At 31.9% G+C, this 144,179-nt stretch overlaps 3 protein-coding genes across 6 annotated transcripts; all 3 read left to right on the forward strand.

The window, feature by feature from the left end:
- Window positions 1-10,962: 10,962 nt before the first annotated feature.
- Window positions 10,963-26,665, forward strand: LOC143085572 (delta(14)-sterol reductase TM7SF2-like). Its single transcript, XM_076262015.1, has 7 exons — window positions 10,963-11,005; window positions 13,224-13,358; window positions 18,668-19,031; window positions 19,461-19,847; window positions 20,654-20,734; window positions 22,103-22,225; window positions 24,507-26,665. The coding sequence occupies exons 1-7, from the start codon at window positions 10,988-10,990 to the stop codon at window positions 24,665-24,667; spliced, it is 1,269 nt and encodes a 422-aa protein (XP_076118130.1). The 5' UTR covers window positions 10,963-10,987; the 3' UTR covers window positions 24,668-26,665.
- Window positions 24,716-71,963, forward strand: LOC143085570 (sodium- and chloride-dependent glycine transporter 1-like). 4 transcript variants are annotated; one of them, XM_076262010.1, is made up of 15 exons: window positions 24,716-26,018; window positions 43,741-43,840; window positions 44,571-44,757; window positions 45,266-45,397; window positions 51,057-51,384; window positions 52,119-52,251; window positions 53,041-53,175; window positions 54,081-54,184; window positions 54,674-54,798; window positions 55,676-55,788; window positions 59,739-59,870; window positions 62,804-62,903; window positions 63,866-63,966; window positions 66,704-66,871; window positions 67,764-71,963. In XM_076262010.1, the coding sequence occupies exons 2-15, from the start codon at window positions 43,817-43,819 to the stop codon at window positions 67,959-67,961; spliced, it is 1,980 nt and encodes a 659-aa protein (XP_076118125.1). In that variant the 5' UTR covers window positions 24,716-26,018; window positions 43,741-43,816; the 3' UTR covers window positions 67,962-71,963. The 4 variants fall into 4 exon arrangements, with proteins under 4 accessions (XP_076118125.1, XP_076118127.1, XP_076118126.1 ...); XM_076262012.1 differs by having other exon boundaries at window positions 24,716-25,667; XM_076262011.1 differs by lacking the exon at window positions 24,716-26,018 and adding an exon at window positions 29,412-29,434.
- A 22,783-nt stretch (window positions 71,964-94,746) lies between these two features.
- Window positions 94,747-121,938, forward strand: LOC143085571 (sodium- and chloride-dependent glycine transporter 1-like). The gene is made up of 14 exons (XM_076262014.1): window positions 94,747-94,899; window positions 101,498-101,684; window positions 102,025-102,156; window positions 107,575-107,890; window positions 108,293-108,425; window positions 109,072-109,206; window positions 109,546-109,649; window positions 110,116-110,240; window positions 110,592-110,704; window positions 114,671-114,802; window positions 116,421-116,520; window positions 116,888-116,988; window positions 117,712-117,882; window positions 118,461-121,938. The coding sequence occupies exons 1-14, from the start codon at window positions 94,873-94,875 to the stop codon at window positions 118,644-118,646; spliced, it is 1,962 nt and encodes a 653-aa protein (XP_076118129.1). The 5' UTR covers window positions 94,747-94,872; the 3' UTR covers window positions 118,647-121,938.
- Window positions 121,939-144,179: the final 22,241 nt, after the last annotated feature.

Raw genomic sequence — 144,179 nt, forward strand, 5'->3', positions numbered from 1 at the left:
GATAGGGCAAGAAAGATATCGAATTTAGACTTTCGAAAGCACGTTTAACATTTGCAAAACTACAACACATCTGGATGTCCAAGCCATTTGCATTAACACTCAGCAAAAACTATTTTATAATATCAAATCAGTTCTGTTGTGTGAATAAGAATGCTGGCGAATCTTAAAAACTGATATACAGAAGTCAGAATCATTCCTTTACAACTGCCTAAACGCAAAATACACAAAATGTTTTTGCCAAATACGATCAGCAACAAAAGCTTATTGAAAAGAAGCGATTGCAAGAACATCACCGATGAAAAATAGCAAAGTAGTGTTTGCAATGCTCTTCAACTTCGTACTTTATTTGACCTTTTTAACTTTTTGGGATTCGAGCGTCACAGATGAGTCTTTTGTAGACAAAGCGCTCGTCTGGCGTAAAAACATAATTTACTCCTGGTATCTATGCTGAGTTTATTTAGATGGCTAGGATACGTTTTTGGAATTCCAATTAAAAGAACGCCGAAAGTAGATCTCAACTGGATACCAACAAGAAAGACTATCCAGGGTATCACATAGAGGAGAAATGTTGCAGCCGAGATACTAGAGATTGGATGCACTTTGGGACAAGATCAAAATGTGGCAAAGAACAGGGAACATGAAAGCAGCTTGTGGTAACATTTATCATTATGTTCCGGTCGAGATGGAGAAGATAAGTAAGTTAGTATGTTCAAGCTGTACGCAAGACATATCTAATCATATCGTTAATGTCCCGATACACATTTTAATATGCATCCAACATGCCATATAGCACCGTCCCTTGGTGCCTCCTGCAGTACAGCTAGATATATTTAGCCTACTCACAGTATTCTTTTTTGTTAATTTCTAGAGGTGTGCCTGAGACAAAGGTTTTATATATATGCTAATATTGTGAAAACTGTTGTTTCTTATTTGTGTTTGTAACTATGTTTATCTTACCTCCTATACATTTCCAGGAATATGATTGGTTAAAAGCGCCCGCGTGCAAACCGTGTATATTTGATATTAGGTTTGTAGGGAGGCGGGGCTTATCTCATACACGGTTAGTAGTGGAGTTACGTCCCTTTATATTCCATATTAGGTAAAAAGGAGGCGGGGCTTATTTCATACACGGTTAGTAATGGTGTTATGTCCCTTTATGAAAACAAAACGGTACTGAGAAAAAATCTTAAAGTTCCAACAGACGAAGAAATTGATGATTAAGATTGAAATAAATTCATAAAACACATTTAAACCTTACAAGTCGTTATTGTTGGCATCTGTTTTTGTAGGATCAATGGAAGTATTTTCTTAATGCTAACAGTATTGAAGACTTGCTCATTTTGAGAATCACTAGTCTTAATTTCACACGTTCAGATAGTCTACTATGTATACTGTATTGTTTATTATATTCTTCTTCTTCTTCTTCTTCTGCAATGGAGCTCTCTATCAGATTTTGTGATTGAGTGCAGGGATTCATACTTAAAACTTATTACAAATGATTCCGTGTATCAAGAGTTCCATAAGTTGACAATTGTGAAAAATAAATAAAAAGTCTTCTAAGTGAATAATTCAATTCCTTTATTTTTAAAAAGGAATATAAATATTGACATTTTCTTCATTCCAGACACACTTTGTGTGACATGGGCAATTGTAGGCGGTTCAATGCAACGTTTTACACTCAGATACAACGGTACAGGTAAAGTTGAAGATAAATATCCTGCATTATGATTATTTTTATTATTTCATTTATAAAAACCAATATTGCGAGATTGTAAGCAAAGGAAAAAGAGGGCATATGAAACTAGGACATTTATTCTGATTATGAAATATGATTTATTGCTGTAGTGATTATCTTATATCTCAATTAATCATTATACATAAAATTTGACGATTTCATAATTGCTTCTTGGTAAATCGGTTTACATATTCGACATCAGACATCAATAAAACACATCTTACCAGAAGTCCATTACTCGGATTTCCGTCCTTCACAAGAGTTCATAGTCAGTTGCAAGGGTTCCATATCATTTACGTTTCAAAATGTAGGCTATAATAGTTTTGGTCTCCAACCTTAATTCGTCATAGCAATTTCTGGAACACTTGTTGTGAGTACTTACATTTATGAAACCAGTTGTACGTTTTCAGGCTGATTTAACTCTGTCAACTTATGAGCAACACAACGGGTGCCACATGTGGAGCAGGATCTGCTTACCCTTCCTGAACACATGAGATCACCCCCAGTTTTTGGTGCTTTTTCTTTAGTTTTATATCTTGTGTCATGCGAACTATTGTTTGTCTTTTTCATTTTTAGCCATGGCGTTTTCAGTTTATTTTCGATTTATGAGTTTGACTGATCCTCGGGTATCTTTCGTCCCTCTTTTATCGAACATAAAAATTTGAACGATAACCTCATTATTAATATTTATCAAATTTCTGAAAAAGACATAGTGTAATACCTAATTAATAAATAATTATAGCAGCCCAAGTTTGAAGACAAACTGATTCCGTACACATAACTAGTGTTGCTGGTATCCTCAAAACCAAAAGTCTTCAAAGACGAAATCGAAAACCTTATATTCTTCAGAATAGCTTAAAATCAAATAGGGTTAATCGACCATCCAAAATCGTGTTAGATGAAGTTGAATCATTAGCTTCAGTTCAGTATCCAAGTTTAACTAAAATTGCTTTTGAATAAATTTTTAGTTTTCTCTTTTTTTATTTTTACATTACTAGTACTAGTATAAGAAATGAAAAAAAAAACAACCTGGATGGATACTTATCTATTCCTTAATTTTCAAAGTTTGTAGATATTTTTATGATTGATTAATTTATTTTTGAACTGCAATTTCGAACTTTTGTTATAAAGACATGTTTTGCTCAGGTCATTAAAGATTGCATATTTTGGCGTTAATATTGATTCCCTTATAGGGTCTTAGCATCGGAACTAAGCACATTTATTCAAAAACCAGTTGTTGGCATGACACGAGTTATGTTCTTCTCATATATGTTATGATGGTATGATACTAAACTCCTAACGGGAAGGATTGTGTCTGATGTTCATATGATGAAATCATAATCTTTCAGTCAGTTTAATTGAAGTCTGGAGCTGGCATGTCAGTTAACTGCTAGTAGTCTGTTGTTATTTATGTATTATTGTCATTTTGTTTATTTTCTTTGGTTACATCTTCTGACATCAGACTCGGACTTCTCTTGGACTGAATTTTAATGTGCGTATTGTTATGCGTTTACTTTTCTACATTGGCTAGAGGTATAGGAGGAGGGTTGAGATCTCACAAACATGTTTAACCCCGCCTCATTTTTGCGCCTGTCCCAAGTCAGGAGCCTCTGGCCTTTGTTAGTCTTGTATTATTTTAATTTTAGTTTCTTGTGTATAATTTGGAAATTAGTATGGCGTTCATTATCACTAAACTAGTATATATTTGTTTAGGGGCCAGCTGAGGGACGCCTCCGGGTGCGGGAATTTCTCGCTACATTGAAGACCTGTTGGTGACCTTCTGCTGTTGTTTTTTTCTATGGTCGGGTTGTTGTCTCTTTGGCACATTCCCCATTTCCATTCTCAATTTTATTTGCGTTTAAGCTAACTTGTCAACCTTATTGTTAATTAATTAAATATAAAATCATAATACAAATATGTTAACACAATTCCATATTGTGTTTTTAATTAATCACATTTATATAGATTTCAACAATACGTACCAAATAAAGGCAACAGTTAAGTAGACCAGTGTTCAAAAGTCGTAAATCGATTGAGAGAAAACAATCCGAAAACAAGTAAAACAATGAAAGATAGATAACTCTATTTTTGTCGTACTTGCGATTTCTTAGTGACTTGAAAAATTGACACTAAAACTACTACATAGAGGTTATATCAGACACTTTTTATTCTTTGAGGCTAAATATAACTCCTCTCAAAACAAATATGTAAAAATGACAGTACAATATGTACCATTATCCCATTAAACAAAGTTCATAAGCCCTTTTTTATGACCTGCAAATGACAACTTTTAGATTTTAATAACAGCCTTTGAAACAAATTTTAATCTTGAAATCACATTAGTAGACTACAAAAAAAAATCAAGCTGCATAAAAAAGATATGCTGTTAGACTAAACATCCCTGTGTTATTCTGAAACGATTACCCGTAAAATTTGCAAACAATACATGGTTTTATATGACAAGCACTTTTGTTTATTTGCATCAATTGCACTTACCCAAAAAATGAATGATATTTTTTGGACATTCATATAAACAATGTCCTCATATCAAAACCTCAAGAAAATATAATTTATCAATTTGCACATTGTGGCAAAAGGAACAATATCTCTCACTTCTTGGAATATAAAGATATGTAGACTCCTTGGTTAATTAATTTCTAAAACTGGGAATTAGTTTTAATTTTCAGAACTCATTATTCCATCTACCTATTTGACCCAAACTTTCCTCGTTTGAAAAAAATGTCAATCATAAATCCTTGCTGTGTGTTAACCATTTTTCTATTTCAGTTCAAAATTGTAATTATGATAATTTATTATGATATTTTTTTTATCAATTTACTCAAATAATGTTACTCCTCAATAATTTCTAAAAAAACAATTATTGCATTTTTGCGCGCAGACGCGGCAAATTGTTCGCGCATACCCAAGCCATCTTCACTCAAACGTAAGACAAATTCGCGGAAACATAACGCCAAATGAATGTGTACAAATGAGTATTTTGTATATTATTGTTGCTCTATTCCTAACATAGTTCAATAAATCAACAGTTGACGTCTTTGGTCCTTTGTGTAGACTCTCGGAAAGAAAGTTAGATTGGAAGATTTAGATATGTTTGTTTTTGATTTAGCAAGTAGTGAATATACGGTATTTGATTTCTTTTTCCGAAGAGCTATTTTATTGAGGAAAAATAAGAATCATCATAACATCTGAATAAAGCAGATTTAGTCAAAATATAATATTTGTAAATCCATGGACTAAAAATAAACCTGTTTTATTTAAGAGCTTTTTCTATGAGGAAAATTCCAAGAATTAAATGCTAGAAAGTTTAGCGGAATTTTACCAGGCTCAGCACGACAGGTATTATCTGAAATCTTGCAAACGAGAGGCAAAAGATACAAAAGTGATATTAAAACTCACAGGTCGAAAAAATTGACAATGGTATGACAAAATACGAATAACGAATAAAAGATAAATATCAGTAAACAAAACGAAACGTCAACAAAGAAAACTAAAGACTTCAGCAACCTGAACCCACTAGTAAACCAGGTTGGATGCCCAGTGGTTCTTTGTTTTGTTCACGCATCGGTGACAATATAATGGAATGTGATACGACTGTCATACAAGTGAGATGTTTAGCTAGCTATAAAACCAGGTTCAATCCACCATTTTCTACATTTGAAAATGCTTGTACCAAGTCAGGAATATAACAGTTGTTGTCCATTCGTTTTTGATGCGTTTTGTTATTTGATTTTGCCATGTGATTATGTACTTTCCGAATTGATTTTCCTCTGAGTTCAGTATTTTTGTGATTTTACTTTTTTCTTTAATGAAAAAAGGTTTTGCAATGACACTGTGTCAATAAAGGACGAGTCAACAAGCAAATGCCAATCCAATACTTATATAATTCTAGTGAGTATGTTTTAGTATACGCAGTCAACAATGATATGGGGTTTTCCTGTCAAATCAAGTCTTTATTTTGAAATAATTACATTAGATGCACGTTTCATCATAATACTTTGTTCTGATTGGCTAATTGCACATCACATGTTATTCCTTAAGCAGTTGTATCACACAATAAAACTTTTCATTCATGATGACACGAGGTCCCACAATAAAGTGCACAGGTAAATGAAATAAAAACTTGACAAAAGGCGTGTTTTCATGATCCTATAGGTAAAAATGTAATTATAAGTATTGAATGCTTTTTTTTGTAACTTTATAGGGTTGTAAAAGCGTTGACGTGCGCACATTTTTAGTAACGCAACGCTTTTACACCCCAATAAATTTACAAAAAAGAGCATTCAATTCTTAAATAATAGTGCTACTACAGCCCGTAACAGAGAAGTGATCGAATTGATGTTTCTTTACCGTCAAAATTAGCTGCGTTATCGACAAACTTAATTGAGTAGTGACCGAACTATTGGTACTTTAACGTTAAAAAGATTGACAATGCTGACAAACTTTCATGTGTCGATAATCAAGTTTAATACCGATAATATTGAAAATAATTCTAATAATATGAAACAAAATATGTCCATGCACCATTTCGATTGGGCGAAAAGTAGTCATTTCTTCAAAGTCAGAACAGAAAAAAAAAGATTTATGGAAGGACGTCTTGATAGTATTATTTTCTTTACAATTTTACCCAAAACTAAAAGAAATATACTGGTAAACAATTAAAAAGGTGTTTGATAGGAATGAAGTCCTTTATTTTTCCGGACTACAATGTGTACCGTATGTGTGATGGATTTGAATTCAATCAATAACTTTGAAATGTTTTCTCATATGTATACACAAAAGGGAGGACTGATATTTGTACTTCTGTTAGAATATGTCTTCGTCCGTTTCACATGCCAAACTTTTTTCTAGTACAGTTTAAACGGGAAAATTTTGTTGAGAATTTTTTTTAATGTGACAAAATAACGAGCAAAACTATTTCTTGTAATGGCACACACACAGAATATTTGGATTTCTAGTTCGGGTTTGAAAAAGAAATTTCGCCTTTTCTTGAGCCTGTTTTGTACATTTAGTTTAACAGATATGATCCAATGGAATTTTTCAAATGGAACCTTCGGTAAATAGGAAAATGAAAAGATATGGGGTAATTTACAGAGATACCACACTCCATCCATGAGAAAAACGGAGGGAATTTAAAAATCTAGAGGTCTCCAAAAGGCTTTCAACAAGGGTGGAATCTCACTCCTTCTGAAAAACTCTAAATCGCCCCAACGTGTACATACGTTTGGTCATCAAGGGATTCTGGTTTCTCTTTTCGTGGGTCATAAACATTCAATTCGGATTTGAATTTAATTTGCCGAAACATTTCTGTACATTAAATCTTAGGACGGTCAGAACATTTTAAGGACGCAACAGATCGAAGTACAATTTTAAGTAGTACATAGATGTGCAATAATTCAGCTTCCTGTACATGTTCATGAAGTTCTAAAATTTGAATGTTGATTTCTTTAAAAAAAACAACATTTGTTTACAATAAAAAATCTCAACTGAATGTCCGTTAACAATGAAAAAGTTTGACCATGAAAAATCACATATCTAAGAAAAGCAGTCGTTTAATTGATTATAAGAAAGTTTCAGTATATCATGTCAAATTTCTTTAATTTGAGAGTTTTCCTTTAGTTACAAATGTAGCTCCATGTCTGATGGTGAAATAAAAATGAATGTCTCAGAAAGTGGTGAATTAGTTTCCATAAATGACAGATGAATCGGGCCAAGCTTAGTAACTTACAGTAAACAGACTACTGTAACATTGACGGACTCGTCGAACTGTTTAAAAGATTTGTGTTTATGACCAAAAATTTATATACAACTTCATTTATAAATTAATCTGAATTTCATAGCGCGTCGTCACAATAATGAAAGTTATAAAAAAAATATATAACCAGCAGATCTATACTTCTATAAAGAAAGTATTCTTGTACAAAAGGGTATTTATTATAAAATGGTCCTAACTATAGAATAGATAGTTTACCACAGAAATCTTAAACGGAAGTTTCGACAATTTTAAACAGAAGAGATTTGAAAATAAATTTAACTTTAAATAAACACTGAAATAATTTTAATACCTTGATGGTGTAAAGAATAAACCAACAATCTCAATCTTTAAAAGTGTCTTCATTGCACTAACCGACGAGTTCATGTTTACAGTAGAAACAGTGGTGTGACTCCAATAAATTCATTATCATTGTAGTCATGAATATTTATCGCTTATATTAAATTGATAAAATTTTATCGAGGTCGCACCAACTGTTTCTACATCTAAGATCAGTTACATGTAACATGATCTCGTCGATTCGCATGACGAAGCCATTGTTTATGACAGAACACACATTCTAGATTATGTATTTTTGTTTCCGTCAGTTCGAAAGTATTTGATCATTTCAACTCCTTTGTATTTCATAATATGTGTCATGAACAAAGACATATGTTCGATTGAATAATGATTTCCTCGTAACAAATGATAGAAATTTCGGAGATCCCGTATTTGATCCTTTACCGTTAAAATGAAAATGCCAATGACAGAGGTTGATTATAAAAAATGTCTTACTATGTTAAAAAAACTTCGACTTAAACAATGAAATTTTACACGTTGGACATGAAATATTTTGTCGATGAAGAAAATTAAATTATGTCACTTCTGAAATAAGTTTGTCGATAACGTAACTTATTCTGACGGTAAAGAAACGCGAATTCGATCACTACTCTGTTACGGGCTGTATCTTCTTTGGAACCAATCTGACGTTTGCTGAATTAAGTTTTGCTGTTATTAGTTTTATTAGTTTGTTAAAGATAGCTCTAAGAAAACAGTTTTCGGAGGGTCTGTTTCTCCTTCAACTTTTCGATTGGTTACATATATATAAATGGAACTAGAACTGTAGAAGGAAGGACTGAGTTATTCCGCTTTGTCTGAAGAACTTCCCTTGAACAATCGTTATTTCTTTTCTGACAAAAGTGCAACGTGTACACTGGGTAAGCGTATTTGTTGTTATATAAAAGATTCGTTATCAGTGTGATACTGGATCCTGATAGATCTATTATTGAACAAAAAGACTAAAGTTTATAAAAAATAAAATTATATTAATGAACTAAAATATATACAACTGCTCTTATTTTTAATGAATAGATCTACAACTGTTCTACTTAAAAAGAAAGAAAAATACTGCTTAGAAAATTATAATTACCATGATAAGTAGAATCAAAATAACCCTATAAAAAACAATCAGTAAGGCACTATGAAAAATATGTTACAGCTCATACTGCATCTGTTATATATACATACTTTAGAACAACTGTTACCGTCCACATTCTTATTATAGAATAATGTTCGGTATCAGATCATTCAACTAAAGACAATGTTAACATACATGTACAGGATATACATTAACATGAAAGGATGTAAACATGGCTAACTTAATCCTCAAATTAAAAAAAATGAAATAAATTAAATAAATTAAACATGAAACCTTCTATTTTAGTAGCACTTGTATATACGCTTCAAAAGTTCAAATTAATTTGATTTGAAATCAGTATATTTTGTTGAACATGTATACACGTTTTGAAAGAAAGAAAATATGTGAACATATATAAATGACAGTGCATTTTATTACATAACATGATAATGGATAGAGAATACAGTTTACTTTAAGTGAATCTCTAGATCTAAATGCGAATTAAAAAAAAGACCTGCTCTAACTTTCTCCGTTATATTTTTACAGTGGTGTACTTATATTGAGACAATTTATTGCAACATTATAGAACTCTAACTCAGAATATGGACAATGTTATTTTCATGATGTCACTAAGGTCTTGAATTAAGTTTGTCTATTTCAGTCATACCAATGTTTGACCTTTTTCAACCTGACCCAATCATTTCTTTACCTCCAAATTTTAACCTCTGGTTTGTATGGAATTATAATTACTAGTACCTCATAACTGGATATTTGAGGCCCAAAACACGAAAGATTAAATTTTGGGGTGTATGAAAAAACCTGAGTTATGCACTGTCCCCACTAAGGACCACATTTGTGGTCCCAGACATAATATGATGGGATTTCAATTCCGCTTATTTAATCAAGGGCGTATCCAGCAAGTTTTGAAATAAGAATACTAGAGATTTCAATATCAATTGTGAGGATTTTTAATTTCGATTAACCTTCCCGTGGTTCATTTTTGGTCAACGGTTATTCGATTCATATCTAATACCCATCACGGTAAAATATTGACAAATCGTATAAATTTTGTAAAAAACAAGTTTTATCAGTGACATTTTGTTTCAGTAGATTAATGCATGGCAAAATACCACACAGATGTTGACATGATATTATACTACACATATTGATTTCAAATCCTCGAATACAATAATGATCTGGCAATATACATTTTATTTTTATATAAATCACTACATGTTTTAACAAATGGCTCTACATTAAGTAAGACTTGTTTTTATTTGTTTTATTTAATCAGTTTAACCAAATGAACGCAATGTATTCCTGTATGAAATTACTTTCTAAATGACACATTTTACCAAAATTCATCTTCGAGATCACCAACCTGAATAGACGAGTATCCACATCATACGGCTTTTGCGTAACCCCTTTCCCCTCAATTCTAGGTTATATATTCAATGCCGACGAACAAAAAAAAAAAAAACCGAATACAATTCTTCTGTTTTCTGTGGTTTTTTATTCTAGATTTGTATAACTGGTTTTAATTAAGTTTCTTATTGAACAGCGGTGTCCTACTATTGCCTTTATTCTTAAATTTATAACCTCAAAATACTCAAAGAAGTGGAGATAATAAAGAGACATTAATTTGGAGAATTCCTGAAAATGTAACCAAATTAGAAGTTCGTAGAGATAACCCACAACTGCAACTTTGGCTAGTTGTTGGCAAAAGTTGAGTATAGGTAACTAAAACAGATTGACCAAAAAGTAATTTCTATACATTGTCTGACATGCAGACATAAATGATTCCATATTGGCTAGGAATGTCCTTCGCTACATCATTTTCCAAACAGAGTGTTGATAACCATTAGATTTTGACCACTTGAGTAAAATAAAAACAAAACAAAAAAACTCAAAGGAAATTGGGGCTATCTATTTCTTTCAGTCTTCTCATCTTTAAGTATTCAAAAACTTTTGAGTTCGGAATATCATACCTGTACTTAACCTGGCAGGATAAATTATGTATAAATTGACCCATTAAATAAAGATATCTTATCTACGTTTGAAGAAAATGGACACCACGCGGAAGGTAAATACATAATTATTTATCACATAACAATAATATTCAGGCTTGGAAAATGCGATGTTAAAATTACTGGAAAACTTTGTTGAAATCAGGTCTTGGTGTGTTTGCATTCGGATATTTATAGATGGAAATAGAAGCAAAATTAAACAACGATTATGTCGCATAGCAATGCACATGTTAACCGTTCAAGTTGATCAGCGTTTAACTGTTGTAAATATTGTGAAGTAGTACTTTACTTGCAATTTCGAATTTTTATGAAATCATTGAGGCATTTATAACTATCTGAACCTCATCAGCAGATTGAATATGTAAATCCAAAGATAAATGGGAATTGGTTCAATGAATGTATAAAATACATTTATAAAGCACCTTGCATATGCATTTTGTTCTTCTTTCACGACAACTTGTCCTCATGTTTTTTTAATTTTTTTTGCTGCCGTTTGGTTTGACGTGTTTGTAATTTTATTGCTGCCGTTTGGTTTGACGAGGTTCCGAATTATTGCCGCTGTTTGCTCTGACGATGTTACGATTTATTGCTTTTTTGTTTACTTTGATAAAGTTGCGATGTATTGCTTCTTTTTGCTTCAAAGAAGTTCCGATTTTGTAAGCAACTTTAAAAAGAGACGGACAATATCAAGGGGAATATCAAAAACCAAAAGTTGAAGAAAAACATATAATGACCCCAAAAAAAAAAAAAAAAATTGCAATGAGAACAAACAACCGTCAGGTATAGCTTTAACAGAAAATGCATGATTGTGCAGCACAAATCCAACAAAAAAAAGTCAGTTGTCTGGCAAATTAAGCAGTACCTGCTTCATAAGAAGCACCAGAGTGGGTGCTAAGGCACGCAAAACCTTTTTGGAGATATTACAATCAAGTAAAATAGAGAACGCGCATTATTGTCGCTAAAACAAGTGGAATATATATATATATGTCCATCTGTGACACAGATATACCTCAACGGTCAAGCAAATAATGATTGCATTATTTAAGATGACTTAAACTGCTAGGAATGTTTAGTTCAATAGATTTCTTTTAAGAAGCAACCGTTTCTCAAATTCTCAATTAAGGAAATCATTACAGGAAATGTAATAATATACATTGAACGACAAAATTTCTTTTTATGTGACGTTTAACTTTTCTTACTCCAAACACGCGAAACAATGAATGTGTTTTTTAATTTGATAGATGCTTTTTGTGCATTTTTGTAAATGTTTATATAAAAAAAAGAAAATGTGGTATAATTGCCAATGAGACAACTCTCCACAAGAGACCAAAATGACATAGAAAGTAACAACTTATAGGTCACCGTACGGCCTTCAACAATGAGCAAAGCCCATAACGCATAGTCAGCTATTAAAGGCCCCGAAATGACAATGTAAAACAATTCATACGAGAAAACTAACGGCCTGATTTATGTACTAAAAATGAACGAAGAACAAATATGTTACAAATAAACAAACGACAACCACTGCATTACAGGTTCCTGACTCGGGACAGGCACATACATACATAATATGGCGGGGCTAAACATGTTAGCGGGATCCCAACCCTCCCCTAACTTGGGACAGTGGTATAACAGTTCAACATAAGAAAGAACTACATGTATAAAAATCAGTTGAAAAACACTTTGTTTGTTTTGATATTGTAACACAGAGATGACTGCTGTAACCATATTTTGACCATTTTACCGATTATGTCTGTTTTGTTCATGCATCGTTGTAAATATAACGGAATTTGATGTGACTGTCATACAAGTGAGAGGTTAAGCTCTATAAAACCAGGTTCAGTCCACCATATTCTACATTTGAAAATTCCTGTACCAAGTCAGGAATATAACAGTTGTTGTCCATTCGTTTGATGTGTTTTATCATTTGAGTTTGCCATTTGATTAGGGAATTCCTTTGAGGATTTGCCTCGGAGTTCAGTATTTTTGTGATTTTGTTTTTTTATGGTAAAACATATCACCTGGTTAACTATGTATACTCCATATTTTTGTATTACAAATATCAAAAAAGTTACGATAATAAATTGTGTATATTACCTAGTTTTATGATGCTTTGATAATAGATGGTGATGTATCACAGAGTCAAATAACATCATCATACAGTTGGAAGGAAAATATTGGAGACGATGTGCGTTCACAAAAATGGTAAAATATACGTGGCATTGTCTCGCAAAAATATAATTGCAATTATATGTTGACTTAATATATTTGTAGAGAACATTAAACAAGCACAAAGACAAAGCAGATAAAGCATCAACAGATGATAACACAGAGACATCTAAAACTGCAGTCTTCTTTACTTTGTTCTTCACATCATGGATATTTGTTATTGTTGAAAAGTGCATCACAGTAAGTAATAAAATGTTTCGCTAGAATCTTGAAAAAATCATCCATTGAAAGGGTACTAGTAAGTTAATTACTTTTAATTAATGAAACTGTCTGTCAAGGAAGCAACAGCTAAATACTTGTGCGCATTAACACACATAAAGCTGATTTGGTCTTGCATCGGTTACATTGCCATACGCACCATATAAACGTTTCTCATAAAAACGGAAAACTAATACATACAAGATTTTATACTTTATGGAATTTGATGCGACTGTCATACAAGTGAGAGGTATAGTAAGCTATAAAACCAGGTTTAATCCACCATTTTATACATACGAAAATGTCTGTATCAAGTTAGGAATATGAAAGTTGAATGGATTCCTCAGTATTTTTGGGGATTTTACTTTTCAATGAAAAATTCAGTGTCAGCAGACTTTGTTTATTGCATCTACATCTTTAAAAGTATTGAAATCAAATATTCAATTAGAATGTGCTTTATTCCTTGATCATCACATTTAAACGGACCAATGAATCATTTGATCAAAATAAGCGAATTGATCACTGTCCCCGAGGGTATCACCAGCCCAGTAGTTAACACTTCGGTGTTGACATGAATATCAATGATGTGGTCATTTTTATGAATTTCCCGTTTACAAAACTGAATTTTTCGAAAAACTAGAAAATATTAGTTAAAGACTGTTTCATAATCGTTTTAAGATAAGATGTTTAATAGATATTTGTAAGATGTATTATAGAAATGTTTTCCAAATGTTTGTTAGTGATATTTGAGTGAAGCACATGTTTGATATGAAAAAAGAAATATTTTATAAACATTTTTACATAATATTTCTAATTGATATTTGTAAGATGTACGACAAATGTTTTTCTAATGTTTGTAAGTGATATTTGTGTGAAGCCCATGTTTGATATGAAAAAGGAAATATTTTTTATATAATTTTTTAATCAGATTAACATGAATGTCTTCTCATTTTTGATAGATGAGTTTTAACAAATCTAATCTAACTTGGATGAAAATTCCAATCAAGTCAAAAGAAAAATTATCTAGCGAATAACGATTGTGTTTGAAGAGCATTGAGGACTCAGTAAAAAATCAAATGATAAAGTCATACCAAATAGGACTACGATAATCTGTGCCTAGAACTAGAAAATTCAAAGTTTTTAATACAGTCTTTATAAAAAAAATATCATTGATATTTCATGCCAATAAAGAAATATAAGCCAACATTGTGCCAACAATATGCCAACGTGTTGGGTACTTACCTCCCCCCTTTATACCACATACTTGAAAATTTATTTTTTATATTATTCCAACGTTCTAACAAAAAAAATGTGCTCTTCATTTCTTTATCTAACATTTTCAAATCTGTGTAGTCATTTAAATGTATTTAACTAAATGATTGAATAATTTTATGCACAAATAAAAAATATTTAAAACCAGCCCAAAACAACAAATACAATTTGAATATAGTTTCATTTTACTCATTGTAATTGAAATTATGAGATGTTTGACACGAGAAAATTTGATGCTTTTCAATCGATAGTTGTGAAAAGTCTGAATTTTAAGAGATGACTTATAATCTTTCATATTAAAGCATTTCATATTAAAGCATAAACTTTTTATTAAAATGGGTACATACTGTATATAAAACATTTGGTAGACATCCATAAAATATATCCTAGACATAAGAAGAATATTTTTGTCCAGATGTTTGAAAGATGTTGTCTGGATATTTTCAATTGACACTGAATAATATCAAAATTATGTTAATTCAATATATAATCAAGATATTTAAAAATAATGCTCTTTAAACATTTAGAACAAATATTTCCATAAAATATGCTATTCACATGAGTAAAGCCAGACATATCACGTCAAAAACATGTTTTTGGATGATATTTTGGTGACATTTTGCAAGATATTTTTAAAATATCAATAAAATGTTTTTGTGCTACCTAAATATCGTGTATATTGACCGTTATTATGAAGTAATGTGATTCGTAAACCTACGGGTATTGAAAACAACCTTGTATGCATGAATGATTTCACACCTATTTAAGTGCCTAACAAGATTTTGTGAGTTAGACGAAATTGACCTTAATACGATCGTATTGACTTTTTTCCTCCAAAAATAGGTAGATCGGACATATTTTGACTTTATTTAATGACCTCCTTAGTTTGGGATTAATTGTAATTAGCATGTTCCTATGAGACTGAAAAATGTTGTTTTTTTGGTAAGATAAATAATAATTTTACCTGGCGTAGCCGTGTGTAAAGTGTATTTCGGAATTTCTCTCCGAAAAATAACTTGTTGATTGGAATAAAACGTCTTATTTGCAAACTTTTTCTGTTTTTCTCCGCAATTGACTATTAAAAAATAATCTATCTACTGTGTATTTGGCAAATTTTGTGAAAATAGGAGAATTGGCGATTCTTACCTTTCATACCTATACTTTCATTGATAAAACATAACATGGACTCATCCAGTGTCCAGTTTGAGGGTCATTTTAGTTACCGTCACATTCATGCACGTTCTGTTTTAATCAATAGTCATGTATGAAAAGCATGAACAGTTTGAAGGTAAACAAATAATAACTTAATCCAATCAAATTGCGTAATATTCAATAACAATGACCGGTCCACATTATAATAAGTAATAGGGCTAAACTGGGTAGGGAGAAATTGTAAGAGACGCCATCACGAGTTGGTTGACCGTTATGGAATAACCGTTTCACAAATGATATCGGATATGTTCCTTACGTCGTAACTACAATCCCCTTCCCTTTCATGAATATGACCTACCGAATTAGACTATTTACCGGATTTGTAATCACTTAAGCAACACGACGGGTGCCACATGTGGAGCAGGATCTGCTTACCCTTCCGGAGCACCTGAGATCACCCCTAGTTTTTGGTGGGGTTCGTGTTGTTTATTCTTTAGTTTTCTATGTTGTGTCGTGTGTACTATTGTTTTTCTGTTTGTCTTTTTTATTTTTAGCCATGGCGTTGTCAGTTTGTTTTAGATTTATGAGTTTGACTGTCCCTTTGGTATCTTTCGTCCCTCTTTTATATTCAAAATTTATTTTTTGCAATAACGAATAAAAATTTGTCAATCAAAAGTTTTGCTATAATTTCATAAACATGTCGTTCTGTATTAGTACAGTTTTTGGATCTTTCATTTATGTATATTTAAGGCCATACAAAGTTTGGGCTTCAAAAGTCCACACAATTATTGACTTTATACAGAAAATTTGTCCTTTTAAAACATAAAATGTTTCCAAAACAATACGTTACTACAAAGTAAAATCATTTCTCAAAATACTGCAAAAACTTTCATTTCGATTAGTACAGAAGTAATGTCATAAAGTGCGTTATTTAGATAATATTGAAACATTGTCAACCGTTAATACAGTTATGGAAATATGTACATTTGGTTACGAATATATTGGGTAACCTTTTTCGATTTATCTGTTAGTAGTTATCTATTATCTAGTAAAATTGCAGGTATCTAGTGCTGGTTTTTCGATTTTATTTGTTCGAAGAGATTAGAGGCGAGGGAGTGTTAAAAAATTATATAAATTCAGCACATTCACTAAATAACCGAGGACTACAAAAAATGTGTTCAGCGGCAAATATTTCAAAATACTATTTTTTTTTAAATCAATATCTATCTACAATTAATGTATTCAATGGGAGTGATAGTTGTTTCTCCTTGTCACAACCTTATATTAAACACGGTAAAATTGTTTTACAAATAATTTAACCTATAGCGCTGACTGTCAGACATTTTGTATCCGTGACTTTTAAGGCGACATGACGATCAATGTTTGGAAGTTGCTACGCTTATAAATTAGCTATGACTATACAATGGTTGTAGCTATCATATTTTAACTGTTACAACGTTTTCCGTGTTGGGACAGTTATTAAATAACTGTTACAACTTTCAAATGGTTGCATCAGTTTTATTACGACTGTGACAACCCTTTAGGCGTTGAATCAGTTTATTCATGACTGTTACAACGTTTTTCGAGTTGGGACAGTTGTAATTCAACTGTTACAACTTTGAAATAGTTGTATCAGTCCTTTATTGACTGTGACAGTTATTTCTTGCGTTGTTGCAGTCGATTTATGTTATAGACAAACTATTTTAAAGTTGGGACAGTTACAAAATAACTGCAGCAGTGAAATTTAACAACTGTTACAACTTTAACAAACATTATCAGTCTTAGAACGACTGTTTCTGGTATGGACAGTTGTTTTTTCGTCCAGTAGTGTCTTATGTAGACGAAACGCGCGTCTGCCGTACTAAATTATAATCCTGGTACCTTTGATAACTATTTTACACCACTGGGTCGATGCCACTGCTGGTGGACGTTTCGTCCCCGAGGGTATCACCAGCTCAGTAGTCAACACTTTGGTGTTGACATGAATATCAATGATGTGGTCATTTTTATGAATTTCCCGTTTACAAAACTGAATTTTTCGAAAAACTAAGGATTTTCTTATCCCAGGCATTGATTACCTTAGCCGTATTTGGCACAACTTTTTGGAATTTTGGATCCTCAATGCTCTTCAACTTTGTACTTGTTTGGCATCATAAATATTGTGATATGAGCGTCACTGATGAGTCTTATGTAGACGAAACGCGCGTCTGGCATACTAAATTATAATCCTGGTACCTTTGATAACTATAAGCACAACGTTAAAATAGCTGTCTCTTACTTTTTTGAATAAAAGTGAACGCCAGAATTGTGATCTATTCGCTCATTGTGACACATAATTGATTGCATGCAAACTCTGAAACACCTGCAAATATTGTCTGCATATTTCAAAGTAGTGTAACTGTTTTTTTCTATCTGTTGATTCGAGTATTTTTAAACAGGTACGTTGAAGTGCCGTCTTTGAAACAGTTTAAATACCTTTATACAGTTAGTTTAGACAAACTTTAATAAAAACAAATTCTTTGAAACCTATACACAAACACACCTTGCATAGCCCCATAATAAGTATTATTACGTATAGAATACAAGTAAGCATACTAAATTAGCGAAAAATAATAAAGGAACCTGGTCATACAAGTCAGAGGTTTAGCTAGCTATAAAACCAGGTTTAATCCACCATTTTCTACAGAAGAAAATGCCTGTACCAAGTCAAGAATATGACAGTTGTTATCCATTCGTTTCATGTGTTTAAGCTTTTGATTTTGTCATTTGGTTTGGAACTTTCATTTTAGAATTTCCCTTGGAGCTCAGTATTCTTGTGATTTTACTTTTTGTTATACACTTATACTGATTCAAATTTATTATAACAGGGCAATTGGAGCATACTTACAGTTCCAAGATTTCGAAATTATATTAACAGCTACATTGACATTAAAACCTTCGTTATTCTCACCGGGTGGTTTGGCCTGCAATGTATACTGTACATGATTCCATTTGGTGGCGAATTAGTTGACGGACTTCAAATTAAAGACTCGAGAAAAAGACTCAAATATCGACTCAATGCATTCTTTGTACTAACAGTAAACATCATAGGCTTTTTCATAGCTCTATTGTCTGGAATTCGAGTGACATCAGTGTCAGATAAACTGCTACAGCTGACCACATCTGGTGTTCTGTTGATTCTTCTTTTCAGCATTGTATTGTACCTCAGAGCTGGTAAATCTGGTAAAACTGGTATGTCTTATTTTCATATATATTGAGCAATTAGTTCGAAAGTTCAAATCATTGCAGGCATTAAGTCTGCGAGTGAACAAATATCAAAGGTTAATTTACTGAGCTACCGCGATACCCTATAGCGGCTTATTTTTGCGGGGTGTAAATTGCCTATTTTCGAGGCTAGAACAAAATCGCCAAAATAAATTTCGCCAAATTATTAATTCCCATACGAAGGAATTGATAAAAGATGGAATTAGCCAAAATATTTTATTCATTGAAAATCGCGAAAATTTTAAATAACCCGCTTTACGGTATTACTAGTCACTTCTATGTATAACAATTCTTTTTGTATTTACGCTTGATTTTTATTTATACACACAATGACAAAAAATAATTCATGATACTTTGATTCAAGCAATGCTTATGTTGACAATCTATTTTATACAGGAAACCGTTTCAACAATTGGTTCAATGGAGTAGAATTAAATCCAAGATGGGGATTGTTCGATCTGAAATATGTTTGTTTTAGAAGTGGTATTATTGGGTGGATTTTAATGAACTTTATCAACATAGCCAAGGCCTTTGATAATGGAGATAGACCATCCGTTACTTTACTGATAGTGGCAGGATTTCAACTTTTATATGTTGCTGATTATTTTTGGTTTGAAGATGGCATCTTGGTATCGAGAGACATTGTCCATGAACATCTTGGATACAACTTATTAGTACAGTTTTTGATGATCCCGTTCTGTTTTGCTGTACAAACACGATACCTGATGATGACGAAATATGAATTACCATGGTATTGTCTACTTGCCGTATCAATATTAAATTGTAAGATATATATCAGTATAATAACCTGTAATTAACAGTATGATATTGCGCATTGTCACGGCTATTGCAGCCATATTAAATAGGGGCAGAATTTTTTGATGGGGTGGACAAAGTTAGAAGGTACGAGAAAACCTATGCATGTTTCTAAGCAAACGTTCTGTTGCAGTGATGTTTTCCTGTGTTTTTCAAATCATTTTCACCTTCACTAAAAATATCCCTCCTTTTCAATATAGCTGCAGTATTAATTGCCATTAAACTCTAAAATCAACACGAAGAATATGATTTAGTCATAAAATAAATATAGTACGCTTCTATTTTACATTTTTTATTCTTACAACAAGACAAAGCATCAATTTTAAACATACAAATATCTGGAAATGAAATGATGACTAGTGAAACACATTATTTGTACGTTACCTCTTGTTAATATGCAATTTGATTTTTAGTACAAGAGAAAAAAGTATCATAACAAAAATACCAAACTCCAAGGGAAATTCATAATGAAAAGTCCGATAACAAATGACAAATGACAATATTAAAATCTCAAACATATCAATTGAAACAAAACAGCTGTCATATTCTCAACTTGTAACAGGTTTTTCCTTATTCAGAAAATGGTAGAATATACCTGGTTTTATAGCTAGCTTACCCTCTCACTTGTATCACTGTCGCATAAAATCTTCATATAAAACACATTTGTACACATTTCATAATATTAGTATCAATAATCTGTTATGAAAAAAACAGGTCACAAAAGTTTTTATTTAAGTCATTGTAGGCTTTATGTTTATATATGTACACTTTAGTAATAGGATACTGGATATACAGAGGAAGTAATTCAGAAAAGAACAACTTTCGAAAGAATCCAGATGACCCACAGTTCGCAGGTATATATTATCATTCATAAGTCTTTATATTATGTGTATCTCCAGTGATGTTAAAAAGCGTCTTGCTTTCGTTTTAATATTGTTAGGTTGGGTAATATCTCCTGTAACGGTCTGTTCTTTTAAAGTTTCAATTTTTGTGTACTCCAGGAAAATTTTACTCAGGAGACGACCTTTTGTATGAGGTCAAGAATGTTCTGAACATTTAAAAATATGTTTGGCCATAATATGAATACTTGTTTTCATTTGTGGAACAGTAAGATTATTTATTTCCAAATTAATGGTGACCAGAATATTTATTTCCCTATATAAAGACAACAATTAAATTTTCGTTCCCTTATCCGCAATCGTTTTACGTTTCAGCGATTTATGAGTGTTACATAAAATTACTTATTTTAACATTGCTGTTATAGAGTAGTACGATGCCTTCACTGACAACAAGGTTTGATTAGATCAATGTTACTGTCAGGGGAAATTGTTTTGCAATCCTTTCAATTATTTCTAGGTTTTGATAATTTAATTGGTGCATAATTATTTAGTTTTTATTCACTTAGTTGCATGCTACTGCAGAAATACCAATTATAATGTTACTGTTGGCGAATTTTCATTTCAATAACAGACAACATAAATATTCACGATGAAATATCAGAAATGTACATCTGTATCTTGCGTGTGGTTGAGTTTCGAATCAATGACAACCATGCACTTTTTAATAATGATTTATCTCTACAAATAACAACAAAACAATACTTTAGTCGATAATATATAATCAATGGCGTAACATCTAGAGATATCAAAATTCTGCATCATTTTAGAAATGGTTTGTCATGGGTTAAAGCTCAAATTGGTTCGAACACGTGGATTTTAAAAGATGTTGTGTGGTTGCTATATTGTCTATGATGTTAAAAACGACCTTTTCAAATTTATTTTTAATAAAACTTTTTACTCTTTTTAATCTTGACACGATTGGGGTTTGTTTTGCTATCAGTATTTTTGCTTCTTCGATTTAATAAGCTATTTTTCAATTCTTACAATCGATAAGAATTTAATGTTGTTAACCATATAAAGTCAGGGCGTTCAATCTTGAGAAAATATTTTTTTATACTTAAAAGCTGTGGAAAATAGCAAGGCAATTGTGTATGGTGTAAGTAACAATTTTCTAAACTGTTCTTATTTTCCCATTTGAATGGTTTTACACTTGTAATTTTGGGGCCCTGTAAAGCTTGTTGATCGGTGTGAGCCAAGGCTCCGTGTCGAAGGCCGTACCTTGACCTATAATTGTTTACTTTTATAAATTGTTATTTGGATTGAGAGTTGTCTCATTGGCACTCATACCACATCTTCCTATACCTATTTATGCTTTCGTTTCAGATTATGAAGTAATTCCAACGTCAACCGGAAAGAACCTCCTTGTTTCTGGGTGGTGGGGTTTATGTCGACATCCAAACTATCTAGGCGATCTAATCATTTCAATGACATATGCACTTCCAACGGGTAAATAGAAGTTTAAATGATTCAATTTCAATAAGAGTTCCTTTGTTGCACTGAACAAATATATTGATATATACAGAAGGAAAAGAAGCTGTTCTCTTTTCTGACAAAGAGCATATTATTACAATATAAGACAGTATTTAAACAACAACGCAAAACAATAAACTGGTAAACATACAAAGAAAAGAATAATAAGTTTGTGCATGTTTGTACGAAACACACATGCAAATATGTAGATATACGTTTGCAAGTGTAGTTATTCATTCTTAGGCACACCCAATATAAAAAGTACTCGTTTTAATGAAAAGGCAACTGGATATGTAACGTAACTGTACGTAACTGCTGGCAAGGTGAGAGACAAATGCATATAGTATGCATGTATGTACATAGACAATTTACTTAAACTAGTATGAGCAGATGCACTATTACCTGGCATTTCATCCTCTTGCCTGGAGCAGAGTGTTTGATACCAGTTGTAAAGGTATCCGAATGCAGAAAGCACCACTAGACGATACCATATGATTGAGTGATGGATTGTAGGTTTATCCTTTCATGCATGTTCACAACAAGAACAAACTACTAATAAATACAATAGGTATGTAAGTCCTGTAATAGGGGACGCCACGGATAAACGTCGGAGAGTTTAGACTGCCACTAGAAAATGACGGCAAAACTATAATTGATAGGGACAGATATTTTGCCTGATAACAGGTATTCTACGGACCCTTCAAAGAGTTAAAACAATGATTTTTACGTGCAGAGAGCGTGGCACGCTTTCTATATAACGAATTGGATCTAACGTACCCATTCAGACTGGACGTGACTGCGAACTTGTGCATCCCGCACAGTCAAACAGACGCCACACTTCGGCCAATGTTTTAATATTGGTCGGAAGAAGACTAAAAGTGACCATATCTCTTTTCCGCCAGTCACCCTTGGACGGTCGATGCCATTTGACATGCACAAGTATACATAACACCAATTAGAAAAATATTCATTAAAATAATATAATATGGATGGAAATAAGTCCGATTGTCTATGATCAAATGCTGAAACAAACAAAAAGGAACATTATTATTATTAGTTTCCACCATATCATCCCCGTGTCTAGTGCAGAGAAGTTAGATCTATATTTTGCCTTCATCAATCAAATCACGAACAGATATACATATATCAACTTTTTCTGAATTCTCTTCTAATAATTTACTGTACAAAAATTTAAAAACACGAAAATACCTCACAATTATGAACGACAATTACCATATTATATCATCTACCGATTATGAAGATTTTCAATATTCAATTAAACTTAAACTTTGCCGGTTAAAAGGTTAAAGTAAAGTACAGTTAAGAACATACGAACCTTGGAGCGTTAAGAGTATTACAATAACAGTGCTAGGTCAGATCAACACACGCTAACACCGGTATAAACGATTATAATATATGATATATTTGAAGTAAAAATTGAATTCAAAAGAAAACGCTTCCGTATCTGCTTTGGTAAAACTGTTTCTACATAACCTACGTTTTATATTATTACAAGTTCCACATTCATTGGTATGTGCAGAATGTTTTTATACGAAACCAAGATGTTAATAAAAACCCTAGTCGAAGACGGACAACACTATGGCAAAAAAGACTTTTATTCAACAAACTACTAAAAGTTGAACAAAACCAATCCCGCCAAAACTCGTGGTGAACTCAATAGATCCTTACGGGTTTAGCAGTTCCTGTTCACTATAGTAGCGGCACCTGTACAGTTGCTCATGACAAGAAAAACTTCGATGACATTGGGTAATAGAGGGAAAGGAGGACGGAATTTCTATATCAGATGGATAATATACAAGACTATTTGGAACACAGATATTCAATGGCGCCCAGTCAAATCATGATGGCGACTGTACTACAAATGTCGATGAGACGACTTCAACTTTACCATTCAATAACTTCCCTGAAAGCCGGAACCGTCTAGCAAGTAAATCAGCCACGATAGGAAATGCAAGCCCTGGATGATCATTTCAACTGCAATAGGATGTATGATCAATTTGATTAAAAAAATCTGTTAAAATAATATTATTGATTTGTAGACTATCATCTTTTATTTATCCTACCGTTCTCTTTACTGACATTTTAACCCTCATGCAGTTGTTATTTACCTTATACAAAAAGTATTAGCTCAGACGCTGATAGACATTCTTTACTTCTGTGGACGAAACTGACTTTGTATTGAATGTGAAACTGGACAATTAGAAACAACAGATTTCTTATTTATTTTTCATTTCAGGTTTTAGTTGTTTCCTGCCTTATCTGAATCCATTGTTTTTGTTTGTGATGTTAGTCGGAAGGGAACGTACAGATGGCGACGAATGTAGGAAGCGGTATGGAGAAGCTTGGGAAACATACTGTCATCGTGTCAAATATAGAATTATTCCATATGTTTATTAATGGAGAAGCTTGGCAAACACACTGTCATCGTATCAAATACAGAATGATCCCATATGTATATTAAAATAATAACATTTTTTTGCAAAGTTAAAAAGTAAATAAATGTAAACCACAAAAAGTTATCAAATGGTAAAAACAGTTAAAACAGAAAAATGAACGAGAAGTTTACTAGAGCACACAGATTCAATAACGCTACGGTATGTTGTACATAAAAGACGGTATCAGGGGTTACCTATTTGTCCTCCAAATCGTACTGTTTTTAAATCAAGTGATTCAAAAATCTGTCATGTTTGTCTGTCAGTCTCATCGAGACTTCTATATATGCGCAGTAGTCCCGTTACCATTTTAGTTTTTATTAATTTTCTGTGTACAGTAGAGCATACAGCTGGTATCCTAAATCGTTCTAGCTAACATTGTACCAAGTCAGGAATATGACAGTTGTCCATTCGATTGATGTGTTTTATCATTTGATTTTGCAATTTGAATATGGACTTTCCGTTTTGAATTTTCCTCGGAGTTCATTATTTTTGTGATTTTACTTTTTGCTGTCGTTAACTGTTATAACCGAAATCCGTGCATTTTGATCCATCGGTGTAACTTTTTCGGAGAGGCGTAAGATTAATCTTTAATGGTTTTGACTTATAGTATCAACAGTTCCGTTTTTTATGCTTGGCTTTTATTTCAAATATTCGGCTTTGAGGCCAGAAAAGCGCTTCGGACGTGCATGCAATTTATCCAGTATATTCCATATTTCATATTTTATTAAGACTGCTATTTAACACTTGTCCACGGAAAGATACGCAGATTTGCAAATATTGTATACATTAACGACTTGTTTTCATAATAACTGACATCTGATTCGTTTCAGATACTTATGATATAACCAAGCGACCCTTATCAAATATTTACAATCTAAATTTATCGTCCTTATCATATATACTGAAGCTTGATATAGTGACCAGTTCCAGCGGCTCATCGATACTACCGTACGCAGTTAATAGTAAGTGACCCTCTCGAATATTACACCATGTTAAAACAATTGGTTGCCTTGGTGATAAGATTCAAAATTATTTATAAATTTAATGTGAAAAACGTAATTCTTATCGTCCGCTATTACAGGTAATAACTACATTGTATAACATACATCATACACAACTTTGTTGAGTTTTCGGTACGCTCTAGAACTAATTAGGATTTAATACATTATTGTTATCATGGTTATAGAATACAACCATTCCTTCTTTAAAATCCACATTTTAGCGCATGACAACACTCCTCTTTTGTTAGAGAATAGCATTAATTTACAAGTTTTGTGGAAATCGATAAGGCCAGCTGCGCGCTGTGTAGTGAGGTAAATATTTTCCTTTTTTTCCATTTAATGTAAATTGATAAATCATATTTATGACTTGTAATATTGTTTTTATTTTATGTTTTATAAAGCTTCATTGTTTAGATATAGTATTTTTTTCATTAAAAATTATTACTCGATTAAATGGGGGTAATAATCCCGGTACGAAGAGCTGACTAATAACAAAGAAAGTGTTGCCCAAGGATTACGATAATTTGTAACATGCTTAGATAGTGTTGTGAATGACAATATACTATTTTTCTCAATGGGTTTATGAAGTATTTTATGAGATATACACGTGTATATATATGTCTCTGATTTTATTTAGCTGCACCATGGCGGAATCAATGTGAGCCCCTTTAAAAAATTTATGGCATTTTTTTAAAAAATAAGAATACGTTTTTATAATGAATTTTGATAAACCTCTCCGGTCCCCCTTATTTTGAAATTTCTAAAATCCCCACGTGTTTGGTAGGCTTGCACATAGTCTTCTTCATTGAAATATCTTGATAAATTATAGATGTTAAGTGTATTCGAGGACGGCATGGAAGTGGGGGATTACATTTTTATTGTTATCAAAGCTCGTTTAATGATCATTGAGATTGTGTGTTAAAGTGTGTATAAACTTAAATAAAGGGAGAAGTTATTGCTTTATAGTTTATTTGTTCAGAGATCGGTTGATTTGTTCCAACCCTGTAGTTATACTGAGAGAACACACTGGAATCAGAAGATAACGCGAGATTTAAACTAGAATTTCAATACAAGAATTATCAATGTGTAATGTAGAGAACAAAAGAAGGAAACTAATAAAACTATGTGTTTGATTACTGTTAAATCATATCAACAAACATAAAGAGCATATTTATCACTATGGCAACACCAAATATCAGAATTCTGTTGTAAATATCAACAGTAGTTTTCTGTATTTAGATTATACAATTTTCTTTATTAAATTGATATGTCAGAAATTGAAAAAATAAAAATAATCCCAAACTATATGTTAGTAATTCGGCGATTAATGTCATGATATTAGAATTATCTTTCAAAAGTATAACAATCCAGTAGAAATAATTGACTTGTATAGACAAAAGAAGTATTAGCACATGCGAAATAGGAGGGTGTGAGGGTTTGAGGGTTGTCTTGCCTTATCTCTATTCAGTTTTCATGTCAACATTAATATTTATCTGACTCGTCTGTATTCCTATCCTGGAGTACTCAACTTGCGACGGTAAAACCGATGTATTATTTTGGCGAAGCTGATAATACAATGAGAATCATTTATATATCCCCCGATTAAAATACAATTTTTTAAAAGCGTTCATACAAATTTATGTATAGATATCCTAAATTGGACAAAACCTTTTTCAAAAATTTCTAATATTATATGTATTCATTGTGGAAATACGATTTCACCTGCAGGAATTTATTAAAAAAAAAGTGTTATTACACCTAGACTTTTATGGTAACATTTTTTTTACAAATGACATTTTAAGAACTATTTTTTTCTTTCGTAAAATCTATCTTTTTGGCTTAACAGTTTAGTGGATAACTAACAATTTACTGTTGTTTAATTATTTCGTAGATAGTAGTTTTGTTATGCACATCAATTCACTAATTAATAGTTTAAAGCCAGACTTAAATCTTTCTTTTGTTTTATTGTATTCAAATTGTGTACATTTTGTTTTGTTCGACACATAAGATCTTGTCTTCCTTTACTGTTTATGAGGTTGGATTATATAAAAAGTAGAGTCACTGATATTTTAGGGCGTATGATAATAAACCTGATTGCGTGTTAAAATATCAGCAGGAAAATTACACATTTGCTTTCAGTATTATAACTGCGATTATTCATTATTAATATTGATTCTTCTGTCATGTCTGTATTATTTGTACTTGATTTGTTATCTTTATTTTATCATTTTTTAAAATTTCAAAATGTGTTTTTCCTGGTTTTTCGTATATGTGTTCTTTATATTACTTCCTGTATAACCACCAATTGCGATTAAAAAGAATTTAAGGGGGAGGGTGAAGAAATGGAAGACCCAAATTAAACTCTGCATTTCGCAAATTAGGAACCTCGTTAGTGTTGCGTTTTGTGATATACATCTCAACTCAATTGTCATTCTTTGTAGGAACTGCTGGCAAACAAAGCCCACTGACCTTACAATCCTATTTGAGAGTTTCCCTCATCCTGAGTTAGAAATTGTAGGTCTTGTCGTTTCTGCGAATTCCAGAAATCTTTAGATAACATTTTTGGACAGAACGATAAGGCAAATTATGAAGTTGGCTCCCCTTAATTGGTAATATAAAAAGAAGATGTTGTATGATTGCCAATGAGACAACTATCCACAAAAGACCAAAATGAAACGGACATTAACAACTATAGGTCACCATACGGCCTTCAACAATGAGCAAAGCCCGTACCGTATAGTCAGCTATAAAAGGTTCCGATAAGACAATGTAAAACAATTCAAACGAGAAAACTAACGGCCTTATTTATGTAAAAAAAAAATGAACGAAAAACAAATATGTAACACATAAACAAACGACAACCACTAAATCACAGGCTCCTGACTTGGGACAGGCACATACATAAATAATGTGGCGGGGTTAAACATGTTATCGGGATCCCAACTCTTCCCCTAACCTGGGACAGTGGTATAACATTACAACAAAAAAACGAACTATAAAAATCAGTTGAAATGTCTAGTGAATTTCGAACAAACAACTTTATATTAAATATACCAGAACAGGAAAAGGAAACGAATTGCAATTCGCACACCTCCATACATTTTGAACCTCGGATCGATCGATGTAAACATGCGAGGGTTTTTGTTTTTCACCACTGCCTGAATTTTAGCGAGATTGGCAATGTCAATATATCATATTTATAGTAGAATGAATTCAACGACGGCGATTTTGAATAATTAATTAAAATCGGACACAATTCCGACAACTAATTTACATAAATGAATAATGATATATATTAGTATATCTAAAATAAAGTTGCTTAGACATATAACGATATTGACCATCAGTGTCCTAACTAGATGTCAGACTTCAGATCAAGGTCATTTTCTTAAAAAAAGTTACAATGGTCAAATGTTTTTTCAAATCTATAAAATTATTTGTACAAAGTAGGCAGATGGCGAAAGGGACATTACAACATATCAGACTGACCATAACTGAATAAATATTTAGGAATAATGTATCATAATTTACTAATAATTTTATTCGCTGGATTAAACAGGAAATATTTTTAATGTGAAGTAGATAAATTTATTTTTATCCCATATTTGACACTATTGCAAGCACTTCCTATTGCAAAGAGGAAATAATATTAATAATATTCGTTTATTTAGGTTCAAATTCAACTATATGACTTAGCTGTTGGGATTTAACTGTTAATTCAAATACCGGTAACTGAATTTGATTTAACTTGGATCTAATTCATAAATATAGTACACCAGGGATCAAATCGATAACTTTTGAACCTGAATTTTTGCAACATTATTTATTATGATTGTATATGTGTGTAGATGTATGAAGCTGACGCCCATAGTTATACTGATTTTACAAAATTCAAATTTTGTTCTGAGAAAAATCTGGAGTACATGGTGTGTAATCCCTTGTGCATACTATTTTTATGAGTTCGATTTTTTTACGACCGCAAATTTTATTTTAGTTCGTATAATACTACGATGTTGTCGTCGTCGTCCGAAGACACATTTGGTTTCCGCACCTCTATGGATCTTTCTGATATTGTACATGTACCACAAGGTTCCATATCACAAAGAGAATGCTGGGATTGAGTTTGCGGGTAATTGCCCCAACCATGCAGGAATTAGGGACAAAAAGGTACCAAAACATACATTTTTCTAATTTCATGACAATAACTTGTTTAAGAATGCGAATCTCCCCCCCCCCCCCTGGATCCGCCACTGTAATTTACTTTCTTTCAACGTAAAATCTAAAACACACCAGAAATGGTGAAATATAGTTTGAAGTCTCAGGAAGGAAATTTATGTGTTTTTTAACAAGCTAGAATTTATTTTCTCTCGCTTTTTCAAAAATTGATTGAGTCACGTGAATTGTAAATCGATAGGACTTTTGTGTGAGTCAGTAGGAAACTTGGAAGAAACAAATATCGAAAGCTCATCGGTTTGATCTAATCAAATGGTAGATTTGTTTGAAACAGCATGTGCAATATGCCGTCGTCTTAATTCAACAGATAGTATAGGTTTAAATATCATGCACATTTACATGTACATATGTATGTACATGATATAATGTAAATTTCATTTCAATGCGGAAATGTTAAATGCGAGATCATAGTGTAAATAAATCATTATGTATGTTAATGTAATGCACATTCTTTTTTTTTCTTATTTTATAGATATTTGCTAAATCGTTTGTTAATCTTATAACTGTAATTTTCAAAAAACTTATAACTGTAATTTTCAATAATCATATAACTTTAATTTTCAATAATCTTATAACTGTATTTTTTACTGATCTTTAACCTATATTTTATAAGAATCTGCGAGTAAATCAATACCAGGAAGAATGGTTATAAACACATATATATCAAAAGCATTAGGTGTTCCATGCGTCAGTACATGACAAATCAACCTTTTCTATATAAATTCTAAGACTAAAGTTTAAAAAAACAAGCACTTGCACCATTGATTTTTGTGAAATCATTGAATCATTCATGAATTGTTCCCTTGTTGATAGTATTTGTTTTTGAATAGATTAATATTAATCACTTATTCTATTTTTTTGTGGGTTGAACATTTAAAAGTACTAACGCCCAAAATGCACTTAAGCTTGCATATATTTTGCATACTTTAAAACTTTTTATTGGTTAGGCATACGAGGATGTCTATCCATATTTTACTTTCAAAATAAGGTTTTTTTTAGACTGACCTTTTTCAGTTTCAAGTCCAGTAGCAAATATTTCGTGTGTTGTTATGAGATCACATTTACAATATAAATTGAGGTAGAATCTGTAAAGAAGGTCAAGTAGGAATGCAGGCCGCCAACGGTTGACTGTTTCCTAGATGTAAGTTGACCATGTCTACAACCAAGCATACTTTTTGTTTAGGAACCAGCTGAAGCACGACTCCGGGTGCAGGATTTTCTCGTTGTGTTTGTGGCCTTCGGCTGTTTTTCGTTCTTTGGTCGGGTTGTTGTCCCTTGTACACCTCCCCAATTTCCATTCTAAATTTTTATTTGAATCTTTCAAATAGAACTCCAATCATAACCGAGAGTGCCGTCGGGTTCTCTCGCGGGTAGAAATAACCTGCTTAGTGTACAGCACTGTTTATGTGGGCAATGATCAGCGAAATTCTCCGATTATATTTGTTTGCGACACACATATGTAGCAGTGGCGGATCCAGGGGTGGGGGTTCCGGGGGTTGGAACCCCCCTTTTTCTGGACGATACGAGTTGCTGTGTGAAACTAAAATAATTTTATAAAACTTGTCCGGTCAGGACTACTAAAGGTGCAGACCATCAATTACTCCCCCTACTCCGACACAAAATAGTGCTTTTGATGTCCTTGTTTACTTACACTAACCAACACATTTGCGAAAATGAAACTTTTGGTGAAAGAGAATTATATTTAGACCATTTTGAGTCAAAATTTACTTGTCTATGAGTTTGTATTAAAAATTGAAGATTAATGCGTTCCACAGTATACTAATTTAAGATTTCCAGAAAACCAGGGGTTATTTTTTGAGTACCTCTTTTTGAAGGTCAGTTTTTTCTTAGAAGGCTTTAAATGTATGTTGAAAATTGGCATCCAGAAAGCTGATACATGTATAATTCAGGCTATACCTGGTTTCTATGAAGTTAAACTGAAGGTAAAATAGTTAGAAAGCTATGGAAATTGCAAAACTTGGTTGAACAGATAAATGTTTAATTGATGGTCAGTCTAACCTAAAATATTTAAAAAAAAAAGGAATAAAAAAAAAAGTTTTGTAACAATATTAGTTTAAGAGGTTTATATTGGCGCTATATATTTTCGACCTGGTGTATCTCGCTTTGAATTTGCTTTGATCTGAAGGGCATTCACCTTAAATGTGTTAATCTTTGCTGCATATATCAATCAATTTTGTGGGTATCCCATGCCTTTTGAATTGATTCTGCTTTAGCTTTAGACTTAACGATATAATTCGAAACATTGCCACATACAACCATTTTACTAATACATCTATAATGCTACGTGTTGAATGTCTTCTCAAAGCATCAGCATAGAATTATTTTTCTATAAACTTTTGTTGTCGATTTTCCATTGACTAAGGTTCTAAAAGAAGCATTTTCGAAGAGAAATTACATTTGATCAAATACCAGTATTGATTTTCCAGTTCAGTATAGCATAATTGGATTGTAGAGTTGGATGTCAATAAAATGTTGCCTACATTACCCTAAAAAAATGGTAGGTACATATGTACTTGCTCAAATGTTATGCAAACAAAAAAGTGCTAGCTTATTTACAGAAATTTAAGAATAATATGTATATATATATATATATATCATGTATAGGAGTATACATAAAACCTTCGTCTCAGGCACACCTCTAGAAAGTATACATCATAACAACAGAAGACCTGAATGAAATCGTCACAGAGAAGTACCTCTGTTATACTGAGCACATGGCTAAACGAATCTATGAGAACATTGATACATATTTGAAATAAACATCTCAAAAGATTAATAAAAAAATAATAAGATATGTTATTATTTTGAATTAAAATATATCAAGTTTCTATAAACAAATAACAAGTCTTACAGAAGAAATAAGAAGCCAGATCTAACACATATGCCTTGTATCATCACACCACTGTTTATCACACCACTGTTTTGTAATAACACATCCTTGCCTTATATCATCACACCACTGCTTATCACACCACTGTTTTGTATCACCACATCACTGCTTATCACAAAATTGTTTATCACACCACTGTTTTGTATCATCACACCCTTGTTTTATATCATCACACCACTGTTTTGTATCATCACATTCTTGTCTTATATCGTCACACCACTGCTTACCACACCACTGTTTTGTATCATCACACCCTTTTCTTATATTATCACACCCCTGTTTATCACACCACTGTTTTGTATCATCACACCCTTTTCTTATATCATCACACCCTTTTGTTATATCATCACACCACTGTTTTGTATCACCACACACTTTTCGTATATCATCACACCACTGCTTATCACATCACTATTTTAAATCATCACATCCTTGTCTTAGATCATCACTGTTTTGTATCATCACACCCTTGTCTTATATCATCACACTACTGCTTATCACACCACTATTTTGTATCATCACACCCTTGTCTTATATCATCACACCACTGCTTATCACACCACTGTTTTGTATCATCACGCCCTTGTCTTATATCATCACACCACTGCTTATCACATCACGGTTTTGTATACCTTATCACACCAATACTTATCACACCACTCTTTTGTATCACCACACCCTTGTTTTATATCATCACACCACTGTTTGTATAAACACACCCTTGTCTTATATCATCACACCAATACTTATCAAACCACTGTTTTGTATCATTACACCCTTGTCTTATATCATCACACCAATACTTATCATACCACTGTTTTGTATCACCACGCCTTTGTTTTATATCATCACACCAATACTTATCACACCACTGTTTTGTATCACCACGCCCTTGTCTTATATCATCACACCCTTGTCTTATATCATCACACCACTGCTTATCACATCACTGTTTTGTATTATCATACCCTTGCCTTGTATCTGACATTATACCCCTGTTTTGTTTCATCACAACCGTGCATAGTAGTATCACACCAAGGTTAAGTACACCTAATAATCACAACGTTTCGTGGCATTTTGCATACTATAATGTTATATTAAGACCTTTCTTTAAAGGTGATAACACACACATTTTTTCAAGAGACAAATTAGGAGAGATGACATGAATAAAAACAGCAAACCCTTGAGTATAATTAGAGAAATCAACAATATACTAGTAGACAAAGTCTTTAAAATATTAACTGAAATGTATATTTCGATTAGAAATTCAACATTCGGAAATCCCGGAAGGACACTTATCATTGAAAAGATTTTTGACTACAAACTTTAAAAATCATATAAAAAGTTACGACAATAAGATAACACCATATTTTAAACAGATCAGAAATTTACTTGGTATTATCTATCATCTCACTTCCTGTTCCTGTTCAATTCGAGGAAAATCATTGATATTGGCCGATTTTACTTGAACCACTCGAGTTAATCCCGCGTACCCTGGTTCCAACCCTCACCGAGCCAGGGTTAAACTCGAGAAACTCTTGAATGATGTCAAACCAATGAGAATATTTTATTTTTTATGCTTGGTCAGGGCCTTACCCTAGAGTTACTTAGAGTTGTTCCGAATGTCAACTCTGCGTTCACGTGATAATCTATTAACTCTGAAGTCGATTGTAGAGTTTCAAGTGAACTCAGCCTATTGTTGTAATCGAATACGTGGGAATCGTCTAGTGCATGACAAATACCTTAATATAATATTTACTAAATAAAGCACACACGCAACTCGAACCAGATTTAATAATTAAAATAGTCTCCGACACAGAAAACAAATACACATATGTAGTGTGTGCTTTTTCGGTCTCATACGGCATTATATAATGTGAAGTTCCCAGCTTAGGGTTTATATTTCATAAGCTGAAACGACTCCAAAAGCTCAGCATTATATGTCTTTGATGTGAGTAGATCTATAATTCTTGATTGGAGTTCTTCATATAACTTCTCACCTTGTTCTTAAATAGTGTATGATCACGGTTTTATTTCTATTGAATTTTCTTTTTGTTCATATCTAATAATGAATAGCAATGAAAAGTATAGTTGCTGTTCCATTTACATCATTTTAGGTTTTGATTTTGTTAAATCATAGATGTAATTAATCTCTGACGCAGGCATTGTCAGTAACACACGTCGACGTGGCATGCGCAATGATACATGGGTCCGTAGATTTAGCCAAGAGCGTATACTTTCCGTCGAATAGCCATGATTCCAATGTTTGCGCAATTTTATGATATATTTAGATTGTTGAAATCTTAAGTAAATGCACCAAATTGTTCAGGCAGAGTTTATTCCTCCGTATAGTTAATATTGTTTTGTGTTCGATACTCCCCTGCAATTGGTCTCTAAGCAGTGGCGGATCTAGAAATTTTCATAAGTGGGGGCCCACTGACTGGCTTAGAGGGGCCCGTTTCCGTCACGATTCAGTGATCCTCTATATAATCAACCAAATTTTTTTCTCAAAAGGAGGGGGGGGCTTTCACCCCTTAATCCGCCTCTGCTAAGTATTTGGTCGAGTATAACTGATGACGGTTAATTTAGATATAGATAACTGTCGAGCACACTACAATTTGTAACCTACGTTTATATTACTACCTTGGAATCCGTGAGACTGCTGATGGAAGTCAGCCTGAGAGTATTATATCAATGTAGTATCCAGTGTGAGGATTATTGAATGGTACTTTGTTGTTTTAAATTTTTCTGTTACTTAGATTGTCCTTTAATGTTTCTCAATGTTTTATGTATTTTATTTTGGAAACTACAAAACAAATATACTTGTCTTCAGAGTAACTTATGGAGGTAATTCAAGAAACATGTCAAAAATAGCTTTTATTGAATAGATTAATGGTGAATATAAAAACTAACAGTCAGCGTACTTATTTCTTACATATATATGAGGATAGTTTATAAGATTCCCCGAATATAAGTAAAAGGAGATGTAGGGTATATGCCAATGAGACAACAACTCGACGAATTCAATTATCCAAAGTTTTAGACTGAATCTGTATACAAATGGTTATATCACTTCTTGAAAATCATTAGTACTTAATGTAATGCCGTAACGAAAGAAAAAAGGTAGCTGTTGAAATCCATTACCGATTTGCGTCTTACCATTATATTGTGCTATTGTCTACGATTGGAAATTACTATTTAATTCATTCTGAAAGGTCAAACATTTTAGATTGTAACATAATCAATAATTGATACTGGCTCGTGCGACATTTTACCTTCCATTTTGTGATCGAAAAAATTAAAATATTAACAAACTGCTGTAGTTTTCCTCACGCTCCCTGTCCCCGTATACAGAGACCAGTACGAGTAACTTGGATATTGAACTGGAACTTAAATTGAATTTTAAACGTCTCATTATTAGTCTTTTTCCGTTGAACCTAGATTAGCCTTGCTTCCTAACGGACTATTTACATTATGAAGGACTGTTACATTTCAATAATGTACTAGTTCTTTAGAGTTCCATGTCGAAAATAAGATTTTTCAAAAATAAGATTTTTCGACATGTATTAAATTATTTATCATTTAAAAAAAATGGAACCATACATTATTAATTCAAATATTCCATGCATGAAATTCATTGACCTGAAGGTGACATGTTCTTGTTAACCTACATATTTGAATTTCAAGGACCATACCACTCTCATTCGTCTTCATCATGTTCATGACTCAGCAGTTTATCTTCTTTCTGCTTTCTGCTTTTGTTATGTGTATACTCATTAAATTTAATTATTCTCGTCAAAGAAGTGGTCATGATAGCAAAAAGTATTAAATTTTGCTTCTATACTATATGTACATCAGTTCACCGTTATGTTTCAAGTTTTATTTAGAGTTTTAGAATAAAGCATAATGATAAACTTAATTATGTTAGTAAAATGGGTTATTGCGCTTATAATTAGGAATATTGCACCAAGCCTTATACCCTATTGTACGCCTGTGATTACAAGTGGAATTATGATATTCTTCACAAGACATAATTCCCTTATACTAATGCCTTCAACCCTTTGTATAATATAGTACCAAATATTTCAGCAACATGAATGATGCTACGCCCAACCTTGTCCCTATGATATACCTACAGTAATGATACAACGTCAATTTCTGTTATCTTGCTTATCCCTTATAGTGCAACCTCATTTTACCCTAGACGCATCGTACCTTAGACGCATCGTTGAAGAGCGATCGCCTCAAATGTTTAAATGTGTTGGATCATAAAAAAACTTTTAAATAGGTTTTTAATATTTCTCCACTAAGTACGCGGCCTATAAAATGGTTGTCAAGGAGTCAGAATATTGCGCCTGGTTAGGTTGACATGAAGCTTTTTACCATAAAGGCAAAAAGAGGTAATTTGTATTTTTCTTTACACGATATTCACCATTGTCTTTGTACAACATGCATTTCGCAGTTACTATTTTGGCAAACCAATCTGGACGGTTATGATCGTAGAATGTTAGACAAAATTCATCCAGGATTTGATCTTACGGAGTTGATTTTTTTAACCTCATAATTTTTATTTACATTTGCTAGCGTAACGAATTAATTTCACTCAACGAATTGCGAAGATAACATGATAATCATTATTTGTCTTGCTTAGTTGGACTTAACAATGTTTCAAACTCCAGAATATGAACATTCATGACTTCAGAAAGTTGTAATTGCTGTGTAACTATCTTAATTATCTAAAAAAAAATTCAATTCCTCTCTACTATTTTTTTGGGGATTTCTTTCTTTTGCACATGAGCATAATAATTTACTTATTTAATGCATACTATTTCAAGTCATTATAAGGAATGCAAAGACAAAAGATGTACTTCGGTTCAATAGGAAACCATTAAGTAATTAATGTTAGAACGTGAGAAGGCAAAAGGTTGCTTGGATAACATGTATTTTATTAATAATGATAACTTTTGTCTATTTTGGTGAATCCACTTCCATAGCTGTAGGCTTTAGCTACATGTAGTATATGATTAAACATTCAAAACATAAATGACTACATTAAAAAGTCATTTATAAAATATCAAGTGTAGCATGATATGACCACAACAAAAACAAATGGTCAAAAGGGGTCAATGTCACCTCAATTTAAAGTACAATGCAAATACAAAATGTCTTATACAAAATCCATTAACCTACTTACTGAAATGCATTCAAAAGAAGAAAAGTGACAATTTCTGTCTTATTTCGCTCTGATAGCATTTTGCTCCATCTACTTTTACCCATAAAGTAATGTTATTAGAGTAATATCAAAATATATCTGCACAACAGTGAACACAGCCAATACCGTATACTTCATAAGGTCCCGACACGACAAAATGCGATAGAACCAACGGCCTTATTTTAAAATGACAAAACCTGAAATACACGAAAACCAAAGTAAACATTGACACATTAGAAATACATGCTCAATCCTGACTTGGAACAGGCGCATATTGAACCTGTTTGCATGTGCTCAATATATATTTTTGAATCATAATAATCCATAAACTTAAATGGTGTTGCAGCGAGAAAATCAGTCTTGAGCTGCACACACATCTGAGTATAGCCTATTTTCAACGGTTACACTTTAGTTATTTTCGCCTCTCTTTTAAGACCACTGTGCCAGGCTGTAGGAGGGCTGATCGCTAAAAAAATATATCAAAACCCCGCCGTATTCTATACCTGCTTGTCAAAATTTGTGATTTGTGTTGGTGCCTGTGATATTTTTTTTTCGTTTATATACCTTTTAAGCATAAATAAGGATATCACATCCGTTTCTTTTACATCGTTACTCATTTTGTAATCCGAAGTCTTTAAATAGGTAAATATACAGCATGTGTGAAAAACGTAACGAAATTATTTGCAGTTATTGAGTGCATGCGTAACAATTGGAAAAAATGACAACGGTGGATTAAGCTCTTTCCAAGTGTATACATTGCAATACATCACTGCGAACGCAATGTACATTTGCATTTACATACATAAGCACATTTGTACAGGTGCATATTAACATGCACGTTAAACTTTCACCATGTGAACGAACTTAAGGATAACATAAGAATAGTAAACAATTTGACGAATTTTGATATTCTCATTTTCATGAAGAAAGAAATATTACTTCCAATTAAGGGCCACAAAATGCAAAGAATAGAGTCCGATAATTCGAAATAATATGTGATTTTTGACCATCGGTTATATGTAACAATATAAATTTCAGCTTTGGCGAAGAATATTTTTCTTTGTTATCACATCATTTTCCATAATTACAAAGAACAGTTTCTGAGAAAATTAGAAGGAACATATGTCAATAAATGACTTTATAACACAAATCTTGATTGATGCGTAGAGATTTTATTTCTTATTCATTTCCGTTTACCTGGCGACAGGTAGCCTTGTAAACACACAATTGTAACTTTCAAATTTCTACAATAAATGTTTCCAAAGCTTTTAATCCAATTTAGCTATCTCTATTATAATACAATACTAAAACAAATATTTTAATTGAACTTTGTTTGTTTCCAAATAAATTCCAAAAGTTATTGTTTTTAACTTGCTTATATCAATATGATATTTAGTATAAATAAAAATTGCAAAACAGTTACACGTGTGACTTGGTGCGTTTAATTGTGACCTTGCATTACTGCATGTTGTTTCTAGTTGCACATTGGGGTAACAATGTATCTACCAGGCAGTGATGTTTATAAACTTGTCAATGTTATTTAAACAATGGTGGTGATGAGTGATACTGCCAACAATATATAACATTGGATACACTTATAAAGTGATACATATATATATATATATATATATTTAATCGACTAATATGGCGTAGTGTAATATCTGGGCTAGACTGGAGTCTTGGATTGGACCCTTGGACTGGACTCAACCGGACTCTGCGACTTGACTGCAAAGATTGGAAAGCATTTACTATTTGAAATAAACGTCTTATTTTTTTAACTGTTCTCCCAAAAGTTGGTTTCTGTTCTTCAACTTTAGTTTGCCTGAACCAAATGTTTTGAAACTTTAAGAAAATGCTTTTTAACACGAAACACAGATCAAGTTTGAATTTTGGTGGCATCACTTCAACCGTTCTAGAGTTATTACCCTTTACCAATGGAAAGAATGCTGAATTTTTAGTTTCCGTTCTCTCACTCTTGTTTGCCTTAACCAAATGTTGCATGAAACTATAACACAATGCTTATTTTCACAAAATACAGATTATGTTTGAATTTTTGTATCGTCACTTCAACCGTTCTAGAATTAGGCCCCTTTATAAATATTTCCGTTCTCTAACTTAAGTTTACCTGAACCAAATAATATGAAACGTATACGCAATGCTTATTACTACAGTTAAATTTTTTGTTGTATCACTTTTTATGTTTTAGAGTTATGCCCCTTTACAAATGGAAAAAAAAAAGCTAAATGTTTCGTTTCCGTTCTCTAACTTAGATTTGCCTCATCTTAATGTTATGAAACAAATACACAATACTGATTTCCTTTTGTTTGAGCTTTTGATTTTGTCATTTGATAAGGGACTTACCATTTTAAAAAATTTTCGGAGTTCAGTATTTTTGTGACTACTTTTTCTTCATGATCCATTTTTAAGTTTATTTTATGATTTTGTAATTTTGCTAATGGCCTTTGTTACATATGTGTTGATATTCATGTAGTCATATTCATTATTACATTTAGCTGTATAAATACATGTTTCCATCCATACTTTTTATACGACCGCAAAATTTGAAAAATTTTTCGTCGTATATTGCTATCACGTTGGCGTCGGCGTCGTCGTCGTCGTCGTCGTCGTCGTCGTCGTCGTCGTCGTCGTCGTCGTCGTCCGGCGTCCGAATACTTTTAGTTTTCGCACTCTAACTTTAGTAAAAGTGAATGGAAATCTATGAAATTTTAACACAAGGTTTATGACCACAAAAGGAAGGTTGGTATTGATTTTGGGAGTTTTGGTCCCAACATTTTAGGAATTAGGGGCCAAAAAGGGCCCAAATAAGCATTTTCTTGGTTTTCGCACTGTAACTTTAGTTTAAGTGAATAGAAATCTATGAAATTTTGACACAAGGTTTATGACCACAAAAGGAAGGTTGGGATTGATTTTGGGGGTTTTGGTTCCAACAGTTTAGGAATTAAGGGCCAAAAAAGGGCCCAAATAAGCATTATTCTTGGTTTTCGCACAATAACTTTAGTATAAGTAAATAGAAATCAATGAAATTTTAGCACAAGGTTTATGACCACAAAAGGAAGGTTGGGATTGATTTTTGGAGTTGAGGTCACAACAGTTTATGAATTAGGGGCCAAAAAGGGGCCCTATTAAGCATTATTTTTGGTTTTTGCACCATAACTTTAGTATAAGTAAATAGAAATCTATGAAATTTAAACACAAGGTTTATGACCATAAAAGGAAGGTTGGGTTTGATTTTGGGAGTTTTGGTCCTAACAGTTTAGGAATAAGGGGCCCAAAGGGTCCAAAATTGAACTTTGTGTGATTTCATCAAAAATTGAATAATTGGGGTTCTTTGATATGCCGAATCTAACTATGTATGTAGATTCTTAATTTTTGGTCCCGTTTTCAAATTGGTCTACATTAAGGTCCAAAGGGTCCAAAATTAAACTTAAGTTTGATTTTAACAAAAATTGAATCCTTGGGGTTCTTTGATATGCTGAATTTAAAAATGTACTTAGATTTTTAATTATTGGCCTAGTTTTCAAGTTGGTCCAAATGGGGGTCCAAAATTAAACTTTGTTTGATTTCTTCAAAAATTGAATAAATGGGTTCTTTGATATGCCAAATCTAACTGTGTATGTAGATTCTTAATTTTTGGTCCAGTTTTCAAATTGGTCTACATTAAGGTCCAAAGGGTCCAAATTAAACTAAGTTTGATTTTAACAAAAATTAAATTCTTGGGCTTATTTGATATGCTTTATCTAAATATGTACTTTGATTTTTGATTATGGGCCCAGTTTTCAAGTTGGTCCAAATCAGGATTCCATATCAAGTATTGTGCAATAGCAAGACATTTTCAATTGCACAGTATTGCACAATAGCAAGAAATATCTAATTGCACAATATTGTGCAATAGCAATTAATTTTCAATTGGAGTTATCTTTCTTTGTATAGAATAGTAGTTGATAATATATGTTGGAAATTTGCCAGACATGACTATGATGTCATTTTCTATTTTTATTTGCCAATAACTTTATGTAAATAACTTCATTGGAAATTTGCCAATATAAAATGTTGCTGATGAAGCTTTTTTTCCTTATCTTATCTAAAATGTTTTAGATAATGTATGTTGGAAATTTGCCAGACATGACTATGATGTCATTTTCTATTTTTATTTGCCAATAACTTTATGTAAATAACTTCATTAGAAATTTGCCAATATAAAATGTTGCTGATGAAGTTTTTTTTATTGTTTTATACAATAAACAATGTATATTCACTTTTACTACCAACCAATCTTTACCATTCAGTGATAACAAGCACTTTATTTTACATTTTAATATTTTATGATGTATTTAAAAGAGTAGTTATTGTTGCAAACTCCATTAGAAATTTGAATTGATATCAGTTTTGGAAAAAGGGAAACGGGGATGTGAAAAAAGGGGGGGGGGTTAAATTTTTCTCATTTCAGATTTCATAAATAAAAAGAAAATTTCTTCAAACATTTTTTTGAGAGGATTAATATTCAACAGCATAGTGAATTGCTCAAAGGCAAAAAAAAACTTTTAAGTTCATTAGACCACATTCATTCTGTGTCAGAAACCTATGCTGTGTCAACTATTTAATTTTAGATTTAAATAAGAAGAAATCTTTAATTGATTTGTAAAATCTTGACATTTGTTTTGTGTAAAAAAACCCATGTAATGTCAAAAATTTGATCACAATCCAAATTCAGAGCTGTATCACGCTTGAATGTTTTGTCCATACTTGCCCCAACTGTTCAGGGTTCGACCTCTGCGGTCGTATAAAGCTGCGCCCTGCGGAGCACCTGGTTAGAATTTTGTCACTGATAAGTCTTATGTAGACGAAACGCGCGTATGACGTATTAGATTATAAGCCAGATACCTTTAATAACTATTTATCATTACACTGAACTCTTTTTAATTAAAAGTTATTTTCCAAACAAGACCTAAAATTAATATATATTCTTTCTTGATTTTGACCCCACTTCTAGTATTGGCATTTACGCACCCTTTGCTTGTTGACATCTGATCGATATGACCTTTATATATATCGCATCTATTCTCAAAATACATGAAATATATATTTATAAAATGACAACCATACTTTTAAAGACAAGGTCAGATTTCATACGTGACACATAGTACACAATAATAAATTTCAAAAAATTAAATCGAACAAGGTGATACATGTATTACACACATACAAATACACAATATAGGATACTTGTCCGACCTTAGTGTCTGCCTTATACAAGACAAATGACGATGATATTCCTATCTACAGCTTAATAGAAAAAAAAACCAAACATATCTGGGAGGCCGAATGTCATCATTTAATGCAACCTCTTATGACCGGCAGATTATCAATTCAAATTATATTATTGAAAAAACTGCATTGAGTCTGGTACTATAGTCCCAGATCAAGTACAACCATAATAAACAAGATGATAACAAGTACAACAAGTCCAGTCCAGTCTATTCCATTCCAGTCCAGTCTAGATATTACCCTTTGCCATTAAGATAAAAATATAACATTACAGATCAACACGTTGAGTATTATTGGTACATAGCTACAGAATATATTATTGAACACACTTTATCATTCTACATGGACAGTGCTAACCAGAAATATACATGCAGTTCTTTTTTTCTTTGCAGTATTGACTGAATTTTGATGCTATTTTAAAGTGATACAGATCAAATACTGAAGAGGTTGTTACCTTATAAATACAAGATGGATAAGATGACAGAAGCTGCGGTAAGTTCTAAATCGATTTCAGAATATTACGGGAGGTCGGGAAATTAAGATCTTCAAAGGTTTGACTGGTCATATCATGTAACAGTTTTCTAGGCATCTGCCTATATAAAAGTTCAATTAATTATGACGCTCTTAGTTTTTGCTTTGACGTCTTCGTGCGTCAATGGGGAATCTTTAAAAATCAAATTTGAAAAAAAAAAAATACACTTAGTATAAACACATGGACTAGGATTCTACTTAATATCCGACATGCATATTAGGAAAGTGGTATGAATTTAAAAGATTTTTTACTAAATAGTGTTGACCACTTTTCTATAATCATGATAATGAACCCTCATAATGCTGTAAACAGATGTGATGGCTGAAATTATCGAAAGATGGTATTCACCGAAGCGTCAAATAAATATTTACATCAAAATTGAAGATTTTAAATCATTGTCAATTTTGCATCATAATGTAAAATAATAATTTAACTATATGTGACCATTCTTATTAAACTTAAAAAATAAATTGATAAGTTCATCGTTTTATTTTTTCAAGATCAAGGGTGTTGCATTGCTTTGGGTAGTAAGTAAGCATGGTTAAGACAGAATTATGTTTGGATCAGATTTAATTTTTATTCAACAAAAATATAGTGTTGTTCGGAAATTTTTGAAAAATATAAAGTAAATTACCATATCCAATAACGTAAACTGTCAAAGTTTGATTTTCAATTAATTTGATTTTTCAGAAAGAATTTAATGACGACGAGTCCTCCTCTTCAGACGGATGTTCTACAGTATCAGAAAACAGTGATGAAAATAAAGAACGTGGAAACTGGACAAGAAAGATGGACTTTTGGTTGTCATTGGTTGGTTACGCTGTTGGTTTGGGGAATATCTGGAGATTCCCCTACCTGTGCTATAAAAGTGGTGGAGGTATGTTACTTAACTACAAAAGTTAAATTAGGTACAATGAGTGTTTCGGTGTAGTAATTATCCCCATGCCCTCCTGACCTCGGGATGAAATTAATATGTCCTAGGTGCAAGGTCTCCGAAAGATGTATATACCAGAATGCATTAGTTTATCGGTTTGTTTAAGGAAAATAAATAAAAACAAACTATGTAGTAATATTTCAAAAATTGATATTGTTACATTTGATTTAGTAATTAGAAAGTAGCTTCGTTTTCCTGTACACTAATGATACGTTTAAAACAAAACAAGAAAAAACTGCTACCTTGCAAATATAGTATACGTATTCAACAAATAAAAAAAGGAAAGATACATATTTTGTGTATCCGTGTAACCAATATATGATTTGATTTTGTAAATTTATCTCAATATAAAAAAATCATAAAAAAGACATAAGAAAACTAATAAATCGAGTTGCCATTAAATTTTGGAGTACTTTTTGTTTTAAAGAACTTTTTCGATTATATCTTTCAGGAGCATTTCTTATACCATATACAATATTTCTGTTTTTGTGTGGTGTGCCATTGTTCTTCTTGGAAGTATCATTTGGACAGTTTGCTAGTCTCAGTCCTATTACAATATGGAGAATATGTCCGCTGTTCAAAGGTAGGTTATTAGTTTCATGACATTTGTTTCGCTAATCTGGCTTCAGACTATAACTTTGACTCCATAATAGTATGTTGTACCTAGCAATAAGAAAAAGAATGTTGCTGGATTTCAAATATTTTGGCCACGAGCATCACTGAAGAAACATGTATTGTCGAAATGCGCATCTGGTGCAGGAAAATTGGTACCGTTAATGTTATTGCTGACGTCGACTTGTGCATTAATCTGTAACATGGACACATATGATTTATGCACTTGGGCAACTGTAAGGTTATAATGAGACTGATTGGTTTAATGTTGATTGCCCTCACATGGGCAACTGTAAGGTTATAATGAGACTGATTGGTTTAATGTTGATTGCCCTCACATGGGCAACTGTAAGGTTATAATGAGACTGATTGGTTTAATGTTGATTGCCCTCACATGGGCAACTGTAAGGTTATAATTAGACTGATTGGTTTAATGTTGATTGCCCTCACATGGGCAACTGTAAGGTTATAATGAGACTGATTTGTTTAATGTTGATTGCCCTTTCTGAGGAGACGTCTGTAATGTTGCAATTATCTTACTTTATTTGGCCCTTTATTTTTTTTGGATTCGAGCATCACTGACGAGTCTTTTGTAGACGAAACGCGCGTCTGGTGTAAACATAAAATTTTAATCCTGGTATCTATGATGAGTTTATTTATAATTATGTTAGCATTTTATAAGTTAATTAATTGACATGATTTCAATATATCTGCATGAATTAGATACTTCCGAGGATTTTGACTAGAAACTCACCAGTTAAACTCATATTACTTGTACTAACTTTTAGAAAGGGATGATTAGGTGATGAATGAATGCATGAAGAAGACGTTATCATATGAAAAACTTGTGTCTGATCATACTGTCAATGTTTTGGAGAATGAAATATGTTTAAACTAGGGGATGAACAAGCAGTTACATTTTTCAAAATTTTATAATAAACCTTGAAATATTTTATTTTTTACAAAAGTCGTTCAAGAATGCTGGTTAGGTACTTATAAACTTCCTATATATATAATACCCCAGTCCCACTAGGCCACAATCGCACTACGATCTGTGAAAATAATGCAAATTTTGATGATCGTGGTACGATCGTGTAGGTCGCAGTATGGTCGTACCACGGTCGTGGTGAGGTCTTCAAGATCGTGAAGAGCGTGGCCAACTTTGAACATGTTCAAAACAATCGTGGTGCGGTCGTGGCGAAATTAGGTCGTAGTAGAAGCGTAGTGAGAGCGGACTAAGATCGTAGTAAGATCGCACAGGTCGCTGTACAATCGTAGCGAGAGCGTGATTCTATTCGGAGAGATTGCGCTACGATCTCACAGCGACGTTATCACGACCTTACTACGACCATCACGTTCTCAACGCGACCCAACTACGCTTCCACTACGACTTTACCACGCTGATCACGACCATAGTACGATTCTAGCACGCCGTTGTCGTCCTCATCACGCTCTTCTCACGACCTTACTACGTTCACACTACGACCATCATTTTTATTGTCATTTTCACATTAAATATATAAAAAAAACTCCCTAGATTTTGTTTGTCTGAATGTATTTATTTTATCCATTTGCTCTAACGGCTCAACCATGCTTTTCGTTTTTATATAGATCAAACCGTTGGTTTTTCCCGTTTAAATGGTTTAACATTAGTATTTTTTGGGCCCTTTATAGCGTGCTGTTCTGTGTGAGCCAGGGCTTCGTATTGATGGCCGTACCTTGGCATATAATGGTTTACTTTTATAGATTTTTACGTTGATGGAGAGTTGTCTCATTGGCACTCATACCACATCTTCCTATATATATTGACACATCTGTGTCATCTCTGCTATCGCTCACTAAAATATCGTCATTTGAGCTTTATGGACCAGCAATAGGTTGTAATTTAGGTTTGATTGGTCGTTCGACATCTCTTGATGACAACTATTACACTACTTATGTGTATAGTATCAGTTTAATTGAAGTCTGGAGCTGGCATGTCAGTTAACTGCTAGTAGTCTTTTGTTATTTATGTATTACTGTCATTTTGTTTATTTTCTTTAGTCACATCTTCTGACAACAGACTCGGACTTCTCTTGAACTAAATTTTAATGTGCGTATTGTTATGCGTTTACTTTTCTTCATTGGCTAGAGGTATAGGGGGCGGGTTGAGATCTCACAAACATGTTTAACCCCACTATTTTTGCGCCTGGCCCAAGTCAGGAGCCTCTGGCCTTTGTTAGTCTTGTACTATTTTTAATTTTAGTTTCTTGTGTACTATTTGGAGTTTAGTATGGCGTTCATACTTTGCTCCCTCTGCCTCTACACCAACCCCTACCACAACGCCCACGTGTTCTTGTAGATTTTGGTGGCATGACTGTATTGTTTCCGAGAAATTTCCGTTTTAATCAGAAATAGAAGGAAGGGAACTATATTGATATGAAACACGATATTGTTGAGAAAGTAGTAAGATCGCGGTATGAACGTAGTATAATCGTGGTAAGAACGTGCTATAATCGCAGTAAGATCGTGTTGCAATCGGATAACTCGTGGTATGGTCGTAGTGAGAACCTGAAGAGCGTAGAAAGATCTTTATAAGCGTAGTGAGGTCGCAGAATAAGCGCGGTGAGAACGTGGTTTAATCGCAGCGGGATCGTTATAGACGCGTAATTAGGACGTAGTAGCATCGTGAAAGCAACGAAAATTAACATTTTCATGCCGCTCATACCGCGACCTCACCACGATCTAAATTTATTTTAGATTGCGGTGAGCGTGGTGCGATCGTGGTCTAGTGGGACTGGGGCTTTAAGTTCTTTTAATAACAATATAATTACACTAGAGTGACAATTGAAATACACTTAGTATAGAATTAAAATAGAGAATGTCCTATTTTTGTTTACCCTATCAAACAGATCATTTTCGCCGTGAAAGTCATACCCTCTTTCCTTCAATCCAATCTCGATCGATCCAGTTATTGCAATTGAGGTTATTTGTCTCGTCAAGAATATGCATGCCATGAAATATTTCCCAGTGGCTAACAACAATAAATCAATCAATCCTTCTGACGATATTGATCAAATAAACATTAAAGGAAAAGTATGCGCAGTATATGCATATGTACTAGTAAGTACATTTGTAGGGTGTATTGGTCAAGACAATTATATCAATCATATTCTGACGTTTATGAAATACCACAAACAACACTATTCTTCTTTTCTCTTCATAATAGGCGAACTAATGTTTGTTGGAATGTCCAATTGAAAATTGTTCTGAATATATTTGTAAGAGGGACAAACGCTGCATATTCTGTATTGATTCCGTTTATAGTAGAATTGAATGCAATTTTTAATGGCAGCTATGGGGACCATACATATTTCTTAAATGCAATCAGAAACTGATATAGTTTGGTATCAATTTTTGTTTAGTTGGATGAATACAGGCAACAGTAGTATACAATGTATCGGTGTTCAAAAGTCATAGATCGATTGAAAAAAACAAACAAATCTGGCTAACTAACTAAAACCGAGGGAAAACATCAACTATAAGAAGAAAACAACGAAACAAACATGACTTTGATGTCAAATTTTCAATTCCTATACTAAAGGTAGTGTTCAGCGGGTTTCGTTGATTATTTGTGTGATCAAATCTAATTATCAAAATGAATTATTATTCTTTCATTCTCACGATTTGTTTGCAGTATATTTTTTTCAGATTAGTTTTTCATATTGCAAACCCATTTTGACAGTTATGAACAGATTTAACAATGGACTGGATCAATTTCATTGTTGAAATTGTAAATTATGCAATATTAAAGTTTTTATTCAGGCTTTATGTTTTTATCATTAAAAAAATTATAGTAGATAATAATATATGAATCATGCAATGTATAAAAAAGAAGATGTGGTATGATTGCCAATGAGACAACTATCCACAAAAGACCAAAATGACACAGACATTAACAACTATAGGTCACTGTACGGCCTTCAACAATAAGCAAAGCCCATACCTCAGTCAGCTATAAAAGGCCCCGATAAATGTGTTTGTTTTAGCAGTATTATGTTGTGTAATTGCCTTTATTTAATGTGTTAGCATATTACCAGGGTATTCCTTTCACCAATGTCAAATCGGTGATTACGAGTATTTTGAATGCTGTCGTTTGATTTAGAGTTTTCCGTTCAAATATACCATGTTTAATGTAATGCTGTATGGTTTGTTGATTTTCTTTTGCACTGTTTGTACTTATGTGTTTACTAGTTCTTATATTCATGATATTTGTTTGTTTATCTGACCGATAATCTTTTGTTGTTTGCTTTGTAATTTGTTTTATCAGACCCATTTCTATGATATCTGATGATATGTAAAACAACAAACAGTCTTGTCTATTCTATAGAACGACGATGCTATACTATTTATTGATTGGTACAATGCATCGAAATATACCACTCTGACAGTTAATCAAGAGATAAGATACAACCATAGCTTTCATAATTATAGTAAACACACCTTCTTGTAAACAAAAATATCTAGTAATAAAATGCAAGAGTACTAAAATATATTCATCATCTAAATTGAGGAATATGTTTTATTTTTATAACTTGATTGTCTAATTCTTTGTGAAACAAATCAACCTTACATTATCACGCTTTGGAATCTCTATTAATGTCTGAAAACGAAAGTTCGTCCATATTGCATAAGATTGTATTGCAATAACACTTCGTTTCCTTAAAATTATTTTCTTGTTATCTCGTTAGATTTGTTCAGTTATTTAAATATGGTATAAATACATTAAGAAATATGAACATATTTCTCAAATCTAAATTGACTAGGATTGTCAGTTTTCAAGTAGAAAGTCGGTGGCACCCTGGCTTCCCATTACTAAAAGATGACCGACAATATATAGCCAATAGTACCAGACGTGACGTTAATCACCAACAATATAATCAATCAAACATATAAGACCTCCTTAAGGAAATATTACAAATGAATTTAAAGATGGAAGAAGTTTGCTCAGTGAAATGTTTTTATCCATCTCAATATAAAATATCTTTAAGTGATAATTGGAATACAGATATCCATTTATTATATCATTGATCGACTAACTACAAGGAGCAATCAATAAAAAGAACAGCCGACTTAAGCTAAAATCGCAACGATTCCTCTTAAAAAAATAACCTTAATCATTGCATGTAAACTTATAAAACACGTGTCTAAATTTTTTTCACATTTAACATCAAATTACATATTTTCTCCCTTGCAGGTACTGGAATGAGGATGGCCATGTATCTGGAATGTGTTGTCACATTTAACATCAAATTATATATTTTCTCCCTTACAGATACTGGAATGAGGATGGCCATTGTATCTGGAATGTGTTGTCACATTTAACATCAAATTATATATTTACTCCCTTACAGATACTGGAAAAAGGATGGCCATTGTATCTGGAATGTGTTGTCACATTTAACATCAAATTATATATTTTCTCCCTTGCAGATACTGGAATAAGAATGGCCATTGTATCTGGAATGTGTTGTCACATCTAACATCAAATTATATATTTTCTCCCTTGCAGATACTGGAATAAGAATGGCCATTGTATCTGGAATGTGTTGTCACATCTAACATCAAATTATATATTTTCTTCCTTGCAGGTACTGGAATAGGAATGGCTATTGTATCTGGAATGTGTTGTCTGTACTACAATGTTCTGATCGCCTGGACACTATACTTCCTGTTTATGTCCATGAGGACAGTACTTCCTTGGAGCACATGTGGGAATGATTGGAATACAGAACATTGTTTCGTAAAAGATAAAGAGTCTAGCACATCATTCAAACATAACCAAACAGTTACAAACTTTACAAATTCAAAATATAGTTTACTCCAACAATCTAGTGTTCTGATAAACAGCAGTAGTCTTATGAACAGTAGCAGCATTTTGAAACATAATTACACATCACCAAGCGAAGAATTTTGGGAGTAAGTTATATTGCTGATTTATGATTTAAAAGGGCCTTTTACTCGTATGTGTTTGGTTTTTGAATATATATTAATGACAAACAAGTGCAAGTCATTACAATTGTTTATCATACTGTTCTATGAAATTGTCTAGACATTTTCCTAAGAACCAAAAATTATATAAGAGGTTCCTTAAATTTTGGATCAAGCAGCATCATAGTTCGCATGCTAAAATTTGTGATGCAATTCACGTCCACGTTCATTTCATATTAATGACAACTTCATTTTACAACTGCATTTTTACACATAATGACCAATTATGTCTTTAGAATTTAAATTTCATGTAGAATTTGATGCTTGGAACAAGCAGTTTCAAGAACCTTTTCAGACATTTGTTTAAAGGTTCTGGCTTACGAAAATTAAGTAAAACTGAACTGTGTGTCATTGACACTTCTCAAATTTTCTCTAGACGGAACAGCTAAACCAAAATCTTCTGTAGTTCTTTCGTTCCAAAGCTGCTTTAAAATGTCATTTTAATGTTGAAATAAAAAAGTTACTCTTTATGGCACAAAGTCATGAAAGTCTAACCCAGTGATATTAACTTAAGAGTAATGTATCTCTTTTAATGCAGGCAGCTACTTATTTACATTACATTAAAATGCGCTACAGCTTAATAACTTGATTCCTGATTTGTATTCCAATCAGTTCCCTTTACATATTATTGTGTTAACGAGATAACAATTGTTTTATTTTAGAAAGCATGTACTACAAATAACTGATGGCATAGACAACATGGGTGAACTGAGATGGCAACTATTTTTGTGTCTTTTGGGATCTTGGATACTTGTCTTCCTTTGTCTCTGTAAGGGTGTGAAATCGTCAGGAAAGGTAATGAAATGAAATTCAACCAAGATGAAAGAAATTTGTTTATCATAATGATATTTTATTATCATGATTATGAAAGTGTCCGAACACCGGGAATAAAAATGATGCAGTCAAATTGGTACCATCAGTATCATCAATGAATTGTAAATGACAATCGTACTCGTGTATACAACATATGCGTTATCCTTTTGTTTCTGACATTTTTTTTTTTATAAATTTCAAACATATTTTATTAATCATCACCTGTTACTTTAATGTTTTTCACATTTAACTATCGTTGAATATGTATATGCACTTGTAGAATAATATATTGTGAGCGATCTATTTTCAATTAACAGTGTTTTTTTTCATATATGCAAAACTTGAATAAAAAGTATAGCCCCAAAGTAAATTATATCAGGGGAAGTCCATTAAAACTAATAAAATGTTATCAACTAACGGAACAAGAAAATAACACGTATCATATTGCTGACGTAGTACAGGCATTTTCCATTAAAATCACATTGGTGTCAACGTATACTTTATCCTGCATATCAGCTATGTCAAAATCGGCTGTTCTTGTCCATCGTATTAAAACACATCAATGTGTGTCATGTGTGTCTTTTGTTGGATTGCTTCTTACGCTATCATTTGAATATTACCATCTGTATTGTACAGGCAAATGTATTGATAGATACACTGTTATTGCATATTTCTCAAAAAGTAGTCAATTGTTTTTATATGTAAATTATGCACGGGATGATGAAAAATACATATTAAATGAATATATAAGACCACATTTTTGTTTTTCAGGTTGTGTATATCACTGCTACATTTCCTTATTTGGTATTACTTGTTTTATTGATTCGAGGAGTCACTTTGCCTGGAGCTGTAGATGGATTGAAGTGGTATCTTATACCAAAGTGGGAAAAATTAGCAACATTTCAAGTACTGACATTTACACCTTATTGGTTTTTATTTTATTAGCAACTTTTATTTAACTGAATATACTGTAAACAACTGACTAAGTATAGAACTGATTTCCTTTTTATTAGTCACGTAGATGCAATAAATACACGTACCATTCAGTAAAGTATTTATTCTATTTAAAGTATGAAAAACGTGACTATTTAAGTTTTTATATGACCGCAAAAATTTTAATTTTTTTTTTAAAATATTGTTGTTATTTCAAAGATTCCGTTATGATTTCATCATACATTTATATGTCTGTTCGCGGTTTAAAGATTAAGTTTTTCTTGCATACTTTTTGTTATTGTTTTTATCATTTTCGGTCAGCCTCTGAAACAATTTTCATCATTTTGTGAAAAAAACGACGTAAATGTTGTTTTGTAATCTGAAGAAACATTGATCAATTCCTGTGTGGTATTAAGTGTTAAGGCTAGCTTAAGTAGTTACGTAGGATGGTTGGTATTGATTTTCGCATTTCAATTTGGTTGATTGCTGTAAGAGGCGTCAAGACTGATAAACCTGTCGACTCTGATCTTTTGAATTATACATGATCATATAATGTTACATCAACGTGAGAATATAAATTTGCCTTGTTGCTTCAGTTTACTTGTCCTTGAAATCAGTTATCATTGCATCAACGAAATATTGTACAAATACATCCTATAAATATATGGTATTCAAGTTCATACCAACTATCATCTATCGAACTTCATTTCTAGAAAGATAGAAAATGAAACTGAACATGTAAGGCGCATCAACATACATAGGTGAACTTTATAAAGTTTTTTCCCTTTTGTTAGAGTTGAAAGTGCTGAGTTAAACAAGTTTACTTTGTCACAAATCAAATCAGAAGCTGTAATTAACGTACAAAATTTATTTTTCAGGTATGGGGAGACGCTGCTGTACAGATCTTTTATTCTGTGGGAATGGCGTGGGGAGGTCTTATAACATTATCTAGTTATAATAAGTTTAATAACAACTGTTACAGGTATAAACTGACTTTCAAGCAATATATTGTGGTGTATATTCAGTTTTATTTAATAGTTCTCTATATTTCTTTCACATATACAAATTATAGTTAATATATAAACAGCACACTAACAACATGATGATCAAAGTCATCTTTGAAATACTTATCCTGATGTCGAAAGAGAAACATTTTCAGATTATTAAAAATTGTGGAAATTCTATTATCTGTCCAGATTATTTTAAGAGTGAAAAAAATAGCAAAATAAGCATACCTTGTTATTGAATTTAAAACAAATAGATAAATACAAATGTGCAAACTTTCTCATCCGATGATCTTCAGTGATAATGTGTACTGACATCTTTGTTGCCCCATTTGAGCAGTCGTCATCAAAATCCATTTATAACTGTTTTCAAGAAAATGGAAATGTTAAAACAAACAATATTTAACAGTCTTTTAATTTGAAAAAGTCGCTTATGATAAGGTTTTTCTCTCTTAAACCATTTGCAGACAAGCTATGATGGTTCCTCTAATGAACTGTGGAACCAGTGTTTTTGCTGGACTTGTGATATTTTCAATCATTGGATTTATGGCCCATGAAACAGGTGTTGAAATAGATGAGGCTATTAAACAAGGTACGCATGCTGTTGTATTGAAGACACTCACTTAATTATAATTCATAAGAACAAAATTTAAGTTTGTATGGCTGTTTTTATTATCGAAATGGCAAGAGGCTATAAACAATATTCGACAATTTTGGAAGTTTAGGTAAGCATTGCTAGTTGGATCGAATTATATTTCGAACGTTACAACTGCCATATCTTTGCATTTGTAAATGCTCAAAATGTTGTTGGTGTTTCTCTCACTATCCAAAATATGACGGACAGGTTACAGGTTGAAACTCAGCTTAGATACCAAGTTTCAATTCAAATAACAAATATACCGAACTCCAAGAAAATATTCAAATCGGGAAGTCCCTTATCAGATGGCAAATTCAAAAGCTTAAACAAACCAAACGAATGGAAAACAACTGTCATATTCAAGCAATTTTCTCATTTTTCATGTAGAAAATGCTGGATTCTACCTGGTAATCGGGGGGAAATGTATTAATTAGCTGTAATGTTAAATTTACAATGAAACATGCAGGAAATGATTACAAACGTTTACATTGAAATGTGTGATTTGTTAACATAAAAGTCATATTGTCCTCATGAACTATTACGCACCTGTTTCTATACGTGTTCAATAATTCATGCACAACTACACAGTAAAATTAGCTCACAAAATAATGATGACTTCATATAATTTACTAACATTCTATGCTATTTTAATGTAAATTGCACATACTTGTCTGTCTATGTATGTTTTCCCTAACTACAGTATACATATTAATTTTATATTGCTGAAGCTTTACACGGATTTGTTAAAACTTAATTAATATATCCTGTAATGAAATCTAACACATTTTACTCGCATATATAGATTATTTTGAATATAAACATATTTGTACAGGTCCAGGTTTAGTGTTTGTTGCCTACCCAGCAGCTCTCGCCAAGCTTCCGATATCGCCACTGTGGGCAGTCTTATTCTTCCTGATGTTGCTGTCTGTAGGATTGGATACACAAGTAACTTTATGAAATGTTTAAGTGTATAAGTTAAATATTTAGTGCATGCTTCTTGAAAATGCGTATGTCCGTTTTTCTAAAATACACATATATAATTTATGTTTATTTTGGTTTCTAGAATAAAAATTGTCACATTAATTTAAAAAAAATATTTCAATTCGTACGGGCACATGCATTTTATAACATTTTAACAAATATTGGTAATATTTCAGCTAGTGTAAAGTTATTCTATTTTATATAGATCTCTTTTCATTGATCACCTAATTATTTGGAACACCTCCTGTTTCCTGATTACAATCTGTTTTATGGACCTCTTCGGTACAGATTATACAAGCATGATTATATACAGAAATGTTATGTATTATTATCTTATGTACTATATAAAAAGGCAACAATCATGATCAATAGGTGTCCTTATTTTTATATACATTTATTAGAGGTATATTTTCAGTACTTCAATTTTGAATTTTCACTGCAGAAGGATCTGCATTAATTCGAAATATTAAACATATACCCCTATTTTTATCGCTCACGAAACGTTGTAAAATTTATCCGTTAACATTATTTTGGGGATAATTAATATTCTTTTAAATAAAGATAAGAATGAGAACAGTTCAAAATTTTAATTGTATTATAATATCCTTACAGTCACCTCTTGTTGGACATATTTTATATTAAATCTTCAGACACTGAACGCATAAATATGAACTTTGTTTCTAATTAAGTTATAGGCAAATATTTTTCTTCTTGGTTAAATCAAAAGTTGACTAGAACTGTCCTCAATCTCAAATGACATTAAATGTAGATAAAAAGAGAAGGCATGCATCGAAGATAAAAATATTGAAATCCTCGTCCAACGTTATGTATTTACAATACATAACTTTGAAGTGTTTGTCTTCCTTAAAAAAGAAAACAATATTAAGTAAACTGCTTTGCGGAAATATAATAATGTACACATGATAGAAGTAAACTGTTTTCTTTAAAACAACTAAACGTACTTCATGTACATTATTTTATCAGACTCATAATATTTCTCTTCAATCTTTTTAAAAAATAAGTATTTGCTTGCAATGTTGAGTAAACTTGTTAATGTATAGGTAATTATTTAAATTTGAGCCAATCATGTTATTTTAAGATTTTTTTTCTTAAGAATTTTATTGCAGAATGGAGTCTTTTATAGCATCTTAGTATTTGTTAAAGTAGATGTCTTTAAAATGATCTAATGTGTTTGATATTTATTTTTTAACAGCAAACAGGTAAAGTCCCAAGGTAGAGTGTATATGCGCATGAGAGGTTGAGTTGAATATACATTATGTCCACAAATATGTTTGAAAAAACTGTCTTTTCAGAATTGATTTTTGATTATATTTTAACATTAAGGGTAAAACAGTTTATTTTTTAAATAAGTTGAGAACGAACTGGAAATCTTTCATAACATTTTTTTTATATTCCTAATTAAAAAGAATTTCATGACACAGCCTTTTGTAATCAAAACTTTTAGATTTGCGCAAACTATCTCAAATAAGATTATGTGGACATGTATTGAATGAATGTTATTGGAAAAAGTTTCTCAAACGCTTTTAAGTTATATTAAAAAGTAAGTTTAGATGTCAATCGGTCTTAGGATATGACATATTTTCCCACTAATGGATAATTTAAAAATGAGGCAAAAATAAAATTTACTATCTTCCCACTATCCACAATACACTAGTGTCTTTAGTAAAAGAGAAATTGCTTGAAGTTTGACAATTAATACGAACATATATATATAGTTATCAAAGGTACCAGGATTATAATTTTATACGCCAGACGCGCGTTTCGTCTACATGAGACTCATCAGTGACGCTCAGATCAAAATAGTAATAAAGCCAAACAAGTACAAAGGTGAAGAGCATTGAGGACCCAAAATCCAAAAAAGTTGTGCCAAAGACGGCTTAGGTAGTGCTGGGCTGGTGATATCCTCGGGGACGAAACGAGGAACACACTTAATGTTATGACCTGGGCTTTTCAAATTTAACTACCTAACATTGACTTCTTTTGTAAAAATCTGAATCCGAATCCATTCATCATTACAACATATTTATTCAGTATTTTCCAAACATAATATATATATGCCATTAGAAACTTCACATGAACAATCATTTTATCTAGGGGAAAAACGTGAACGATTGTAACAATCCGTTCAAATTGCATTACTTGAATCTGCAAAATTGAAAAAAAAATAAAAATTAAAAAAACTATTAATTGAAACGTTTAAAAAGAGTTGTAGAAAGCGTTTTAAAAACATTTAAATGCTGTTTTAGTTAAATGTTGCACTTCTGTAAAATGTTTTTGTAAAAATTTTTCGTTCTTAATAAAACCACTTTTATGGCTTGTGAAGTGACCGGATTTTTTTTTCAAATAGTTTATAAGATACAGCTTTGAGAGATTTTTTTCTGTGCGAGAATTTGTGTGGTAGCGTATGAATACTATTCATATCCTTGGTCCAAGATGATTTGTTGTGCTGCTGAACAAAGGAAGTCAACGTAAAACAGAATTATCATCGCCGGATGGTGGTAAACAATTCTTGATATAAATATTCACTATATATATATATATAAATATGAACGGTGCATTTATGAATTTTATTATCTTTCTTTTCAAAAAAATGATTCGAATTGATTCATGTAATTTAAAGAAGTTATTCAAGTCTTTAGATTTATAATATTTCAGAGTGTATGTGTGTAAAGACCAAATGTGAAGAAATATAAATTTCTATCAAGACAGAAATGATAAGGATGTAAACTTATTACCTCCCTTTTTGTGAAAGGGTTGTTAGTTGAACTATTCATGAAGTGCACCAATTGGTTTAATTACAAGGTATAATGGTAATCACAAAGGTCATATAAGGTCAAAAACTGTTTAATGACATATTTTGTCGCTAAAATGATACGTTAAGTTATGCTAAATGACCAAATGTACTAGCTTCTATATGATTTACGATACTATGATCTTATGCATTCATTAAGTAAAGACACTGTTGATAAATAGTTGATAATAAAATCCATATTTATTTTAAATTTAGAAAATGACAAATCAAATATTTTACAAGTTATGCATTTATACACTTAATCATGCATGTCATATTAGCGACACAATTATGTGATTTGCAGGTTTCATTGTATTTTTGTTCTCATATACACCCTTATTTCTATATGATATTTTAATGCCATTTTTTATTTAAATTTTGATTTCTGTAAAGATCTATCAAAATTATAGAACACATAGAGTTCTTAAACCTAATTATTTATTAATTTAAAAGAAAAAGTTCTGATACACGATTTTCTCTAATCCATACTTATGCTTTCAAATATAACGCCACATTTTTTTTAGAGTTTCATTTAATCAGAAATCACAAACAAAAGTGTGAATGATTTTTTTTTTATTGCTGAATCAAATCTTTAGGTGCCTGAATCAAAACCAAACCAGTGTATATTTTTCGGACCTTGATAAATAATTACCTGATTGATAATTCATTACATAACAATAACTGTTGGATACGTATTAAATTGAATATGTCTTATGCAACAACAGCTAAATGTAAAAGAAGAACAAATGTATCGAAACTTATTCGACAAAACCATTTAGTAAGCGTTAATGTTTTCCTAAATTATGGTGTACTTAAGAACAGAACAACAATATTTTCTTTGGAAATAAACAAATGCATGCATATTGTAAAAGTTGGGAATAAATGAAAATGAAAATGAAAATATAAGGGAATGTTTGGAATACATTAGTACTGTCTGCAAAGTTTAGAAATGGTTTCCGTTTCGAAGTTTTTAATGTTTATCATTCAAAAGAATTGTACTTTTTTAAAACATTCATTTCCCAGCTTCTTATCGATATTTCAATAGTACGTTTGTAAAAGAAATTTCTTGTTTTGTAGCATATTTTTATCTTTCTAATTGTAGTTTGGAATGTTTGAGACAATGATAAGTGCATTTATAGATGAATATCCAAAATATCTACGAAACAGGAAAATGCTGCTTACTGCATTTGTGTGTTTTGTAGAGTTTTTATTGGGAATTCCATGCATTATGGAGGTAGGTATTTGTAGAAGTATTATTTTCAGTAAAACTAAGGTTGGATGTAAGTGAGTGTACATTATCATGATGTAATACTACGTTGCTATTATATCAAAGAAAAAGTACTTTAAATGACGTCCTTTAACTCAAACAGCTACAGTACGATGTAGACTAAGGCTGCACATTTAATGTCTGTGCAATACTTGCGGTTTGTCCAGCATTCAAGCGTACAAGGGTTGTATTTGGCGTTGTTGATGACCTAGTTGTGTTGTTTGTCCGGTGCTTATAGTAGAAAACACTTAAGTAGATAGAGAGAAATTACAAACAGTATGCAAATTTCGATCGACAAACAAGTAAAGGTGAGCAAAATTGTCATTTGATTTGTTTAGTTTTTATTGCGATCAAATGATGTATTGGGACAATGTTTATGTTATAACTAATCTCTTAAAACTCAATAGAAAACTCTGAATAGCATAACTCAGCAAGACAATTTCTATAATGAAAAAATCGAAAAAAAATCGTCGTAGTTTTGTTATATGAATCATTCGCAATTTTAATCTATTGATTAGGTAAAACTGCAATTTGAAGGATTCAGTCTTTTATTAGCGTCTAGTCTAATTTCATGATTCGAAAAAAAAACGTCTTGCTTTGCCCTCCCGATACCCTTTTCCTGACTTAAGTTCAGAAACTCATTCATCTGTAAATTGGTTAAAAGTGATATGTCTGTGTCAATTGATATGACAGTTGTTTCCGATTCTTTTGATTTATTTGAGCTTCTGATTTTGCCATTCGATAAATTACTTTCATTTCGATGCCACTGATGGTGGATGTTTCGTCCTAGAGGATATCACCAGTCCAGAAGTCAAATTATATAAATAAACTGTTTACAAAAGTAGGGATCATTTGAAATTTTCTTATCCCAGACATAGATACCTTAGCCTTACTTGCCACATTTTTTTTTTGAATTTTGGGTCCTCAATGCTCTTTAACTTTATACTTGTTTGGCTTTATAACTTTTTTTTATCTGAGCGTCACTAATGAGTCTTATGAAGACGAAACGGCGTATAAAATCATAAGCCTGGTTGGTACCTTTGATAACTATTTCAGTTTCAATTTTCCTTAGGGTTGGGTATTTTAATTATTTTACATATATTGAAGAAGTAGAATCATTGAACTATTAGGGAGCTGTGGCTTGTTACGATTGTTCCATTTTGTAAAAAAGTAGTGATTTGCATACAAGGCAAAAAAAAAATCAGTATCATACAAGCTATGATTAATAACTAAAAAGATAACATGTAATGTATAGGTTTTATCTATGGTGTACAAACAGAACAAAGAAAATCGACCTTAGACTATTACACGTGCTAATCTACCTTTGTATTTTATGCTTACCTGTCTGTTCATTTATGAATTATAACGAGGTCATGTGCCCTCGACAGTTTTTGTGGGTCATGTCGGTAGTAAATTTGGTGCCGTGCAGTCGAGGAAAACATGCGAAATGTTGATGCTTTTATAACGAATATTCAGACATCGTGTATTGTTCTCAATGAACCTTTGAAGTTCTGAATTACTTTTTAGTGGATATATAAATAGATTTAAGGATTTGAATAATTCCATTGCCATTAGGCTGCCCTTATAACTATAAGAAGAAAGTATGAAAAGTCACTTGAATAAGAAAACTCTATATTATTGGTATAATTTTGTCGTGCATACAAAATATTTGTTGGTTCATATAATGCTATCGTGCTGTCGTCGTCGATGTCGTCTGCGTAGTCGTTATAACCGAGGACACATTTGGTTTCCGGATAAAAACTCTAGTGTAAGTGAAAGGATCTCTATCTCTGCGCAGGTTCAATACAATAAAAGGAACCAACAGTTTATGATTAGGACCAAAAGCAAGCATTTTTGTTGTTTCTCGACAATAACTTGATTGTAAGTGTATGGATATCTCTGAAATTGTACCACAAGGTTCCATATCACAACAGGAAGGCTGAAATGTTAGTTGGGGGAATTGCCCAAAACATGCAGGAATAGCAAAAAAAAAGGGCAAAAAACAAGCATTTTTCTAGTTTCCAGACAATAACTTGTGTTTACGTATATGGTTCTCTCTAAAAAAAAGTCCTACAAGGTTTCATTCTGGGATTGAATTTGGGGTAATTATTCCTAGGAGCGGGAGAAAGGGGGCCGCAAAAAAGAGATTTTTTTTATAGGGTTCACATTTTTTTTTAAAGTTTCAAGAAGAAATCTTCAATTGAACAGCATTGCACAAGAGCATAGTAGTGCGCAATAGATTTTTCTTAGATCTTTTACCACATTTATTTTGTGTCAGAAACCTATATAATGTCAAAAATTTTATTACAATCCAAATTAAGACAGTATCAAGCTTGAAGAGTTTGTTCAAATAAACTCATCATAGATACCGGGATTAAATTTTGTATTTACGCCAGTCGCGCGTTTCGTCTACAAAAGACTCATCAGTGACGCTCGAATCCAAAACAGATAAAAGGCCAAATAAAGTACAAAGTTGAAGAGCATTGAGGACCTAAAGTCAAAAAAGTAATGCTAAACACAGCCAATGTAATATATTCCTGAGGAAGAAAAGCCTTAGTATTTCAAAAATTCGAAAGTTTTGTAAACAGTTAATTTATAAATATGACCATATCAATAATATCTCATGTCAGCACAGAAGTGCTGGCTTCTGGCCTCGTGATACCCTCGGGGAATTAAAACTCCACCAGCAGTGGCATTGACCAACTTTCCCCGACTGTTCAGGGTTCAACCTCTGCAGTCGTATCAGGCTACGCTCAGCGAATCATTTTGTTGTGTAATAAAAATGATAACTCTATGTAAAAGGAAAATGAAAATAAATGGAAGACTGGTTGTGGTTACCTGATAACTAAATTGAGGAAGTAGCAATTTCGTCCAATATTCATATTATTTGCTGGTTACAGGGAGGGATATACGTGCTGCAGATCATCGACTGGTACTGTGCTGTCTTCTCATTGATGTTGCTGTCATTTACAGAATGTGTTGTTATAGCTTGGGTATATGGTAAGTTTACACACAGTGAGCATTGTAGTAGTTCAGTGAATACTATTATATAATTGGACGATTGTATTGTTACATATAGATCAGTATTGGTAAAGGATATATATCGTTCACAGCTTTCAGCACTTCCTTTAATTGCGTTTTTGAACAATAGGTACAATGCGATGCCGCATTACGAGAACGCTATATGCCCTGACTATCGAATACAAAAGTCTATCTACAGTTCGTTCAATTCATTTTGTAGAATGTACCTTGCAGTTAAGAAAACGTTTTAATTTTTTATTCACAATTTTGCAACATTTATAAAAGAAAAAACTTTGTATTTTGCATATGGTTTCATTTTGTAATTTCATCTAAACTGAACAGCATCTTGCAAATAAAAGTTTGATCCCCTTTTAGAATAATAATAAGACAAAAATAAAGGATAAAAACACATGTGACCTTAATTGATACACAAATGTTCTAAATAGTAAACCAAAAGCTTCAAATGGATTTACTTGCAGAAATTTGTTTTAATTGAACACTCCGTAGAAAATTATATTTACATAAAACAAATCTGATACTGGATGATCAGTGTACATAAACCCATTCATGACATGATGAACTCTGAAATACATAAAATCAGAAAATTCATGATTACCTTAGAAACTTTTCTATCTAAATAAAAGCAATAGTAGTATATCGCTGTCCAGTAGTCATAAATCGATTTGACTGAAACAAATCCTTGTCACGAACCAAAATTAAGGGAAACACATCAACTATAAGAGAAATAACCCAAACAACAAACACACTGAACAGCTTCATAAACTAACACAAACGTACATGGATATTCTTTTATTTAAGAATGATATTGTTGGATTAATGATTTACAATTATACAAAATCATAATCGTCTTGAATTGGAAGGACACAAAACAAAGATGGATAAAATGTGATAAGACTAATTATGATCATTTTGTGTGACAGGTGCTGACAGATTTTTAAGTGACATCGAACTGATGATTGGATATAAGCCGTCAGTATGGTGGAAGATATGCTGGAAATTTATAACACCAATCGTCATTATAGTAAGTGTTCTGAATGTATACAAATGTAAGCGTTTGCTTATCTACAAATGTAAGTGTTTTGAATATATGCAAATTCAAGCGTCTAATCTTATTAGTAAATGTACAAATTAGATATTGATATGTCATCTACACTACTTCATTGTTAATTCTGTCTAAAAATTGGATATGAAATAAAACTTTTCTGTTTCGGAGCAATATAGTTATGCTATGTATATTCCCTAAATAAATACACCGTTAAATCCGGTTTGCTGTCAAGCTGCCAGCCTTTTGTTAATATTTGATCTTTATCGATTTTAATACTATTAGCTCACCTGGCCCACAGGGCCAATTGAGCTTTTCTCATCACTTGGCGTCCGTTGTCCGTCGTCTGTTGTCCGTCGTCGTTAACTTTAACAAAAAATCTTCTACTCTACTGGGCCAAATTGTACCAAACTTGGCCATAATCATCATTGGGGTATCTAGTTTACAAAATGTGTCCGGTGACCCAGTCAACCAACCAAGATGGCCGACATGGCTAACAATAGAACATAGGGGTAAAATGTAGATTTTGACTTATAACTCTGAAACCAATTATTATGCATTTAGAGCAAATCTGATACGGTTAAATTGTTTATCAAGTCAATATCTATCTGCCCATAAATTTTCAGACGATTTAGATAACTGGTTGTTCGGTTTCTGTCCCTCAATTGGTAATTTTTAAAGAAATTTTGCCATTTTTGGTTATTATCTTAGTATTATAGACAGAGATAAACTGTAAACAGCAATAATGTTTAGCAAAGTAAGATCTACTAATAAGTTGACATGACGAAAATGGTCAGTTGACCCTTTAAGGAGTTATTGCCCTTTATAGTCAATTTTGAATAATTTACATTAATTTGGTAAATTTTTGTAAATTTTTACAAAATATTTTCCTCTGAAACGAAAGGGCCAAGTTTATTATAGATAGAGCAAATTGTAAGTAGCAAGAATGTTCAGTAAAGTAAGATCTAAAAACACATCACCATCACCAAAACACAATTTTGTCATGAATCCATCTGTGTTATTTGTTTAAAAGAGGGACGAAAGATACCAAAGGGACAGTCAAACTCATAAATCTAAAACAAACTGACAACGCCATGGCTAAAAATTAAAAAGACAAACAAAAAAACAATAGTACACATGACACAACATAGAAAACTAAAGAATAAACAACACGAACCTCACATAGACCAAGGTGAGCGACACAGGCTCTTAAGAGCCTCTAGTTCTAAATGTTATTTCTGAGACACACAGACGCGAATGAAGATAAAGAAATGAAGGACTTAATTTGCCAGCATATAACGTTGTCCACAGTACATCTTTATATTATTTGAAAATTATGTTCGTCAGATAAATTGTTCAATTGAAACTTATTTCAAAAGACTAACACTGAGTCTGTGACAATAATATTTTGTAAACTATATAACGTTATAGCAAACACCATAGCCATCACAGCTAAAGATAGGAAATCGTAGCAAAATGCAAGTGACTTTTAATGTTCAGAATGTCGACCTTCTTTCAATTCGTACCAAAATTATTTGATGACACAAGGAATTATGGTCCTGTGTTGATTGTTTTCCAATATTAGTTATACTGCCTTTTATTATGAAAAATATATTAGATAGGCATTAACTTTATTTTGAGAAATAATCATCAACAATAGCTGTCCTTATAGGGGTTATTGTCCGCGGACTTTCATGCCAATTTAAGCATTAATGTCAATCATCTTAAATAGGTAGATAGAAACATTATCCAGCATTTATTAAGATTAGCAATAAAGGATCTTTTTTAAAGTATTCAACGTGTGTAATTGGTTTTGGTTTTTAAATAATTCAGTTTCAAGCATTTATGAAAGGGCATTATTTGTCGAAATACCTCTCTATACTTACTACTTATAATTGATGATGAGATTGGAGAGAAACACAGGCTTTTGATTATCATTAAAATATCGATACCATTTATATATTTATAAACTAGTTCACCCAAAATAACGACTGCGAATTCAATACCCCAACATCGATTTTTTTCAGAGATGGCAGGGAGATGGTTTTGTCAACATTAACGTAATAATCAATAAAATTTACAATTATTCAGCTGAAATCAATCACCATAAAAACAATTATATTGAAAATTATTATGTTCTTCTAAGTTCCATTTAAGAGCTATATGATTGAAACTTAACTTAATAACTAATTACTTTCTTGGATAATAGTATTAACCGTTGATGTTAAGATATTCACTCGTAGGACTCACTTTAATATTGGTAGGATCATTTTGCATATGATAAATGGTTATTATGTATCGTCATTTTGATCGATAATTGTTTTCAGGATTTGTAGTCTATTACACTTTTCGTATATTTATATTTTACATACTAGTATATGTCTAACGTCTTCTTTTTTGTATGATTTACTGGCGGGGAATGAGTATGTTATGAACCGCACAGTGTTTGTTCGGTATGACAAAACAGTTACTGCCATATGATAATGAGTCGTGAGATATTTAAAATTATCAACCCTGTTTAGAGTTATTCACCTCGGGTATAACACTAAACACCGTTGAAAATGTCATATATATATATATATCATACGTCCTCAGAAAGCAGTGTTTGTTAATAATGAAAACAAAATATATATATACAATTTGAAAAAAAAGAAAATAAATGTTGTCGCTTAACAATAGATGATATTCAGATATATGTTTATTCTCTTTCTAATAGGGCGTTTGGCTGTTCAGTGTAATTCAGCTGAAACCTGTGTCTTATGGTGATTATCAGTATCCAGATTGGGCAATTGCTGCTGGCTGGATGTTAGGGTTGGCTTCGATCCTACCATTACCAGCTTATGCGCTATTTGGAATTCTTACAACTGACGGAACTTTAATACAAGTAAGTATCGGCATTTTAAAATTCTACTAAGTAGACAATTCATTAACAAATTAAGGATATGTAGGCTGTTGCAAATGGCTAACAAATAAATATATATTCTTTCGCAACTTACAAACTGATTACTGATACATTTGATTTACCAAGAACTCAATAATTGCTCAAGACAATACTTATCAGCCTGGATAGCAAAACACATCAGAGAGTAAAACTACTTATCGTCCTTCCCTACGCCTATATAGCTCTGCTCTGTCGCTCCGTAATTCTCGTATCAAGGCTTCAAAACGAGACGTCACAATGTTAGGGGAGGAGTTATCAGCGGCGTCACAATGCGAGAGGAGACGATATCAAGCTTGCTTTTGTCAAGCGTCAAACTGTCTTAGAAAGTGGGAAAAGACCAGTAATAGAACGATAAACAGATAATCGGTTTTTCTTCGTATAGATATCGTAAAAAATCAGCCGCTCGACACAATGTGAAACTTTTTAGCTCGTTCGCTGCGCTCACTCGCCAAAAAGGTTCATATTGTAGCTCGCGGCTGATAATTTACGATATCGATGTATAGAAAACCCGATAATGTATACTTTTCAAAAGTGCTAACTGAAGAATGAATATTAAAATTAAACATTGATCTGTTCTGCGTACACCAGTCTTAATTATGTATTGAAAGCAAATAGTTCCGTCCATAGAATTTGTGAAGTTTATACTTAGTTAAAAAAACATAGTGTTATCAATGTATCGAAAAAATTCATTTAATTTCGTTTTCTAGACATAATATTTAAAAATAAAAAACATAAAAACATTGGTTCATATTTTGATATACAAAGCGACACCAATTTAATCAATTGGATATGTGTCGTATATAGGTTTTTCTGATTCATCCATCTCCTTTTACAGCGAATAAGTAAGTTAACGAAGCCTAGCCCACTATGGGGTCCAGCGGTAGAGAGATATCGAATCAAATATGAGGCAAGCAGGTCATCTTTAGGTACATCAGGAGAGATATATTTCCCACCTACGATCATGTGTGGCGACGACAACTGTAATCCTGATAGTGAACAATGTGCTCTGTCCAATACAAAACATATATCATAACAAAATCTAGGAGGATACTGTTTTACCAAAAACATGATTGTTTTTCTATTGTTTGATTTAGAGAGACGGGGCACTGCAGATGCCTGATTTATGTAGTCATCATATACGTTCATAGTCATTTTTTTCATAGTCATTTTTTTCATAATAATTTAATTACCTTCATATTTAGCACATTTTTTTATGCAATCGAAATCTTAACGAATATAAGATTGTATTTTTTCACCATTGTGATCCATTTTGACCCATGTATATTAGGTATATACACAATATGTAATAACAATTTACATGAAAAAAGCAAACACATGAATAACACTCATTTCATAGTTAGAATGACATGTCTCACAAGAAGTTTACTCACTGCTCACTCGACCCCTAGATAGACTATCGTCATTTTATGGAATATGTGAATAGTTATTTTCAATTTTAATGAAGACGTTTTTGACTCACAAATAGTTTGGCCTTTAGCATCACTGAAGAGGCATTTATGTTCTGACTACTGATCTGGTCCGGTAAAGTTATTTCTGAATATCATTGTAATGAAAAAATACCAACTAAGAAGAGAAGTTTACCAAGACAGATATGATAAAGAAATCAGTTTTAAGGAATAGATTACATATCAATAGTTAATAAGTTAATTATTAGTACATGGTCATTTTTGTAGTGGATATGGTAGATTACTGGTAAGACTTGTCGCACTAATTTTGAAAGACGTTATAATCCAAATATGTTAAAGTAACATGAATATGTTTAATAGATGCATGTGAACATTTATGTACTGTAAATCAACTTATTTCACTGATGGTTTGTTTCTCGTTTAGCCAATTCCAGCCAGCATTGCTGCGATTTATTTTACTTGATGTAGTTTAATAATGAAAGATACAAGTTTTACGAATAACATTTGCTTTATTTTTCATTTTGCGAAAGTCCTTTATTTTTCATTTTGCGAAAGTCTCGAAAATAAATCAGCCTTGTTTCCTTCTTTTTTTTTGATAGTGCAAAATTACCGACCTGATTGTAGTTTCAAATGCTAATATCATGATACTTTATAGTTGGTAAATAGAAGTTCTTATTTTTTGTTATATTGTATATGACATTTAAAATGTGAATCTTATTCACGTGTCCATTATTCCAACGCATTTGTATTCATTTTAGGGACATATTATTGAACATAAATCACCAGAAGACCAAACAGATTGTCATCATGACCACAATGAAGTGTTACACGTGCATTTTATTTACGTGTGCATTATTCATCTCATTAATATTCATTTTATTTGGTAAAAATTACCAGTAGACCATCAGTTGTCATTTATATTAAAACTTGATTTATAGAGTTAGTACTTCCAAATTTGTTTTGAAATCGTCTGTATATTCGTTTGTGCTATGTTAGCAGATTGTATGTGAAACCGGTGGATGTCGTGTTGTCTTTGTTTCAAGACAACATAGCTTTTACGACAAAATATGTTTGACTGACGAAAGATGTAAATATATATTAAAGACTGTATATATGATATGTTAACAACAGCCAAAAAAAAAAATCAGAATGTCTTTTAACAGGTTATAAATTTCAGCATTATAAGTTTTATAAAATATATACTCTGTTTTCATTTTTAATGAACCGTATAATTGATAATGACCTCATAGCCGCAATGCTTTAATTGAAGGGACCAATATTGTATATGCATGTGCCAATTTCCCCCATAGCTCATGATTTTACATGTTAGACTATTGTAAAGTGCCTGAGACCAATGAAATGATAGGATTCTATGCTTCTTTTTTGGGGGGTAAAGTATGAATTAAATCATATTGTAAATAAGGGACTATTCTACTCACAGATCAACACAGAAATTTCTATACATTGGAAGCTTTGAAATGTCGAAATATATTTTATATAACATTAGCATTTTAGTAATAATGCATGCGCTTTCCTAAACACAAACTTCGGTCTACAAGTTGGTCAATGACTATTTCAAATATTCTGATACAATTAAAGCAGAAATTTCAGTTTATTTTTTAATATATGTAGAGAATATTGTATTTTTAAAATTTCACTTGAATACATCAGTTGAAGTAAATAGCCTAATCCAAAGCATTAGTATTTGATAAAAATGGGGGCGTTTTGAATGGGAAATTGAATGAAGTTTGAAATTTATAATTTGAACTGTGTATAAAAAAATTGCTTACGTAAACATTAATTGTTTACACTCAAACTCACAATTATAACACCTTATTGTATAATTCTCACTAATTCATTGTACCGTTGTGCAATATACATGTTAGGTCTTAAAAAGGATTTATTAAAGTTTTCTGCAATTTAAATCCCTTACATCTCCACATTTGCATAGAAATTAAGATGCCAAAATATAAAATCACGTATAATAACATTTGCCTTGACCATGAAATGAATTCTATATTTAAGACTAATTAGGATTTGATTTGAGCATTTGGCACTTTACAATATTCTGCGTTTGTAAGTGGGGGCTAATCCTTTTTTTTTTAAACTATCGTAGCTTATCATGAAGAAAAGGATTATCGTTCTTTCAGAAACACATTTTAGTCAATTGTCTGAATACAGATAATATTAGTCATATTTATTTCATTCTTTTTCTCTGTAATATTTACCAAAATGTATTGTGTTCAATTGAATAACAGATGATTTTCGATTGAACATTTGTCAATCCCAAATACACCGGACAAACATATAGTCGGTCGTTTTCGTGTGAGATTCAGTGGCGGATTTAGAAATTTTCATAAGTTGGGGCCCACTGGGTGTCTAAGAGGGGGCCCGTTTCCGTCACGATTCAGTGATTCTCTATATAATCAACCAAATTTTTTCTCAAAAGGAGGGGGCGGGCCCCCAGCCCCCCCCCTCAATCCGCCTCTGAGATTAAGTGATTGTCGATTTTCAATATGACATTGCATGTTGTGAAAACGTACTGATAATCGTGTTTCTATATTATGTTCGGTGACTGACTTAGAACTGGAACATAAATTTAAGATCAGTTAAGCCCATGTGCTTTCATTTCTTTTTATCTAGTCATAAAGCATTTAAAACAATTTCTTATAAAGGTTTAAAAAGAATTTAATTTAAATTATCACAGCTGACAATAAACCAAAAACCTCATTATATTGATGATTTATTGGTTTACTCTTAAACTTTTATATATATATTTATATATTTTTCGATTACTCTGTCCCCTTTGTATTTTCATTGATTTTATAGTTGTCCTACATAATCCATTATAATTGTTGTATACATGTGTTGTTGCAAGTGACTCATGGAAGTAGAAATGGATATAAAAATATTTAATTTCTCAAAATTACCACAGTAATAGAAATATTAAGCTTCATACTATGTATTTTCTACCAAAGGGCTTATACGGTCTTGTGGTTCTCAAGACACTCGAATTTGAAGGAAAATCCCTATAAAAATGTTTATGTATGACAATTACAGTTTTGGTCTTGCCTTCATACTTAACTCCGAATGTAAAAAGTCCTTTTCTTATTGGAGAAATAAAAAGGTAAACTAGAACGACAACATGCAATTAGTTATTCCATGCAGTTAGTACAATGTTGTTGCAATATTGTGGAGAATAATGACGATCGCTAGGAATGGAACAGTAATAGTAGTTGTGATGTTTTCATTTGCATGAATTTAGCTTGCTCAACAGAATGTGGTTTTGTGTAGATGCATATGCTTTAACATTACTTCCTGTGGAAGACTATTGCTGGTAGATAATACATAAATTTTTATGTTTTTCGAGATTTTGAATGAAAGTATATGTACATTTAGCATTAAAAACTTTTATTAACACAAATGCTCGACTTTTTTGTTTCATTTCATCAAATCAATCATAAGATACCTTTCCTTAAAGTATTAAGATGTATTACAGTTCTTTTATAAGGGAAATAAAGAAAATATTTCTGGGTAAAATTTATTTTTTAATGTCTCAAATTTCCTCCTTGCTATTGTTTTGGTATCAATAAAATATTATTGTATAACGCTTTGTTTTGATGATATACACTAACGTATAAGATTTATACATTATCATAGAGGTTATTGATGTGTAAATGAATGTCAGTTATATCTTCTGCACACGACACAATTTAATGATGTTGTTCAATCAAACACAAATTTGAACACTATTTTTCATTTGCAAAAATATTTTTTGACTACAGAACTTGGAAATCAGAGTAAACAAAAAAAGCATCTTACAACTTTGACAATTTTATTTGATCACCCAGACACATTACTTATGTGTAACAAGAGGAATACAATATTTACATATATACAAACAATACAAAACAATGGTGTGGCATAACAGATACCGCTGCATAATTAACAAAAAAAGGAGATCGGAATTTATATGGTAGCCAATGAAGAGTCATAAGTGTTGGAGTTAGATGTTCACACTTCTTTTTGCGGGTTACTAGCCTGGCAGCGATGTTCTGAACACGCTGAAGTTTGGATAGACTCCATGCATTCACACCATATATTAAAGCATTACCATAATTAAGTCGCGACGTAACAGGAGAGCACACAAGAGTTTTCCAAGCGTCCTCCGTTATATATGATCGAATCCGTTTTATGTTACGAATATGATGGAAACAATATTTGGCAATTGCAATGGTCTGTTGCTGCATGCTGAGGGTTTGGTCGAGAATTTCTTCTAGATTTCGAACACATGTAGATTCACTTACTATAGTTCCATGCAAATTTAGTTGTAACTTACTAAGACTTTTGACTTTGTGTTTTGGAGCAATCACAATCAATTCGGTCTTGTCCTTGTTTAACTTTAACATATTTGTACACATCCAAGTTTTAATATCTTCCAAACAATCTTCTGGGCTCTGGGTTATGTCATCCCAATTTACTTGGTAAATTTGCGTATCATCCGCATAACAGTGGTATGCCATGCCATGCTTCTTACATATTTCACTAACCGTTTACAAAAACATGGAGTAAAGTCTCGGTTCAAGCACGGATGAACCAATCCATTTCTGTACGAAGGGAAACAACTAACTTTAAAAAAAATTATTAAAAGACATTATATTAATGCATATGATAAGTGACATCTTGGATTTTTTTCTTTTCTTTGGTAAATTGTTGGAAGAAATGTTTGGTAGGTTTGTTTGTTATTCTGTATAAACTAAATATACGACCGTATATTGGTATCACGTTGGCGTCGTCGTCGTCGTCGGCAGAATACGTTTGGTTTTCGCACTATAACTTTAGTTTAAGTAAATAGAAATCTATGAAATTTAAACACAGGTTTATGACCACAAAAGGAAGGTTTGGCTTGATTGTGGAAGATTTGGTCCCAACAGTTTAGGAATAAGGGGCCAAAAAAGGTCCAAATAGGCATTTTCTTGGTTTTTGCACTATAAATTTAGTTTAAGTAAATAGAAATATACGAAATTTAAAAAAAGGTTTATGAACACAAAAGGAAGGTTGGGATTGATTTTGGGAGTTGAGATCCCTACAGTTTAGGAATTAGGGGCCAAAAAGGGGCCCAAATAAGCATTGTTCTTGGTTTTCGCACCATAACTTTAGTTTAAGTAAATAGATATCTATGAAATTTAAACACAAGGTTTATGACCATAGAAGGAAGGTTGGGATTGATTTTGGGAGTTTTGGTCCCAACAATTTAGGAATAAGGGCCCAAAGGGTCCAAAATTAAACTTTGTTGAATCTAAATATGTACTTAGATTTTTGATTATTGGCCCAGTTTTCAAGTTGGTCGAAATCGGGGTCCAAAATTAAACTTTGTTTGATTTCATAAAAAATTGAATAATTGGGGTTCTTTGATATTCCAAATCTAACTGTGAATGTAGATTCTTAATTTTTGGTCCTGTTTTCAAATTGGTCTACATTAAAGTCCAAAAGGTCCAAAATTAAACTAAGTTTGATTTTAACAAAAATTGAATTCTTGGGCTTCTTTGATATGCATGAATCTAAACATGTACTTAGATTTTTGATTATGGGCCCAGTTTTCAAGTTGGTTCAAATCAGGATCCAAAATTATTATATTAAGTAGAAATTTTGAATTGCACAGTATTCAGCACTAGCAAGAAATCTTCAATTGCACAGTATTGTGCAATAGCAAGAAATTTTCAATTGCACAGTATAGCGCAATAGCAAGAAATCTTCAATTGCACAGCATAGTGCAATATCTAATTGCACAATATTACGCAAAAGCAAGAAATTTTCAATTGAAGTTATCTTTCTTTGTCCAGAATAGTAGTTGAATCAACTTAAATCATTGTTTTATATAATATACAATGTATTTTCACTTTTACTACCAACGGATAAATTAAAACAATCTTTACCATTCAGTGATAACAAGCACTTTTTTACATTTTCATATTGTATGATGTATTTAAATGAGTAGTTATTGTTGCAAACTCCATTAGTAATTTGAATTGAGATCAGTTTTGGAATAAGGGAAAGGGGATGTGAAAAAAATGGGGGGGGGGGGGGGTCAATTTTTCTCATTTCAGATTTCATAAATAAAAAAAAATGTCTTCAAACATTTTTTTGAGAGGATTAATATTCAACAGCATAGTGAATTGCTGAAAGGCAAAAAACAAATTTCAAATTTATTAGACCACATTCATTCTGTGTCAGAAACCTATGCTGTATCAACTATTTAATCACAATCCAAATTTAAAGTGGAATCCAGCTTGAATGTTGTGTCCATACTTGCCCCAACCGTTCAGGGTTCAACCTCTATGGTCGTATAAAGCTGCGCCCTGCGAAGCATCTGGTTTTTTGAATGCAATAATTTTTACACGATCCTGTTTGTGGTTCCAGATTTGCAAATTCATTAGATAAAAATTTATTTTTGTTAAATGATATATACTTCATTACATTATATTGTGAAGATAACGTTGTAAAATTTCATAGATAAGCTGCAGATCCTTCTTAGTTAATAACAAATGAAAAAATATTGGGAACCATTAAATATATGTACAAAGTTTGAATACAGTAAGTTTTTATAAATGATTATCACTATTGATAAAGAAAACGCATCATCTGGTAATTTTTATAATTTTAGTGACTGATTTATATGAAAACTATTAATTATAGTAGAATATATTTGAACATAAATATAACATCATGTCTGTCTAATTACAACAATTTTTATTAAAAAGAACTATAATTAAATCATATCTAATTTTAGATTTTCATTATTATATCATGGAATAAAGTTTGAGTTATTTTCCTTTGAACAGAAATGCTAAAACTAAAATATGTTTCATCAAAAATTGAATTCTTGGGATTCTTTGTTATGCTGATTCTAGCAATTAATATAGATTTTGGATATTGGACCGTAATAGGTTAATGTCCAATTTCAACATTTTCTCTGACCACATTTATTTTGTGTCACAAACCTGTGCTGTATCAAATATTCACAATTCAAATTCAGAGCAGTTTTAAGTTAAATGTTTTGTCCATATTTACTCAAATGTTCAGAGTTCAACCTCTGCAGGAAAATCTGGTTTGCTGTCTCTCTGACAGCCTCTTATTGTTTGTATATAAATGATGTAAGAAATTTGAATATAGGTAAATAGTTGTCGCCTTAATCTATTTGTTTTCTGCAAAAAGAAAGCTTACAAATCAAAGTCTGATATTGCTATGTTATCTGGCACCAAGAACGACAGAGATAACAGCTTTGAAAGTCATTAATGAATAAACACATTCAAAATAGTTTGAAAAACAACAGACAGCCCATACTATATCTTAGAAACTATAAAATCACAAAACTAATTAATCAAAATTGGTAGCGTTCGGTTGATACGTTATTGAAAATGCTTTAGCAGTGGCATATACAGACAAACATTACTGCGGTATTCAATCAAACGAAATTATGGTTTTGTAGTCCTCTATCGTGGTAGCCCTGCGCTGTCTGAATCAACTACCATCGGGGGCTACAGAGGGGCTTTGATTGCGTACGCATTACCTTTTGATCACAAAAGAAATAAATTCATATGTTTCTCACGATTTCTGCCCATTATGCATCTTTCTTTCACCATGAAATCAATAGAAAATTATGTGATAAAAATGGATGCTGGATGATTCTTTTTTTCGCCTTTTTATCCACCGCTTCATTGTCACACTATCGTGTGATTTCTTCTGTTTTACCTTACTTCAAGGATTTTACAAAACGATGCATCAATGACAGATAAAGGCGGAACTTCCCGTAAAGTGTACAGCAAATCCTTCAAACACCTAGACCTAAGTTCCGCGACAGTTTCGACATTAACAGGATATCTGTCCCATATTCAACACATATGAGAGGTAGAACAAAAGGCTGCATATCCTGTGATTAATAATTTTTCATATCTGTGTTTCATACTTCGATACAAACTGAATTTCTTGTCGTTATATAATTGCAGTGGGTTTGAAATGGTATCGCACACGCGAAGTAACGATTGATATTAGTCACAAAATATGTGTTTTCTTTTGTAAAAGTCAAACTAAAGTCTACAGTCAAGTTCCGATCATGATCTCCATAAAAGAGGGACGAAAGATACCAAAGGGACAGTCAAACTCATAAATCTAAAACAAACTGACAACGCCATGGCTAAAAATGAAAAAGACAAACAGAAAAACAATAGTACACATGACACAACATAGAAAACTAAAGAATAAACAACACGAACCCCACCAAAAACTAGGGGTGATCTCAGGTGCTCCGGAAGGGTAAGCAGATCCTGCTCCACATGTGGCACCCGTCGTGTTGCTTATGTGATTACAAATCATACATAATGTAGCATGTATGTGTATTACATTTAATAGTACAGAAAGAGTGTACTTCAAGGAATTCAAGAATAACAAAAACAGCCTAATGAAGATGATGTTGGTATTGCCGGTACTAGATTTTAAGAATACGTACATGAAACAGCAAGTCAAAGGCACGAATAAACGAACGATATCTAGAGCAAAACGTTAAGTCTTTAACAATAAGAAGGTGTATATACATAATGTCCAGATCTGACAGATCTGGCGTCTACAACCTTTTTAAAATTGCTGAACAGAAACAATTATGAATCTGTCATCTACACATAATTCTCAATATAAAAATTAAAAATCTGCTGTACAAATAAACACATCATAGACACTAGAATTAAAACTTTGTAATCCAGACATGCGCTTTGTCTAAAAAATAAAAACCTACACAGTGACGCTAGAATAAAAAAACATAAAATAAGCCAAATAAAGCATGAAATTGATGAGCACTGAAGGCCTACAATATTGAAAGAATTTCGGAAAATACAGCTGTGGTAATTTGCTTCTTGAGTAGAGAATCCTGAGGTTTTTTTTTTGATAAGATCAGTTTTATAAACAGTTGATTTTTAACAATAATCATAATGATAATTCATGCCATGACAAAATAGCTGACTACTGGGATGGTGATATACTGGTAAGAAACAGCGGAATCGACCAAGTGGTTGTAAATATACTCATCATAGATACCAGAACTATTGTACGCCAAACGAGAAACAAGGACTCTTTTTCGCCAAACGCGCATTTTGGCTACAAAAAAACTCATTAGTGACATTCCTAACTAAAACTTACAAGGGCCAAATAATGCATGACGTTGATGAGCAAATCGTTGATGGTTTTCATTATTTGTTATGGTATGAAAATACGAGAATTATTATATGACTGTGATGACACAAATGTATACATATTTACCTACACACCTGTTCTAAAACCAATGCCCTTCACCTGAATTTGTCATTGTTTTGAATTTATTTTATTAGTTTGCAAAAAATATTCATGGAATTACATACGATAGATATTCATCATATTGTAGTCCGTTCACAATTTATTGAAAAATGTACCATTATTAGCAACATGAATGTGTAACATTTCTTTGTTGAAATAGTTATTTGGTTTTTGTAATGATTAAGATTATACACAATGTTGACTTACTCGTTTACAAAACTTTGATTTTTTTCGAAAAACTAAGAATTTTCTTATCCCAGGCATAGATAATCTTAGCCGTATTTGACACAACTTTTGGAAAGTTTGGACCCTCAATTCTCTTCAACTTTGAACTTGTTTGGCTTTATAAATATTTTGATATGAGCTTCACTGATGAGTATTATGTAGACGAAACGCGCGTCTGGCGTACTAAATTATAATCCTGGTACCTTTGATAATTATTTACACCACTGGGTCGATGCCACTGCTGGTGGACGTTTCGTCCCCGAGGGTATCACCAGCCCAGTAGTCAACATTTCGGTGTTGACATGAATATCAACAATGTGGTCATTTTTAAAAATTTCCTGTTTACGAAACATTGAATTTTTCGAAAAACTAAGGATTTTCTTATCTCAGGTATAGATAACCTTAGCCGTATTTAGCACAACTTTTTTGGAAATTTTGGACCCTCAATGCTCTTCAACTTTGAACTTGTTTGGCTTTATAAATATTTTGATATGAGCATCACTGATGAGTCTTATGTAGACGAAACGCGCGTCTGGCGTACTAAATTATAATCCTGGTACCTTTGATAACTATTGACTGCATGCTGTACCCAATTTTAAACCTTTTAACCTATTATGTCTGTTTGTTTTTCTCACACATTGTTGTCAATATAATGAATTTATATGCGACTGTCATACAAGTGAGAGGTTCATCTAGCTGGAAAAAACAGGTTAAGTCAGGAGAATGACAGTTCATTCGTGTTTCTCCTTTTTGAGTTTTTCATTCTATAAAGGACATTCCTTTTCTGAATTTCCCTTATAGTTTGGTATTCTGTTATTTTACTTTTTGGTTAATAATTTTATTATCTAAATCATTAATAGTTATTGATTTTAAACTAGACTTAATGAAATCTCGAAACTCTAGAGACCATTCATAATAAAAAGAATCAAAAAAAGCGTGATGCATCTATAAAAAATAATGGTAAACTACTTTGATTGAGTGTGTGTAATTCGCAATTTTCTTTAATCTCAACATGCTATATTCACGACATCTCTTCACTGAATTAACTGTTAACCTATCCTAAGTATGCACTGTGCATGAAATACGGAATGCAAAAAGATGTACTGCTGTTGTAGACTTTCACTTACAACTTACAAAGAGTATTGTATTAACAAACTTTTCACATGAAAAGTTAGCTTCCGTTTCTCCATTGTGAACTTCCTGTTTGTATATAGTAGCACTCAAAAGCATAAGAGCTTGTGTTACCTATCATCTTTGATACGGACGTGCTACTTACAAAAACCCTTGTGCACCTAGTATACGTAATGGTGGATGTCTTCTCTTCTCTTCGAATGTCTAAAGGACGTCATCATAACTTTATAGTCCATTCAGAAATTTTGAAAGATGAAAGTTACTGTAGCTATGTCTACTTTTTTTTTTCATTGTGGGTCATTTCTCTTTTTCATAGTTGAAGTCTAAAATCATTGTTCAACACTTTTCATCGGATTTTTCGATCGCCTTAAGAATGGACAAAAGAAACATCGCCATCGTCTTTTTCGTTAATTTTATTTTATAATTTTAATGTAGAATTTCCCTTTGTAAAACAACAATTTCCAAAAGGTCATTTATTGCTTTTCATTTTTGATGTTATTGTATTTAGATTCAATTCACTGGAGTAAATTAACAAATTTTGAATTAAAAGTATCTTTCATGTGGTGTAAAGCATTATTAAATGTTTCTTTTTAATTCAAATTTAAGGGAATGTTATCGACTTTGTCCATAAATGACGGTAACATTAGTTAACCCATATTCAAATCTCCTAAACCTATTTCGGAGAGACAAATCAAGCTACCGAACATAAACGTAGGGCATCGAATGTTTACAAGACTTGAGTCTTCAACAGTTTAATCATTAGTATCTTCAAATATGCATGCATTTACGATTCTAATTCACACCCAAAACAGTAAAATTAGAGGACTATGCTGGTATCTGCATGTAAAGATCCAATACCGCGAAAACATGTCTGAAAATGGAGTTAAGACACAGACATATCGTATCGGTCACCAATGGTGACCATAAAACATTTATATATATAGTGTCGATTGCATTAATTCTTCTTCGTAGTTCTGTAGGGGCACTTTTTGTGTAAGAAACTTTCTCCTGTTATCTAACGAATTCCGTATAGTGTTAACATTCAGGAGCGTAACGTCTTCATGCAGATACCATATGATGGGGAATGGTTTGTATTCTGTCGATATATAACAATTGAAAAGTTGAAATCGTCACGTTTGTGTTAATATTGAGGAAAAAGGGATGACAAAAACACCTCAAAAAGGGGAAGCCAACAGTAGCTGGCGAAATTAAATGTTTTCAACTAAAAGATCAAATTCGTAGTTGGCCTTTTAATTAAGAAAATGTCGTAATCAAAAATTGTAACAATATAGAGACAGACAGTTTTGCTATTTAAAAATGACACCGTTGATGACCATATACATAAATACAACCTGCCGATAAACTCATATTTACATAAACGTACAAAGATGATATCAAAGAGAAAGTTAACATGTTAAAAGTTAAAAGCATTAATCTCATCACAGCTACATTCGTTTGTCTTGTATATTTGTCTTATTTTGATCACAAATAAGGTCTTTATATGGGTTTTATCAAATATTTATAATGAGATTTTTGAAAGATAATTTGCGTTAAGAAAATCCTCTGTGAGCATTTATTTAGAAGTGCAGTACAGAGCAAAAAAATCGTACGAATCTCATTAAAATTGAAAGGATCATTTAGAACATCACCAAAGGTATAATAAAGTTCAGTAATAATTAAATAAACTCACCATAGATACCAGGATTAAAATTTTCATTACTCCAGACGCGCGTTTCGTCTACAAAAGACTTATCAGTGACGCTCGAATCAAAAAAATATAATAATTGGTTGGCAGCGTATTATTCTGTCTAGAGTTTTCTGTATAGTGTTTTGTTGCTTGTCTTTTGTCTGTTTTTTATGAGTTTTTATTTCCTTTGATATGTTCTGTCTCTTTCGGAAGATTTTTCTGAGAAATACTATAGTAGTTCAATGGACAGAAATATTAGTTGTAGAAACTTAGCAAAATGTATTAATTTTTCGAAATTCTGAGGAATTTGTTATCCCAGGCATAGATTATCTTAGCCATATTTGGCTCAACTATTTTGGGTCATCAATGCTCTTCAACTTTGTACTTGTTTGGCTTTAACTATTTTGATCTGAGCGTGACTCATGAGTCTTATGTAGACGAAACGCACGCCTGACGTATAAATTGTAAATTTGATACCTTTGATAACTACAGTTGAGGCTTTTCTACCTCAGGAATAGATACCTTAGCTGTATTTTGCAAAACTTTTAGGAATTTTCGGTCCTCAATGCTCTTCAACTTGTACTTCATTTAGCCTTTTAAACATTTTTTGATTCGAGCGTCGCTGATAAGTCTTTTGTAGTCGAAACGCTCGTCTGACGTTAATATAAAATTTAAATCCTGGTATCTTTGATGAGTTTACTTGAAGGCTAAATCTAGTACGAAGTTCAAGAACATTATAGCCGAAAATTCGGACAATTTTACAAAATACTGCTAAGGCAATCAATGGGTTGAGGTAAAATAAACAAAAAAGTACTTCGAATAATTTAACCTTTTAACTGATCAAGTATATATTTAGTGTAGTTTAGACAAAACATTATAGGTTGTTTACATTTCAAGACGAGACCTTAGGCTGAGAAGTGGTATTGATGTGAAAGTCGTCAAATTGACGAACATCCGTATATTATTTACATCAGAGCAATACAACATTGTCGACTACTTTATCGTCCGGTACGAACACAAAACGCTTACCAAGTACTTAAAGTTTACTGTTGACCCTGGGAATGAGCTTATTGTCAACACTTTTATTAATTTTCATCAATTGAAATATGAAACATATATGTAAACCTCAGATCTGTGTACGACCTCAAATCTGTGTCCGTTTTTCAAATCTATGCCCGATCGTGACGTCAATCGCTATTCTATGTCCGTAAAAAATGATTCGGCCTCAAATCTGTGTCCGATTTTCAATCGCGACGTCATTTGTAAATCTATGTCCGTTAAAAAATGGTCTCAAATATGTGTTATGTTTTATTTTTTTTTTCCAATTTGTTTCGCCATGCGCAAATTTATGCCCGTCTAATAAGTACGGCCTTATAGGTTTTTTATTTTATTAAGTAATTTCCCATAATTCAATATTAAGTTGGTATGTGTTCTCCATGTATGTGCAAGAGCCGTAGTATAGTATACGTTTAAGAAAATCTGGCTAAATTATTTAGCTGGTATTTATGATATTGTTTCAAGTACGGTCTTATATGCGTTTTGTTTTATTAAGTCTTTTTTCAAGTGTGTGGTTAAAATCTTTACATGCGTGTGTTATTATTGTATACCGTCTTTAAGAATGAAACCACAAACCATATTTATTTTACTAAAAAAGACAGTAAAGAATGAATATTTGTTTGCAACTTCAACTTACTTCGTTTTGTCTTTGAATTTGTTCATATCGCTGTTTCATTGACATTTATACCATTTTATCTATGTTTTTAAACAATTTTTATCTAAATTGCTAAAAATAAACGTTTTTTTATATTTTAATTGAAATATTTGTGAATCACAAAAGAACATGTTTCAATTATTTGGTCTTAGCTGATATCTATTTAGTTCAAATTTAAAACTTGTAATAATGTCTTCAATAGCGAAAATATTTCCCCGAGAAGAATCTTTCTATGTTTTGGCATATCCCTTCTCTCAAGCAACTAGATGTCAACACTGCAGTCCCTTTGTTCATGGCTGGATTTGTTTTGAATTGTAAATATTCCACAATAGTAGGAGTAAAGATATCCCGATAATTGTCAGAAAACATTTTGAAGAGGATAACTCTCTAGTTGACGTTTTTGAAAATATTCCATCAGTCCACTATTCATAACAGATTTCCCTCCAGTTTTAAAGAAAAAAACATAAAGTAATTTTAAAACATGTGTATTAATAGTTAACATGTTAACCTTGCTTTTGTCATATAAACCACTTGTACAATGTTTGTTCGGTGTGATTCAATGCTCCGTGTTTAAGGCCGTACTTACACCTGTAATTGTTAACTTTTCATTGTTTACTCGATGACGTTTTGTTATGTTTTACGCCGATGAAAGGACATCGATTTGAGCCAAAAATGGCCATAGATTTGAGTAAATAAAGGACATAGATGTGAGACAATACAGGACATAGATTTGAGACAATAAAGGACATAGATTTGGAACGTCTATGACGCAATATTAAAAAGGACATAGATTTGCGGAAAGGACACAGATTCGAGGCCGGACATAGATTTGAGGTTTATACCTCAGATCTGTGTACGACCTCAAATCTGTGTCCGTTTTTCAAATCTATGCCCGATCGTGACGTCAATCGCTATTCTATGTCCGTAAGAAATGATTCGGCCTCAAATCTGTGTCCGATTTTCAATCGCGACGTCATTTGTAAATCTATGTCCGTTAAAAAAAGGTCTCAAATATGTGTTATGTTTTAATTTTTTTTCCAATTTGTTTCGCCATGCGCAAATTCATGCCCGTCTAATAAGTACGGCCTTATAGGTTTTTTTATTTTATTAAGTAATTTCCCATAATTCAATATTAAGTTGGTATGTGTTCTCCATGTATGTGCAAGAGCCGTAGTATAGTATACGTTTAAGAAAATCTGGCTAAATTATTTAGCTGGTATTTATGATATTGTTTCAAGTACGGTCTTATATGCGTTTTGTTTTATTAAGTCTTTTTTCAAGTGTGTGGTTAAAATCTTTACATGCGTGTGTTATTATTGTATACCGTCTTTAAGAATGAAACCACAAACCATATTTATTTTACTAAAAAAGACAGTAAAGAATGAATATTTGTTTGCAACTTCAACTTACTTCGTTTTGTCTTTGAATTTGTTCATATCGCTGTTTCATTGACATTTATACCATTTTATCTATGTTTTTCCTTGAATACTAGACTAAAGTATCAAAAAATCATTCTAAATTGCTAAAAATAAACGTTTTTTTATATTTTAATTGAAATATTTGTGAATCACAAAAGAACATATTTCAATTATTTGGTCTTAGCTGATGTCTATTTAGTTCAAATGTAAAACTTGTAATAATGTCTTCAATAACGAAAATATTTCCCCGAGAAGAATTATTCTATGTTTTGGCATATCCCTTCTCTCAAGCAACTAGATGTCAACACTGCAGTCCCTTTGTTCATGGCTGGATTTGTTTTGAATTGTAAATATTCCACAATAGTAGGAGTAAAGATATCCCGATAATTGTCAGAAAACATTTTGTACAATGTTTGTTCGGTGTGAGTCAATGCTCCGTGTTGAAGGCCGTACTTACACCTGTAATTGTCAACTTTTCATTGTTTACTCGATGACGTTTTGTTATGTTTTACGCCGATGAAAGGACATAGATTTGAGCCAAAAATGGCCATAGATTTGAGTAAATAAAGGACATAGATGTGAGACAATACAGGACATAGATTTGAGACAATAAAGGACATAGATTTGGAACGTCTATGACGCAATATTAAAAAGGACATAGATTTGCGGAAAGGACATAGATTTGAGGCCGGACATAGATTTGAGGTTTACATATATGTGAATAAACTCATCATAGATACCAGGACTAAATTTTGTATACACGCCAGACGCGCGTTTCGTCTACAAAAGACTCATCAGTGACGCTTGAATCCAAAAAAGCTAAAAAGGCCAAATAAAGTACGAAGTTGAAGAGCATTCAGGACCAAAATTCCTAAATGTTTTGCCAAATTCAGCTAAGGTAATCTATGTCTGAGGTAGAAAAGCCTTACTATTTCAAATATTTTGTGAACAGTTAATTTATAAATGTAACCATATCAATGATAATTCATGTCAGCACAAAAGTGCTGACTACAAGCTGGTGATACCCTCGGAGAAATAAATCTCCACCAGCAGTGAATGTCTACAATATCCACAATAAGCATACATTTACTGAAATAGGGAATGAAGTGATTTTTATCCCGTCTTGCCAGTTCTCACCATATTGTACAGAAGAACGAAAACAACTGACATTAAGTTGCGAAAAGCTTTTCAATTTATTTGCGATGATTGTCAATATTTTGGTCCTTTATGCAGAAAGGTTATAAATGCTCGTTGTATACAATGAATGGGTTCCTTTGACAACATGGACTTGGGTAATTTCTAAACTTCGATTATTCCCAGTCTTGCGTAAAAGGAAATGTTTTCTAAAGTAAAGTCTGATTAAGCTGACGTACTCAAGTGTCTCAGCAGAAAGTGTATGAATCAAAGATACGTCAAAGAACGTCTTGACCTTTTTCTTAAGAATTAAATCATTACAAGATACCAAGACCCTGTAGATAAATATTCTGTATCAACTTCACAAATGATACTTGATGTTCTTGAAGTATGAATCAAGGTTAACTATTTATTTAAAAAGAAGATGTGGTATAATTGCCAATGAAATAACTCTCCACAAGAACCCAAAATAACACAGCAATTAACAACTATAGGTCACTGTACGGCCTTCAACAATGAGTAAAGCACATACCGCATAGTCAGCTATAAAAGGCCCCGATAAAACAATGTAAAACAATTCAAACGAGAAAACTAACGGCCTTATTTAAATAAAAAAAAAAACTATTTAGTTCATGTTTGGCAGTATGATTTTGACGCGGCTTGGTATTTATACACTCACCATTATGTTATTACGCTATGTTAATTCTTTGTAGTATAATCTTTTATTTTTGCCTATGTACTTTGTCTATAGAGTGTCTATATGCAGTTTCGTTTTCTTTTTTGAAATAGTTTTTTTGTTTGATAGTGATTAAGATTATAACACAATGTTGACTGATGTACCCCAATTTTAGACAGTTTTACGTATTACATGTATTTTTGGTTTGCTCAAACATTATTGTTAAAATAAGTGAATTCTATGCAACTGGCATACAAGTGACAGGTTTAGCTAGCTTTAAGACCAGGTTTAATCAATCATTTTCTATACAAAGAAATGTATGTACCTAGTACAATTGTTTTCCATTCGTTTGATTATTGATGTATTGATTTTTTATTAAACAAAGTAGGACCAACTCTTTCAATTCAATTTGTCTGTTACTTTTGGAGGGGAAGACTTTAAAGCAGAAAAGTCAAACATTTCAATACAATTGCAAGGTGAAAGAGTATTAGATTGTATATGTTGCGTACAAGTTATAATTATTAATAATAACTTGTACAAAAATATTGGTGTAAAAAAGGCCTTAAATAATTGCTATTAAATGACCACACAGTACACCTTAGTTTTTAAAATTAGTTCTTTATCATTCGTTTCAGGGGGTGATTGAATTATGGAATCGGGAAATACACAATATCTTTTGATTCCCACTTTTGAATTTAGAAGTGTTGTACTAGCATTTGCATTAACATGAAAGAAACCCCTGGCATTCTGTATTTTTATGCATTTTAACTGCTCCACGAACCGTTGCTGTGAATAAATATGTGTATTTCACAGCTTTAATATGACTTTTAGACAAAGAAATATCCTGTTAAAATCAATACAGCTGTTCCGAATTGGTACCCAAATTCGTTAGATTAAACAATTAAGCCTCATATTTTGAGGATCACGATTATACTGAGGTATATGAATAACGACATTTACCCCAAACAACAAGTTCTGATAATTACTGTTTCGTTTTCTTGGTAAAATTTTCCTCTTGGGCCTATTGGCAATACAGCACACGCTTCTTGGCAAGAATGATCGGTGTATTAATGTCATTGTCATACTTCAATTTAGCTATAACCCCATTATGATTGTCCTTGATGTACACATGACTGTTCTTTCATGTATCCTTATCTACTAGGTTCAAAACGTTTTTGACAAGTTTATCCTACTGATCAACGATGCTGGCAATGTTTACACTATTACATCAACTGAGTAAATGACTAAAATAGTGTTCATAAACACCTTAGATATATAGCTTTGGAAACTGTTGAAAAGCAATTGACCCCAAAGTAATTAGCCAATGCATAGTGTTCAAGAAAAGTTGAATATGAAAGACAAAACATGCAATTCCAGATTTTATAATTCACTCACTAGCTCAAACAAATGATAAAAAACTAATGTTTGTATTTTGTTTGTAAGGTTTACTATGTGGTCATTTAATAACAATTATATCGTGTTATAAAACTATAAATTATAATTTGTACAAAATGATAACTTGTGTACAACATGTATATATTCTAAAAGAGTTTTGGAGGTTTTTTTAACAGACACCTGACTCACGCCACGTCTACAATAGTTAGTTTCACAAAATTTTAAACCCTGATATGATTGCTGATCAAACTGTTGTTAATAATAAAGAAAGAGGTTTCGTAGAGCACTTAGAAGACCAACATGTAGCTATATAACGTTGTTTGTTTTGACACTTCTGTATAGTTTAATAGTATCTATCTTTGGTCGTGATAATGCGGCGTAAAGCAACCAACAATCAATCAATCTATCTTTGGTCACGTTTTACGGTATAGGCTACACAAAAATCTTTCTTTAAATAAATTTAGAACAAGTTGATTAACAGTTTTTTCGGTGTTTTTAACCTCGTTTGTTGGAATTTATCATATTAAAGTTATAAAGAATAATTTATAATAGAAAAAAAAGTTCAGAAAAGCATACTACTTCAAATAAAAGATTGCTTTTCATATAAGAGAAACAAAAATTGTGAAAAATTCATGCAATACGCCAATAAAAGGTTAAATCAAACAAAACTCTGAAACTAAATGAAATAGACATCTGAAAGTCAACATACGGTTTTTGTTATTAGAAATTGTCTGTTCAAAATTTCAAATTAGAATGTATATGCCTACCTGTCTATTCACATAAAATTCTAATGACAAGAAATATGAAAATAATGATATGTACATATCTGACAAAAAATAAATAAACATTCCACACGCAACACGATCTGTAAAATTGCCAAATGTAAACTACCCACAAAATTTCAACTACATAAAAACAAAACAATATTAGGCCAAAATAATCCTAAATGGCTCATATGATAAATGGTTGCTTATTTTTCTACTCTACTACGGCATCCAAAAATCATACATCCCTTGCCCATCCCAACCCCCATCATATAAGAGCAATAACTTCCATACTGGTTTGATTGAAAGTTTCACCACATTGGCTCCTTTTTGCACATGTTATACTGCTGATCCTTTTTTAGCTGACCTGGCCCAAAGGGCCAAGTGAGCTTTTCTCATCACTTGGCGTCCGTCGTCCGTCGTTAACTTTTACAAAAATCTTCTCCTCTGAAACTACTGGGCCAAATTAATCCAAACTTGGCCACAATCATCATTGGGGGTATCTAGTTTAAAAAAATGTGTCCGGTGACCCCGCCTACCAACCAAGATGGCCGCCGTGGCTAAAACTAGAACATAGAGTTAAAATGCAGTTTTTTGCTTAGAACTCAAAAACCAAAGCATTTAGAGCAAATCTGATAGAGTAAAATTGTTTATCAGGTCAAGATCTATCTGCCCTGAAATTTTCAGATGAATCTGACAACCCGTTGTTGGGTTGCTGTTGTGACAGAATATAAGTTCCCCCATAATATTTGTTCCAAAGAACTTTTAGCATATAACAAAAGTTCCATTGGGAACTTTACTTGTATACTATTTTATCCAATGCTATAAGAAAATTTCCTTCACAAAGGATAAAATATTACATAAGGAAAGTTCCCAATGGAACTTTTGCTATATGCTAGAAGTTCTTAGAATAAAAATTATGGACAATGTTTTATAAATTCATGATATTATAATGAAAGTTCCAGGAACATTTGTTATATTATAAAAGTTCTAGGAATATTTGATATATTTTAAAAGTTCCAGGCATATTTGGAATATTGGCTATATTATAAATGTTCCAGGGATAGTTATCATGGTTATCAGATAATGAAAGTTCTTGAAATATTTATTGTACGATCAAAGTTTTAGGAATATATACTACAATATCATAAATCATTTCTAGCTATAAATGTATGGAATTATATTTCCAATAATAAAGTAGACATTTTCACCTGAAATTTGTGGCGAACTTCATGCTTGACTAAAGTTTTAGCATATCTTTCTTCATTGGTACAGACTAAAGGACCATTTAGTTAAGTCACAGTGGGGCATGCAGTGATAAAATATTAAAAATATATATCTTAACCTTGCTTAGAATGAGAGCCATCGTTTAAATATGTAAAAGTTTTGTTGTATTCCTCAGACTCCATCTTTGTATGTACTACATGTACAGGTAAATATCATGTGAGGTGGACATTAATTAAGATTTAATCAGGTGTAAAAAAATCAAATGACACTCTTTCTTTAAAGGAACAAATATTTTGACACCATATGATATTTTAGTTCCAGGAAAATACCTGATGAAGGTGGAAATAATATTATGTAATGTTTGTTCCCAAGAACTTTTATTATCCATAGTTTTGTTCCAGGGGGGAACAAGTATTATGTGGAACAAATATATGTTCACACCCTGAATAGGTGATTTTAGGGAAATTTTGCTGTTTTTTGTTATTATCTTGAAGATTATTATAGATAGAGATAAACTGTAAACAGCAATAATGTTCAACAAAGTAAGATTTACAAATAAGTTAGCATGACCAAAATGGTCAGTTGATCCCTTTAGGAGTTATTGCTCTTTATAGTCAATGTTTAACTATTTTTCGTAAATCTTAGTTATCTTTTACAAAAATCTTCTCCTCTGAAACTGCTGGGCCAAATTAATTTAAACTTAGCCACAATCATCTTTGGGGTATCTAGTTTAAAAAATGTGTCTGATGACCCGGCCATCCAACCAAGATGGCTGATATGGCTAAAAATAGAACATAGGGGTAAAATGTATTTTGGCTTATAACTCAAAAACGAAAGCATTTAGAGCAAATCTGACAGATGTAAAATTGTTTATCAGGTCAAGATCTATCTGCTCTGGAATTTTCAGATGGATCGGACAACCCGTCGCTAGGTTGCTGCCTCTGAATTGGTAATTTTAGGGAAATTTTGCTGTTTTTTGTTATTATCTTGAATATTATTATAGATAGAGATAAACTGTAAACAGCAATAATGTACAGCAAAGTAAGACCTAAAAATAAGTCAAACATGACCAAAATGGTCAATTGATCCCCTAAGGAGTTATTGTCCTTTATAGTCAATTTTTAACAATTTTCATAAAATTTGTTAATTTTTACTAACATTTTCCACTGAAACTACAGGGCCAAGTTCATTATAGATAGAAATAATTGTAAGCAGCAAGAATGTTCAGTAAAGTAAGATGTACAAACACATCACCATCACCAAAACACAATTTTGTCATGAATCCATCTGTGTCCTTTGTTTCATATTCACATAGACCAAGGTGAGCGACACAGCCTCTTTAGAGCCTCTAGTTATGTGTGCAGTTTCTGTCTATCTGTAATACTTACTGGAATATATAACGTCCTTTTTTTACGGTGAAATATGGTATTGATAACAACCCGTTTAAGTTTAGATTCGATTTAGTTAAATTTATTGATTATACTATTTATACAGCTTTGAATTTGGATTGTGATTTAATATTTGACGCAACATACATGTAGGTTTCTGACCATTTAGTTTTAACCTATTGTGATCTATGATGTTCCAATATCCAAAATCTAACTAGTAAAAACATATAGAGATTAATCATAATATTAAAAACATATTTAGATTAAGCATACCAAAGAACCCCAAAAATCAAGTTTAATTTGGAAAAGAGTGTGGACCAATTAGAAAACCGGGCCAAACATAAAAAATATGATATATATAAAAGATTTGTTTAAAACTCCGTTGAAATAGGTAGCAATTTGTATAAAGTATTATAAAAGTACATTTTTCTGGACTTTTTACTAAACGGTTAGGGTCATAACCTCCAAAACCAATTCCAGCCTTTCTTTTTCTATTGTATGGAACTTCGTAGAACAATTTCAAAGAGGTCCATTTACACTTATACACAAGTTATTTTCCTGATTAACAAGACAAATCTTATCATATGGTCCTTTTGACGGCGACGACAACAACGTCATACCATTATACGACCTCAAATAAATGTGTTTTGTGATACAGGAATGAACATTTATGGTCCTCCGTCCCTTCAATAGTTAATTTGTCATTGCATAGGTACATGTTTTTCTCATACTGTCACAGTGTAATATGACGTCTTAACACTAAATTTGTTGATTGTGCGTTGATTGATGTGCCAATTATGGAAAACAATTTGTTTGTTTGTTGTGTTTGTACTTTATTCCGATCTGACGATTAAAAAACACTTTCCAACTAATTTTATATACAGTTTGTTTATATGTTGTGCTGGAGTGACATATGGTTGGTCATACGGGGTCATACATTTTGGTCATACGAGGTCATACCTTTTGCCCATTAAAGATATTAGGTTGTGGTTTACAGATTATGCATGACAAATGTACAAACAAAGGTGTTGGTTTTAACGAAAGAAGTATGGCTCACATATCTCGATGTAATTGATTCACTCGCTAAATATAAAAAGACTTAAAGCATGTAAGTAAAATGAAGTCAATATTATAATTCCACGATTATAGACGTCTAATACTTTAAAGTTAACAACAAAATCATATAAAATAAATCCTTTATTATAGTGACATGTGTAGCATAAACGATATTGCATATTAATAATACATATAAATCCATAAAAACGCAAGGTGTTTTCTTGGCAACGATTTGCTGTTGTTCAACAGCTCCTATACACGGTCAATGACCAATAGTACATGGATTCGGATGACAATTGAAGTTTACGATTTATCATATGAATATATAAATAAAAGCAACAGTAGTATACCGCTGTTCGAAATTCACAAATTGATTGAGTAAAAAACTCAGGGTTACAAACTAAAATTGAGGGAAACACATCAAATATGAGAAAACTATGACAGGACAGAAACACGTCATTAAAATATAACATACACAGAAACGAACTATAATATAACAATGACCATTTTCCTGACTTGGTAAAGGAAATTTTAAGAAAAAAATGATCGGTTGAACCTGGTTTTATGGCATGCCAAACCTCCCACTTTTATGGCAATGTTAAAAATAACATTAAAATGACAAAAATACATGACAGGACTAATAAAACGAATAATAGCTAACAAAAGGGACTAGGTTTTAAATTTAATACGCCAGACGCGCGTTTCGTCCACACAAGACTAACCAGTGACGCTCAGATGAAAAAAAAATCGAAAGCCAAAACCAGTACAAACTGAAAGTTAAAGAGCATTGAGGACAAAAGGTTCCAAAAAGTTGTGTCAAATACGGCTACGGTTTTCAGTCCGTGATAAGAACATCCGTATTCTTACTTTTGCAAACAGTATTCTATTTTTATAAAATGACTATATACGTAATAGATATACATGATAAAACCGAAATGGTGACTAACTACAGAAAACGGATACATAAAACAACCTAAACCAGCACAGAAAAATTCACAGCCGAGTTAGCCAAACCGATAAACGCACAAAGTGACGTCACATTTGAATTTCTAAAACTTTCAAAAAAATAGGATAGAATTAGGATAGAGTTCAAGATTAGGGGTTTGTAATATTGATGTAACATTTATTAACTACAATACTTATTGATATCGAATTGTGGTAGTAATTAGATAATTAATTGTATTATCTAGCTATGTCGGTGTTTCTTCTAAATCAAACTGTAAACCGAATATATCATATAAATTTAGTTCACCCCAATTAAAATCTTACTTGTAAATGAACTTGGTGATTAGTTATCTTTACAATAACACACGAATACAACAGAAGAAAATAAGATTTACAACTACAAAGGATAAGACATTTGACAAAATGCAAAACGAATCTACCAGTTTTACAACAAAAAAAAACAAACATGGACGAAATCAACATTGAGGGTATTTAGACACATACTACCAAAGGGGATCCTTTCTTGCTAACAGACGACAACACTGTGGCAGTTGGGTGTATATAAATCTTCAGTACCAAAACAATTCTAACACATTAGCAGCAGCAGATATCAATTACTGGTATGGTAAGGCTACATTTTACTCCTGTTTCAAACTTAAACACATTTTACACAATGTTGGCTTTACTCAAAAGTGCATGTCACCAACTTCAATTTCCACTATGACTATGAAGTCGTCATCCAAAATGCAGCATATTATATATTTTCTTACATCAACGAAAACAACTGGGTTTTTTCTCCACTTCACACAATGCATCTGGAGAAAATCACAAGGAACCGGGATTCAGGTTCCATACAAGAAAGGTAACAACATTCATCAACAAGTACGCCGTGCCGCTCTCCGCTCCACTTGTACTTACTGCTAAGGTCGAAGATATGTGGTTTAATGCCCTAGCTTATAAACTGATACTAACATCAACTGTAAGCCCTTTGCAGACTTTGTAATAAAATACTGATGGAACTACATGTATTAAGCAACACAGGGCCTATGGACTACACGTTATCTACAGAGATGACAAAGTAAGCGGAAAAAAACATTCCAGTCTAACATCCAAACATCTTTAAACTCATAAAACTATCGAAACATGAGGAAACTACGCCCTGACCATGATCCAGTATACAGTCGGTGGGAAAAGTATGACCCCAAAAACGTATGTAGAAATCAACAACAGCTATGAAAAGCTTATTGATAGATACCTCAACCAGGAAGTCACAACAGTATATTTTGGTTTAGTTTAGTTTAAACATATTTTATTGTTCCAAAAAGAGACAAATGGATTAGACACAAGTTTTTCAACTTAGTAACGTCTTCTCCAAAATATTTTGGTGGTGCAGCCTCTCACCTTATTCAAATTTAATGCTTGCTTGGCTCTACTGTTGATTTTGTGTTATAAAAGAAATAAATTAATTTAATTTACTATATATATATATATTTGTTTCCATTTCTTTTATATTCATTTGAATGAAAACAAAGAATTCATACACATAAAAAAATAACCTATTACCTATAAAAAACACTGGTCAAGTAAAAGTTGATTAAACAATGTTTATACAGTTTAATCCATTGTTTGCACACGTTTTCCTCCTATTCCCATTTTCTTACCAGATTTAGATTAGAAGGAAATTCCGAATGAACCCATATAATAATTAACCTGTGTGACCCTACATCTAAAATGTTGTTTTAAAATGAATGTTACGTAGAATTATCTTATAGAATTATTGTGTGTTTATGACCCTCTTCGAAAATATCTTATCTTTATATGATCTTATATCTTACCCGCATATGCAGAGACGTATGTCTCTACCATATAAGATTGTTTGATTTGATTATGGATATCATTATGTGAAAATGTGTTAGTACGAAATTATTGTGCATTGTTTGTGTATGTCCAGGTTGTCCACCGCTTCTCCACTGTGTGCCCTTATAATTTAACGATGACCCGGCTGTTGCTTGTGTAGATAACCCTCAAGATAACCAGCATGGGTCCAGTTAATAATTGGAACAGAGACATAATACATAACATGACTCAGATTGCAACGATAGATAGATATTGTTATTGTTATTTTTATTGAGTCATAAAATGAGTATATTAGTTAATGTGACAATTGATTATTAAAAGATGAAAAATACGTATATTCACCAAAGAAATCTGAGTTCATAAAAGATACAATCTTCCATACAATAAAGCTATTTCATATTTTAAATTTCGGCGGGAACTATTGCGAACCTCGCTGAGAACCTCCGGTAAATTTCCATGTTTTCTAGCTTGCCAAGTGGGATTGGTAGTGCAGACGGGCAAAATATTTCATTCATTCATTGATTTTTCAGAGAAACAGACGTTTACTTTACATGAGAAACTATGGAAAAATATTTAACAGCTAAAGAGGTAATTAATTCATTTTACAAACCCAACTGGAATCTGTTTTTTTATAAATAAAAAAATATAGTATTTTTTAACATTCATACATTTGTACAGATATTATAGCTATTTTTACATTGACCATACAACACGTGTAGAAATTATAATTTGAATTAGCAATGGAAAATTTCCAGATCTCTTTAATAAAAAAAAATAACATTCATGTGATTTCATTGTGCTAGAAATGTTTTCAGTTCTTATAAAAATTATGTTGCTTATAGAAAAGTTATTTTTCCCCAAGATGTCTTTATAAACTGTTTATAGTGAGGGCCCTCATGGGGTTTTTGATTATGTGATTACTTGGCCGTTTTTTTAATGATTATTTGATTATTAAGCCAAATATTTCATGATTATTTGATTACCTACGACTGTATTTTTAGTTTATGATTATTTGATTACTAAAGATAAGCAAATATTTAATGATTATGTGATTATATTGGCAAAAAAAATGGTGATTATGTGATTACTAGGACCCCCCATGAGGGGCCTCTATAGTGTAATTGGATACCCTGCATAATTTTATTGGGGTTTCCATAGAATAACTCACAAGGTCAAATCTCTTAAATTAATGAAAATTATCAGACTTAAAGTGAAAAACGATGTGGATTGGTGTGTCGATCCTTTAATAATGTTGGTATTCATCATTTTCTTCATCTGGAAAATAATGCCAAGTCTGTAAATTTTCATGAACATTATTTGTAAGTTAAAAATGATTTCTTGATTTTGTACATTGTCCATTTCTCTGTTAATAGTACATTTTACATATGTACTTGGAGACGGGACAAATTATTTTGTTCATGGCCCTCCCCCTCTTCCCCCCCTTTTTTTTTTGGAAAAAAGGGGGGGGGTCTGTGACATGATAACAGGAGTGTTATTAAATATGTATTTACCACTACACAGAAAATTGAAAATACTTGAAATCAAAGGACATAAAAAATGAATTTGGTAAAAAGGGGGACTAAAAAAGGTATCTATACATCTTTACATTATTCTTCTTTTCTCCACAGTTATTCTTTATACTATTGCGCCATATTATTTTTTCGGGGTCTATTCTGTAAATCCCTTCCAAACCCTCACGCAAGCCCTTCAAAAAAGGTAAAAAGTTTATTTGCGATAATTTTCACATTATATATATGTACCTCTCAACATATAGGAGCAACTTAATAGATATTCCCTTTTTCATGCTCTACTAATTATTAGGTTTGTAAATTTCCTCATGTTTAAATATGTACTATCATCATGATCAGCTTCCCATTTAAACCTGACCTTGAACGTAACACCAGTCAGACAGATTTTGAAGGACAAATGTATAAAACATTAAGACTTGTTTCAAAAGTCATGAAGTCATCAGGTCAGTAATCAACCTCAATTGGCGTATAATCCACCAATTGACATATATTGGCATAGATCAATTGACGTATAATGCAGGTTTTTTGTAATAAAATGCTAGTGTGAGATAGGAGCATCATTTTTCAACTTGCAACCAATTTTATGACCATTATTGAGTCCCCGGAAAGTTTCAGTTTTGTCAAAGCCTGTTGCATCTCTTGAGAATGCATGTGTACAACAATTCTTTTGTTGAAACATCTGTACTATTGACCATGATAGACTTATAATAATGAAAGTCAAGTATTAACAAAGAGCTCCATTCACCTGTGGAGTTGTACTCATAATCACATGACTGCATACAGTATTGATGTCCATTTAAGAATTGAATGCTTCTTGTTGTAATTTGTTGGGGTACAAAATGAAGTGGGACAGAATCAGCCTGAGGCGGATTTAGCAGTGGGCCCTGCCCCCCTCCCCCCCCTTTTCTGGGAAAAAATCTCATCAGAGAGAGTATTTTGACATCTAAACACAAAAGTAACAATTACAATGTAGCATAAATCAAGCACTGAAAATGCTACATGTACACAACTCAAGTGATCACAATGATGAATGAATTAAAACCTGTATTTCCTTGAATTAACCTCTGATACTGGTATATCAAACACAAATACATGTACTAGTATTGACCATTTTTTTCCAACCTTGAATTTCAGAAATTTACGGACAATGATGGAATACAAAATTAGCAAAAAACTCCTTAGAGACAATATAATAAAAATTGGATTGTAAAAACCTAGAACACCTGTTGTACATTTAGTAATAACTCAGTATAAAAAATAAGTTATAAAAATATCCTTATTTTCAATACTCATTACTTCTCATTTAACATGAATAGATGTATAAAAGCTTTAAAATGTAATCAATGCAAAGGTTCTACATTAATGGTAATCATTTTATCTTACAAAGTTTAATGACCAAACATATGAAGTGGGAAAACACAAAGAACATTTGTTTTTAAATAAGAATAGTTTGTCATTTTGATGGGAGGTTTAATTATTATTTATTGTTCTTTGTGAGTTTCTTGCTTGGTCCACATTTTAAAGTGAAACATGGAAAAGTTTGAATATAGGAAAAAAGGGGGCTTTAATAATGGATTGCATTTGCATTTGAAAATGATTTTTATGCAGTTAAGCTGCATTATGCGAGCGCCCTAGATTTGTGTTCTACCCAATAAATGCTGAAATACTTGCCATTGTTATTATCTAGCTCGCTACTATGTTATATATAACTAATTGAACATTTTTTAATACTTTTTATTCTAGATTACAAAAAATATGACCAGAAAAACCTTAAATGATCGTCGATTTATCCAAAAGTTTTGAAGTTACACATAGGAAGTAGTGCTTATTAAGAATCCTTGTGTAGTTCATTATGACTTGTGCTTTTAGCTAAGATGTCAAAGAACAATTGTATGAAATATTTAATCGCCGAAAATCTCTTAAGACAAGTAGTTTAGATTTCCCAAATGGCAAAAGTCGTAGTGATATTGTTTGTCATCAATACGTAGTACAATTACGTCAGTAGTCTTATTATATAATAAGTTCAACTGTTCACGCTGTTGGCGGCAATTTCAAATTAGAAAAAGAAATTTTCGTAGCTTTTCAATTTGGAGGCAGGTGTGCAAATTAGCGGTGGTCCGAGGTCCGCGACCTTCCACTTTTGCAAGCGGAATTTTGACTAGGATAGTTGGTTTCTAGCTACGCCCGACGTAGTCACCTTCTACTTGAAAGAAAATAAGAAATTACTTTGCAAACCTTCCATGCAAGTCACCAAAGTCTCCAATTAAACGAGCTAAAAACTTATTTTTATCATTATTATTCATGACAGCGATGTTCATTTTGTTCAACCGCTAGCTTTATACAGAAAATCGCCGACAGATATTGTATAAATTCGAATAAAATCGTATCTGATTGACAAAAACAACATTGTAAACACATAACAATGGCGGCTGTGAAGACAAAATGTTACAGTATCGGATCCGATTCCGGAAGCGGATAAGGATAATTCCGGGTTTGGCGATCATTTACAAAATAAATCAAAGCAGGTGAAAAAATAAATCTATGCATGGTAAATGAATATAAACAATAGAATTGTAAACCAAAAGATATATGTAAAAGAAAGAAAAAGCAGAAAAATATTTTATACAGAAACTCAAAATTACTTTTTGACAAATTTTAATTTAAAAATCCAATACAATGTGACAGCTGGGAACAGTATATCTAACAATATAAATGTTCGAATCCGGGTCCGTTCGCGCCCATTCACGTTCGCACCCACTCATGTTCGCCCCCTTTCACTTTCGCACCCTACATGTTCGCACCCAAAGTCTGTTCGCACCCTACATGTTCGCGCCCAATTTTAATTGGTTTTGTGTTTGATAACTTTGTAATCAAATTTTTGGCAAGTGTGTTCTAATAAGTATAATTGTTGTCATCGTCTCAAAATAAAGTGAGACAGCATTTTGTTTGTGTTGAACAAATCTTAATCATGTTTTGGATAGTGTATTGTTAAAAAAATTAATAATCCTTTCTAAATAAAGTGGGATTCTGTCAACGTTTTATTTTGTGCTGAATAACTCTTAATCATGTTTTGGTTAGTGTATTGCTATAAATTTTGTTTCATTGACTTGTTTTAAAATGAAAGGAGATTCTGACTACGTTTTTTCTTCTGTGTTGAATAAATGTTATCATGTTTTGGTTATAATAGTGTATTGCTATATTTAATTGTGTTATTGTTTCAGGTCAAAGGGACCAAGCTGTTAAAAACAATTATCTTTTGTGTTTTTCATTTAAAATCTTCAAAGTTTTACTCATATTAAGCTATAAATACATTCAGTATTTACACCAAAGCAACTTTAAACAACAATCATAATTTTCCAATTATTCAACTGGAATGTGAATTAAAATTGGGCGCGAATGTGTAGAGTGCGAACGGACCTTGGGTGCGAACGTGCGAGGTGCGAACGTGTAGGATGCGAAAGTGTGTTGGGCGCGAACGGACCTGATACCTAAATGTTCATGGTCACAGTCTAAATTTTCTTTATCAGTGATAAATGATGATAATGCATGTGAGATGCTTTTAAAGTGTAAACATATTACTGCAATTTCGAAGGGTTATTTGTTTTTCTCAATTTTGAAGGGTCAATTAAAGTAGCTGAAAGTTTCTTTCTTTATTTTAACAAATAATGCAACTATATTATATATACCAGAATGTAAGTAAATCATAAGATACATAGGTGGCATTCTTTGGGCCACTCTACCCCTACTGTTTGATAACTTGGAAACGGTCGAGCTCCCCACCCCTAAACCATATGAGGGGCAGATCCAGGATTTTTAGGCTAGGAGGGGCACAAACTTAAATTTTCGCCGAGCAGAGCGAGGCTAAAAAAATTTGAGGTAAAATTATCGGAATATTCTTTATTAAGCTGAGAACAACCCATGCTTTGCAAATTTAAGGGGGTGCAAGCCCGCAACACCCCTCCCCCTGAATCTGCCCCTGCATATATTCAAGTATAGGACAATATAATAAATAAAATGAAATATAGGGGGAGTCCCTGGAGTTACCCCACCCCCTCCTGTTTGAGAACTTGGAAAGGTCGAGATCCACTCCCCTTAACCATATATATTCATGTTTGTACAATATGAAAAATCAAATGAAATATAGGAATAGTCGCTGGGGGTCACCCCACCCTTCCTGTTTTAGAATTTAAAAATGGTCCAGATCCCCACCCCTAAACCATATATATTCATGTATGGGACAATATAACAAATCAGATGAAATATAGGGGGAGTGCCTTGGGTCACCCCACCCCCTCCTGTTTGAGAATTTGAAACCCGTTGAGATCGCCACCCTTTAACCATATATTCATGTACGGGACAATATAACAATTCAAATGAAAGATAGGGGGAGTCCCTGAGGTCACTGTATACCCTTCTGTTTGAGAACTTGGAAATGGTCAAGATCCTTACCCCTAAACCATATATACTCATGTATGGGACAATATAACAAGTCAAATAATATATAGGGGAAGTCCCTGTGGTCACCCCAACCCTCCTGTTTGAGAACTTGGAAACGGTTGAGATCCCCACACCAAAACAATATATATTCATGTATGGGCCAATATAACTAATTAAATGAAATATAGATGGAGTCCCTGGGGTCACCCTACCCCTCCTGTTTGAGAACTTGGAAACCAATGAGATCCCCACCCCTAAACCATATATATTCATGTATGGGACAATATATATATAATACATATAATAAAATATAATTTTCATAAGTGGGGGCCCGCTCCAGTCACGCTTCAGTGATTTCCTATATAAGCAACCAATTTTTTTCCCAAACCTACCTGTTTGAGAACTTGAAAACCGTTGAGATCCCTAAATTATATATATTCATATGTATGGGACAAAATAACAAATCATTTACATTTACTATGGGCAGGTCAGTCAGACCTCACCTTTGATCCCTGTTGTAGTGAACATTTATCTAATTCGTGTCTCATAACTTTTGTACTATAGAACACAAACTCAGTTTTCTTTCCAGGGAAACCAGTCCATTCATACTATTACATGTTCATACTAAGTCAACTTGAATTTCTAGCAGTCAAATAAAACCAAGGTTAACTGCCAAGTAGAACAACTGCAATCATTGGGAACTTGTACCACTGCAGACTCACCATAAAAATATATACATTGATATATGCATTGCTTTTGAAACCTTGATAACATATAAATTATTTGCCTTAATAAATAAATCATTAGATAAACATGAATGTTCTATATATGAATGTTTAATGTTGAGGCAACATTGCCATAGTTTTCATAATTAAGTATATATATACGGTTGCCTTGGTTTTTGGTTAACTGCCTTCAGCGCTTACAGCGCTTTGATTTTCTGAACTGGCTGTTGATTTTTGGGCCTTAATATATACTAATCAAAATAGGGATAACACTTTAAATTTGGTGCATTTTGAAGCACTGTTAAGGATTTTCCTTTACAAATCTGGAAAATGACTTGACTTGAATACATGCAGTTCTAGCCTTGTTTAGAAATGAAAATAAGGTATAGACACTAAAAAAAGCTCTAAAATAAGCTCTGAATGTAACATTTAGCCAAGTAATACACTTTATATTCATATTCATTTATTAGTACATGTTTTTTCTCCAAATTTTAGAAGGCATTGGAAGATGATAGTGATTCTTCTCCCATGAACAGCCAGTCCAGTATTGAAAGTGGAGATGAGAATGAAGAACGTGGAAACTGGTCTGGAAGACTGGACTTTTTCTTATCATGTGTTGGTTATGCTGTTGGCTTAGGGAACATTTGGAGGTTTCCATATCTGTGTTATAAAAGTGGAGGAGGTAGGACAGATTACATATATTTATATTGATATAACATTTTATAAAGTTCAAATTTATTACAGAATAAATAATATCAAATTGAGACTTGGAGGGGTAATTTAATTCAACTAAGTCAATTTTGTCTTGTTTTACATGTCAAATGCATCAAAGAAATATTTGGGAGCACTTTTCCTTAAAAACTACTTAAAGGTACCATATATATATACCATAAGATGTGTGTTAATTTATCTAATATTACAGGCAGTATGTACATTTTGTATATATTTAGGAAAAGGATTGGGGAAATTTTATCAACAGATGACAATTTTAAGAAAGAATACATTATTTTGATTTATTCCAGGAGCGTTTTTGATCCCCTATGTGATATTTTTGGTGCTATGTGGTATGCCCTTATTCTTTATGGAAGTCAGCTATGGACAGTTTGCTAGTCTCAGTCCTATAACTGTGTGGAGGATGTCACCTCTCTTTAAAGGTAATTAATAAATACATGACAGCTAGATATGAAGAGTGTGTTCATACCCGTAGCCAGGGGGGGTTCGAGGGGTTCGGACGAACCCCCCCTTGAAAACTAATAAGCACTGTTAAAGTCGATGTTCTGTTCGAATTGTGACTGTTAAAGTCGAGTTTGTGAGTCAAACGAACCCCCCTTTGGAAAATCCTGGCTACGGGCCTGGTGTTTCAGATAATAGATCAAATCTTAGTAAAATTCTAACACTGATTAACACATGATAAAAATATATTGATAACAAAACTTGGCAGTTGATGAATAAACATTTAGTCATGTAGAACTCCCAACACTAGGTATTGAAGAGAAAGGGATTTATCTTTTAGGTATTTACCTTTCTAACAGCTGACAATAAATAAAAAGATAGAAGAAAGTAATCGGTCAAGATTAAATCAACTGTGAGGCATTATTTTGTCTAAGATAATTATTTTTAATTAGGTAAAATATGATCACCATGGATAGGGATTACCCAGATAAAGGGGAAGGTCTTATCTGGAAGACTTCCTGTGATGTGTGGTAATCTTTTCCTGTAAACAATTATATCACAGCATTTATATTGGCATGCATAACATAATAGATGTGTTTCTATCAAAATGAAATCATTGACTTTTAAGGGTGAGTTATCGGGGAAAAGATATCTTATCAAACAATTTTTCTCTTTTTTTGGCAATTCTTGATAATTAATGTATGCATTCTTTGCAATCGAACACCTTTCCATAATGTTTTCCTGGTTTGTGTCTGTCAAGCTTCATGTGGTGATAAGAGTTGCTAAGCAGGCACATATCAAATAATTTATCAAAGGGAGCTACAGTTTAATTTAAAAAATTCAATATGTTTAGTCAAAATTTAGAGACAAAGCTCACAGCTGCCAGCCATACAACATTTTAGGTACTTTCAAAGTCATATAAAACTCATCTTTGTACCTTGGCCGGATGGTTCTAAGACTTTTGTTTACATTGTTTGTATGACATTAGTACTAGATGACAAATAAAATGATGTAAGTGAATAGTTGTTTTGTAACTATATAGATATATTCTTAGCTATGTTTTTGCATGTTCAGGTACATTTGTATCAGAATCAATAAACTATGCTGGATATTCTTTAACATTGATTATAAAAACAAAAGGTCAAGTTTTACGTCATATTTATGTTGTGGAGAATGGAAACATGTTGTGAATCAGCTAAATTTGTATGTGCGTCATCCATTTATGAGGGAAATAGATATATGTATAAAATCAATTTGACAAAGTGCTATTTTTTTAGGCTATTACTGTTATAAAATAATGTCATACTGTGTAGAAGAAACATTGTTCATTTCTTATTTATGTGTATTAATATTTTGTATAGAAGTTAATGGATAGCAATGATAAAATGCTCTTATAATTTTCTGTTATAACATTTTGGACTCATTTTGAATTAAATTTTGATATATATTCATCCTCCAAATTACAGTGTAGGTATCATGATCAGCTGTAAATAACAATTTTGTATTCCCTGAATTATCAGACAACTGAAGACATATAGTTAGTATTTAGCCAATTGTTCCTGGTCCCTAATATCCGAAACACTCAAACTACAAAATAAAGTGCATGATGTGCTATTTAAATTACTATGAACTGATCAATTGTGAAATCACTCAGATGTATTGTGAAATATAATACATAGAATACATTTGTATTATTCTTATCTATTGTAAAAATCTTCTGTTCTGAATGAACAATACAAACCATTATTCTTTGTAAAATATTTGATTTGTATAGGAGTGGGAGCGGGGGTGTAGACTAGTATATTAACCAGTATGAAAGGGGATTATAATTGCAAGAATGAATTTACTTATCCTATTATGTTTATTTATTATTCAACAATACAAATAGCCTACCGTTTGATCTTTGTTTAGCTTATAAGTACATAATGTATACAGCACCAAGTATTTACCTTAAGCCCTGTTCAAATATAAAGATGTAAGACCTGTTGCATAATATGTTCTTATTTGTGTAGAGCAAAGATTGGTTAATAACCATACAAATAAGTGCATATGACTTGGAAATAGTGGTTTTCATAGAGACCATACATGTAGGCTTGAGAGACAGCCTTGTACGAATTTTGGCTCCTCAAGACATTAGATAATTATTTGTTCTCTAAAAACTATCAATTCTTAAAAAAAAAAAATATGAAATGATTTAAGAAACCATTTCATCATTTGAACATCATAGAAAACAAAGCAAAGTGGGGTTTACATCATATCTCAAATGAAACAATGCTCCTGACATATAGTAAAGTTTGTGAAAATATGGAAAATCAACGAAATTAGCATTTGAAGATCAAAGGTAACAGCAAAATCACTTAAATAGGTGATAACTGAATTTAAAAAATCACTGATTGAAATAGGTGATAATGAAATCACTTGAATAAGTAGTACTCCTGACTGCTCAGTCATACATGTTCTTTTAATTTATGCAGACAGTCATGAAATAGTTGTATAATCAATATGTACATAATTGTACTGGTAAACTTCATCACATAGGAAACAGCTGATGGAAAATTCCCATTTCTTTGGTAGCTAAAGCTGATTATATTAAATAAAAATCAATATGGAGTCTGAGATTTCTGGTAATCCTCAAACATTACTACATCACTAAGCAGCCATGGAAAATTAATTATCAGTAATAAAAGAGAATCTTTAGGATCATAATGAGGCAATACAAAAGAAATATTTTAGAAGTTGAAGAAAGAGATCTGTAATTATATCTTGATTAATCAGACTGGCATGGTGATGTCATTGGAATATGTATAGCCATTTAAAGCAGTAAACAACACAGGAGATGGATGGATATTATACACTTGAAATAAAAATCACAATGTACGAAATGTTTTAATCGTTGATAAATTTATAACATAAAAATTGAACCCAATAGTGCCTCTTCCAACTACATGTATTTGTTTGAATACTTCCTTCCCTAGAAAGTGTATTGTTCGTTAAATTGAAAAGTGATGTTACTTTTGGGTAGTGGGGAAACCAGCCTTTTTCAGCATGCAGGACATGCATGTTCACCAAATTGTTATTTTAAATGAACCCATAAATATGAAGGTCATTGACCCGCCTTACAAAAACATTATTCATAGATGTTGTGATGACATTTTCTGTCATAACTATTAATCAATTGTTCATCATGAAGTTATTGTTTCTACTTATGAAAAATTTAATGTTGAAAAGTTCCTTTCAGTGTAAATAATATATGTTTAGGGAAGAGATATTTGAGAAATGTGTTATAGTTTTTTCCTGGAAGTATTTGAATTTTTTAAAATTGTAAATAGAAATATGAATATCCAATTACATTTTACAGGGGTAATAGAAAAGGAAATAGAATTTTATCTTGAATTTTTGAATAAAAGTGTATTGAGTATATTTAAAGAGTCCAAATTACATTTTACGTGGTTTCATTTTAAATGTTTACAGGAAATGTTTTGTGTTAAATTTATTGAAAAGACCGAGAAAATTCTGGCTTATTACAATATAGTTATAAATTCATTTTAATCAACAAAAGTTCCTTAATGCTTCCTAATGTCAAAATGTCACCATTTTATAATTTTACCGGAAAGAGTATAAAAGTTAAAAAGATATCTAGAGGCAGTGGCATCTTGATTAACAGATTAAGTTCAATGTTAAAAATCAACATAAAAATATAAATGTAGATCACAAAATCCTATCTTGTGCCCATTAGTTTATGGCAAAGTTACATGTAATGGTTTGGTATGGGAAACTTTTGGAAAGTTCATTTAAATTGAGTGGCTCAGGTTGAGGAACAGTTGCTAATTGATTTAAGGATAAATAATTCTGATAACAGGACACAAGAGTAAAATTTTTTCAAAACATTTGAAGTATAAATAGGGGGGGGATTGGACCTTTATTGGGACTCTGGGATCGAGTGTTTTTAAGCGCTGGATTTTGGGATTGACCCTTTCCGGATCTGGGAATTCTTTTTTCAAATTTTGGGATGTCAGGACTTCAATTTATTTAAATTCAGGACCTCAGGATTTCGTGTTTTTTAACCTGGGATTTTTGGGATCTGGACCCCTCTTACCCCCTCATAAATTGATAATTTCGTTTTTTTTGCTATGATGTTGCAGCCTCACAACATAATAATTTATTTACAAAAAAACACTATTCCACTGGTATTTAAGAGGTAATTTAGTGATAAACTGTTTTCTCTATTATTTAATTGAAGAGGGAATGGCTAATAATCTGCATTGTGTTCTATTCAGGGCTATAATAACCTGTATTTTGGCTTATTATTTAGTAGGAGAAAATAATTCACAGCTGAGCCTGATCAATGTCAATGTTAATAAAATATACATAGGGTTTAATTAGTACAAATATCCCTTTAAATTATTACTTTCAGTTTTTACATGCAAAATGTTTAGTCAAGTTCTGTGATATAATTGTTTAAAGTACTCAGTAAACTTTTTAAAAAGATTTTTTTTTATTACCAGTTTAAACTCAACTGAATTAGAATTGCACCTGTAAGCAAACCCTGATTTATATCCAGAAAGCAGAGGTCAAACAATATATTATAGAGGTCAAACTATATATTATGTAACATGTATGATGTAAAACAGATTAGTTATACATGTACATGTAGGTACTTTTGAAAGTATGAGTCATTAATTGGTATGAAATAATGCACAGACAGAACTTGTATAGATTACATGAAGAGATAAATTATGAAAGCAAAATGAATATGCTTGAGCACACACATTGATAAGTTAAGTACGAAAGTGCAAAAAAATTATAGGCTGAATAGTTAATCCTTTGTCGAGACAAAGTTTTAAGTTGATTTAATTTCCGTACTTTTAGCAATGTCTGAGCAAAATGATATTTTGGATTATTGTACTCTACAAACATCTGTAATCATATACCAGTACATGTAGGTAACATTAATAAAATGTTTTAAAATTCCCATAAATGAATGACTTTTATAAATAAAAAAATCTTTAAATTCATGGCAACAAAAGAAAAATTTCTAATAAAACTTCCATTTGAACTGGAGATATATCTTTAAACCTTGATTGATCACTAATGCCCAGCATAGCAGAGGCAGGATTGGTGATTTTGAAGTAATTATGACTAATGTGTCCTTATCTTAAGATAGTTAATGTTAAGAAGATGATGTAACATTTTAGGGGAATATAAATTTGTACTAGAGGCATTATAAGCCCCATTTATATTCAAAGCTAAAGTTTTGATGTAGAATATGCATAGAAGAATATTCACAAATTGAACAGTTATGTTTATTAACTTACTCTATATTAGATATTGCTGTTGCCAAATTCTTTTGCATGGAATGACCTGTATAGCTCATATATTCTCTTATTTTTGTTTTGCAGGTGTTGGTTATGGTATGGTTATAATCTCAGGGATAGTATGTGTTTATTACAACATTATAATAACATGGACATTGTACTTCCTGTATATGTCCTTCAGAGCGATCCTGCCATGGAGCAGCTGTGATAATTCTTGGAACACAGAGAATTGCTACTTACATTCTGACAACGAAACCATCGATGTTAACTCAACTTCTTTCATGTGGAATGCAACTTCCGTTGGAAATATGACACATGAATTGTTAAAATATGTAAATACAACAGATATGCTTAAAAATGAAACAGTGAAACAGATCACGCCCAGTGAAGAGTTTTGGGAGTAAGTTGCATAACTAATTAACGTGCCTGGCACAGTCTCTTTTATATTCTGATTTGGCCAAATTTATGTTAAAATATCATATAATAACTGAAGTACAGCAAAAAAAAAAACACAGACTAGAAGAGTTTTTTTTTATAAACTTATCAGTTGAATTAGAACAGGATTTTTTAACATGAAGAAAAAACCTTATTTATTGAAATTACAAGTTAGAATATTTTAGAGAACACAAAATAAGTAATTGCTTGCAGACACTTCATTTGATCCTTGGTGGATAATTGTATCATTGGCAAGTAAACCACATCTTCTTATTTTTATATGAATTAAAAAAAAAAAAATTATAAGAAAGTAGAAAAATTTCAAATATTGCGAAGAAAAATAATATTTGTACTTATGATATTTCAGGAATCGTGTGTTGAAGATGACTGATGGGATAGAAAACTTTGGTGGCATCCGATGGGAGCTGTTGATATGCCTGACTATTGCCTGGGTTCTGGTGTTCCTCTGTCTCTGTAAAGGTGTCAAGTCATCTGGAAGGGTAAGATGTGTTCCATATGGTTTTTAAGTGATTCTTTGGATGTGTTCTGTTTGGTTTCTATCGGTGATCCTTTGGCTAAATGATTGGTTATCATCACAATTTTACAAAAGTTTGAAGTCAGTATATAAATAGAATTAACATATATTGACTTATAACTTTTGCAAACACATGATGTCAAAAATTCTCTCCAGCGATAGGTGAAAGGGAGGTAATCCAAGAAAAAAATGATGGTATTTCAATTGCCTGATATTGTATATGAAATAAACCAGAAATTGTCTTGAACTCACTTCATGAGAATACATCAAACTACATATTCTTAACATGTGTCAACATACTTCATGAGAACATACACTCTAAAAAAAGCTGTCATCACTGTTTTAGATCATGAAACCCTTTCAGTAGTATCTATAGATGTGCAAGTAAAATCCGACAACAAAAAAAAATGTCTGCTAATTTGGTAGCACAAATACTAATGTTGACAACCTACACCTCTCTCCATAACACAATATGATTCTGTTGGAAAAGTAAAGTATATGAACTGTAAGGCTACTGTATTTAATATTTTATATATAGGAAGTGTGTATATACAAGTGAAGTGGTTTCCTTGTTATACTGACTACAATAATCTCATTATATTTGTTGACAGGTTGTGTATGTGACAGCCACGTTTCCTTACTTGGTTTTGTTGATCCTATTGATACGAGGAGTGACTTTACCAGGGGCATCAGAAGGGCTCAAATTCTACCTCATTCCACAATGGGAAAAGTTAGCCACATTTCAGGTAATGCCCTAAAAATAACATGAAAAGTTGGATTTAAAAACCTAATCATTTGCTTATTACATTTTATTTTCAAATTGTTTTCAACTATTTATATAGAAAAGAAAATGAAATAATAGTCATTTCCTGTATTTTACTGCAATTCTACAAAGTTTTAACATTTCTGTTTTTTGGGCTTGATAAACCTGTAAGTCTAATAAAATACATTTCAAAGGCTCAAATGCTGTAGGAAATAAATCATAATAAATTGAAGTTCACAGAAAAAAGATGAATACATCAATGTTTTTGCACATACTTTACACTACACATTATAAACAATTTAATTTACTGTTCTATTTATAGGTGTGGGGAGATGCTGCAGTACAGATATTTTACTCTGTTGGTATGGCCTGGGGAGGACTTATTACAATGGCTAGTTACAACAAATTCCACAACAATGTATATAGGTATGGACACTTCTATAGAACAAGAAAAGCTCGCTATCATTCATGAAACTTCTTGTGTTACAGAAATAGTCAGTTTGAATATTATTCATTTAAGTATAGTTCCTGTGGGACTGAGAAAATTATTTAAAAAATGCTACTTTTGCTTCAGAACCTAGAAATTTGTAAATAATTATCCAGTTTTACAATGGAGCAGTTCAAATATCAAATTTTTCAGTACAAAACAAGAAAATTAAATAAATTTTAAATCACTTTGGCATCCACCTGAGGTTTCACTACACTCTGAGTATTTTGAGTCTTAGAAAAAAAAGTGTAGATTACTCTCATTATCAACAAGCACAATTTAGACTAATTCTGGAATTACGCCTGTATACTGGTATATGAGATGCAGGTGAATGTTGGCCTTTAAGTTGCAAATAAGTTCTTAAAATAAAAAAAATGGTAATGTTTATTTTCTTTGTATTTATAGAGATGCTATGATAGTGCCATTGATTAACTGCGGAACCAGTATCTTTGCTGGACTAGTAATTTTCTCCATTCTTGGATTCATGGCCCATGAGACGGGTGACAAGATTGAAGATGTTGTTACACAAGGTACACATATGTTACAAACTTGAGAAGGTCTCATTGTTACAAGTCATTTTCTAAATTTGAGTTATCTTTCTGTGCCCAAAATTGTAGTTGGACAACTACAATAAAATATCTGAAATCCATAGTATTGCCTTCCAATTCTTAAATACAATGCAATGTTTAATTTTAGTTTCCTTTGCAAGATAAATGCAATCTTTAGTTTACATGTACTTAGGATTATATTTGTTGTAAGGAAGCATGAAGATATCCTTGAAATATCAAAATGAACATAAAGGCAGTGCCTGCTTCTCACAAAAAAATGTATCAATGTTTTTGAAGGCTTATATTATTTATATTTATTTATTAACGTTTCAGGACCAGGTCTTGTGTTTGTTGCATACCCAGAAGCCGTAGCTAAATTACCCATTTCACCATTGTGGGCAGTGCTATTCTTCTTGATGTTGCTGACCATTGGACTGGACAGTCAGGTAACTTGATTTTCTGTCATTGCAGTTAAGAATTCTGATAAGATATAAGTTGTACACCAAATCACAGTCATTTTCTCTAAGGTATTGATTCACCCTGCTAGATGCTGTCAAGGAAATTAAATTTTTCTCTTGTAACTTTCAAATCATGTTGTTTTTTTTTTACATAAAGGTTGATTAGTTAGTGGCCTTTAACCTTTTCATACCTTCGTGAAAATATTGTCTTTGTTTTCTACTCACTTTTTTAAAAGATACTTTTAAAAGTAGAATTAATTTATTGATACTACTTTTTGATTGCATTGAATTGCCTTTCAAATATAAATGTTATATTATAAGAGTTCATCCATGACAAACATTTTAAGGTTATTTCTTTTTAAATACTGTTTGGCCTGTGTAATTTTTTTGTGAGATATTACTGAGTGTTCTTTTAACTAACCTTTGCACTTTTTCCTTGTGTCTAGCTCATACTTTTAAAATTGCACCCAATACAAAGAAAATAATTTATTTATCGTGTTTATAGAATTTTAAAGTGTTCAATTATTGAAAAAGAATTCCAATATTTCGCGATTAAACAAAACAAAGCTGAACATCATGAGTTGACTGATAAGGCCTCTATACTCTTTATGAATTATGTCATGTGACTTATGACATGTGACAACTATTTGGTTTTAATGGTAAGTTTTATTACATTGCAGAAGTTTCTGAACAAAGTAAAATAAAAAAAGATTCATGCAAATTTGAAAAAAAAATTACCATAAATTTAAGAGTGAACCACATGGTTAATTCAAATATTGTTGAAAAAAAAAATCATAAAAAAAGCAAAAATACAGGGGATGATTTTAATTTTGGTACAAATGTATAAATGGGTTTTGCATAAGAATCTAAGAATTATATTACTATGTCATGAATAAATAGAAAAATGTAAAAATCCCTGTTTTCTCCTTATTTTTGTGTACTCAGTTGTCTTAGATTTGTTGACAAAATTTCAAAATTAATTGCTGATTTAATATAATTTTTCAAAAAGTATCTTGAGAACTTTTTTCTTGGTTTCTTCTCATAATTGAGATTTATGCATTATACCATAAGCAAGGGATGAAACCAATGATTTAAAATCAAATACTTGAAAGAAAATAAAAAAAAAAAATCACACAATTTTTATCAGTTTCAAACTTTGTATAATATCGCAAACATCGTACAACTTATTACTCAAATATTTTAACCAATCGGAACTGTCCAATCATTTTAGTTTTTTTTGTTATTGGTCAACTTATGATGTCAGTTTTGTATGAAGACTGTGATCTGGTGTATTTAGTTACAAGTTTTAACGGAATAGATGACACATACGTACCTTACTATAGTTACATTTTTTTTTAGTGAACATTTTCTACTTTCTTTACAAAATGTCTTTAAATTTAAAATGTAGTGTTTTTTTTTGTTTTTTTTTTTGCAATGTTAAATTTAAAGAAAATCGTGTTAGATATTTTGTCAATTTATATCATAATTTAATTTTTGAAGTCAAGTTAACTTTCAAGAAAGATTTAAAAGAGATATAATAATATTTCCAAGTAATTCTAGTGTAAATGAAAACTTCATGTAATCATATGCTATATTTTTCTAAAATATCTTGATTTTTTTTATAAATTTCTGCAGTTTTTATGTCATCTATTCTTACATCATTCTTCTTTCCATTCTCATAATCATAAGAGTTTTTGATAGTTTTCAATATAAAAGAAAATTGTAGTTTATGGGCAAATATGAAAATTATTTATGAAAGGAAAATGGGATTTTTAGGGATTTTTTTTTTTCTGATCTTCTAAATTTATCGTCCAATCTGCTTCAGAATTGTAAAGTTATTTTATCTCACGACAAAATTAAATGAATGAACTATCAAATTCTCTTCTCATTCACATTTTGTAAAAGTAATTTCATGGTATAAATGATATTAAGATTTTCAAAGCAGATATAATCTGCCCTAAACATTGAGCAAAGAATAAAATATCAGAACTTTTACATATTTATTAGAAACCCGAAAAATGAATTATTAAAATTAAATTTTCGGAATAGATTTGACCATGGAATTACTTGTATTTCACTTATTCTTCTTGTCTTGGAAGCATCTGTTTAATTAGATCTTAACATGTATTTTTGATCTTTATATAATAGATGTATCGACTTCCATCAACGTAAACAGGTAAATGTGAGAAAGGGCTGAGAAAGAGGGTAGAGGGTTAACCCAAGTCTCAACATATTAGTTTAATGCTCTATACTCTATAGACAACATTTTGAATTTGTTGCATCAAAAGCAAATTAGATTTAAAAGATGGTTTTGGAGTCTAGTAAGGGATTTTTAGGTAAATGGGTAAAGATATTGTATTTTTGAAATTTTCTTGATGAAACAGTACGGAAATTAGAAAATAATTTTTGCACAGTTTCATATATCCTTCTGTTAAAACTAGAAAATAAGATGTTAGGCTTCTGTAACTGAGGAAATTTTAAGAGGGATCAGAAGTACTTTTGAATGAATATGTTTTTTGTAAACTTGGATGATTGTACGAGCAATGTGTGAAAGTATAAAATCGCGTCCGTGATGCAGACTCAAACTGGAAGTGTGTACAAGGCAGGTTCCAGCGTTAGTCATAGTAAGATGTAAAGAAATTAGTAAAATGGGAAATTGGGGGTGTAGGGGGGTCTTTATGGGAGGAGGGTGGAATGGGTTATCTCCCCTGTGGGGAAAAGGGTATACAACACAAAGACCTGTATATGGTTTCTTTAGGTGGTTGGGAGTTACCTAGATGGGTCATTTATACTATTATAGTTAATATTATATGGAAATTGCTATTACTGATTAACTAGAAAATATACAGGTGAAATGTTTAGAAGATATTTCTACCACTAAAACAGATATGCTCCACACAAATTGGGAGTGATCAATTTTAATAGTATTATTTTCTTTATCTGTATGTTTTCTAGTAATTATTTACTGATTGCCTTCTTGTTTGTACAGCTGCATGCATATTGCCTGGAAGAAACAGGTCATCAAAAAACTTATAGTTTTAAGATTTCTGGAAAATTAATTTGCATACAAAATGTACAAACTAGAAGGCAGTGAATTTAATTGAGTATTGTAATGCTAATGGTCATAATGACAATTTTGCTCTCACAGAACTGTGGTGTCCAGAAGAAGACAGCATCCTGGGTGCCACAGATGTTTAACCATAGTATGATTATCAACTGTTACTATTGTCAAAACAATATTTTGAACTTGGTAAAGGGGAGGTAATCTGCATTTTAATTCTGACTACCTCCCCTTAAGTTTGATAAAATTCTCTGATAAAAATCCTTCTAAAAAAAGTTCTAAAATACTGTTTTGATTAAACATATTTATACAAATTTTAAATTATTGTAGGATGTTATTTTTAAGCTGATAAGCACTCATATTTATTGGTTATGAACTTTCTAACATGGAAAAATTAAGCTTTGTAGTAAAGACATTGCTTGATTGTCAAATGGGACTATGGTTTAGAAATGAGGAAATTGTCAAAATTTTTAATTGTATAATGTAACAACTGTTTTATGCTAACCCGTCAAATTTAATTTTATTGTACCATTAAATATGGGTGCTTCAACATATAGATAAAAATCAACCCACAATTTAAGATTTTGAAAATGGTAACTTGACATTTTTGGAAATTTTATATTAAATTATTTATGTTAATGATGTTTGATAAATCTACTGCACATTTTGTTTAGTAGTTTAAATAGAAATGTCAGTCTTATTGTGGGTTGATACATTAAGCTGGGAAATTAATTTTAAAGATAAAAGTTTTATAAAAGTTTTGCCTTAAAGTTATAATTATTTTATTATATTAAGTCAATAATAAAAATAAATGATCAATTTTCCCAGCTTTTTAAGGAATTGACAATATTAAATATTCTTGTGCTAATGAGTGACTTTTATTTTTATTTTAGTTTGGAATGTTTGAAACTATGACCAGTGCATTCATTGATGAATTCCCAGAATATTTAAGAAACAGAAAAGTTCTGTTTACAGCTGGCATGTGCTTTGTTGAATTCTTACTTGGACTACCGTGTATTTTTGAGGTAAGGATTGTCTGCATGTTTTAGTAATGGGTGTATTTGAGGTCAGGCGGTGGAGAAACAGTCCAAGGTATATTCATCAGGCACTTACAATTTTGTGTATATTCCAATTCATAATTTAAAATTTTATTCAACAGTGTAATATCCTGTTAGGAAGTTCTAATGAAATACTCTAAAAGTAATTACCAAAATATTTAAGTATACAGTGATCGGGAAGGACGTGCGCCCTGCGCCTATAGTGCATATTGACAAGAAATGACGCATACAGTGACCAATGTAAGCGCCAACGTGGCCAACGATATTTTTCACTTAGTTTCCAAACGTTTAGATATCGTCAAATGAATTTCCGATCGTGTTCCGTGCTGCCATGTGTGTGTACACAACTGTGTAATGTTCCTCCAATAATAGGAGCACCTATATGTTTTTGGAGCGTCTTGGGTGTTTCCCTATGATTTCCTATTGTAATAATAGAATCATGCGGTCTAACTGATAACCCGAAAAACATAATTAACCATCATTCATGATATATTTTTTTTATAAACAAATTTAAATTCGTGAAATTTGGCGAGTTCAGATGAGATTTAACTCTAATAATAATCTTATTTAGTTTAGCTTGCTATTATTTCCATTGAAGAACCCCAAAGACTTTTTAGGAATATAGTTTTTGTCTCCATAAAAGACGCTTAATTGTCCTTGTCATTTTTTGGTCTTTGACTCGTTTTGACATTTTGTAAACATGACCTCAGCAATTTGTTGTTTTGTTCTATGAATTAATGGTACTCTATACTGTTATTCTTGTCACCGTGATAAAGTAATAATAATACAAGAAGTGCAGAGGAAATGCCTGAAATGTCCTCTGATACGGAACGTCTGGAATAAGTATGGTATCGACAAAGACCCAAATTTAATGTACAATAAAAACCATGAACATGAACAAAGCAAAAGTACCAGTTTAAACATTGTAAATAAAGGTTAACTTAAATATTGTTGGGGTTGGGAGAAGTTATTGTATATCCATTGAAATTGAAATTACAAAATCACAGGAACAATATCCATGATTTTATTTAAAATTATAAAGGTAAGTACCAACACCTCTTTGCCAAAATATACAGATACTTTTTTTTTTTTTTTTTACAGAAGTCAATTCAAATGGCCCACTCATTTGACAACATGGCCCATTATTTTTTAGAATGGCCCATTGAATTTATTTTTGAGGGGCCCTGGGCCCATAGTGAAAAAAACATTCCAGATCACTGAGTATATAGTTATTTATGGGAGTTTTGAATGTAATGGAAGACAAAACCTGAACAAAGCCCTAACTTTTTTTGCACCACAAACAGAATATGTTGACTTATTATTGTGTGATCTGTGCATTTTGCTTGTTAATCTGTCCCATATTAGGTTAAAGTTGTCGTTTAAGGCAGGGCATAATCTTGCTGTCAAAATGAAAATTAAAAGGGTGGGTATGTTACAAATGAACATTTTGCTGTTTGTTTATTTAGAATTAAATTATAAAAAAGGGAAAATGACTAATTGATGATTTTAAGTAAATATACCACTTGTGGTGAGCTGCTTGTGTTTACACATTACATTGATAATTTATTGGTTTAATTTTTCACAGGGAGGTATCTACTGGCTACAGATCATGGACTGGTACTGTTCCACTTTTTCTCTAATGCTGTTATCTTTAACTGAATGTGTGGTTATTGGATGGATTTATGGTAAGTCAATAATTAGAAAATTATGTATCATGATCATATGCATTTTATGATTGTGAACTATGAGAAGAAGAAAAATATTGATAGCTTTTCACAAGTTTCAGATTACTATAATTTTGCCATTTATTTGCTTTATAAGTTTTTTTGAATAACAGTATGTAACATATTTCTTTCTTCTAATTTGCATAGAATAACAGAAAATAATGAAAAAGATCATGTTATTTTATTTAGACATAGAAACGGTGTACACTTTAAATATTGGAGAACTATGATATGGTTGCTTGTTTCTTAATTATTGCTTTTCAGTAATTAAAGTCGACCCTACTCATTAGAAAGCTATTCTTATATACAACACTTACTCTTTATACAGGTGCAGACAGATTCTACATGGATATTGAGTTGATGATTGGATACAAACCAACAATCTGGTGGAAAATTTGCTGGAAATATATCACTCCAGTAGTAATTGCTGTACGTATGGATATACAATTATAAATCAATATAAATAAGATGTAGTATGATTGCCAATGAGACAACTCTCAACCAGAAACTAAATGACATAGAAGTTAGCAACTATAGGACACTGAACAGCTATATTTAAGATAATGATTTGAATAGATGCTGATACATTATATTTAAAGAATTTTCATCTTTCATACAAATAACTTGTTAATAATCCACTTTACCCATCTATATTTATAGTTTAGAGTTTGAGATGAAAACAAGAAAATTATTTTAAAATATAGCTAGGAACATAACTTGCTGTTTTAAATATATCATTTAGAAGTGGTAGGAGACGCACATCATTCTCAGAAAACTGGAATATATATTAATTTTTAGTGATGTACACCTCCTTCACTCTCTCTGCCTTCACACTTGTACTATACTGTCAGCCTAATATTTGAACTAACAATGTAAACATCAGACTTGGTTTATATGTTAGTTACATGTAATAATTACCTGACAAATGTTACTTTTTAACAGATTATTATTTTCTTAGATGAGATCAAAAGTCTGAATTGGCTCATGTGATTTGTGATTTGCTGGCTTTTGACCATGATTTCTTTAAAAGTCAGAACAAAGAAAAAGATAATTCAGACTCTTCAATTTTGTTCCAACATGTCCTCGTTATTTTAAAATTCAGTTAGTAATAAATATGTAGTTGAAACATGATAATTGTATTTTTTATTGTAGTTTGTATGGTTGTTCAGTGTAACACAGTTGAAACCCGTTACCTACGGTGATTATGAGTACCCATCATGGGCCATTGTCTTAGGTTGGATGTTGGGATTGGTGTCGTTGGTACCTATTCCTGTTTGTATGGGTGTCGCTATCTACAAATGTAACGAAGGAACAATATTACAGGTGAGTAAAATACCATATTTTTAACCGGAATTTCAAAGGGAAAATTAGTTAATTATTTGAGGATGTATGGCAATCAAGCAGGCAGCTGTCAAACAGTGTCTGTTCAATAACATGAAAACCCTTTCATGAAAATTTTTCGAATTTGGATATGCTTATTGTAATATAATTCAAAATACAAAACAGAAGAATGATTTGAAGTTATTTGATTGAATGTAACATGAATGTTTTTTTTTGCCCCATCTACAATAGTAAAGGGGCATAATGTCTTGTGGTCTGTCTGCCCGTCCTGTATCAGTTTAAAGTTTAGGTTTGAGGTAGTTTGTGATTACATCATCTTAATACACATGTTATGGTTAATATATTTATAGTATGATTGGAGCAATATTATCTGAACAACTTTATAAATTCTATCGCAAAGTTTTTTATTAATTTAATATTTACACAGAACTATACCATGTCAATATCAATAACACATTTAAAATCTTCATTTAAATTTGAACAATAATATTCCAATTTATAAAGTAAAGCTTAATTATCATTCATAGCAATAAGTACAGTATTGAATTTGTCTTTTTTAGAGAGTCCAAAAGTTGTTGAAGCCTGACGAGTCATGGGGACCAGCAGTAGAGAAATACAGATTAGAGTATGAAGCTTCAAAAGAGTCCAGTTCGTCCACCGCACCTATATGTATATCTTATAGAACTGACATTGTTAGCTTATCAGATGTTAAAAAGCAACCAGAAGGACAGAATTTTGTTCTATGATGTGTAAATGGATAGATAGACGTTTTATGATTGTTTGTGATTATTCCACCATTTTGACATTTGTATGTTGATCAGATCTTGATTAGTTATGCTTGTGCTATCTGATCAAAGGGTTGCACATGTGCACAATTTGATAACACAATTACACATGTGCACTAAACGATAACACAGTTACATATGTGTTCTCTGTGCTGTCAGAGACTACGCAGGATATTAGAGTTTTGTCGTATAGTTGAATATAACAAACTAGAAAAAGAACTCTTATGTTCAAATATGTTTACAGAATGGACATAAAATGGTACTATTTGAAATCTCAATTATTAGATCTGTTAAACATCTGTATCTGTATGCACGTAAAAAGTTAAAGTTCATGCATAACATGGTATCAGTTTTGATATGGGATCAAACCTATTGACCAATTTCCATTTATGCGGAGGTCTTTACTTCAGAATGATCAAAGATTTTTAGAAAAGTTTTAGTTTATTAGATTTTATATTTGAAAGATTTACATGTTGAGTTGATAGTGTTATTTGTATTTTAATTATTGTAATATAAACTTTGTCACATTACATTCTGTTATCTTCATGGTTAAAATAATTGAGAATGGGTACACAATCCAAGCTGTGTTCCTTCATAAAAGGTTAAGTTTAATTTTCTTTGGCTTTGTTTTATTTATTTTAAAATTTAGACTCTGAATTTAGAAAAGTTTCTCTTATGTGAATGAAGACTGTTTTATTTATCTTTGGAAATGTAAAGTATATCTTAATTAAACTGTCTATTTTGCAGATTTCTCTTTTTATACTTATATACTTATAACAGTGTGAAGGAAGCTGTTCAGATTTTAAATTATTTTTTCTGGTTTTAAACTTTTCTTTACTTTTATATTGTTTAAAACATGTAGTAGTTTTATATATGATGTCTATCATGTAGTTTGGACTTTTTTGTATGTCATAATTTCAGGAGCAATGAATTTTCCAGCATTAAATGTTTTTACATTGATTTTAATGTAATCAATTGTCACATTCAACTTGAAAAATTGATTTTTGAGTCACATGGATCATTTTACTCAAATGTAGAATTTTATTTGCAGTTAAGAATTTGATTTTTAGTAATTTATTTAAAATCTTTTGTGAGATATCCTTTATTTAGAAATTCTATTTGTTTTAATTTTCTTACTTCAAGTAAATACAGGTACTTTAAATATAGAAGATACATCTTAGCCTGAACAACATTGTGGCATAATCTGAAATACATATTAAAATATATACTGGTATTTTATTATTTTAACAGTGTAAACTCAATATCATACAGCAAATTGTGTCGAATATATATTTTTTTAATAAAAGAAATTCAAACATATCTTGAATTTTGAAACTTTTTAAAAGAAAAAAAGAAAAAAAATTATCTTTAATGATGTCAACCAATTTGAAATATTGTAAATTTCGGTAAGTTATGCAGTATTATAAAAAATGATCTATGAACTGGTGATTATATTGTGATGTTTTTACAATAGTTTTGTGTTGATCGTAATACTCTTCAGTAATTAGTGATTTTTTATTTTGTTTTTTACGTATGTAAGTAATATTTTGCTGTTTTAAATTATTATGTCTAGAACTGTATGCTAAGGTCAATGCATTACTGTTTTTTGTTAATTTATCGGACATAAAAACTTTGAATATTCTTAAAATTGTACATTTTTTGTTGACTGTTCTGTCTTGTTTAGATTTTTTCAAAAAAGTTATAACAATGAGATCAAAGTTGGAAAAGTACATACAAAACTACATTCAGCATTTGAATTTGTTACAATAAATTTATTAAGTTTTCATGAACTTTTTATATTGCCAGTTAATGTTTAAAAATAATTCTCACATCGTTACATTCATGGTTTGTGTTTGTTTGTAAGATATATAATTAGGGCTATTCCAGAAAAAAATGTATGGGGGGGTTGGAAGGCACATTATATTAATAAAACATGGGTGATGGGTATCAGAGCAACTTTTCACACTATAATGCACTATAATTCTCAAATACAATTGTCTGGGTGGCAGGTGCTGACAAAAACTGCCTTCCAACCCCCCATACATTTTTTTCTGGAATAGCCCTTAGGAAATGGTAAAAGATCTCTTTTAAATTTTGAATAGCTGTAAATTCTTATATGTTAATTAATCATAAAACTATTTTTTTGTTTGATAAGTTGATAAGTTCATATTTATGGAATCTACAACTACTCTGAAATTTTTTATACTAATTTGTATGTAATGAGCAAATATGCGACTGGTTTTATTAACTTAAGTAACATTCAATACAAACTTGTCTTAAAATGTTTTTGGTCCTTCATTTTAAAGATTTTCATTTGCTAATTGATTTCTTGTGATGAATAAAAATGTTAGCAAGACATTACAAATCATACTGTTTTGAAATTACTTAATACCATGCAGTAGTCTAGCAGGGCAGCATTTACAACCCAGATATAAAAAGTACAGAGCTGACTTGTGGTACCAAAAATTTTTTATTTACCTTTTGGTAATTTATTTTAAAACATAATGGAATGTCAAATAAAATTGACTTCTTTGTTGTGAATTACACAAATAGCCAAAATTAAGATATTGAATATTTACCCTTAGTAGCATTAATTAAGATCAGCATAAAACTTTTTTTTCTATTGAATTTTAACAGCATTACTATGCTAGACAGTCCGATATCATTAATGCAGTTTAAAATATTTTTTTAGTTAGATTGTGACTTGATTTAAACAAAAGACTATGTTCTGATTATCTATAAGTTTAAATCCAGCTAGTAAAGGAATTGAGTTAAAATATAAACACAAATATTCATATTTGATCCTATCGTAATGAAATGAGATTTAAGGAAAATTTAATTTTTTTCTTGTATAATTAAACAACATTTAGTTTTGGACAGTAATTTTCATGTATCAATTTCTTCACAATAAATCTGATGACTGAAATTAATCAAAAGTTTATTTGAATTTATATGACTTACAAGTATTTTTCCTCAGAAAATTATGTGATTAAAGTTGCTGATAAGTTTTTATGGTGCATGCATATACTCAGAAAATTGCATTGCAGACTCTTGTCGAAGATTTTCAGTTTACTGAAATGAAAAAAAGTAATGCACAAATACAGTTTAGAATTATCTGCTATTTGCGACCTTTAACAAGTTATAAAACATATGACTAGTCACTTGATATTTATTTACTGTATTATGTCACCAAATAATAATGTCATTTTAGGTCTGTATTGTTACATAAATAAATAAAATGAAATTTACATTTTCTCTGTTTATTATGTTTTGAGACTGAATACAAGACTTGAGAAATAACGAGTTGCCAAAGGGACAATTTGCAGTTAAGAAGTTCCTGAAGTTTGTAACCAGCGAGGTAATGAAAAAAAGAAAATTTTTAAGTTTTTTAAATGTCTTTGTTCTGTTGACAGATATTGCACATCTTTCCATAATTTGAGAAATTACCATACATTCTGTAGTTTCTTTTATCAGCATAGCCATAACCTAAAACTTAGAGTAACACTGAAAATGATTGCATCCATTTAAATTGAATTAAAGTTTTAATTATCAACTTCTTCATAACTTGACATGTACCTAGAAATGGTTGTCAAGTTTCAGCTGGTAACAACTAAATGAAAGAGATCTAACTTCAATTTTCCTTTTTGTATATCAATATTTTAGAAACAAATTCAAATGGAGTGTAATTTTGTAGTAGCTTTTACGTCTTCTTCAGGACCTCAAAATTTATTTGGACATCTTCATGATAATTATTTTGTTGACTTCTGTGAACACCCTGCTTCCTTTACCAAAAACAAATTAAATTATCACCACAAAATAGCACAATAGATCTGAAAGTGTCATTCTGAATCAATCAATCAATCTATTGCTATTTGGTAATTATACCCCTGCTTTAAAAAAGTCGGGGTAAACTGTTTCACCTCTGTCTCCATCCATCCGTCAGTCCATCCAACCATCCATCTATCAGTCCATTCGTCCCATGAATATTTTAGTTGCATTTTTCTCAGGGACTACTTGACAGGGATTTCTGGAATTCGGTTTCAGTGTTCATGTAAGTAAGTAAGACTGTGTGCTGCGTTTTCAGATTCATCACTAACAACATCCTATTTGCTGAACCATTTACATATGATAGCCAAGTTGAAAATGTTCGTCACATTTTTCTCAGGAACGCAATACAAGGATTTCTGAAATTTGGTTTCAGGGTTATATAAGTCAGCTATACCGAGTGATGGGTTTTTAGATTCATCACTCGACAACTTCCTGGGAATATCATCAGTGAGCAGTAGCTCACAGTTTTACTTGTTATGATAGATTTAGACATCTTGCTGATATATAAAGGTTGACTATATTTGCCAAGGTTCGTCAACTATCATATACATGAAAGTGAATAATACATAAGGCAATATTTTTATACGACCGCAAAAATTGAAAATTTTTTGGTCGTATATTGGTATGATGTTGGCTGCGTTGTCGTCGTCTGAATACTTTTAGTTTTCGCACTCTAACTTTAGTAAAATTGAATAGAAATCTATGAAATTTTAACACAAGGTTTATGACCACAAAAGGAAGGTTGGGATTGATTTTGGGAGTTATGGTCCCAACATTTTAGGAATTGGGGGCCAAAAAGGGCCCAAATAAGCATTTTCTTGGTTTTCGCACTATAACTTTAGTTTAAGTAAATAGAAATCTATGAAATTTTAACACAAGGTTTATGACCACAAAAGGAAGGTTGGGATTGATTTTGGGAGTTTTGGTTCCAACAGTTTAGGAATTAAGGGCAAAAAAAAGGCCCAAATAAGCATTATTCTTCGTTTTCGCACAATAACTTTAGTATAAGTGAATAGAAATCAATGAAATTTAAACACAAGGTTTATGACCACAAAAGGAAGGTTGGGATTGATTTTGGGAGTTGAGGTCCCAACAGTTTAGGAATTAGGGGCCAAAAAGAGGCCCAAATAAGCATTATTCTTGGTTTTCGCACCATAACTTTAGTATAAGTAAATAGAAATCTATGAAATTTAAACACAAGGTTTATGACCATAAAAGGAAGGTTGGGTTTGATTTTAGGAGTTTTGGTCCCAACAGTTTAGGAATAAGGGGCCCAATGGGTCCAAAATTGAACTTTGTTTGATTTCATCAAAAATTCAATAATTGGGGTTCTTTGATTTGCCGAATCTAACTGTGTATGTAGATTCTTAATTTTTGGTCCCGTTTTCAAATTGGTCTACATTAAGGTCCAAAGGGTCCAAAATTAAACTTAGTTTGATTTTAACAAAAAATGAATCCTTGGGGTTCTATGATATGCTGAATCTAAAAATATACTTAGATTTTTGATTATTGGCCCAGTTTTCAAGTTGGTCCAAATCGGGGTCCAAAATTAAACTTTGTTTGATTTCATCAAAAATTGAATAATTGGGGTTCTTTGATATGCCAAATCTAACTGTGTATGTAGATTCTTAATTTTTGGTCCTGTTTTCAAATTGGTCTACATTAAAGTCCAAAGGGTCCAAAATTAAACTAAGTTTGATTTTAACAAAAATTGAATTCTTGGGCTTTTTTGATATGCTGAATCTAAACATGTACTTAGATTTTTGATTATGGGCCCAGTTTTCAAGGTGGTTCAAATCAGGATCCAAAATTATTATATTATAAGCCTTTGTTAGTCTTGTATTATTTTAATTTTAGTTTCTTGTGTACAATTTGGAAATTAGTATGGCGTTCATTATCACTGAACTAGTATATATATTTGTTCAAGGGCCAGCTGAAGGACGCTACATTGAAGACCTGTTGGTGACCTTCTGCTGTGGTTTTTTTCTATGGTCGGGTTGTTGTCTCTTTGGCACATTCCCCATTTCCATTCTCAATTTTATGCAATAGCAAGAAATTTTCAATTGCACAGTATTGCGCAATAGCAAGAAATCTTCAATTGCACAGTATTGTGCAATAGCAAATATTTCAATTGCACAGTATTGCACAATAGCAAGAAATATCTAATTGCACAATATTGCGCAATAGCAAGAAATTTTCAATTGGAGTTATCTTTCTTTTTCCAGAATAGTAGTTGAATCAACTTAAATCATTGTTTTATACAATATACAATGTATATTCACTTTTACTACCAACTGATAAATTAAAACCATCTTTACCATTCAGTGATAACAAGCACTTTATTTTACATTTTAATGTTTTATGATGTATTTAAATGAGTAGTTATTGTTGCAAACTCCATTAGAAATTTGAATTGAGATCAGTTTTGGAAAAAGGGAAAGGGGGATGTGAAAAAAAATGGAGGGGGGGGGGGGTTAAATTTTTCTCATTTCAGATTTCATAAATAAAAAGAAAATTTCTTCAAACATTTTTTTGAGAGGATTAATATTCAAAAGCATAGTGAATTGCTCAAAGGCAAAAAAAATATTTTAAGTTCATTAGACCACATTCATTCTGTGTCAGAAACCTATGCTGTGTCAACTATTTAATCACAATCCAAATTTAGAGCTAAATCCAGCTTGAGTGTTGTGTCCATACTTGCCCAAACCGTTCAGGGTTCAACCTCTGCGGTCGTATAAAGCTGCGCCCTGTGGAGCATCTGGTTAAGTTTTGTTTAGACAAATTTATGTCAAACTGATTGTTACGAAATATACGTGACTTAAATCAAGTATGAAATCAAAACAGAGTAACATTTCGGGGCCTCTTATAGCTGACTATGTAGTATAAGGCTTTACTCATTGTTGACCTACAGTTAATTTCTGTGTCATTGGTCCGAGACCCTTGATTTTCGTTGTTCTATAGTCCCTAGTGTTGACAGTGGGTTACTTGCCATTAATTTTTATACCCCTTCCAAATTAATTTCTCCATGTTTAATGCCTCAAATTGCAAGCCGTAGGGGGGTGAAATTACACTGTAAAAAAATTTGGGTCCAGAATTTTAAAGGAAGGTAGTGATTTGGTCCAGCTGAAAAAGGTTTAAAATTAACACTTCGGAAGCTGTCAAAAGATTTCAAGACGCCCTTAACATAAAATTGTCAATATTTTGAGTTAGAGCCGATGAAGTTTGCTATAATTTTGATATAATTTGTCCCAAAAGTAGTACAACACACTGTAAAAGTTTCTTTGAGAAAGCGTAGGTGGGATTTTTCTTTTATTTTCATTTGTTTTAAAAGAAATGCACTACGAAATAATTGTGGTCTCGGACCTAAGATTGTGTCTCTTGTGGAGAGTTATCTCATTGACAATCATGCCACATCTTCTTTTATATATGAACGCTAAGCTTGTTACGTTTATTAATGTAGTTGTTTCTTGTTCTTTTTGATAGTTTCGTTAATGGAATTTTATATCTATCCCTTAATAGGAAACTGTGTCCACCGGGGGAAACAAACAAGCTATGGTGACCTCTGGTCGAGAAGTAGCATTTGTTCTGCAAATAATTACATTAGATGTATGTTTCATTATAATATTTTATTCTGATTGGCTAACTGCACATCACGTGTTATTCCGTAAGCAGTTGCATTGCTCAATACAACTTTTCACTCATGATAACACGTGCTCCAACAATAAAGTGCACAGGTGAATTAAATAATAAAATATATAAAATTCGTGTTTTCATGATTATAGCTAAAAAATGTAATTATAAGTATTGAATGCTTCTTTTTGTAACTTTATAGGGTTGTAAAAGCGTTGACCATGCGTACATTTTTAGAATGAAGCGCTTCCGCGATATACAAAATGTACTTCGGTCAACGCTTTTACACCCCAATAAATTTACAAAAAGAAGCATTCAATTCTTAAGTAATAGCTCATATGTCACTGACTTATTAATAAAATAAAATGAAACGAATAAAGATGGCGTAATTAAAGTCATATGAAACCTCAAATTAATCAAAGAGCTGATAGCTCTGAAGTGGAAGAAGGTGAATAAAAGGTAACTTGAATTACCATAAAAGCAGCCCCACTTACCCAGGCTGCTTTGTTCCATTATCGTTAAAATGTATTTTTTTTCTTCAAACAAGAAAGAGGGGGGCAAGGGGTTTAACTGTTATGCTGTTATGGGGCATTTTAATTCTTTGTTATCTGTTATTCTGAAAATATATTTACTGTTAGCTGTTATTGTCTTATTCTTTGTTAGCTGTTGTAGGACTATTATCTATTTTGTTATCTGTTATTGTGAGAATCTATTTGCTGTTAACTGTTATTGAAAATTGGAATGTTAGCATTTTGACAGCCAATCTTCCGTCGAAATTGAAGATAATTGAAAATTGTGATTTGAATGGATAATAGTCTCATTGGCACGCTTACCGCATCTTCTTACAATGTATATCTATTGGGGTCTTTCTACCGGTAATATCGGGTGGCCCTGTATTTGCAGAAGAATTTCAGTATTATACATCACATAAACATATAAAATCAATTGGACCCAGGACCATTCCAGTATATATTATTATTATCCTTTGTAATAAATTACATTGTCTGTGAACATGTAGCAGTTTGTACAAATTATAATTCACTTATTACTTGTACAATAACTTATAGTATAGATTTTGTTATAAAAAAGGCATTGGTACACCCTATAGACTTTTTTATTCAATGACCACATAATAATCTTTATGTTGTACTATTACACCACTGTCCCTGATTAGGGGAGGATTGGACACCAACTAGCATGCTAAAGTTGACGCAGTCACATTCTGTATGTACCTATTTCCAAGTCAGGAGCCTGGATTCAGTGGTTGTAGTTTGTTACTGTTGTTACTAAGTTTCTCGTTCACTATTTTGTGGATAAATTAGGCAGTAAGCTTTCTCCTTTGAATTGTTTTATATTACTAAGTGGTGTGGGTTTGAATTATGGCTTTGAGAATTATACAACATCTTTTTCTTTTAGCATTTATATTATAAGTGCTACTCCCTCTCTTTTCATTTACATGAAAGAGAACCCTGATCACCATATTTTTAAAAGCTTTTTAGCTGCTTCACATGGCGAAAAGTGAAGCTCAGAAACCATTGATGCAAATACAGATGTGTCTTCAGTTTAATTTTTCGACAAATTCCCTTTTTAAAATCCTACAGCTTCTCCAATGCTGTACCCAAATTTTCCATATTCTATAATTTCACATAAGATACATGATTGGTGTTTCACTTGGTGTCATCCAAATTTTCACTAGGTCCAATTTCTATTATACTATCAGAATTCTCACTTGAGTCAATTTCTATTATCAGAATAACCACAACTGGCATGCGTGTTTCAGTTACAAGTCCTGTCTCCAATGATCTGGGTATTTTTGTATTTTATAAGCAAGTTTTATCATGAGGTCATTAAATTAAAAAAATATATTGTGCATCAATGTTTTTTTTATTACTTGTAAAGTATATATATTGCTTTTCAGAATTTTTTTTATCTAAAAATCAAATTGATAATAAAGTGTCACTGGCTGCACTACTTTCAAAAATTAAATAAAAAAAACCTAAATCATTAAAAATTGATCCCTCAAATGCCCTAGATTAAAAATATCCCTATATCAAAAACAGAAACTAGTAATTTCGTTCAGAAAAATTCAACATCCATACTATAACTTACATGTATTGTACAAGTTACGGAAAAAAATCAACCAAGGCAGAACTGCCTCAACGGCCGAAACGTCTTGTTTACACAAATTGTCTAGGTCCATACCACAAGTTATATACTAAGATCTACGAGTCATCTACTGGATTGGTCCTGGACAGATTCATTTTCATATTTCATTACTGTTATCTGTTATTATCCCTTTTCAATTCCTTGTTATCTGTTTTTCACCAAATCAATTCACTGTTTTCCTGTTATGGGGACCCCCTTGCCCCCCCCCCCCCCAAGAAAAGGTCATAAGTACATGGATTTCCCATCCGTACAATCATTTTCTATGTTCAGTTGACTATGAAAATTAGGTAAAATCTTTAATTTGGCAGTAATTAAGAAGATCATATCAAGAGGAACACATGTGTACTAAGTTTCAAGTTGATTGGATTTCAACTTCATCAAAAACTACCTCGACCATAAACTTTATAACCAGAAGCAGGACGGACGGACAGACTAGAAAACATATTGCCCATAAATGGAGCATAAAAATAGTAAGACTTGTTACATACCTGCCAACTTTTGAAAGTTCCCATATGGGTTTTTACTGCACAACAATTTTAAAGGTTACAATTTTTAGCGACGTATTTTGCAAGATCTGGATTGTCTAGAAAAAGTGTCATATTTGTATGATGAACTTACATGCCTTTTCCTTAAGTCTGTTTGCATGATTCTAGTTATATATTAAATCGGTAGAAAAAATATACATGAAGCTAGCAGACCAGGGTTTATTTTCCAGATTAAGAATATTAGATGCTTGTTGAAATTTCCAATTTTGAATTATGCACAAAGATGGACCTTTAACAGGTTGGGAACAACACTCCAAATGAGGGTAACCTAACTGGAAGATCATCACAACCCACTGTAAAAAATGAACACAAAATAGAATTTTTCAATAAAATGCTGAAAATAGGCTTTAAAGTATTAAAATGCATTGCAAAAAACAAATATTTCATTAAATAAATTTAAGTAGAATATTCCTATGATATTCCTTTTCATATTGGATACAAATTTTATTGAGTCTACTGCAGACACTTTGTAGTCAAAGTGTTTCAACTGAGGTACTACACAGGCGTCAAAAGGCGTCATTATGGAGTAAAGGGGGTGGCGTCAAAAAGCGTCATTATGGAGGAAAGGGTTAAGTACTGAATGGTCAAAACATCATGTTTTTTTATCGACATAAATTTTGTCATAAATGTAACCAAATGATTTAGAAATTGTGTTTTTTCTTCAAATTTCCATCAAATTGTAATGTTTATAGTTCCATTATTGCCTCTCTATTTGAATAAAATAAAATAATAAGAAGAATCTGTTTCTTGTTTTGTTTTGTTTTGTATTTGACAAATGATTGTTCACTGCTAGCAAATGAATCATTATATTTATATATCTTATCTGTATATATTTTTGTTCATGTCTTCATCTCCTTATCATTTGTAAATGTATAGACAAATAAGAAAGAAATAAGCTCCACATGTATATTTGCAACATCGTAAATTCATTAATAAAACATTCTGCTGTAAACAAAATTATGATATAAACTTCAATTTAATCCTTGAAAGGAGGTCTAGATTGCTAAAATAATTTATAAATTTTAATTTTTTTATTTGTCCAAAATCATTTAAATTCATTTAATCAACATCCTTTTATGATTATTTGATTAAAATATTAATCATTTATAGTCTTTTTACAATTTACATTTTTAAAAGCAAAATAACTGAAAACAGGATAAAACAAAGGGAAGTAACAAAAAAGTATTTCAATATTCCCAATACACATCGTTTTGATAACACAACGGCAGTTAGCCGGAGGTAAACATCGTTGATTACCAGTATGTTTGACACCCAAGCTGTCAAGTGAAGCCATATAATTATACATCTTCTTTGATGTTCAGGTAAAATTTAACACAGGTGTCAATTACACCCGTACAGTAGTAAGAAATGATCAAATACGGCGTCTGAAAAATTTCATACACGGGAGTTTTTTCTCCTAAACGGGAGGTTCACATGTATGTTACGAAGGGCATCTAATTCACATGACAAAGGAAAACCATGAATAAAGACAACACTTTATATATCCTTTTTATTTATATAAAAACAAAATCTTCTTGTCTGCAGGATTGCAAATTCGTAACTTCAAGGGCGAACTTGTAAACAGGGCGAGTTGTCCCGATACCAAATTCACGCATGCGTAATACAAATATCTACAGTTAAAACATCCTGTTACAAGTAAACAAATAACGTTCATGTGGATGAGATGAAATCTAATAATTTACATAAATAAAAGGGTCATATTTACGATAGTGATTGTTTTACAATCATAATTTACAAATTAAATTATTCAGATGCCTAATCATGTGTAAAAATCGGTGTCAGGAATCTAAGTTGTTTTGAAATTGTAATACACGAAATGAATGCGGCATACGGAGACTCAATGCCAATGGTCAGCCCCTTAAGTCTTCAGAAGACTTGACGTCTTCTTCCACTAAAAAAAAGTGCATATTTTTTTATAACTTAATGGATAGTTTTTATTATAAAACTTATATACATATACTTTTTTTCTGAAGAAAACTCTTTAATTTGTCTACATTTAGAAGAAATTTGCATTTTTTTAATTGCTGGCCGACATATTTTCCGTATGCAAAATGACCCTTCTCGTAAAAAACCGGTTATCGCAATACGCATGGATCTGTCATTTAAATAAACAATTATCTGATTGTACATGTTAAACACGTGCTCAATGTCCATGCACTTTTGTTGATTGTTTTCTATAAGGTGACAATCGGTAAACCACGGCTTCAAAACACGACAATTAAGTAGCTGCCATTTTTCATCTCATAAAAGACAGAGAGAAAGAAATGGGTACCACGATTTCCCGAGAAATAGAAGAAAAACATAATATACCCAAAATAAAATGATATATCCCGAGAAAAAGATTTTTAATGGTGTTATATGTGTTATACTGCTTAAATTAGTATAAGGTTTAAGGCGTTCATAATTTATAAAATTACACGCACATGACGATTTTACGATATATTTGCGAAAAAAAAAGATATAATCGTGCACAGAAGACTAAGTTTATTTATACATGCATTGGTTCAAGAATTGAATAAACAATATTTTTTTCATTTGTCACTCGTTTCATATGACTTTAAATTGACCTTTATTTGGTTTCTCTGTCAATAGGTAAAAGACTCGTGTTGTGATTTTTCAATCCTACAGGTCAAAGGCGTAAACATGAAAAACCAGCGAAATATAAAGCCCCAGTCCCACTAGACCACGATCGCACCACGCTCACCGCGATCTAAAATAAATTCAGGTCGAGTTATAAACGGCATGAAAACGTATATTTTCATTGCCTCCACGATGCTACTACGTCCTCGCTTGTACAACGATCCCGGTACGATTATACCACGTTCTCACCGCGCCTATTCTGGGACCTCACTACTCTTTCTACGTTCATCACGTTCTCACTACGACAATACCAGAGTTATTCATTTGCAACACGATCTTACCATGATTCTACTGCGATTATAGCACGTTCTTTCCACGATTATACTACGTTCGTACCGATTATCAGGTTGTCTCCATGTTGATATCGTAAAATATCAGCTGCGAGACATAATATGAAGCTTTTTGTCGAATAAAGCTCAGCGAACGAGATCAAAAAGCCTTCATATTATGTCGAGCAGCTAATATTTTACAATATTAATATGCCGATAACCTGATAATCGATTTATCGGGCTGTATTTGCGTCTTTTGGAAGTATTGTCTTAGTTTCACCAGCAACCGGAAGTTGACTTGATAAGTTCGGGTCAAACTTATCAACGTCGGTTCAAACATTATGACGTCGCTGATATGTCCGGGTCAAAGTTATTAAGGCCAGGTCAACGTATTTGACGTCACAAAGCCGTGATATGGAGTTTTATTTTAAAGAGCTGAGCAGATTGATATAGACAGTTGGACGACCGATAAATACCGCTATCTTGCTATGCTCACAGCAATAACGTCAACGTCGTGTTCCATATCAACACGATTCCATTCTTATTTCTGATTAATACGTATGTTTCTCGGAAACAACATGTCATGCCACCAATACAAGAACAGGTGGGAGTGGTGGTAGGGTGATAGAGGCAGAGGAAGCTTTGATAGTAACGAATCCTGACCCGGCAGAGTTGTCGGGCCGACCAATTCAACCTGAATCACACCATATTTCTGGTCCATTAAGCTCAAATGACGATGTGTTAGTGAACGATAGCAGGGATGAAACAGATGTGTCAAGCATGATCGAGCCATTAGAGAAAAAGGACAAGAGGTCATGATTACATACAGACAATCAAAAACTGGAGAGCTTTTATATCTTTTATGTGACAATGAGAAAGAGTATAATGGTCGTAGTATGAACGTAGTCAGGTCGTAAGAAGAGCGTGACGAGGACGGCATGGGCATGCTAGAATCGTATTATGATCTTCAACAGCGTGGTGTGAACGTGGCATATTCGTAGTGGAAGCGTAGTTGGGTCGCAGTGAGAAGGTGATGATCGTAGTGAAGTCGTAATAACATCGCTGTGAGATCGTAGCGCAGTCTCTCCGAATAACACAACGCTCTCACCACGATGGTATAGCGATTTGCGATCTTAGCACTACGCTTCTACTACGACCTGATTTCGTCACGACCGCACCACGATTGTTTTGAACATGTTCAAAGTTGGCCACGTTCATCACAATCTTGAAGATCTCACCACGACCGTGATACGACCTTACTGCAATCTACACGATCGTAGTACGATCGTCAAAATTTGCATTTTTTTCACAGATCGTAGTGCGATCGTGGCCTAGTGGGACTGCGGTATAACATTTAAACGTTCAAAATATATTATACATTTTAGAGTTTTAAAAATTTAAATATCTATGTAGTTGTAGAATCAAAATATAAGTAAGGGCAAATCAAAATACACATTTGGTTTTTGATAACTTTGTCGTGTTTCATATAAAGATATAAGAAAATGTGGTATAAGTTTCAATAAGACAACTCTCCATCGAAGTTACAATTTATAAAATTTATTTCAACATGGAGCCTTGGCCCACATCGAACAGCAATCTATAAAGGGCTCCAAAAATTACTAGTGTAAAACCATTTAAACGGGAAACCAACTGTCTAGTCTATATAAAAAAACGAGAAACAAGAACCACATCAACAAACGACAACTACTCAACATCAGATTCCTGACTTAGGCCAGGTGAAAACAATTGCAGCAGTTAGACCGGTTTTAATGGTACCAAACCTTCACCCTTATCTGACACACTATAACATATCAATTGAAAAGGCTTAACTCAATCAAAAGACATGTTAACACAAAGTGAACATACACTGAACGAATAAATTTGATATATGATACAATGTAAATACAACATCAATAAAACAAGGGATGAATAAATAAAGTATTATATCACTGTGAAATGTTAAAACAATTTGAGAAAACAACAATGACCAAAAATCCGCCATTTACAATAATATTATACACATTATATAAATGAATATAATTTTGTTGTTAGGTATACAGTTTAAAAGGAGAAAGGAAATATTTTTTTCAAAATAAAAAATTTGATGTTCATAGTACGAAGAAGTGAAAATTTATAGTGATACCAAACACTTATCAAAGCTGGTATATTGACCAGATATAACCCTGAATAGATAAACATTAAATATCTTTAGTTATCGTATAACACTTTTCAACAGCACATACAACAGAGTTTAAAGATAGATATAAAAAAAAAGCAGTTGAAGTATGAGCAAGTTCCTGATTCCCTATCACTAACATGGTTTATAGTTGGATTCTCCTAAATTTCTGGATATATATTCAGCAATATGTACGAATTGGAAATTTCCGCTGCTTTTCTGCATACAAAACTGCATTCATGAACCATTCTTCTAAGTACAATGATGTGGTCACACAACTGACATTTTGTAAATGAGTTATCTAACTTAATATTAATCATGTTGTAATTTATTGATTTGTAGCTGGTTGTGGAAGCGTATATTCAGGAATTTGCGTAATAATTAATAAAGAGATAGCGACACCACCAATATGGAAATGGACGACGAGCCGTTGGAGCACAAATGAACTTTATGTATGTGAGATACTAATTGTCAGTATATACAAACAGACAAAAACAAGATAACACTTCTTTTTGTATTAAACGTTGGTCCATCAGTTAGTTGCATATGTGTGTTTTCGATGCACAAATACAATTTTAACAGATAACACGTTTTGGAAAAGAACATGTTGATTTTTTTTACGTTTTATGTTTGAATACTTGATTCACGAAAATTTATAAAGGTCTCCAAGCTCTATGCTTCTGAGGTTCAAAGTTTAGGCCAATTTCCCCTATGAAAAAATCTACACAGAAAATCTACCGAAATTTTAATATTGATAAATCTATATCATAATAAAAATTATACAGAATATAATTGTGGACAATTTCAACAATTGTCACCAGGATCAAATGTTTTTCAGCGCGTTGATGAATTCTTGTATTATTTGGATAAACAAATCAAGTTTATAAAAAAATGAGATGTGGTTTAATTGCCAATGAGACAACTATCCACTTGAAAGAAAATGAGGTAGAATTTAAAAAATAGATATGAAATACCCAAACCACATAGTAAGCCATAAAAGTGTCCGAGATAAATAATGTAAAACCATTCAATTCGAGAAAACCAAGGCCTGATGTATTTACAAAACAATAAACGAATAATAAGTTTGATATACAGCATATTGATATATAATAGCCACTGAATTACAGGCTCATGACCTTGAAAATGTAGATACCAAACGATGCGGGATTAAACATGATTGCTAGCTCGTTTAATTTTCATAAAATTTGACCCTTTAACAAAAATATAAAAAAAATCAAAAATTTTGAACCAACCGTTTTGTCAGAAAAATTACACTGGTTATAAAGCAGTTTGACAAAACACCAATTTTGATCATTGAGAAGCTTAATATTCCTTTTACAACACAACGTACTTAAAAAGTTTAGCTGACTTTACAGAGTTATCTCCCTGTAATGTTAGGTACCACCTTTAAGCTAATTTAAAGCCGAAAGCAATTTATAGTAAAGAAATCTATTTTAGAAAAAATATCAATCAGTACACATCCAAAACCAAAATGTCAAGACGTCATGAACAGTCGGGAACAGACAACACAATATCATTATGAAATGTAAAAATAAAGGTAGAAACAGATTGTAGGAAAGTTAGTGTACAAGTGTTAACATGTAGTATTCAGTCTGCTTTGAATTAACTGATACTAAAACTTTTTATGAAATTTTGCATCCAATGAAGTCAGTTACCAAAAGGAAATTAAATGTATATGAAGGAAAAGCGAAAGGCTTTGTTCTTTTTTTATTAATTTTTGTCAAAATTTGTAAAATTGCGAAGTTCAGTCGGCAAATATTTACTGACATGTAAGTATTTTAAAATTCGGACCCCCTTGATTCATTCCCTATTTGATTTTATATATCATTGAGGATATTTGCCCATGTAAAAGAGCATACCAGATTCAGATTGACTCTGAAAACCATGCCTTCCATAAATTCTAATTAAAGATGTTTTGTTCCTTTTAGATTCAGTCTAAGATATGAACTCACATTTTCATTTCTTTTTCAGACGCCTTGTCCTTCATGAGGAAATGGTACACAGAAGCATGACATCTGCAAGAAATTGAAATAAACTAAATTGTTTTATCTATTTGTTGTTATAATTTGTTACATTGTTATTTATTTAGATAAGGTGATATGTAAAATACTGATGATGATAAAGCTACTACCAGCTAAACGATGTAAAATTCCTCTTAAGAATCTCTCGAGGAAAAAGTTAGGACGTTATTATCAAATTCAAAGATAAATATAAGAAATAATCGAGGTCATTGTATTTCTAGCAAAAACATTAGACCTACCATCTAAAACCAGAATTTATGACAAACGTGACGCTTTTAGTTTTGAAATTATTCATTTCTCCCACGTAAGCAGCAATATCCAAACTTCACTTGTATATAAAATTCCCAACTAGTTTGTAATTGAAGAGCTTACAGCTGCTACCCTGTATTTATAAAACGTCACCAGTATTATAACAGAAATAGTATGAACCTTCTTTTTTGTAAAGAAAGATATGAAGACCTTATTGATAAATATTTAGTATCAACTTCAGACAAATTATTTGTTACAGTGTTCTTTTTATTTGTCTTTGTATATTATTAGCCTTTATTGTCCATTTTTTGGTAAAATCATTTTTGCATGGTTCGGTATTTATACATCTCGCCATCGTGCTATTCGGTTTTGGTTTGTGACCCGGATTTGTTTTCTTATAATCAATTTATTACTGTATACTACTGTTGCTTTTCTTTGTTGTGCTTTACCATTTTTTTTTCGTATTCTTCTGTTTTATTCTACTTTGTGTGCTTTGTCGATAGAATATCTAATTGTCATTATGTTGCTATTTTATTTCTCTTTGTTGTTTGTTTTTAATAGCGATTAAGACTATAATGCAATGTTGACTGCTGCTACAATTTGTTTTGACATTTTTACCTGTTATTTCTGTTTGATTTGCTCACACATTGTTGTCAATAGAATTGAATTCTATGCGACTGTCATACAGGGGAGCTTTATAGCTAGCTAAACAACCATGTTCAATCCACCTTTTTCAACATGAGGAAATGTTTTGACCAAGTTAGGACAGTTGTGTTCCCTTCGTTTGATAATTGAGCTTTAGATTTTGTAATAGATTCGAGAAAGGCGTTTTTTTCCTTCCTTTTCTGAATTTTTGCATGTTTACCTTATTCCAAGATATTCAATTGTAACATGAATTACAAGAGTGTTACATCAGAGTTCTATATATCAACAGTCGAGATCGATGCTCGCCAAATGATCTCAATCTGGGATTTTTGCAACCAACGGGAACATCTCAAATGTGCAATCGGCATTACCCCTGCGGTAATTTAACTCATTTGATAAAAATCGACTCTCATATTTGTTGATGTTACCGTTCTAGAAGGTTTTCTACAAGGAAAACTTATCACAATACAAGAGAAATTATAGGTGAACAATAATTAACGCCAAACCATCTCATCAGTTTAATATTAACTCTGTATTTGTATATATATCTGCCTATTCGTAGTGGCAACCTCCTAAAAATATATCCTGGCCTTTGCATTTCCTATTATAAGGAAATAATAGCCTTGTGACTTGTCAAGAGTAGGTGGTGTTATTACAACTTACAAAGTGTGTTCTCATTATTCTGCAATTCCGCTGTCTTAAACTTACAGTGGGTTGAAATATCATTTTACTCCTCGGTTAAGAATCACTGAGACGTTGAAATATATTTTGAACAGAACAGTAATAACACCGCTGTTTCTTAACTTTTTGTGTGGTTTGCTATGCATGTTCTGTATTTGCGTCATAAATTGATACTCCGTATTCTTTGTTTTTAAATTATAGGACGTATTGTAAGTGTGCCTGGAAGATCAACTGATCCATTTCAATCCGGAATGATGAAATTACTAAAACAAACAATACACATTCAAAACTGAACGAATGTGTGTGTATTCATACAAACTGTTTTGTACAGTTAAATCTATCAAACACTTATAAATACATCCAAAACGATGTCTTTCTGTGAATGCAATCTTATAGATAATTACTAACTTTATCACTATCTTTACCGATCTTCTTGCGTGTTAACATTCCAGTGAAAGTTTTATTCCATCACTTGAACATACAAACGACTGTTTTTCATACACCTTATCTAAAACCCTTTACTAAATTCTTTTATCAATACAAATGTTAGAAATTTGGCTGTTCCTGTAAAAAAAACTGTTTTCGTTACCTGCTTTTCAACATACAAAACACAATGTGAATACAGTGTAACCTGTCTAATCTAACACTTGAGTATTCCAACATCCTGCTTTAATCGACACATTTTCATGATCCCAAAATATGCCTTTCCTTGCAGAAAAAACCTTAGTATTCCGACACCCTACCGAATCCGACATTTTTTGTCTGGTCCCCAATTGTGATGGATTCCACAGGTTACACTGTACTATCAAATAAGAGGCAAAATATATCAATGTGATATTCAAACTCATGTAGAAAACAAACTGAAAATGCCTTCTTGTTCACTACAGTAACTCCGTGTCCATTACATTTTCTACAGATTACTTTTAAGAATTTTATCGTATTAACGAATAAACCAATTCATTTAACATGAAGATCGATTATGTTTAGTTAAAATTGTTTCTGATTAGACAAAGAGGAATAACTATGTTTAGACAATTCCAAATAGTATTTGTAGATAAAACCAAACCTTATGTAAATCCATGTCCACCATCGTAGCCATCTATCCACTATTTAAAGTCTGTATTCACTAGTATAGCCCACTGACAATAACTGCAACTCCCTGTAAACAGCCGTTACCGGTTGTCCACTTGTACAACTCTGTATTCAATACTCTAACACAGTGTCCATTACTGCAACTCACTGTACATATTCAATATCAACCATTGTCATTTTGTGTCAACAACTGTCCGTTACCACTTAAACACTACTAATAAACTTATCATAGATACCAGGATTGAAATTTTATATTTACGTCAGATGCGCATTTAGTCTACGAAAGACTCATCAGTGACCCTCGAATAAATTTAGAAAAAGGCAAAATAAAGTACGAAGCTAAAATACTGTATCCACTTCTACATGACACTGTTAGCTACTGCAACTAAGTGTTCATATTCACTATCCACTATTGTAACTACATGTCCACAACCGTAACCACTTGTCCACTAATAAATGTTATGATATTGTAATTATTGTATTTATTTATGTTGGCCTGATTTGTGTTGTGTGGCCTGATAGTTGTTTACAGAATAATCTTAGAACTGTGCAGTTTAGAAATCACTGGAACAATTACAGAATGATTGGAACTTTCCAGAATGATCCTAATAAAAGATGCGTTATATAAACTTCTACATTTTACTAGAAACTTCCGTTGTAACTTTCTAGGATGTTCCATTATAGACTGTTCTAGAATCTTCCATGACAACTATATATATACAGACACTAAAGTTAAACTCTCACTCTTGGACTTAGACTTAGACATCGATAGACATTTATATTCATAGCATTTGGATTGACACTTTTATTCTACAAACAACATCATACTGGATTGTGACCTTAGTAGTGAACGTAATATTCAGATTGGATTCCGAAAGATATCCGGATACAGATAAAGATAAAAGATTGGACTCATATTTTGACAGTTAAGTTGACAGTAATATTTGTGTAATACTTCTTGTAAACTTTGTATAATAAATATTGTTAAATTTTATTATTGATTTGTGTCTTTTGTTGGTTACAATTTAAAGGCGATTTCTGGCCGTAACATAAAACACTATCCACTTCTGAATGACACGGTTAACTACTGCAACGAAGTGTTCATATTAATTTTCTAACATGGTAACTCCATATTCACAACCGTTACCAATTGACCAATACTAAAACACTGTATCAACTTCTGTATGACACTGTTAACTACTCCAAATAAGTGTTCATATTCACTATCCACCATTGTTACTCCATGTCTACAACCGTAACCACTTGCCCACAACTAGTTCTCTCTATTTAATAATGTAATGTAGTATCCATTTCTGCAAATTCATACTCGCTTGTGTTACTCCTTGTTCATAGAGAGTATGAACACATCCCGGAAACGTAACACACCATTCCATCTACTGCTTTACACGAATAACTTCCCTTTTAATCCGGTATTACACATATTCATAGTGGAGTAAATATGGCAAACGATGGTAATAGCCAATAACGATGTATAAGTAACAAAAGCTTTTTCCTGTTTAAGATTTGGATTTAAATTCCAGCTAATTATTTTTTTTCAATTACAAAGCAGATCTTTAAATTAACGTTTGTAGCATGGAACACACCTTTAGATCAATTGTTATTCATTAAAATAAAAAGTGTCTAGCTAGCATAACAGGAAACAGAACAGGAAAAAGAGTATAACAAAAATACAAAACTCAAAGGAAAATAGAAAAAGAGGAAGTTCATCAAATTAAAACTGACAAAATAATGGTATCAATCAACAAATCTAGAACGAGTGAAAAACAACTGTCTTATTCCTTACTAGGTAAATACATGTATAGACCAAAGGCCCAAAGGCCCATATACTTATATATTTATATCCTTTTTAACATTTATACCTATTATATCTGTTTGTTTTGTTCACACAACGTCAATATAATGAAATTGTATGCGACTGTCGTCCACGAAAGAGGTTGAGATAGCTATAAAACCAGGTTTAATCTTCCATTTACATGAGAAAATGCCTGTACCAAGTCATGAATATGACAGTTGTTGTCCATTCGTTTGATGTGTTTGAGCCTTTGATTTTACCTACCATTTGATTGGGGACTTTCCTTTTTGAGATTCCTCGGAGTTCAATATTTTTGGAATTTTACTTTTTATTTTTTTACAATATGATTAGAAATATTGCTCCAATTTAAATCAGCAAATATTTTATCTGATCGGTTCCGTAATGTAAAGATACATGTAGCGATTTATAGCTTCTACGCATTATGTTAAAGCTTTCCGACTTGTTGCTTCAAGAAAACATTATAAGCCAACTACTTTCTCTCGGCTGTAGTTGAATTATGGAACTCCAAGGCTGTTGGAATACAGAATAGTCCCTTCCTTTCCCGCCTTTAAAAACCTTTTGAAATGGTTATATGTTAACACGCCATATTGTAAATTGTGATTCCCGGTCTTGTATAATACATCATGCAAAAATAGAAACGTTCTGTAGCGATGACAGGAACTTTATTTGTCCCCAAATTGTGCTTATGAAGAAACTGAACGTTACATATAGATCTTTATTTTAAGTTGATGGATAAGGTCAATAATGGAATAACATTTACAAAGCATTGTTAGTGATAGACAAATTTCAGGTAGTCAAGCCTTTCCAGCACCAATTGGTTAACACATGTCTATGAGTACAGACATGCAGTTGTGACTAATTATAAATCAAAAAAGTAACATGCAAAGTCAATGAAAATGAATTAGTTTATATCTTCGAGTTAAACTTTGCATCTAAAATCAAACTTTTTAATTAGCATAAAATGTCAAGAAAAACGTTGTGAAAAGATGAAGTTTTTTTTTTAAATTTTATAATTTGTCTATTCTCTAACGACAATTTATCTTTTAAAAACGACTGTTTTCCCTAAAAACAATTATGAAATGAATATCAAAATATCAAGAGTAGTCTCCCGTTCACCATGGACGTAACTTTGTCCTAACTTACAACAAAAAGGGAATAAGTTATTTCAGTAGGCTTCCATTGCGAACAATGCGGGATGGTCCAAATGTTTGTAAGTTATTTTTTCATTAGATAAAAATGGAACCACCGCAAATCAAGAGGATTTTATCCAATTACGGAATTACCAAACTGTTTATGCATTGACACAATACGTCAAAAACATGAAAAAGGTATGTAATTAGCTACATAGAAAAAAATATTCCAATCATAATTTCCACAAATATTTAAGTAAGTAAAATCACAAATATTCATACAACAAAGATCTTTATTCAATTAATTGTAGTCATTAAAGAAAATGCGTATCGAGGTTTATAATTTAGTATTTCTGAATATCACATCATACGACTTCGTTTTCCGTGTGTGTACAAACACCAGAAAAGCCACTGAAATAGATTTAGACACATATTTTCATAGATCAGATGAACATACTTTGGGAGTGTCAGCGAATGGGCGTTTGATAATAGACATTAGAATCTGATAATGAATTAACATCGAACAAAGAAACATGCAAAATACTTTTTCTCACCGTAGGTATTTGTTTTTCTGTAAGCGTGAAAAAAAGGGTTTTGTGATCAGTTTGGTGGAGGTTATTAATACCACTGTATATAACTTTGCGTTGTGAATACCGTTGTCAGCAAATGTTGAATATCACCGTATATAATTATTTTATTGACTATAACTGTGTATAACTTTGCTTTCAAAATGAGACGGTATGTTACGGTGCTTCCAAAAATTCGTATAACGTCACTTTCTGAAAATCATTGTAATAACTTTTCTTTCTTAGTATCACTGTATACAACTTTCCTTTCTTGATGCTACTTTATATAAGCTTACTTTCTGAATACCACCGCTGTGACTGCTTTAAAAGTAGGAATTTACCAAGAAATAATATAATGATAAACTTGTGGTGTTCCGCCCTAACGTAGTCAACATAAGTTCAATGTATATAATTAAGTTAACATAATGTCAATGTATAACTCGTTTACAACTAATTTCAATGTATATGATTAAGTTAACATGATGTCAATGTATAACTCAGTTACAACTTATATCAATGTATATAAATTAAGGTACACTTAATGTCAATGTTTATTATTAAGTTAACACAATGTCAATGTATAACTCAGTTGCAACTTATCAATGTATATAATTAAGTTACACTTAATGTCAATGTATACACATGGAAAAAAGTATTGCACCTTGATTTTTTAAACCTTGAAAAATCAGCCTCTTATATTCGATAGAATATGATAAAAAATTTGTAAAATAATATTGAAACATAGTTAATGATAACATTGACATTAAAAAGAATAAAAAAATGTATGAAAAAAATCTGTTATCAAACCACAATTTTGATAGCATAAAGATGTATTTTTTGTACAAAAAGATGCATTTTACAGCTTTTGCTGTAGTCGAACTTTACACTGTCAGTCATTTCAAAATTGATCGTTAGATGATTGTTGACATCATGGTTGGTCGTTAATTGCCGAAGAATTAGTACTCGGTGCAGCCTCCATTCAAACAAATAACCGACTCTTAACGTCATTTGATTCCAGCCCCAATCGACTAATTTGTTGCTGAGGTAACCGCAACCATCCCAGATAAAGGGCATAATTTATTTCATGACGTGTTTCAACTGGGGCGTCCTTTCGCGCACTTTCCGCCCAATAGCGTCCCATATATGCTCGATATGGTTCAAATCTGGTCTGGGCCAAGGAAGATAAACCTAATTCCATTGGAACAATGGATCTTCCTCCACGATGCTAATTTCCAATTTTTGCGAGCTCTGCACTACATTTGATGCGGGCCACTTTATGTCTGTTCGTAAGCAAAGGTCCCCAAAATGGTCTTATCGCACGTTAAGCAGTAGCGATGAATTGATCTCGAGCAGTTCTTGTTAAAAGTCCTCTGTATGCAACCACTCCCTTTTTAGAACTGAATTGATAGCAACGAGTTTCCTTCTGACCAACATTCATTATGCTGGATTTTCCCTCGCAGATGTTATTGGGGGTCTTCTTGATCTCGGGAGGTTTTTAACATCATGTGGTGCCTGATTTTTATTCTCAAAACGAATTATAGTGGAATGTTGATGATAGGTGCAATTGTCAAAGCGACATACCTGCTTCTCTCATGCTGATAATCTGCCATCTTGCTGCAGTTAAGAGTTGTATAGGACCCATTACAAGGTGTTAATCACATAACTTTATACACTTGGTTACTAAAGTGTTGAAAACTATGAGAATGAAAACATCTGTTTTTTTTTGTTCACGGGTACAGTTACTGTATGTGCAGATAAGTCGATATTTATTGAACAAAATAAGGCCAGATTTATATAATGTTTAACTAATTCTATTTCAACAAATTATATCACAAAAAAATAAAGAGTGTTTTTTAATTTGAATTTCAATTCGGTGTTGCAATACTTTTTTCCATGTGTATATATAACTAAGGCCGTGTTCACACAAAACTCCGTGTACAGTTAATATGTTAACAATTAGTTTAATATAATGTACACAGG

The sequence above is a fragment of the Mytilus galloprovincialis genome, chromosome 8, assembly GCF_965363235.1.
Source record: "Mytilus galloprovincialis chromosome 8, xbMytGall1.hap1.1, whole genome shotgun sequence".
In the NCBI taxonomy this organism is placed as follows: domain Eukaryota; kingdom Metazoa; phylum Mollusca; class Bivalvia; order Mytilida; family Mytilidae; genus Mytilus; species Mytilus galloprovincialis.

Bases quoted from the DNA above. Each gene is read 5' to 3' on its own strand.
- LOC143085572 (XM_076262015.1), top strand. The intron at 13,359-18,667 runs GTAAGTAATAAA...TTATTATAACAG, and splicing joins TTGTTGAAAAGTGCATCACA to GGCAATTGGAGCATACTTAC. The intron at 22,226-24,506 runs GTAAATAGAAGT...TTTTCATTTCAG, and splicing joins GACATATGCACTTCCAACGG to GTTTTAGTTGTTTCCTGCCT.
- LOC143085570 (XM_076262010.1), top strand. From the start codon at position 43,817: ATGGATAAGATGACAGAAGCTGCG. The intron at 43,841-44,570 runs GTAAGTTCTAAA...TTGATTTTTCAG, and splicing joins ATAAGATGACAGAAGCTGCG to AAAGAATTTAATGACGACGA. The intron at 52,252-53,040 runs GTAATGAAATGA...TTTGTTTTTCAG, and splicing joins GTGTGAAATCGTCAGGAAAG to GTTGTGTATATCACTGCTAC.
- LOC143085571 (XM_076262014.1), top strand. From the start codon at position 94,873: ATGGAAAAATATTTAACAGCTAAAGAG. The intron at 101,685-102,024 runs GTAGGACAGATT...GATTTATTCCAG, and splicing joins GTGTTATAAAAGTGGAGGAG to GAGCGTTTTTGATCCCCTAT. The intron at 110,705-114,670 runs GTAACTTGATTT...TTTTTATTTTAG, and splicing joins CCATTGGACTGGACAGTCAG to TTTGGAATGTTTGAAACTAT.